The 128,413-nt window shown below is 38.2% G+C and overlaps 1 protein-coding gene across 2 annotated transcripts; it reads right to left on the bottom strand.

The window, feature by feature from the left end:
- Nucleotides 1–8,418: 8,418 nt before the first annotated feature.
- On the bottom strand, nucleotides 8,419–94,593 carry Pcmtd1 (protein-L-isoaspartate (D-aspartate) O-methyltransferase domain containing 1). 2 transcript variants are annotated; one of them, XM_042696123.1, is made up of 6 exons: nucleotides 94,427–94,593; nucleotides 50,067–50,489; nucleotides 34,060–34,162; nucleotides 18,568–18,739; nucleotides 15,732–15,855; nucleotides 8,419–11,479 (listed from the first exon to the last, which is right to left on the bottom strand). In XM_042696123.1, exons 2-6 carry the CDS (start codon nucleotides 50,371–50,373, stop codon nucleotides 11,112–11,114), a joined length of 1,074 nt encoding a protein of 357 aa, XP_042552057.1. In that variant the 5' UTR covers nucleotides 50,374–50,489; nucleotides 94,427–94,593; the 3' UTR covers nucleotides 8,419–11,111. The 2 variants fall into 2 exon arrangements, with proteins under 2 accessions (XP_042552057.1, XP_042552058.1); XM_042696124.1 differs by lacking the exons at nucleotides 34,060–34,162; nucleotides 50,067–50,489; nucleotides 94,427–94,593 and adding an exon at nucleotides 26,563–26,665.
- Between the last annotated feature and the right edge of the window lie 33,820 nt (nucleotides 94,594–128,413).

Here is a 128,413-nt window from a genome sequence, read left to right as displayed (position 1 = left end):
TTTTATTTTAGGGATACGTGTGTGTGTGCGTATTTCTTTCTTTTTTTTTCTTTTTTTTAAAAAAAATTTTCTGTTTTTTGTTTAGCTCTACTGAACTTCTGATCTTTTTTTCTTCCGTATCCTTTTCACCTATTCTTCTCTTTTGTTCTTCTTTATGTGACTTAATTGTTGTCCTGCACATCTTCAGATAAACCTGTAGTTGACAATTAGACCCTATCCCCCATTGTGTACACACTTAATCCACAAATTTATTACTCAATTCAAAACCTCTGAGACTTAAATTCCTTAATAGTAGTACTACCTCTTTATACCTATATAATATTTTAAGTATTTTTAAGTTTTTCACATCTCCTCTATAGCCGTCCCCTTCTCTCATTATATTCACTTTCTTCTCTGAATAGTTTGTTTTCGATTCTGCATAATATTATTGTTACTTTTCTATTTTTCTGGTCTCTTTTCTTTTCCCTTTCTCTTTCTTCTTTTTTTCTCTCTCTCTACTTTCATCCTATCCAACCTATTTCCTGCTTTGAGATTAGGACTTAGTTAACTCTCCCTGTGCCTTCCCACATTACTCTATTCCTATTTTTTACCCACATCTCTCCCTAACCCTAATAATTTCTGGTTTTCCAAATTCTTCTTTGCGGTTCGTAGTTGTTTGATGTTGAATAGATGTATCTGTTGAACTAGATTGTATCTGCAGACTATTGACTGTGCAAATTCAGACTTTGGTTGATGCTTGCCTTAAAATAGTGTTCTAGTACAAAACTGGTGTTATTTTCATCTCAAATGGGCAGAGTAAGCCGGAAAAACACAAGAAAAATGGCAAGTTCAGGTATCTCAACTCCCACTCATGATAATCAGGGGACAGAACAGATAATGAATAATCCAGAGGAGAGTTTCCAAATAGCTCTACAAACACTGCTGGCAAACATGATAAATGAAAAGATTGAAAACATACAATGGACTCTGTATGAGTGTGATAGGGAGAGAGAGGAGGCAAACAAGAGGTCAATGCAGGAAAAGATTGAAAACCTACAAAGGACTCTGTATGAGCATGATAGGGAGAGAGAGGAGGCAATCCAAAGGTTTATACAGGAGTATCATGAGCGTGAGGAATCTACTCAAAAACTGATACAGGATTTGTGTGAGCAGCTTGAGAATACGCAAAGAGAAAGGCAAGAATGGCGTGAACAGGCTGAGAACACTCAAAGAGAACTACAGCAATGGCATGAATGGGAGCTGGAGGAAGCTAAGCAAAGAGTAATACAGGAATTGAGAGAGCAGGATGAGAATACACAAAGATCACTAAAGGCATTCATGGGATACATTAACAAAGAGCTGAAGGAAGTCAGGGAGACCACAAAGGGAATGCTGAATGGAACCCAACAGAAGGAATGGGAGTCCAAGGAAACCATAACCAATCAACTAAGTGATTTGAGAATAAACACTGAACACCAAATTAACGAAGTAAAGAAGTTCATACAAGATCTAAAACAAAGCTTCAACAAAGAATTTGAAGCCATCAAAGCTGACCAATTAGAAGGAAAAGAAATAAAAAACAAAATAGAAAGTCTTGACAGCAGGTTAGACCATGCAGAAGATTGAATCTCGGGGATTGAAGACAGCCTAGATATTATAGAGAAAGAACATACAATCATCCAAGACAAGTCCAAGAAATATGATAGATCTATCCAACACTTGGAAGACACCATCAGAAGGTCTAATCTAAGGATAATGGATGTAGAGCAGCACCTAGAAACAGAAGTTAATGATCTAGGAAATTTGTTTAACAGGATCCTAGCAGAGAACTTCCCAAACATGCAAAAAGATAGGCCTATTCAGATACAAGAAGCTTTTAGAACTCCAAATAGACCAGACCAGAATAGGACATCCCACCGTCACATTATAATCCACACAGGATCAACTCAGACCAAGGAAAAGATCCTTAAAGCTGTCAAGGAGAAAAGATTAATCTCCTATAAAGGGAAACCAATTAGAATCACCTCAGATTTCTTCAGCAGAGACAATCAAAGCAAGAAGAGCCTGGAATGATGTATGCCATGCCCTAAAAACAAACAACTATCAACCAAGAATACTGTACCCAGCTAAACTCTCCTTCATAACTGAAGGCCAAATAAAAACCTTCCATAGCAAAGAAAAATTAAAACAATACATCTCCACCAAACCAGCCCTACAAAAGATTCTTAAAGATGCCCTACACATAGAAAACCAACAAGACCACAATAAAGACCAAGAAACTGCACCCAAACTGAGAATCCAAGAACCATAGGAAGAACCCAGTTTTTGCAGCCCCCAAGAAGGTGGATAACATGGCAGGAACTCCCAAATAACTCTCAGTACTATCTATCAACATTAATGGACTTAACTCTCCAATTAAGCGACATAGACTGTCTAGTTGGATAAAAAAACAAGATCCTTCTATCTGCTGCCTTCAGGAGTCACATCTTGCCCGTAAAAACAAACACATTTTCAATGTGAAAGGCTGGAACAAAATCTACCAAGCAAACGGCCCCCATAAACAGGCGGGAGTTGCAATCCTAATATCAGATATAATAGACTTCAAATTAAAATTTGTGAGAAGAGATAAAGAAGGTCGCTACATATTAATTAAGAGATCTCTCTTTCAGGAGGATATTACAATTCTAAATATCTATTCATCAAACAATGGAGCAACCAAATTTATCCAAGAAACACTACTTTCCCTCAAGTCCCACATAGATCCAAATACATTAATTGTTGGGGATTTTAACACACCACTCTCCCTACTAGATAGATCAACTCAGCAAAAACTCAACAGAGAAACCGCAGATTTAAACAGCTGCATAGATCAACTAGATTTAACAGACATCTACTGAATATTTCACCCAGCAGCATCAGAATACACGTTTTTCTCAGCAGCACATGGAACATTTTCTAAAATAGACCACATTTTAGGTCACAAAGCAAACTTGTCCAAATTCAGAAACATTGAAGTTATACCTTGCATTCTCTCTGACCACAAGGGAATAAAATTAGAACTCAACACCAAAAGCCACCAAAGAAAGTCAGGTAACACATGGAGGCTGAACAACACATTGCTGAATCACGAGTGGGTCATGGAAGAGATTAGAAAGGAAATTCAAATGTTCATGATATTCAACAAAAACGAGCACAAAAATTACCAGCTCCTCTGGGACATAGCAAAGGCAGTACTCAGGGGCAAGTTTATAGCTCTGACTTCCTACATCAACAAATTAGAGAGATCTGAAATCAACAATTTAATGAGACATCTGAACCTCCTTGAAAAAGAGCAGCAACATAAACATCAATCCAGTAGACAGAAAGAAATAATTAAAATTGAATTAGAATCCAAAAAAACCATAGAAAGAATCAACAAAACAAAGAGTTGGTTCTTTGAAAAAACCAACAAAATTGACAGACCCTTAGCAAATCTTATCAGAAAAAGAAGAGAACACACCCAAATAAATAAACTCAGAGATGAGAATGGAAACATCACCAGAGAAACAACCAAGATTCAGAACATTATAAGGGAATACTTCTCAAAACTTTATGCTAATAAGTTTTAGAACTTGGCAGAAGTGGACCTTTTCCTAGCAAATATTGACATGCTGAAACTAAACCAAGATGAGTTAAACCATCTTAACAGGTCCATATCAAGCATTGAAATAGAAACAGAAATAAGAAAGCTCCCATCTAAGAAAAGCCCAGGACCAGATAGCTCTACAGTGGAATTTTACAAGGCCTTCAAAGCAGAGCTCACACCAATACTCCTCCAACTCTTCAATGAAATTGAAAGAGAAAGTTCACTAACAAACACATTCTATGAAGCCATCATAACCCTCATCCCAAAACCAGGCAGGGACTCATCAAAGAAAGAGAACTATAGACGCATTTCTTTGACGAACATTGATGCAAAACTTCTCAACAAAATTTTGGTCAATCGACTTCAACAATTCATCCAAAAAATCATACACCACGATCAAACAGTATTCATTTCAGGGATGCAAACCTGGTTCAATATATGCAAATTGCCACGCCTACTCCAGTGGAGTTTGCTTAGCATGGGAAACCTGCTTTCAGACCTGAGAATGGGGCTTCAAAGAGGCCTACCTCCTGGAAAGGCTGGCAAGCCCCTGGGAAAGATGTGTTTCTGCTTTTCTTTTCTTCACTGTATAAGAGTGCCTATTAATCTTTTACTGTTTCTGCTGTTCATTGTACTTACTCATTGTCAACGTTCCCTTATTCAAAGCTCTTTCTTAAGAGTGTTGACGACTCCAATATCTGATGAGTGTCTTAAAAATATGACTAACTCACCAGAGTTAAGTGCTACCCTGGAAGCCCCTCTTATGGAGGCTAGTAGACAAGTCATAAGTAAGTATAAAAGTATTGGGGGTTTCACGATGTCACTTCAGCAGAAGGAATTGTTTGTAAGAGATTTGCAAGAAGCTGTAGGCACGGCTAGAACAGAAAGAATGTATGGCAATTGCTGAGATAACTACTTAGGAGAAAGAACTTCCTGTTACTCTCTTTCATTTACTAAGAGACTTGCGAGATCTATGCCTCCGTGACCTTACTATTAAAGAAGGAACAGGAAAGATCTTATGGGACAGTTAAGGCCTCTATAGAAATAAAGTAATGGTTAGTTGGTGACAAACATCGAAACCCATTATATTTCTTAGAGATAAGCTGGAAACAAGTGCCTATCAGGCAACCAGCTTGTGACCACCCAAGAATGAAGCCCTGCAGCAAGATTGTGTAACCTTTTGCCCTTTCTTATGGAGACTTTTGCTATAAAAGTTTGTTATCCTCTGCATTAAATCACACTCAGCATCCACTCCTCTTGTGTGTGGGTTGTCTGTTTGCCATCTCCCCATCTATTCCAGTTCCTCCCCTAGGTGTCCTCCGTCGTCCCGACAGAGCTAATATTATTCATCACATCAACAGGAGCAAGGATAAGAACCACATGGTTATCTCAATAGATACAGAAAAAGCCTTCGACAAGATCCAACACCCCTTTATGATGAAGGTTCTGGAAAAATTAGGAATCCATGGAACATTCCTCAATACAATAAAGGCTGTATATAACAAACCTACAGCCAGCATTATACTCAATAGTGAAAAACTAAAGCCATTTCCTCTTAACTCAGGAACAAGACAAGGATGTCCACTCTCTCCACGTCTCTTCAATCTAGTATTGGAATACCTAGCTACAGCAATAAGACAAGATGCAAACATAAAGGGGATCCAAATAGGAAAAGAAGAACTAAAACTCTCCCTCTTTGCAGATGGCATGATCTTGTATTTAAAGAATCCCACAGATTCCACTCCCAAATTACTCAAGCTGATTCAAAACTTTGGCAAAGTAGCAGGGTATAAAATTAACCCCCCATAATCAATGGCTTTTTTGTATGCCAACAATGAGAAAAGTGTGGCTGAAATTAGGAAAGCAACGCCATTCGTAATAGCCCCACAAAAAATAAAATACCTAGTAATTAACTTAACCAAAGAAGTGAAGAACCTCTATGATGAAAACTTTAAAAACTTGAAAAAGGAAATCAAAACAGAACTTAGAAAATGGCAAAACCTCCCATGCTCCTGGATTGGAAAGATTAACATCATGAAAATGGCAATACTTCCCAAGGTTATCTACAAATTCAATGTGATACCTATCAAAATTCCAATTTCATTCTTCAAAGAAATAGAAGAGGCAATCCAAAAATTCATATGGAACAATAAAAGACCCTGAATAGTAAAAACGCTCCTCAACGGAAAGAACGCTGCTGGAGGAATATCAATACCAAATTTCAAACTCTACTAGAAAGCCATAGTAATCAAATCAGCTTGGTACTGGCACAAGAACAGACCTCAGGACCAATGGAATAGAATTGAAAACCCAGAAATGAACCTACAGACTTATAGCCCTCTAATCTTGGATAAGGGAGCTAAAATAATAGAATGGAAGAAAGCCTCTTCAGTAAATGGTGCTGGCAAAATTGGTTAACTACTTGTAGAAAACTAAAGCTAGATCCTTATATATCACCCTGCCCCAGAATCAACTCCAAATGGATCAAAGACCTCGGAGTCAAAGCAAACACTCTGAACACATTACAGGATGGAATAAGAGAAATCCTCGGCTTCCTTGGCTCAGGCTGAAATTTTCTTAATAGAGACCCGGAAACACAACAAATCAAAGAAAGGTTGGACAAATGGGATTGCATGAAGTTGCACAGCTTCTGCATGGCAAAGGACATAGCTAGCAAGATCAATAGAAAGCCCACGGATTGGGAGAAGATCTTCACTAGCCATACCACAGACAAGGGTCTCATATCTAAAATATACCTGGAAGTCAAAAAATTAAATCCCCCAACAACAAATCCTCAAAGAAACAACTACCCAATAAATAAGTGGGCTAAAGAAAGAGAAACTTCTCTTAAGAGGAAAGAAGGATGGCCAATAGACACATGAAGAAATGCTCAGGGGCTGGGAAGGTGGCTCAGTGGTAAAGCGCTTGCCTTGCATGCCTGAGGCCCTGGGTTCGATTCCTCAGCACCACATAAGCAAAAAGAAAAAAGCTGGAAGTGGCGCTGTGGCTCAAGTGGTAGAGCGCTAGCCTTGAGCTGAAGAGCTGAGGGACAGCGCCCAGGCCCAGAGTTCAGGCCCCACGACCGGACCCAAAAAAAAAAAAAAAAGAAAAAGAAATGCTCAACCTCCCTAGCCATAAAAGAAATGCAAATCAAAACAACACTGAGGTACCACCTCACCCGAGTTAGAATGGCAAAAATCAAGAACTCTAACAACAACAGATGCTGGAGGAGATGTGGACAGAAGGGAACCTTACTTCATTGTTGGTGGGAGTGTAAACTTGTTCAACCACTTTGGAAAGCAGTATGGAGGTTCCTCAGAAGACTTCACATAGAGCTCCCCTGTGACCCAGCAATCCCACTTTTGGGCATTTACCCAAAGGTTTACAAACAAGACCACACTAAAGCTACCAGCACAACTATGTTTAATGCAGCATTATTTACCATAGCTAAGATATGGAACCAACCCAGATGCCCCTCAGATCAAGAAAATGTGGTATATATACACAATGGAATTCTATGCCTCCATCAGAAAGAATAACATTGTCCCATTTGTTAGGAAATGGAAAGGCTTGGAAAAAATTATATTAAGTGAAGTAAGCCAAGCCCAATGAAACATAGGTCCCATGGTTTCCCTTATTTGCAATATCTAGTATATGTGTGAGTCAAGCAGAAAAGGTCAGATAATGTGATGTTAGGAAAATGAACCCTTAGATATGTGTTTAAATGTTTTTTTTTCTTTCATGCATGTTTCTAACGCATTTATAAGATTATTTCTTTGTTGCTTTGTATGTCCCTCCTCCACAGTATAACCGCTGCTTTCACTGTATTTGATGTAGGTATAATTTTTGGAGGAGATGGGGAAAAACAAGTAGTTTAAGGATACAGATGGACCCGTTGAAACAATGAGAAGTACAAGTTGTCATGTCGAAAATGAACTTTACAACTTTGGTGGGGGGGGGGAGGATTAGTTGGGGGGGTGGGAGGAGGCTGGGAAGGGATGTGAAGGGTAAACAAAGGAGGCGGCTGCAATGCTTGAGAAGAGAAATGTACGCATTATCCTGCCCATGTAATTGTAACCCCTCTGTACAGTACGTTCACAATCAATCAATCAATCAGTAAGAGAAAACCATGTATATCACTAAGTCATTTAATAACATTGGTTTTTTTGTTTTATTGGTCATCTGGGGTTTGTGCTTGCTCAGCTTGCTTGTTACTGGTGCCTACCACTGGAGATATGCCTCCATCCTAGGTTTTTGCTGGAAGTATAGCAAACTTTTTTTTTGGGGGGGGGGCGGGGAGTGGCTGGGCTGGCCTCAAACTATGATCCTCTGGATCTCAGCCTCCGAGTAGCCAGGACTACAGGCATGACCCATGGGTGTCCAGCCAATTAGTAGTAATATTTTTTAAAATGTAAATCAATAGAAATCATTAAATTATGATTGTGAGAATGCTGAATAAATTCAGCTATGTGCTATTTCTAAGGAATATATCTAAACATAAGGACACAACAAAGGCTAAACATAAAAGAATATACTAGGTGACTCTAAAACAAAGATAGAGTCTGAGCTAGGTGACAGGGACTCATACCTGTAGTCTACTCAATAGGCTGAGACCTGGAGGATCTGGTGATAGAGTACCAGCTGAGAGAAAGAAAGCACAGCTAGATCATAAGGCCCTGAGTTCAAAATCTAGTACCAGCAGAAGAAAGGGAGGAGGCAGGGGAAGGAAGAGATGAGGGGAGGAAGGAAGGAAAAGAAGGAGGAAGGGAGAGATTGTATATATTTAATAAAAAGAAAAGTCAAAACCACTGAAAGATGTTTAATTATGTCATTGTTTATTTAACATGATTTTTCCAAGTTTTCCAATGATATAACAGGATCTGCTTTTTATCATCTCAAACTGCTAGAAATCAACACACATCTTGTATTTTAAGTATTGTGTATGCTACTTTGATGTTTTCTTTATTAAAATCAGAAGCAAATATGCTGGCCAATACGCACTACATTTAGCTTCTTGGTAGCTGGGGTGCCATCAACAGATTATTGACGTTTATCTGATGCCAGATGTTATTTCAGGTCTTTTCTCCAACTAGCTGTATGATATAGGCAAACATGCCACCACTTTAGGTCTACTTTGTCTTCTACAAAATAAAGACCTAGACTGCCTGATAGCTAATATTTTATCTGTCTATAAAATTCCAAGACAATATTCCTCATCACTTTTATTTACTCTTATTTCATGTTCATTTACTACTTCTCCACTTATAAAGCATAGTTTTCCATTCTCAAGTAAACATGAATTCATTAAAAAATAAACACACACCCAAAATATTCTTATTCCAATATATCTGCATTAATAAGAAAGGTTTCACTTGAATTTCCACTTAATTCTACCTCTTTTTTTAAAGTCAGTGATAAAGTCACACCTGTAAAATAATGTATGTAAAAACATAAAAGATACATTTCAGTGACTGAGAAAAAATGCAATCATCAGGAAAATCTACTGTGTATTCTGTCAAGGTCAATAGAATGAAAGACAATACTGGAAACATCAATTTTCAAATACATCCTTAATAAAAACTCTCCTAAATATATCATCATTGAAGAACATGTATTTTTTACAAATTCTGACACCAGCTCCTGTAACAATAACAATAAAATGGGAGAGGGGGGCAGATACAGGAAAACTTCTCAGGTTTTCAAGATCTATTAAAAGTGTAAAATAATCCAAACAAAATGAACACTTAGATATGAAAGACATTTTTTTTTAGACTGAAATGATATGAGGCATTTCTTAATAAAAGTTTAGTAATCATCTAAGAAAAACTGTACTCTCCCCTAATTCCACAAACACCCCACACATGCACCTCAGCCACAGGTATAAAACAAATGCCTTGTGTGAAATTGTCTTTTACATTATTAAAATATTTGCAATTATTTGGGATGATTTTATGTTTAGATTACTTCAAACAACTATCTTAGATGCGTAGATTTATTGGAGCTGAAATTTTTCAAACAGTGAGGAGATAATGACCCTTTTCATTCTACAATGGTTGAGTCTCCTTGAGCAAAAGTGAGCAGCTTTCAGAACAGTGGTGCTGGTGGTACTGATACTCAAAGTTTTCCCTTTAAAAATATATATAATCCATGTAACACTACATAGTAAATATGTTATATTATACACTTTCTTAACAAGGAATGACTGTTCCTAGACTTACTAGAAGAAAAAATTTAATTGCATTTACTACCGGTCTTATCACTGAAAAGCTATAAAGCTTAAGTATGTACCGGTAAGCAAAAAAAGACAAAAGAAAGAAAGAAAAGAAAAGAAAACATTATTATGATTTTACCAAAGAAATAGAAAAATACAGGATGAAATTAAGTGAACATGGTGTCGGTCCCAGAGATTACACTATAATTCTGAACCAGATTTCCAACACAAAGCAATCTCCACACAATTCTTGTGACTATTTATGCTAGAAAGATCCAAAGCAAAGATAGGCAAGCTCACCCCTACCTTGTCAAGGATAAATACTCAGATAAAGTAGGAGTCCTATTTGCTAAAGTGCATCCACTGACCACACCGCTTTGGCCCTGCTACTTGGTTCTACCCAAGAAAGTGGTGGTCATTCATGCTTATCCATTTACACACTGTCTGTACAATCAGAGACAGGCAGGATAAGGATTTCTTTTTTTAAATACTTTAAACAGTGAACTACAGGAAAAAAAAATCCTAAACACAGAAAATTTTGAAATTCTAGAGTTAAGATAATGTCATGATTTTAAATACTGGAGATGTGAACGGCCCATACAAATCAGGAGTAGTACTAAATACACATTTTCTACTTCAATATGGGCTTGCTGTGCTCTTAGAATCGCTATGAGAGAAGCAGTATTTTCCCCATGTCTTTTGGCAAGAGCAAAAGTTGTAGGACTGCAAAATTTCATGAAATTCGTGGGTTTTTTTTTAAAGCTAAATGATTCAATATCTTGCATTATTATTGCACTCATACATTGCCCGGAATATATCTACAGCAACTCAACAAGAGTGATTGCAACAAGGTAAGGTAACTAAGTCTATCAGAAAATTCTTCTAAAGGAAATGCAAACAACTGCAATTCAAATCAGAATATTAAGTTATATTATACTTAACAATTATTTAAACCTTATATAAAATTAAATCTAACCCTCACCACTACAAATCTGTAAGGAATCAGAAAGGGCTTTATGGTAGACAAAGTGTTAAGTGTTGTTGCATTCCAATTTGAAATCACTCTGAGTTACAACAGCATTTTCCCAAGGTTTAAAGAAAAATAGATTTTAGAAAAGAGACTCTTAAATCACTGAATACATCATTTTTGTTACTGACAGAAACAAGTTATACTTTTTTTTCTACTACAATTCACTCTTATGAAAGAAGTAATTCTCTCTCTTAAAACTCCTACTAATTGCTACATTTTCAAGACTAAAGGAATTATCAGTAGGCATTCTTTTCTCTTGATTTAAGTTATTTGTCTCTAAAATATGTTAAGTAAGCTTTCAAAGATTCAGGGAGGGGAAGCTTCATGATTTTTTCTCTTAGTAAATTTTGAGGAGGCTCCTCTGGCTTCAAGGCTTCACTGTGATCTTTCTCTTCCTCTTCTTTGCTATCTTCTTCCATTTTTTCATCCTCCTCACTGTCTAGAGGCTGAGGAATAAGCTGATTACCCACAAACACGTAAGTGTTGATTCTCTGTTTGACTTTCCTTCTTTTCCTCTTGGGTGGAGCCCTTTGAGGAATCCCCTTGGCCTGCATCTCATCATTTATGAAATTTCTAAGTGTGCGCCGAATGTAAATGCGGGCCAAGTCTTGTAGATTCCTGACAGCACAAGGGGCTAAACACAAACAAAAAGAAATATTATACATTGTTCTTTTCTTCATAAAACAAAAACAAAATGTGTTCCATAATAAACTGTAGAAAAACCAAAAACTATAAAAACTGACTTTTAGGTACTTATTATATACATTCTAAACAACATTCCACGAATTGAGGAGACTGGATGGAACAGAGGCTAAAAGGAACAAATGCAATCATGCTATCAGTGTACTGGTGGAAAATGAACTATGTAACTTGGGCAGGGATGGGAAGGGGAAATTGGGTGAAAATGAAAGAAAAGGGTGACATTGTCCAAAGAAGAAATGTACATTATCTGACGTAGGAAATGGCAACCCCTCTGTCCAACACCATAATAATCACAATAAAATTAATAAATATAAACAGATTAATAATTATAGAATTACAAAATAAATAATAGATTGATAAATTTATTAATAAATTAATAAAGAAAAATAAAAAGCTTAAAAAAGGGGTGTGTGTGTGTGTGTGTGTGTGTGTGTGTGTGTGTGTGTGTGTCTATATAGCCATGTTACATGCATAAAGATTCTCTGTTAGGGTACACAGAATTTAAAGCAAGGAACATGAGGATAAAAATGTTTGGGACAAGAATAGGAAAATGACTTTACTCTGCACATCCTTTTATACTATTTAAGTTATATGAAAAGGACTATTTAGAAAAAACACACAGGCACAGAATTTGAATAGTTGCCTTTGTCCAACCTCTAAAGCCATTTCACACACAAGTTCTTTTTGTAAATAAACAAGTAGAACCGGTTCATGGCAAAGGAACACCAGATAGCAAGCTGAGAATAAACACAATAACCTACAGAAACAACATATTTTTTAAGCTAATTCTATTTACTTACATCAAACATATCTTATAATTGGGGGAGCTCTCCTGTCTGCTTCATTCCTATCTCCCTAAAAGCACAAACTAAGCTCTAAAAGCACAAACTCTTCTTTGTACCCTGCCCCAACAGTTAACACATAAATAGATTGTCAGTACTCTACCTGAAATTGATTTTGCCTAGATTCCATCTCTATGGAAATAAAACTATAACCAAGGATCTTTTTCAAATATGTAATGATAAACAAATCAAAATAAAACCCTGCTCATTCAAGCAGCATTAAATTTTTTATTTACATACTGATCTCTTTACTTTTGGTACTGTATTTTCTGATGGCCCCTTACAACTGGCTATAACATGTAAAATTCTCCTCTTTGTGTATGGGCCGTCTTCTCCTTTAGACTGTGAGCTCAGGGAGGAAAGGAATTGTAGGGACAGGCTATTAACAGGGCATCACCTACACCAGTCCCACAATAGGCTTTCTGTGCATTTCTCAGTCCATTTGTAAAGCATACCTTGCAGTAGAAGATAGTTTTTCATGGAACTTTGGGGTAGGAAGCTTTTAAACCTAATTCAAAGATTTAGCAGATACCCAGTGGCCCTGTACAAACAACTACTTTAAAATGGCTTTTACTTTGCTAACCCTCTACTGAAACCTGAAATAGAAATAAAAGATCCACTGAGTATATTTGGCTAGAACCTGTTTTACTATTTGTCTGAAACTGCACTCAACTAAATGGAGTAGAAACTGAAGTATTACAAAAGAATGTGATTTCAAATCCTGCTTCTGCTATTAATTAGTTTTGTGTCATCTTGTTCCTTATATGTTAAAACATGCAGAATGCTGCCTGCTCTTCCTCCTTCCAAAACTGTTCACTAAATGACAACATTCTCACAGCTGACTTGTTCAACAGCCTAAGCACTTAAGAACCCCCTTAAGATATATGAGTGACTTGAACTAGAAAAGTCCCTGTACTTAGAGAACTGACAATGTTTGAGCAGAATAAAGGTAAACAACAAAAAAAATCTTTTTTCTTTTAAAGGAGGTCATATGAGAAATAGCAAACACAAATCATGTTTTTAAAAAAAAAAAAAAAGGTGACTTGGGCCAGGTGCTAGTGGTGCATGACCACAGCTCTATTTGGGAGGCAACAGCAGAATTGTGGCTCATAAACTGAAAGAAAAATTCACAAGACCTCAACTTAACTCAAAGGTTGGCACACAATGGGCATTTGATACACAGAAGGCTGAAATCTGGAGGACCAAAGTCCTGGGCCAGTGTAGACAAAAAAGTTTGTGAGACACATCTAACAGAAAATGCTGGATGTAGTAGTACCGGCCTATCAGATCAGCTATAGCAGGAAGCATAAATAGAAGGATTATGTTCCAAGCTGGCCAGCATAAAAAGCAAGGCTCTACCTTAAAAATAACTAGAGCAAAGAAGTTGGAGGCATGTTCAAGTGGTACAGTATCTGCCTAGTAATAAGCATGAAGCCTGAGTTCAAATACCAGCATGAGAGAGAAAGAGAAATGAAGAGGAAGGGAGGGAGGGAGGAAGTAAGGTAAAATGAGCCAACCAAAGATTAAATGAGATGGGTTAACAAAAACCCACAGGGGACTCTAGAAGTGCACTTATAAATGATGATACTGACATTTCAGTATCCCCCTGCCAAAGTCAAAGTATGTCAGAGGATTTTTCATTGCATCAGTTTATTACTTTCCACATAGTTATGACCATTGAAAGTTATCCTAATAAACTCTAATTGTAATGTTTTTTAAAAGTAGGAGGGAGAATTATTCTACTCTTAATCTTTCTTTTGGCAAGGAGTATAAGTAGGTAGTCAATGACTACAGCACAATATAATCTATTAAAATAACTCATGTGCCCATGAAATCAACAAATATGGCCTCCAAAAGAAGACTTTATGGAAACACTCATACAGTGGCAGTCATTTCAGAATAAAAAAAATTATTCTCAAAAAATATCAAGGGGCTGGGAAGGTGGCTCAGTGGTAGAATGCTTGCCTTGCATGCATGAGGCCCTGGGTTCAATCCCTCAGCACCACATAAGCAAAAAGAAAAAAAGCCGGAAGTGGTGCTGTGGCTCAAGTATAGAGCGCTAGCCTTGAACTGAAGAGCTGAGGGACAGTGCTCAGGCCCAGAGTTCAGGCCCCATGACCAGACCTCCCACCCCCCCCAAAAAAAAATGATCCCAAAGTCACATGGCTCACCAGAGGAGAAACAAATGAATATCAAAAATAAAGTTAACTCTTTCTAAGGCTACATTCTATTTAGTTCATGGTTAACAAAACCATGACATATTCCAAACCAATTAATACTGTTCTCTTCTTTCTAAAGGTCTGAATACACTCAATAAGGTAACTACTTCCTTTTCTTGGTCCTCTACATACTGTCCTCCAACTTCTCTGGAATGTCCTCTCATTGATATGTCTTATGTTTTAGCTACAAATTGGGTGGATCAAATGTGTGACCTTAACACCTCTTCCGTATCTCTCCTCTTATGTAACCTCACTCATTTTCATCCAACTATTACTTAAAGTGACATCCTAATGTTGAGGATTCTCAGTTTATATTTCTATTACATGGCTTGTTTGTACCCACTGACTTAACAGCAGGGCAAAAGGAAGTGCCTGCTCTTTTTCCTATTTTCAGAGTCTGTCACATAGTCTTCCAAATAGTAATAATGGTACCACCACTCAGTCAACCACTCTTTTTTTATTACCCACATTCCTCACAGAGTCTGTTATCTTTCTTCAACCAATTTTATCTCTACCAGTATCTGCTTGTTCCTTGGGTACAAGAAATGATTTTACACGGTCTGTTACCCCATTTTATTTTTCCAATGAATCCATCTTCCATAGCCTAAACAATTTCTACATGAATATGAGATACATACTGGATCATAATTCTGGTCTAGGAGCTATCAAGCTGTTTTTTTAAGCCTAAAGTTTTGTGGTTTGTTTTTTGTGTTTTGTTTTGTTTTTGATATCTCTGTATGGGAAATGTTTTCATGACATCTTGATGTGGCAAGTTCCCTTATGAGTATTCCAGTTGGAATTCAGAGGTTGCCTCCACAGAAAGGCCTTACCAGTTAAAGCAGATGCTCCTCCCCACAACCACTTATTTTCTTCCACATCACAAACTGTAATTAATAAATGCACTTTTGTTTTATCTGTCCCTTTGGTTTCCATAAAGAAAACTTTAAGTGTCTTACATATGATAGGGACTATATTTTGTTCAATGTGAATAAATCCCTATTGAAAACAACTGAATATATGGTTGCAAATTTGATTCATTGTATTTCCATAGTCTACTAAATCACCAGCCTGTAAGTTAAGCACTAGGAGTGACAATTCAATCAAGAATTCAAAGCCTACTTACGGAGTCCCACGGAATCTGGTTTGCCATTATCATTCTTACTTGGCTGAACAAGTGGAGCAAATGAAACAGCAAGGATATTTTTACTTTCCCAAGTGTTCTGTCCAGTTCTCATAATCTGTGTTAACTAGAGTTAAAAAAAAGATTAAGGTATAATTACTTTATAGGCAGAAATTTATGTTGAGCATAAAGAGGTAAACACCACTTATATTTAAACACCAATTACTTCCATTTAAGATTTATTATAAATTAACAGAAGGAATGAAAAAACTGCCATATAGATGGACACTGGGTATGACCAGGCAAGTGTGCATGTTAGATTTGAAGTTTGATAGCTTCTACAAGTATCACTATAATTCATACATATAAACAAGTGATTCAAGTTTCTGTAGAGGTTCAGCCATATGATTATTAACAAAGCCATGTACATGTATTTTTTTTCTTGGCAGTACTGGGCTATGCCCCCAGTCCTTTTTGCTTTAGTTATTCTTCAATTAGTTCTTCAGGCTGGTTTGGACCATGAACCACCCTATCTATGCCTCCCATATAGTTATGGATGAAAGATGTGCAACTTTATTGGTTGAGATGACATCTCACACATTAATGCCCAAGCTGGCCTTAAACTATGACATTACTACTTTACTTCCTGAGTAGCTGAGACTGAGCCACCATACCCATCCAACAAAGCCGTATTTTGATAATTATACCAATAATTTACTTTGTACTCTACCACGATGGTAATCAATTAGATGTTAATTATAACCCCAACCTGATATGCATAAAGTCACAAAAAGACTACACCCATAAAAAGTCAAATATCGGAAGTGGTGCTGTGGCTCAAGTGGTAGAGTGCTAGCCTTGAGCTGAAGAGCTGAGGGACAGCGCCCAGGCCCAGAGTTCAAGCCCCATGACCAACAACAACAAAAAAAAGTCAAATACCAATCAAAAATAATTAACTCAGTGTATAATTTGTCAAGTTCAGTGCCTTTAATTTATATTCTAAAAAACATCTCATTACTGTACTTGATATTTGTATAATTACATAGCAAAATTATTTAGTAAAATGTGAAGGAAGTAATACCTTATTTTACTTATTATTAGTGTGTGGGGGAAGGTCCTGGGGCTTCAACTCAGGACCTGGGCACTGTCCCTAAGCTTTTTGCTCGAAGCTAGCACTTTCCTACTTAAGCCACAGCATTGCTTCCTGCTTTTTGGTGGTTAACTGGAGATAAAAATCTCATGAATTTTCTTGCCTGGACTAACTTTGAAATGCAATCCTCAAATCTCAGCTTCTTGAATAGCTAGGATTACAGGCATGAACCACTCACATCTGGCAAGGAAGTAATATTTTAAATATGTGAAAACAGGAGTTCAAGGACAGCATAAGACAGATTTTAAGGCCTTGTCTCAAAATAAACAATCTAACAAATAAATAAATAACTGAAAATATGTCATTAAAGAAAAAGAAATAGAAACATTTTTCCAGGAACTTTTTTTCTGGTGTTAATAAGGTAGGCCAGGTGCCAGTGGCTCATGCCTGTAATCCTAGTTACTCAAGAGGCTGAGATCTGAGAATTGCAGTTCAAAGCCAGCCTGGGCAGGAAGGTCTGTGAGACTTTTATCTCCAATTAACCACCAGAAAACTGGAAGTGGCACTGTGGCTCAAGAGGTAGAGCATGAGCCTTGAGCTGAAGAGCTGAGGGACAGCACCTAAGCCAAGTTCAAGTCCCACAACCAACCAAAAACAAACAAAAATAAGGTAGGCAAGTCAGTTGCTTACCTTTTACCAAGCATCCTACCAATGAGAAACATCCCAAGCCCTTCCAAGAATGTTTATTGTATCTTTATATTCTGCCTTTATGGCAACTGACCAACAATTTGATACAGAGTACAATGCATGGTGATGATGAGATATACTTAGCTACAAATGACATGATGTGACATTAAGAGACTGCTACTAAACATACATAAACTATACAGTTCCCATTCCAGATGTCAGTCATTAAGGATAATCTAACTCTACTATGCAAACTTCAAGATGTTTTAAGTAATTCAAAATGAGGCTATGTGAATATTCTGTAAAATGCATTTTTATAAATGTTAAAGTTAACATGCTTTTGAAAAGATCTTTCTAAATAATTAATTTCACTTATATATTTATAAACACATTATATGATGGTTTACAATTCCAAAGCAAAGCAAGAAAAGATAAATTTAATAAATCTCATAAAACATTAAAGAATATTTTTGGATGTATTTAGAAAGTACCAAATAAAGCTTGGAAATTTACTTCTTTCATTAATGAAGTTGAACAGCTCAAACTAGGCACAAAGCAGACTTCTTTTCAATATGTTCAGAGAATTGAAGAACACTAGGCCCAAAGCTACTGGTGGAGGTGATCTCATTCAACTTAACACTTTCCAGGTAAGGAAGCTAAGGAACCACTTGCTCAAGGACTCATACAGTGAGGAGCTGATGGCTACTGACAGCCTGCATCTCAGCTCCATACAACTGCTTTCATATCTGTTTTGTTTAAGTAATTAATAAGAGTCTGTTTCATGTTTTGAGTTTTATTTCTTTTAGGGCTTCATGCTTTTTCAGTTTGCTTGCTCATACTAGTTTCTACCCTTTAAGCCATACCTCTGGCATGGCTTTTTGCTAGTTATTTTGCAGGTGGAGTCTCATAGACTTTCCTGCCTAGACTATTTCATGGTTTTTCTATACAATTGTCTTCTTTAGAAATTACAAGATGCCTTTTAAATCACTAAATAACAATTTCTATTCTGAAGATAATGGGTTTGTTTCTTATGATACTAAGCAAAAGAACAGTAGAAAGTACCTGATCCTCTATAGGCATAACAAGTATGCCTCCAACTTTTAGTAAGATTTTCATGTAGTTTTCATGGTCTTTCTGGACTCCAGCTCCACAATAAATTCGGTCATACTGATGACTATCAGATGCTATCTGGAGGCAATTACCAACCACAAATGCAGGTTCACAGAACTCAAATCTGCACGAAAAAAAACAAATATTTTAGTCACTTAAACAAAAGGCTAAATCAAAAACTTTATACCATAGTCCAGTCCTTAAAATAATGATGCTACTAAAATTATTAAAATCAATTTTAACCATATTTATGACATTCAGCACTAATGAAGTACAGTTTTTGTTCTCAGATACAAGGCACATGTTCTTAAAACTTTAAGCTATTTAAGGCCATATGGAAACCTCAGTAGGGCTTTAAAAAATGAATACAATAAAATGTCCAACACTAATTTAGTGATGCCTCTAAAATGTTAAATGATGAGAATCATGAGCCAACAAATGAGAAAGGGGTTTATTTCCCGTTGTCTATTCTCCCCTCCCTCCAAAACAAAAAAACAAACAAACAAAAAAACCCCATCATTTGAAGGGGCAGCAGAAATGAGAAAGTCTCATGCAAGTATTTATTTATGGACACTTTTGCAGAGAATAACAGTAGCAGAGCTTTGTCAGAAGAGATACCAGCATGCTGATCATAATCTTTACAATCACTTAAGATCAGACAGGCTCTTGTATTAACTTTTGGCTGAATAACATTGTAAGACTGGGTCAGAAAACAAAATGAATACTGGTTTTCTTACTGATACTTGTGCCTCAATTGTCTCCCTATGCAACACAAAGAGATGTGGTTTCAAAGTTCATTCAGACCTCTTGTTCTTGGTTAAAGTATTGGCTCATGGTACAAAAAAATTAGGCTTCTCTAAACTATGTTATTTAAATTTTTGTCTTAAATTCTGACAAACAAAACCAAAAAAAGAGGCTAATACATAACATGTAATTAAAATCCCAATGCACACTGCAATCCTTTTAAAGACATGTCATTTTTTAAACTAACTCATAAGCCTTTCAAATTGATTATAGTGGGCATGATCACCTTGCAAAATCACGCTATTTGAGAATGAAAAGCTTTGGCCAAAGCTGGGCATTGGTGGCTCATACCTACACAACTCTAGCTATTGAGAAGGCTGTGATCTGAGGATCACAGTTCGAAGCCAGCCTGGGCATTAAAGTCCAGGAGACTCTTATTTCTAATTGAAAAGAAAAAACAGGAAGGGGAAATACAGCTTTAGTGACAAAAGTGCCAGTTTTGCAAGAAAAAGCTAAAGGACAGCAGCCAAGTCCTGACTTTGAGCCTCAATACCAACAAACAAAAGAAAAAAGAAAAGAAAAGCTTTGTCTACATTGAATTTGAGCCCCTTTGTACCAACTACGTAGAGATAACCAAAAAAATATATTTTAAAGAGAAAAGAAAAGCTTCAGCATGCAGTGAAAAATGACACTGACTTGAATCACAGTCAATTTTACCTTTTAAAAATCACATCCTGTAATTAAAAGTGAACACAGGAGGTTTCCACTAAAATTCATTAAAACCCAAGTACATTATGAACACATATTTAAAGAAGAGTCTACCAAAAGTATGCCCCATCCTAATTCTGTATTTCTTTGGTGGAAGGTAGTAGGCAGCTAGGCATGAACAGTATGTACTCTACATTCCCATTTCTATACATTACACTAAGCCAGTCCATGTCCTATTATTCCTGCCATTATAGTGGCCACCTCACTGTTTGCATTTTCGGGTCTTTCTTCTATTATTTTGCTCCCCACTGAATAGAGAAGTTCAAACTTCAGTCATACCATGTGGGATCTTTGTGATCGGTATGATTTAGATAAAGTGAAAGTGAGTCCCCCAGAGGCTAATATACTGGAAGCTTGTAAAATCTTCACAATGTGGGCCTGAGTGAGAGGTAATTAGATCATGGGGAAACTACTGTCAGAAAGGACTGACCCCATCTTATGGGCTGGTTTAGGAGTCAGGGAGTACATCAGTCATAATAACAAGCAAGGCTGACTCACACTTGCTTATCCCAAACATGTTGCTTACCACTCTCCAACACACTTCCACCATGCGATGCCAAATCTTTTACCCAGCTCAGATATTCTGCTATAGAAACACAAAACTGACTACGAAAATGACTCTACAATCAAGCTGCTCTTTCTGACATTTCCTTACTCTGCCTCATCCTGCATATACTATGTTGCAGTCAGTTTGAGTGACTTGCTTCTACTTCCTTACAAGAATGATTACAAAGTACCATTTCCTCTGAGAGAAATGCTCATCCCTCACCTTCTTCCCTTAAGAGATATCTGCTCTCCCTTCTAGATACAATTCAAATACCAGCTTCACAGTCGCCCTTTTTTTTTTTTTTTTTTTTGGCCAGTCCTGGGGCTTGAACTTAGGGGCCTACTGACCATCCCTGAACTACTTTTGTTCAAGGCTAGCACTCTGCCACTTGAGCCACAGTGCCACTTCTGGCTTTTTCTGTGTATGTGGTACTGAAGAAGCGATCCCAGGGTTTCATGCATGCTAGGGAAGCACTCTACCATTAAGTCACATACATTCCCAGCTAAGTCTTACTTTTTAAAAGCATAAACTTACCTATGCTAGGGGGGGTGACATAATTTCTCTTATACAAGACTATGGCACAACCTCTGCTTATTTTAAATATGCTCAAAACAATTTAAGTAATTAGATACTGTGGGTCACATGGTTTAATAACTATTGAGTTTGAAATAAACTTTTTAAAGAAATATTTGAAGTACTGGAGATGTAGTTCAGTGGTAGAGTGCTTACCTAGTGAGTGTACAACCCTGGGTTGCATACTCAAAACAGTTAAAAACAACAGCAAGAAAACAGAACTTCACAAAAAGTTCTATGTAAAAATATTTATTATTATAAAAATGCCTTAATATTATAATCATTTACATCAGTCTTATAATTGCTATGATGAATGTGAGCAGGAAATTTAATAATCAAAGAATTTAAACCCAGTGGTACTCACTAGAAACTATGTTGAAAATGAACTATACAACTTGCAGGTGGGGACAAGGGAAAAAACTAGGAGTGAAGGAAGGGGTGACATTGTCCAAAAAGAAATGTACTCATTACCTGATTTATGTAACTGTAATACCTCTGAACATTACCTTTATAATTACAATATTGTTTTAATTTAAAGTTAACTTTCGATGATTTTTTATATAATTCTGTTTTATTTATTTATTTATTTACTTATTTTTTGGTCATCATGGGACCTGAACTCTGGGCTTGGGTGCTGTCCCTCAGCTCTTCAGCTCAAGGCTAGTGCTCTACCACTTGAGCCACAGGGCCACTTCCAGTCTTTTCTGTTTATGTGGTGCTGAGAAATTGAACGCAGGGCCTCATGCATGCAAAGCAAGCACTTCACCACTGAGCCACCTTCCGGCCCCTCTGTTTTTTGTAATCAGATTAAAAGAAAAAGTAACCATGTCATGTTTTACTTAATTCCAATAAATTAAACATATTACAATATCAGCATATAAATAAACTAAAACCATCATGAATAGTATGTTTTTTATTCTATTCTTATTCCAAGCCTCTAATATCTCCTTAGGTTTTCCAAATCCAGAATATTTCACTTTGAGCTTGTGGTTAGTAACTATTCTATTAAACTATACAGGGTTTGAGGATAGTGCGAACTTTTGATGATTTTATCATCAAATCTGTTAAGTCAATTCAAAAATGTATTTACACTTTTTGTTTGCTTGCAGTGCTGAGGATTGTACCTGGAGCTTCCCTACTGCGATCTACCACTTGAGGTTACCCAAAGCCCTTGTTAACTTTGCCTAGGCTGGCCAATAGGCTTTCTCTGCCTCTGTACCTTCGATTATAGGCATGCTCCATCATCCAGCTTATTTAGTTTTAAAAACTTCCTACTGGATAAAAATATACAGCAGCTTACAGAAAAAGGAAAATATCATTACAAGGTGATGTATTTAGTGATATTTAATATATTATCATCACAATAAAATAAATTAGAAAAAACATAGTGCCTGACTAAAAATCAAACACATGCAGGTTACCTAATAATAGGAACTGCGTAGTTTCTACAGTCAGATACTATTTACTGGGCATCAGCGGTGAGTTGAGTGCTAACCAGGAATACAATGGAAAATGCTCATGTCTATAAGCCAGATGGAGGTATAAAGTACAATTTGCAAAAAAAAAAAAAAAAAAAGTGCAATTTACAACTGTGATAAATGCTTTGATGTAAAGACATATAATTCCTTAAGACTGAGAACCAAAGGATAATGAAAATCTTGGGGATCATTGGAATATTCTCTAAGAAATTACAAGTTGTGACGACAGCAAGCTAAGAATATACAATCTAGAGCCATACTATCCAAGATGGCACATGCTAGTCCCATAGGGAGATTGAGCTGTTAAAATAGGGCTAGACCAAAGTGAGCTAAGCTGTGCTCTAAGTATAAAATTCACGTAAGTTTTCAAAGATTTAGTATAAAATATGTAAAATATCTCAATAATTTTTTTAATGTCAAAACTATGTAATAGCAAGAATGACTAAAGCATACCTGGGATTCTAAACCCAATAAAAGTGTTTACCATACTAAGGTGAGTTACCAATCTCCCAAACCAGTTCTTCACCATCAATCTCCTGACAGAAGCATATTCTCCTATGCCTGCAGCCTTGTTCTTTAATTCCCTTTGAACTTTCTTAGTCTCTATCTCTATATGTCCTAAAAATTTTTGTGATATCACCAACCCAAGGAACAGATATAAGTTTCTTCCCTTTGGAGACCTCCATGACTTTATCAGTTCAAGTAACAGTTTCACTGAAGGGAAATACTGAAAACTACTCTTTCATTTATTATATGTAGCTAGATGCTTCCAGGACTCTCTCTTTAATACATACTACACTCCTTCTTAATCATATTCCTGGTGTTTCTGCTAGATAGTTCTTCTGAATCTAATTTTATCCTTATCACCTGTTTATGGTCCTCAAAAGGTTTATTAAGTCAGTGAACCACAAAAGAAGCAAACATTTTGTCTCAACTTTCCTGTGTATCAATTTTGAATATGAATATGAATCCAAGTTTGGCAAGTAAAATACAATAATCAAGATAAAATCTCAAAGCTGGAAAGCAAATTTTCCTACACTTAAAGTTACAGGAAAAGCATGTCTATGGCACTCTCTATAGCAACATGATGGTTCTTGTTTTACCAAACTGGCTACTGCGAGAACTGTAGCTTCAAGATTGGAGGCATGGCTCCATTGTTAGAGTACCACACATCAAGCAACTTAGTACTTAACAAGTTCAAGTCCTAGTCTTGCACATACACACAAAAAAACCCACAAAAGAAACACACACACAAATGTACTCATTACCTGACTTATGTAACTGTAACCCCTCTGTCTATCACCTTATAACAATTTTTAAAACTTTAAAAAAAGAACTGTAACTTTGTGTTATAAAATACATTATTTGCACTCCAACATACTCAAAAAAAAGCAAAATTCAAATTGTAAAAATAAAAATAAACTCTTGGCTTTAAAAAATAAATCACCACATACACAGAAAAAAAGCCGAAAGTGGTGTTGTGGCTCAGGAGTAAAGTGCTAGCCTTGAGCAAAACAAGCTCAGGGACAGCGCCCAGGTCCTGAGTTCAAGTCTCAAGACTGGCCAAAAATCAATCAATCAATTGTCACATGATCAAAGATCTCAAATTAAACAAATTTAGTATTATAGGAAATAATCTGAGCCAGGCTCCAGTGGCTCTCACCTGGAATCCTAGCTACTCAGGAGGCTGAGATCTGAGAATCAAGGTTCAAAGCCAGCCCTGGCATGAAAGTCTGTGAGACTCTTATCTACAATAAACCACTAGAAAACCAGAAGTGGCACTGTGGCTTCCAAGCGGTAGAGCACTGGCCTTGAGCTGAAGAGTTCAGGGATCCAGGTCCTCCAACAACAACAATAAAAAAAAAAGAATTTAAATAATTTGAATGTTTTCTCTTAACATGACAATCTAAGAAAGAATACCTCAAACTGAAGTGTTACAATCAATACAGAGCAAAATAAAATCCTTCAATAAATAATTTCTACTAATACAAATGAATTATTTATTTCTCACAAATGCATATAGCCTTTTAAAAACTTATTTTGTGCAGTACTGGGGATTCAGCCGAAAGCTTCAAGTTTGCTGGCAAGAATTTTACCCCTGGAGACAAGCCATAAGTACATAAATACAGTCTTTTCACTTTCATTTTACAAATTAGTTTAAGAAAACACTTGAAAAGATTACTTGAATTTAAGACTATAATCTAAGAGGAACGGAGTACTTATAGCTATGAAAATTATAAAAATTGAAGATTACATGTAAAACTGGGAGAAAATACTGGCACTAAAAAAAAAATATTGAAAATAGCCATATGCCACATATACTACCAAAACAAAATACTACCAATCTGGAAATATAAGAAAAATGTCTATCAAGAGCCTCGGCTTATTGGAGATTATTTATTACACTTTTAGCTGTAGCTTAATTTTCTACCTACAATATGTGAATCTTCCACAGTTATTTAAGAAAAAAGCTTTCAGATTGCAAAGACACATTTTTTATTTTTTTAATATTTATTTACTTATTGGCCAGAATAGGGGCTTGAGATCAGGGCCTGAGCTTCTTTTGCCCAAGGCTAGCATTTTACCACATAAGCTATAGCACCATTTCTAGCTTTTTCTCAAGTTTATGTGGTTCTGAGGAATCAAACCCAGGGCTTCATGCACGCTAGGCAAGCATTCTACCACTAAGTCACATTTCCTGCCCCCAAAATACATTTTTTAAAAACCAATAAATGGATTATAAACTTTAAAATATATAGACAGTCAGACAGATAAAGACAGATAAATAGATACATAAATATATAGAGTATATAGGTATATTTTTGAAAATACTGTTTTGTATTCTGATACTTGTATTATGCCTTATTTTTATAACAACATTTAATATAAGTTAGTTTATAACAATCAAATGACTAAAACTCTACTCTCAAAATGTTTCTGATCTGGGTACTGGTGGCTCATACCTATAATCCTAGCTACTTAGGAGGTTAAGACCTAAGGATGCAGTTCAAAGCCAGCTCAGGCAAGAAAAGGCCATGAGACTCTTATTTCTAATTAACAACCAAAAAGCCAGAAGTGGAGCTATGGCTTAAGTGGTAGAGTACTAGCTCTGAGCAAAAAAATTCAGAGGCAGAGCCCACACCCCAAGCCTAGTACCTACACAGAAAGAAACGAAAAGAGAAGAGAAAAACCGAAAACAAAAGAGGAGAGAGAGACAACATTTTTCTTCCTTAGGTTTTGAGTATCTTGACTTTCAACACTCCTACAAATAAAAGACATTTTCAACTGCAATTTCAAATACACAATTTCAAATACAATTTTTTAATAATTTGTTTAAGATGATAGCATTAAAATAACCAGAAAGTCTGGTTATAAAATGATGCTATAATATTTATAAAAGTACACAGGTAAATTAAGTTAAAAATAGTGAAAAGGAAGTCTGAATTTTTTTTCACATAAACCATACATTAAATGAAACGGAGAACAATAAAAGGATTTTAAAAATACCAAAATTGTAACATGTTCAGAATGGTTCATGTGTTCTCTCCCAAGCTTTTATACTAGAAGTAAGAAGTTCACTAAAATTTTATGTTGTAAGTAAAATTAGAAATTTGTTAAGAAAAATTCTCAAAATAAAACAAAAAAATCCAATCCTGAAATGTGTATAATAATCACTCATCTATTGATTTAACCTGGCAAAACAATGACTATACACTTTTTAAGATGCATATGCAGACACACTTACTATAAAATGTATACTGAAAAATCACAGAGCACATAGACATCTTGGTTTAGAACATGAACACTTGCCCAAAGACCAGGACTCTAAGCACTTACCTTAGCAGTTTTCTTTACTGGTGTATGTTGGACTATCTTCATCTGGAGATGGACAGGTGATTTCGTTCACAGCAGGAACCTTGCCAACTTGCCCATATAATTCTTTTGATAAGCTGCTAGGAGATCAGGGTGACCTAGCCTTGCCCTGTAGCTTCCCTCTTAGACGGATAGTCTAGGTCTAGGAGCTGACTGAGAGTAGAAAAAACAACATTCCCCTTCAATACACTGTGAAGTGGGGCTAACAATTTGCACACCTAGTTTATCAGGTGCCACAGGAAACTGTCATTGAAATTTTAGACAATTATTCCAATGGAATAAAGAAATTTCAAGGACATGGGAAAAAAAATCCTACCTTGTTCTCATACCTCATCCGTTAACAACCTGCTAAATCACAAAAGCTTATCTTTAAAAAAGCATTTTGTTAAAAATATATATTTGTACTATAACTATTTGTTTAAACAACACAAAACTTTGTATCTTTCTTTTACGGGGAAAACCAAGGGAAATATTGAACTCTTGATCTCCAAGTACTTATACCATTCATATATCCTATTGAATTAAAATGAAGACTTTACCTTTTCAAGTGTTTTCCCTTCCAACTGCATCAAAATCATCTCAAAATAATTCAAGCATTATTCAAAGCAGTGTTGAGAGTAAATACAGTGATTCTTCATGTAGTAAAGCATTAGAGAAATTGTTGGATCTAAAGCAATGTCTAAATATATTATAGGAAATGTGACAGGTAAGCCATATGACAGTAAGCCTTTGTATGCTTGAATAATTACTTCTTCTAAATGTGTTTATAGTGATTAGATTTTCCCAGGCCATTTCTAATGGATGTTAATATACATTAACTGACAGGTCTGATGATTATTTTTCAAGGTTGTCAGTACCAACATCTGAATGTTTGAAATGATTTTTAAATGTGTTTATGAGCTGGGAATATGAGTCTGTGGTTGAATTGCATACCTTACCATGAGGTACTGGGTCCACTCTCCAGGATTGTCAAAACAAACAAACAAAACCAGAACAGAACAAAAACAACCGGTGGCTCAGAGACTTGAGGATCATGGTTTGAAACCAGCTAGGGCAAAAACTCCATAGATTTAACAAGCTCCACAAGGGTGGAGCTGTAGCTCAAGTGGTAAAGCACCAGCACTGAGTTTTTGAAAAAGCTAAGGGACAGAGTACAGACCCTGAGATCAAGTCCCAGCACCAGCACACACATACAAAAAAAATCTGCTCATAACATGTACTATTTTTTGTAAAATTACTCTTAAATATTAATGTCAAAACATACAAATTTCTGAAAACTAGTATTAAATGTATAATAAGACATATATAGTAAAACTTTCAAATTTTTGGAATTACTCTAATGACCAAAGTCATTAGAAGCATTTAACTTCCAAATGGATATCACATGAGGACATAAATCCATAACCTAAGTGGTGCTGTGGCTCAAAGTGATAGAACTCGCCAGGCACTATTTATTACCTGTAATCCTAGCTACTCAGGAGGCTGTGATCTGAGGATCATGGTTCAAAGCCAGGCCAAGCAAGAAAGTCTGCTGTGAAACTCGTTATCTCCAATTAACCACCAGAAAACCCAAAATGGCACAGTGGTTCAAAGTGGCAGAGTGCTAGCCTTGAGCAAAAAGAGCTCAGGGACTGTGCCCAGGCCCTGAGTTCAAGGCCTCCCCCCCCAAAAAAAAGTGGAAGAGTCTAGCCTTGAGCAAAAAAAGCTCAGGGACAGCACAAAGATCCTGAGGTCAAATCCTACAACTGACAAAAATAAGTAAATAAAATTAGGATACTAGCTATCAATTATATGTGTGGGGGGGGGGGAGGCGTAGATAGATAGGTATAGATATAGGTATAGGTACAGGTGTAGGTGTAGGTGTATATAGATATAGATAGATGAGGCATGCATTGCCTCTCTAACTCATCCTCATCCCCAATAAAAACTCAAGCTGCCAAGCTAGTCACAGGTGTAATTCTAGTTACTCAAGAGGCTGAGATCTGAAGATCCCAGTTCAATGACAACCAGGCAGGAATCTGTATGTGACTGTTACCTCCAATTAATCACTATAAAAACCAAAAGTGGAGCTGTGTCTCAAGTGGTAGAGTGCTGGCCTTGAGCAAAAAAGCTCGGGGACAGTGTCCAGGTCCCAGGATCAGCACCCCCCTCCCTAAATAAAGGAAAAAAAAACACCTCATGCTACCATCATTAACAATAGGTGTGCTCTTTCATATAGCACGGTACTATATTTAACTCTAGTAACAGCCTTCCATGATTCTAATCTAAAGGAAATGATAAATATTAAAATGTTCCTTCAAATTTTCTAACTAGAGCTAAATTGATAGGCTGTAAGTCATTGTGAGCAGTTTATTATTAGGAAGAAATATAATAAATCAAGATTTAAATTTTCAGAGCCAAACCTGAACAAAAAAGAACATCTACTGGTCCAGTCTCATTATCTAACTTTCAGTTTTCCCCTTGGGAAAATGTAAATGTAAATAGTATCTTTAGGATTGTGAATAAATGTTTAGAATGAAAGAGTAGATTATGCATAGCAGGAATTGTTTCCTATCATCCAACTACTGTTTTTATTATTCAGTTCATGATTCTTTTATGTGTCAACTATATGGGGGAAAATGGTTGTCTATGCATGTGAAATGATATTCAGACTACAGTGCACTTGGTTACTTATAATGCAGCATTTCCAAAACCATAACCACAATCACCCTGGAAAAGAAGTGATAGGATCTACTGACCTGTCCTTACAAGGACAGGGCACTCTGAATTTTGACTTGTGAGGAGTCAATTCAACTGCATACATGTTTTTGTACTAAGTACACACACATAGTAACAAATAAATGTTTTTCTATTTACAAACTCATTTCCCAAATACCCACAGAGTAAAAATTTATCATTCAGGTTCAATTCAAGTAACTAGAGAGATAATTTTGTTTACCTACATGCACACACAATACATATAATTTGGGCTTCCCAACCTCCTCCTAACTCACACACACACACACAAAAAAACTCAAAACCCTCAGCAAATAAGCTACATAGACATGTTTAGACCAGAATGAGCTTTTTAAAAGGATATTTTAGATCTTGTTTGTGAAGAATTTTAGTTTGCTTTTGGTTTTGTGTTTATAAATCAAATTTTCCTGGAATACCCTTCCACGTCCACTCATTTCCTTGGTAACTAGGGCCATCTTTTCCCTACAAAGGATGAATCAGTATGCAATCTCTTAGCCTAAGAAGCTAGCCCAAGTAACTTAAGAGATCTGGCCAAATGCAGAAAATATTGCCAATATATATTTTTTAACCTTGAATTCAGGAGTTTTATAAAGGGAAATTTCAGTTAATTCGGGAATATCACGGCTTTCAGAAATAATTCATACAACAAAACTTCACGTTTTTCCATCTCCAAGTACAATAAATTCAGAGCAGCCACTCCAAATTTGCTGAGACAGAACTAAGAAAACTGACAAGTATCTACATTATAAAGATTCTTTTATCAAGAGAAGAAACACTATGTTTTAGACAAATGACCCAAACTATGTACATAAAAACATACACTTATATTTTTTCAGAGATCATGTTACATTATATATTCAATAATGATTAGTTTATGAATTCCTCACTACCATATTTTTAAGAGGGTTCACTCTTATCTCCAATAGATGTAAGAAAACCTCTTGTGCAGTTTAAATCATGACAATACTTTTGAAATGGATTGGTTAAAAAGGATAAATAAGATCAGAAGAGTGGTAGGCTTTACCAACTTATTCTTCTATCTTAAACGTAATAAAATATAATCAAATATTAAGAACTATACAATTAGCAATTCATTTTCCTGTTACTTAAATATAATGAAGGGGATTTTTTGCATTTTGCACATCTTTAAACTGAAAATAAGTAGAAACATGATCCCCAAACATCAAGAAAAATTGTAAATGAATCATCAAAATACAAGTGTGGCAAGGTAGAAGTAGCTCATGCCTGTAATCCTAGATACTAGGAAGGTGGAAATGGCTAGGATCACAGTTCAAGACCAACATGAACAGAATGTTAAGGAGACCTCTTATTAACTAATAGCTGTGTTTGGTAGTACACCCCTGTCATTCTAGGTACAGTAGGAAGAGTAAATAGGAGGACTGAGGTTCAAAGCTGTCCCAGGAAAAAAAGATCCTAGAGCAAAAGGTCTGGGGAGGTGGCTCAAGTGCCTGCGGAGCAGGCATGAGGTCTTGATTTCAAACCCCACTAATACCAAAAATGTAAAACTAAAGTAAAATGTAAAAATTAAATGTAAAGTGTAAACAATAAAACATCAGAAAAACAGGAATAAAAATATTACCTTTATAATTTCTATTACCAAAACTAATTAACTTTGATTACTTAACTTCAAACCATGCATTACTTCATACAAGATTAAACATTTTCCTAGCACCTATTCTTTGCATACAGGACCCAATTATAAATAACAAAAAAAAAACCAGTATTATTTCAGATCATTCCTTGAAAATCAGGATAATAAAAATTCCTCAATTATCTTTTTCAGACTGGCTTATTAATGTTAAGATTCTGTTTGAAAAACAAGTTGTAACTCTTCAGAAGTTGTTATAACGTCTGAATAAATATTATAAAGTAACATGTTTATTGAAAATTACAGAGCTTGGGAGCTGGTGACTCATGCCTGTAATCTTACCTACTCAGGAGGCTGAGATCTGAGGATCATGGTTCAAAGCCAGCCTGAGCAGGAAAGTCCCTGAGATTCTTATCTCCAATTAACCACCAGAAAACCGAAAAATGGCTCTGTAGCTAAAGTGGTAGAGTGCTCACCTTGAGCTGAGGAGCTCAGGGGCAGCGCCCAGGCCCAAAGTGCAAGCCCCACACCCAACCAAAAAAAAGAGATACAAAGAAACGTTTAGATCAGTCACACCATTACATTTTATGAATTATCACGTTAGAATTAAAAAAAAAAAAACTAGATCCGTAGTAAACTTAACCCCAGAAATACAAACCTAGAAATTTAATCATTTTGCAATTACATGAAGCCAATTAAAATGTTTACTAGTGAATATTAAATTGTACAAAGTGAAGGGCTTTAACAGAATATTTATGTACATAATCCATTTTGATCCTATATGCCCTAGTAAATGTTTTAGTAAAATAAATGTAGTGTTTAAAGTTATGTGTTGTAATATTTAAAATTATATTAAGGTAGAAATGCTTCAAATCATGATATATTATACTGTTTCTTAGAACTATGCTTACTCGTCAGTAATAAACTTGAATAGCTGTTTCAATGATTAAAAGTTGATCCTTAAATGTGTTCTGCCTAATTTTTGACCCAAAACTGAATTGTCTGTATCTTTACATATTAAAACATGAAATGTACTAGTAACTAAAATATAGCACTTTACAATAAACCTTAAAGCATTTACTTTTATTATTCTTCTTTCATATTTTCAAGATGCAAATGTTCTTAAAAACCTTTATGTACATATTAAATGTCACCATCAAAGGATATATTTCACAGAATGCAATGAATTTAACAAAATTCTAAAGATGATATAAAACGTAATCATGTACCATGCTAGTAATTTTAAGTCAGAGAAATAAGAATACAAAAGGCTACTAAAATGAATTCAAATTTCTTATCAAATAACTTCAGCTAAATTTTTTTCTCTCTCAAATACATTTTCCCTGGCAATAAATATGAATCTGTACAATATGCAACTGAAGGCTGATTAAAATTAAGTTAATTTTTTTTTTGGTCGGTTGTGGGGCTTGAACTCTGGGCCTGGGTGCTCTCCCTGTGCTCTTCAGCTCAAGGCTAGTGCTCCACCACTTGAACCACAGTGCCACTTCCAGCTTTTTCTGTTTATGTGGTGCTGAGGAATCAAACCCAGGGCCTTATGCATGTGAGGCAAGCACTCTTCCACTAGGCCACCTTCCCAGCCCTAAGTTTTTTTTGTTTTTGTTTTTTTTTTTCATAAAGACAGCTATAAACAAGGAGGCTGATCAGCATATTGATGCAGAAAATTTAAGTGACTTACTTAAACCTAATGAATTAATTACAGCCAAATATAAAAATCACCCTCGCTACTAAGAAGAACCTAGAGGACTGAAAGTAGAAGCCAGTTCATGCAGATAAGTCTATGCAACTCCATCTCCAATTAACTAACAAAATGCCAGATTAGAGGCATGGCTCAAGTAGTAGACATGCACAAAAACAAAATCTGGGCAAGAGAGTAAATTCAAGCCTCAGTACCAACACAAAAAAATAAAAAATAAAATCAGAGCATTTGCTAACTCGCCAAGTTTGTTAGTAACCCAGTTACAATCATACTTATGTAGGTAAAAGTCCTCATGTTGGCTCTAAATACTATTGTAGAAAGCTGCAGGATATGTTTTCTGTTCTTTACCTGCTTCCAGTGCCACTTACCAGAGAACTGATACAACCTCACAAAAGCAGAAAGAAATAAAAGTGCAAAGTGAAGGAAGAGGGGCATATAAAGGAAAAGGAAACCACACTCCCTGAAGAGAGTCACAACTCTCTCTTGACATCCTCAGGCCAGTTTTCGCTGGAGGAAAGCCTCCAATTTTAATCTAGATGTTAATTTCTCACACTGATAATCATGGCCAGGAAGAAGAGGGGGACCTACTCCCAACCAGCAAGCAGGAAACCTGAACGCTTCTGCAATTAAACCTGTCACATAAAGTGATTGTCTTCTAAGTTCGTGTTTCCTGTCTTTTTAAAGGCTATGAAAATATAACAGTCTATGCAAAAAAAAGAGATATCAATGTTCAACTGACTTTATATAATTTCACAGTTTTTTGACTTTTCTGTCTTGTGCTTCCATGATATTATCAAGGTAAAATTTTAGTGGATACAATACCTAATCAACTATCCTTACTAGGCAAGACAAAAGACTTCTAATGAGAAGTATGAGCTCAAAGCTTTCTCATTTTGTAAACAAGTTTCTCAAATGTAATCCCACCATGAGGTATACTCATGTATTTCTATGATAATTTCTTCTGGATATTGGACAAAGTAACTGAATGTTTTAAAGAAAGTCATTTATATGCTGACATGCAAATTTTGGTACAAATAAAGAGGGTAGAACTTACTACTCAAAACTTTTTAAACCAGTTTTAGAGAACACTAGGGTCATGATCATCTTTGTTTTATCTTGAAAAACAAAACACATACTTAATGAATTAAACATTACTAATAAAATGATAGTAGCAAAATACTACCAAATAAAGATTATTCATTTATAATTTGCTGTAGAGTTGCATGGAATAAAAACAGTAGCATATAATGTCTCCTCATGTCTTTCCCATTTTATAGCATATGGATTTTTGGTGCATGCAATTGAGTAAACCAATAATAAACTAATAGTGTTCAGGAACAGACATATTGCTCATTATCTATTTTACATTCAAACTAAAACTACAGGTAAGAGTACTTACTTATCAAAGCTATCACTATTTTTGATGAAGCTCTCCAACTTTTCCTTGGCATATTCCACCACATCTGAATGAAGCTCAATCCCATGATTTATTCCAAAAGGACCTGCAATTGTAGTAGCATTTTTATGAAAATATTAATAATATGCCCATATCGGAACTTTTCTAATTTCTGATCATTTATCTAACAAAGGAGCTTTGAAAGAAGGCTAGAAATATGCAAATACCTGAGTGCCAGACTTTAAAGTTGAATAACCTATTTATATTTCTTCAATGTAAGGAAGAAAAAAATTGAGAAAGATGAGGAGAACAATGGAAGAGGTGACATTGTTCAAGATGCAAAGTACTCATAATGTGGCTTGTACAAATGAAATACCTTTCTACAACTATTTAAAATTTTTTAAAGGAAAGCTTCATTGCATTTTCTGTCAAAAATATTATTTTTAATCCTTCTCCAAAGAATGCTTTTTCTGAAAGGATATTATTGCTAAACTTGATATAGAATCACTTCCACATAATCTGCATGGTTTTAAGTTCATTACCATTATTCTTTAAATCATTTACTCAAAATTTGTGGGGTTTTTTTTTTCCTGTCCTGGTCCTGGGGCTTGAACTCAGGACCTGAGTGTTGTCCCTTATTTTTTTGCACAAGGCTGGTGTTTTACCACTTGAATCATAGTTCCACTTCCAGGTGTTAGCTGTTTAACTGGACGTAAGGGTCTCATAAGTTTCTTGCCTGGGCTGGCTACACTTATATTCAGATCTCTGCCACCAGAGTATCTAGGATTACAGATGTGAACCATTAACCCCTGACAAAATTTGGTAATTCTAGGGGCCTGAACAATAGACTGACATCTTAAAAGCATTCTGACTCCAGATATGTAATACTAAATTCCTTCAGGGCCAAGATCATATTTGTGCATTTTGGAGCTTCCTGTGTCTAGCAGAATGTAGTCACTAGACACTGACTACAGAGCAAGGGCTTAGCATTCATCTCCTTTCTCCCATGGTGTTTCATTTTATATAAGGTCACTGACAGAATTACCTCTTAAGACAAGGGCAAGGGGACTTGTCTCAGCTCCCTTCCCCAACCCTGGCACCTGCTCACTGAGAATATAAAGCCTCACCATTTCCTAAGGCAACTTACTGCATATACTGTCTCTCCATGATACATGCACATGAAAGTACCACACCAGCACGTCTGGTTTTACTAGAATCCTTTTCAGCTTCTGAAACTGAGCCAAGCAGGTTTCTGACTCAACATTTTTGTTTTATTGTAAGTTGTGTTTTACATATCTTTAGAAAATACATAACCAGAGCTATCCTCTAAATGTCATTAAAGATACAGTGCATACTGGAGTTGTTTCTACTAATCACAAAGTATATTAGCAAATTAAATGATCATAATTACATGTTCAAAGACTACATGAAAAGTACAATTAGTGATCTCAGAAATACAAAACTATAAAAACTATAAATATTTCTAAATGTGCAGAGACAATCTTTAGCCCCAAATCAGATAAGGAAAATGCTTAACCTGTACTCTAACTGTCTATTTGGTTCAAGATTTTTTTAGCTGATTTTTCTTGAAATATGTATTAAAATAGTAGGATTACACAAAAGGTACTTGATTCAGAAAAAAAAAAACACAAGAATTAACGTCCTTTAACATGTATTTATATTTTTAAAAGTGAATTGATTGAAGCAATTTCAAATGGTTGCTTCTTCACTTCCTTTATTAAACTGGTAAGCCTTCACCTAAAAACTAGAATAACAGTACAGAATTACTTAAGACCTCAAATAATGTCTTATTACTGCTATAGGTAAACAATAAATTTGAAATTTCTTTCTTAAAAAGTATCAAAACAGACTTATAAACGCACACTTTTCTTTTTCTCTTCCCTCAGAGCTGAAGACCAAACTCAGGGCCTTGCAACTTGCTAGGCAAGTGCTCTTCCACTGAGCTAAACTCCCAACCTCTAAGCCCACACACATTTTAACACACTATTTAATATCAATATGAGAGTTTGAATTCCGTAAGGGTCAAAAGAATGTTAGGAAGACAAAGTTTTCCTCATTTAAAAAAGCTCATATTAAACTACAATTACTTACACAGTAACACAATATTACTTAACGATAAGTAACAGTATGAAAAAATGTTTCATAAAATGAATATAATTTTCCTTTGTAACCTTTTTGAGTTCATCCACTGAATGTAAAAATGTAACAAACTTTTTTTTTTTTTTTGGTCAGTCATGAGGCTTGAACTCTGGGTCTGGGCACTGTCCTTGCGCTCTTCAGCTCAAGGTGAGTGCTCTACTGCTTGAGCCACAGCACCACTTCTGGTTCTAGTAGTTTATTGGAGATAAGAGTCTCACCGAGTTTCCTGCATGGGCTGGCTTTGAACCACGATCCTCAGATCTCAGCCTCCTGAGTAGCTAGGATTACAGGTGCGAGCCACTGGTGCCCAGCTAAAATGTAGCAAACTTATACTTTATTTTTATTATCCGTTAAGAAGTGGGTCAACTACTCAGCCATTTTTTATGAAAAAAAATAGAACTGCACAGATAACAGACCAATAAAAATGGTCAATGTTGCTCACATTGTTTCCAGCAAGCCCAAATGCATAAACTAAGAATCTGAAAATAAAGGCACACACCCATATTAGCAGTAGCAATCTGAATCTTGGAGTTCTAGTTCAAAAGGAATGAGATGGGCTGTTTGTCACTTCAAGATATCACTATTCTTTTTCCTGCTTTTTGCTTATTGCGCAAAACCAAAGCTTAAACTTTAGAAATAAAGTTTAAAAGTTTAAGAATTTTTTTCCTCAAAAGTTGTTTTCACATCACCGTGATACAAAATGGCTAATAGGAAAAATAAAGATTTCATAACTGTAACCAAAGAACTTAGGAGGGTAAGGCAGGAAAAGCTTAAATTTGACCAGCCTGGACTACACATCAAAATTATAACTTAGGGCTGGGAAGGTGGCTCAGTGGTAGAACGCTTGCCTTGCATGCATCAGGCCCTGGGTTCGATTCCTCAGCACCACATAAGCAAGAAGAAAAAAGCCGGAAGTGGTGCTGTGGCTCAAGTGGTAAAGCGCTAGCCTTGAGCTGAAGAGCTGAGGGACAGCGCCCAGGCCCAGAGTTCAGGCCCCACGACCGGACCCAAAAAAAAAACAAAATTATAACTTAAATTTTTTTCTTTTTTCAGTAATATTCAAAAGCCTTGTTTCAAAGTAGTATAAAAACACATGCAAAACACTATTAATATCTAATATAACACCACTTGATATTTTTTAAGTAGATGTAACTGTTTTATTCTAAATGTGGTTCTACATATCATTATTTGATAATGTGATCATTAAAATACTGAAAATAACTAGAGTAAAAATGCATTAATAAAAGGCAGAACTTAAATAACAATGTCACTAATATCTCATTTATTTAGAATATGACATACAATTAGAACACATGAAGTACACCAAAAAATGTGGTGCAATGTTGATTGTTACAACTCATATTTGACATCTCAATAATTAAAATAGAACAGGAAAATAAGGCAGAGAAAAATGAAGAAGCTGATTCGAAGAAGTCCCTTCTAAATGATTATTTTTTATATGAAACATTTTTAGCACCAATGTGTTTTGCATAAATTTTTAAATGATGTTACCAGGTCAGATGAGGCAGAATTTTTATTTTATGTTCAACACATTCCAATGTCACCTTTCTATGAAATATTAAGGGCTTAATTCTTATACCATGTATTTTTAAAAAGAAAAAGGAAAGTGTTAGGAATTAGCCACAACTTTTAACAGGTAAATATTAGAGAAAATAGAAACATATACAGAAGCCAGTTTATTGTTATATATTCAAAATATTAAATTATATGTATTCCCTTACATATTTATAATATAGACTATTAAGAATCTCTCTGTATATATGCCAGTACTGAGACTTGAATTGGGGCCTAAGCACTTTCCCTTAGTTTTTTCTTTCAAGTCTGATTCTCTATCACTTGAGCCACAGCTCCACTTTTGGCTTTGGGATGGTTAATTGGAGGAAAGAGTCTCACAGACTTTCTTGCCTGGACTGGCTCAAACCATAATCTTCAGATCTCAAGTCCCTAAGTAGCTAGGATTATTATAGGTGCCAGGCCAGTCACTGGCGACCAACTTAGAAAATATTTTATAGCTGTCAAAAACCTATTTGTTGTTACCAGTAAAAAAAAAAAAAAAATCCGGGGGAGCACTTGCCTTACATGCCTGAGGCCCTGGGTTCGATTCCTCAGCACCACATAAGCAAAAAGAAAAAAGCCAGAAGTGGTGCTGTGGCTCAAGTGGTAGAGCACTAGCCTTGAGCTGAAGAGCTGAGGGACAGTGCCCAGGCCCAGAGTTCAGGCTCCACGACCGGAACCCCCCCCCCCCCCCAAAAAAAAATCCAATATAATTAAATCTAAAGACTTTATATTTTGGAGTAACTGGATCTAGTCTTGCTCTTTTACTCAACAGTCAAACCAAAACTTACAGTAGAGGTCAAAAACTATCAGATTCAGTTGTAAATTGTCCATGCAATTTACATGAACAGCTACAATGTAATTAAATTGTTCATTTACATTGACTTCAACTTTATCCAATAATTCCAATGATATCCAAGTCTGCCAAGTGGTATAGATAGAAAACTGCCTGAGACAGACTAAGGAAACATGCTTCACACTACACTTGAATGAAACTCACTGTGTCTTTAATATTTTTTAAAGATAATTCATAGGACACTGCAACAGGCAAAATTATTTCATAATACATACTATAATAATTCAAGACAAAAATAATCCAAGATCTACCATTTCAGTTTAGGCTTACGACGCTGTGATAAGATTAAAAGATTAAGGTGAGACGTTCTGAGATTCCAAATCCTGTTTCGACCTTTTACCTAGTATTATCTAAGACTGGTTAGTTAAGATCTGAAAAGTGTTTCTTGCTATAAAAGGGATCCCTAGAATGAGCAAATATATTATATAAAAGTGCTTCATATCCTATAAAGTATAGGAAAGATAACAAACTGTTATTAGAAATCATGATTATAGGGCTGGAAATGTGGCTTAGTGGTATAGAGTGTTTGCCTAGCACGCATGAAGTCCTGGGTTCAATTCCTCAGGACTATACATACAGAAAAAGCCAGAAGTGGCACTGTGGCTCAAATGGTAGAGTGCTAGCCTTGAGCAAAAGAAGCTCAGGGACAGTGCCCAGGACCTGAGTTCAAGCTGCAGGACTGGCAAAAGAAAAAAGAAAAGAAAAGGAAGAGAGGAAGAGGGAGAGGGTAAGGGACAAGGACAGGGAAAGATCAAGATCATGATTATAGGCTGGTTGCTAGTGATTCATGCCTATAATCCTAGCTACTCAAGAAGCTAAGATTTGAGGACTGAAGACAGGAAAGTCTATGATACTTTATAGGATTAATCACTCAAGTAGTTGAGCAGAAACACTAAAGGACAATGTCAAGGTCCCGAGTTCCAGCCCTAGGACCACATGTATACACTGGTTGTTGAATTGTAGGAACAAGATCCAAGCCTCATTAGGGGCTGGGAAGGTGGCTCAGTGGTAGTATACTTGCCTTACATGCATGAGGCCCTGGGTTCAATTCCTCAGCACTACATAAGCAGAAAAAACTGGAAGTGGTGCTGTGGCTCAAGTAGTAGAGGGCTCACCTTGAAGAGCCCAAGCACAGTACCCAGGCCCAGAGTTCAGGCCCACAGCCAATAAAAAACAAAAACAAACAAAAACAAAAACCTATAAAGTTGTTCTCAATAATTACTGAATATTTCAATTTATAGACTCTAAATTTTATTTGTTTAAAACCACCAATGCCTGGGTCCTACTGCATATAGGCTAAAGGGAATCTATGGGATTAGCCTAAAGTGAGGCAGGAAATCACAACCTCAAACTGGAATTCCAAAATACTACATCTTCCTAATTATGTATACAAAGTACCATCTATGTGATTTATAGAACCTGTTTTGAAATATCCAAATCTCTATTCTTTCAGTAAGACAATTTTTTTTAATGGACTCTATATAAGACATGTTAGATAATCCTAAATGTTTACCACAAGGGGGAGTAGGTGAGTCATTTATTTGGTTTCTATGAGATTAGTACAAAATCAATGGTATTAAGTGTATAAAAACATCTTTTAGCAGGGTGACAGTGCCTCATGACTGCAATCTACCCAGGAGGCTGAGATCTGAGGATCACAATTTAAAGCCAGCTTAAACAGGAAAGTCCATGAGACCTATTCAAAAGCCAGATGTGGAGCTGTGACTCACATGGCAGAGTGGTAGCAAAACTGTTCAGGGACACCAACCAGGCCCTGAATTCAAGCCACAAGAGCAATACAAACAGACAAAAAAAGCTTCTTTGGGAACATTTGTTAGTAACTACAAGTATTCATGTATAATAATGGGTAAAAAGCAGACAAGAATAAGTTTTACTCGGTCTTTTTTCCCCCCATGAATAATCCACAGTATAAGGCAGAGGCATAAAAAAAAAATAATAACCCAAATGCAAATAAAGGGGGGAAAAAAGGAATTAGCAAAAGGCTAAGTATTCATTAACTGGGTCTGAGAAAATGCGTATTGCCACTTACTGAAATATATTTAATTTCTTATCATTTCTCACATTCTATGTAACAACAAAGCAATTAAAGATTAAACTATCATGCTCTGTGTAAAGGTATACACTTTAACCCATCTACTTGGAAGGCAGCAACAGGAGAATGGAGGTTCAGAGACAAGTCAGGGTAAAAGCCGAGTATTTTCAAAACCAAAATGAAAGCAAAAAGGGGTATGGATATGGCTCAAGTAATAGAGTGCTTGCCTAGCAAATGTGAGGCCCTGGGTTCAAAACTACTTCAGTTTAAGAAAGGCCTTATGAAACAAGTCTTAAAATTTACCAAACACAAGCTGAAATGCATCAGGCCCCTTATACATACATTCCTTTATGGATATGTGTCACTTCCTTTTATTATACTTAAATCTCAAAACTATGTTTACATAGGATCTGAAAATAGTAGTTTTAAATAGCAACAGAGAATGGACCCACAGCTTAAAATAACTACCTCTGTAAAAGGCCAAATATCAAGAACAGGTTTCACAATTCACTTTTCTACTCAAGGGCTGCTAATGCCCAGAGAAGCTTCTGACTATACGTACACTAATATGTTACAATATATTAAGTTTCCAGAAAACAAAATTCAACCAAGTGAGTAAAACTGTGTTTAATTATAATGTAATTTTAAGCTAATTTTAAGTAGCTTCGTATCTTGATGTAAATTCTTTTTAACGAAATCATTTTCCCAGGAAGTCATTTTAATTGGCTCTTTCATTTCAATGCATATTTATTTTTGAAGTACCTGAAGATATCCAGAGCAAGCATGGTGATTGATTCATACTGATAATAAAAATTTATTGAACTACATGACAAACAACCAATAAAAACAATATTATCTGTTTCTAGTTTACAAAATATTACACACTATTTAAAGGATAAGAAATGTAATTGTCTGCACTATCACATCCTCAACAATTAGCATAGGGTCTAAGTTCATAGAAGCTTCTTTAAAGAATAATAAGGTACAGAACACTGGGTAGCTCATGCTAGCTACTTCAGAGGCTAAGATTAGAGGATCGTGGTTCAAAGTAAGCTAGGCAGAAAAGTCCATGAGACTTTTATACCTGATTAAGCCAACAGTAGAGCTTTTCAGTGATTCATTAGAGATAAGTCTCATGGACTTTCCTGTTCTGTGGTAGAATGCCAGCCTTGAGTGAAAAAGGAAAGGGACAGCAGCACTCAGGCACTGATTTCAAGCCCTGTACCAGAAACAAAAGACAAAAAAGAGAAAGAGTGAGAGCAAGAGAGAGGTAAGAGAGAGCACTAGATGTGAATATTTCAAAACAATAAATGTCAAAACGATTTAATCTGATATTAGGGAATATGGCATTCCACAGAAGCAAATCATATAAATAATGCATTCCATTACAAATTAACTTACTATCTTTAGTTACTCAAAGAAACCTTTTAGAATGCAACAAATATTTTCCTTTCATTGAAAATTGGCTTCAGAGCAATAAACATCAGCCTTGTTAGTACTGTATAAATCAAGATGTCTTTGTGGCTCTGTAAGGGAGGAAGTTAACCACAGAAGATATAAGAGTAGAAGAAAGAAAGGAAAATATTTCTAAGTTGTCTTTTGATACTTTAGGCTTCTTACCCTTGTGTATGTTACCTATTCCATAAGATAAAATTAAATGAAAAAATAACTGGTGTTCCAATTTTTTTTTTTGGTCGTGGGGCTTGAATTCTGGGCCTGTCCCTCAGCTCTTTCAGTTCAAGGCAAGCGCTCTACCACTTGAGCTACAGTGCCACTTGTGGTTTACTAGAGATAGGAGTCTCACCGTCTTTCCTGCCAGGGCTGGCTTTGTACTGCAAGATCCTCAGATCTCAGCCTCCTGAGTAGCTAGGATTACAGGCGTGAGCCACCAGCGCCCGGGGCTGGTGTTCCAATTTCTATCTTGAGCATTTTAGAAGAAAATTATACCTTTCCTAAAAAAAAAATAAAATAAAACCACACAGGAGGAAGAGAGTTGAAATTTGTAAGTTTTATCTAGCATAGAAAGAAAAACATTCAGTTGGGGACAAGATAGTTTTTACAATCTTGTATTCACTGGAGAAGTAAGAAAAAGACATCAAATTTGTCTAAGTACCAAATCTGTGAGTATGGTGTAGAAAATCATGTCCAGGGCTTACGAGACACATACTGGACATAAAAGTTCTGTAAATTCTTTATATATGAAGGCTTGAGGACAAAAGAAAGGTCCATCTTTCACTTCAGGGTTAAAGAAACTTCCAACAAAGGCAAAAAAAACAAAAAAACACAAGCAATTTGGAGAACTGACATCCAAAGAAAGAGTTGCACAAAGTCAAGTAAGTGACAGGCAAATGGACTGTGAGGGCCAATTCCAGACATGATCAAAAATTTTAGCAGGCCAGCTAGGGCTTGTGGTTCAAGCCTATAATCCTAGCTACTCAGGAGGCTGAGATCTGAGGATCTCCCTTCAAAACCAGCCCAGACAATATAATCTGAGAATCTTACCTCTAAGCACCAAAAAACCTAAAAGTGGAGCAGTAGCTCAAGTGGTACAATGCTAGCCTACAGCAAAACAATTCAGGGACAGTGCCCCAGGCTCATACTTCAAGCATCAGGGCTGGAAAAAAAAAAATTAGCAAGCCCAAGAAGCGCTTTAGACTACATTCAACCTCTGGTTTTATCTGAAGTACCCAGTTCAAAATCAACCTAGCCTAAAGAAGATACAGTAAAAGACAGACAGTTCCATAGGTATGAGCTCTAATATTGGTAGAGTCACAAACTCTTTCATAAATACAACAAACTCAAAAGGGTTTAATAATTTTCTGAAATAAACAGCTGATCCTCATTTCCGGTAGTCATGTTCTACAAAATACAGAAAGCACTGGATAGGAACACTGAACCATTGTTCTTAGAGAAAAGATATATATAATATAGACATCTCAAACAGACTATAATCTTAAATCCTATATATTCATTCTGGTAAAATCTGTTTACAAAAGAGAGGGAAAAAAAGCTCAATAACACAATTAAAAAAAAAAAAAAAAGCTCAATAAATTAGTGACTTGAATTAGGCAATCCCACAAACCAGATTTGAGATTCAAGCTCTGTTAACTGAGCCAATGTAATACCACCCTGGCTCTTTGCTTTCCATCCTCTGTTCATCTCCACATAAAAGCTAAGCCACAGGCAAGCTTGGCCCTGTCCCTCTCCATTAGGAACTCACAGAACAGACAACTCAACTGTTTTTTTCCGCTGCAAAGGTCTGAAAATGATCTAAAAAATATTGCATTAATTTGGTAACTACAAATAAACAACTCAGTATGGAAATTCTCAGATACAAAATTGAAAAATAGTAATAAAGAGCAGTTGTATTTTCTATAGAGATGATCCAGGATAGAGAGGTAATCTCAAAGATAAAAACTAAAGATGCAGCCAGGTGTCAGTGGCTCATACTTGTAATCCTACTCAGGACACTGAAATCTGAGAATCGTGGTTCAAAGCCAGCCTGGACACTGGGCAGACCAATTCTTGAGACTCTTATCTCCAATTAACCACCAAAAAGCTAGAAGTGGAGCTGTGGTTCAAACAGTAGAGTGCCAGCCTTGAGCTAAAAAGCTAAGCAAAAACATAAGATCCTGACTTCAAGCTCTGTACCGGCACAAACAACAACAAAAAAAAAACACCTAAAAGATGCTCAGCAAAATATCTAAAATAATCTTCCATCAGTGAATCACTGAAGGGATTTCATCATACTTTCTAATAGCAGTATAAGGAAGTATAATCAGAAAAAAAAACTGCTTTGAAAACTTCGTAAAATTTCTAAACTTCATATTAAGTCTAATATTTGTTATTTTATTGCTAATTTTTTGCTATTTTTACTAAACAATTATCACTACTATAAAGAAACCCTGATTACTGATTTTCAGAATGGCAGCCACGTAGGGCATAGTAGAGAATAATGCCTTCTACTTCACAACCAGTATAAGTCACAGGGAGAAAATCTTAAAAAAAAAGACAGAATAATGAGAACAAAGGGGAAACAAAGGAGGAGGCAACAATGCTTGATAAGAAATGTACTCATTATCTTGCCCATGTAATTGTAACCCCTCTGTATGGTATTTTCACAATAAAAGAAAAGAAAAAAAAGAATAAATGATACTGCTTTATTTCAAAAAAAAAAGAATAATGAGAACAACTCAATACAGGTTGAAAGGATGGATAAAAGATATAAGGTGACGTTGAGAGGAAAGGGAAATAATTAATCAAGATGAATTGTACTTATAAACTCACATGTTGTACAGTAACCCCTTTGTACAACTCATTAAAGATAATATGTAATTTTAAAAAGATGTAAGAAAGCCTAACCAGAACTAAAAAATAAATAAAATAAAATGGAGATTAAAAATGGAGGAGCTTAAGAGGAGATCCAGTGATTTCCTTAGGTACATAGCCTAAACATGTTTTCAAAATAAATTTGCTTACAGCCCAATATGAAGCCACATATGAAGAATAGACTTTAAATTTCCCCAAAAGAAAAAGGCAAAAATTTCTTTAAATAAGCAGAACCAAGAACAGAGGGAAAAGAGGAGTGGAGGCCAGGATGACTAAAGTGGTAGAGACCTGACTACAGAGTTGAAGCACTGCATTCAATCTCCAGTACTGCAAAGAAATTAAACTTTAAAAAAGCAGCTTAAGACGTTTAAATATTGAAAATCTAATAAGACTTACATGTAAAGTATATAAAGACTATTTACCACTCAATAATGCTAAATAAAAAAGGAAAAGGGGGCTAGGAAGGTGGCTCAGTGGTAGAGTGCTTGCCTTTGCATGCATGAGGCCCTGGGTTCGATTCCTCAGCACCACATAAGCAAAAAGAAAAAAGCCAGAAGTGGCACTGTGGCTCAAGTGGTAGAGCGCTAGCCTTGAGTTGAAGAGCTGAGGGACAGTGCCCAGGCCCAGAGTTCAGGCCCCATGACTGGATCAAAAAAAAAAAAAGGAAAAGATCTGCATTTCACCATGTTATTAAAAAGGCCAATATGTATACAAATATTCTTCTTCACTAATTAGTGAAGTGTCAAACCACTGTAATTATTTAGTAAAGTGTCAAACTACAATAAGGTGACAGTTCACATCCACTTAAGATGGCTATTAAACCAAGTTGGGTATCAAGCTCGGGGGTATAGTGTGTATATACCATGTGTGAGGCCCTGGGTTTGGCCATCAGCCCAGCAGGGACTAGGCGACCACCATTTATCAGTAAGGATGCAAAAAAAAGAAAAAAAATTGACACTCTGAACATTTCTTAAAGAAGTAAATACAAATTTACCATATAGCCAAGCAATTTCTAATTGAACCAAAAGAAATATATGCCCACACAGAGTCTGTACATGAATGTGCATAGTAGCATTAGTCTTAGGAGCCAAAAACTGCAAACTCTAATATCCATTAACTAAATGGAAAGACAAAATGCAGTATATATATTGAATGGAGCATTGTTTACCCATGAAACGGAATAACATACTGATTCATACTACATGATACATACATCATGGCAGAATTTTGAAAATATAACAAAATGAAAAAAAAGATACAAAAGAACCCATTAACTATATGAATCCACTTACACAAAGGTATGGAAAAGGCAAATCTAGAAAGACTGGTGGCCTATAACTCACAGCCAGGGACTAGAGCTGTATAACAGGGAGTTGATACAATTGGGTATGAGGGAGATTTTTGGCCTAACAGAAGTTTTTTCAAATTGCATTATAGCCAAGTTTGTATGACTCTATAAATTTATCAAAAATCACTAAACACACTTAACAAAAGGGTAAACTTTAAGAGAAAGGAGAAATGGGAGCATGCTTTCATGTGAATACCAGAGAAAAAGAAAGCATGCATACCTAAGATGAAAAATAATATAGGTTAGCTGGATAATGTCCTGTAAGAAAGTAACATCAGGCTAGAAGCACAGGGTTGTCAGTCCTGGCAAGTCATCAGTTGCAAATATCTTAACTTGTCAGTGAGTTTCCTGCTTACCAACTACTTCACTTTAGGAGTAGTAAATGTAACACCAAGGCAATGACATCCACAGTACTAGAATGAATCATAGTCATTTTATTAAAAAAAGAAGTAGGGCTGGGAAGGTGGCTCAGTGGTAGAGTGCTTGCCTTGCATGCATGGGGCTCTGGGTTCGATTCCTCAGCACCACATAAGCAAAAAGAAAAAAGCCGGAAGTGGCACTGTGGCTCAAGTGGCAGAGAGCTAGCCTTCAGCTGAAGAGCTGAGGAACAGTGCTCAGGCCCAGAGTTCAGGCCCCATGACCAAACCACAAAAAAAAAAAAAAAAAAAAAAAGAATTAAGTAGATGAATCCATATACTTTATCAAACCTTTTTGTGTTTTGTTTAGTTTTTGTTTGTTTTCTGTTTTTGTTTTTTGGTCTTGGGGCTTGGGTGCTGTCTCTGCACTCTTCAGCTCAAGGTGAGTGCGCTACTGCTTGAGCCACAGCTCTACTTCCAGCTTCGTAGTGATCAACTGGAGACAAGAACATCATGGACTTTCCAGCCTGGCTTGTCTTCAAAATATAATCTTCAGATGTCACTCTGCTGAGTAGCTAGGATTACAGGCATGAGCTACCAGCATATTATGGGTTATATCAGGAAAATGGAAAATCCCTAAGGAAAAAGAAACAGAACGGAGAACCACCCCTATATGGATCAGAGAGAGAATATCAGAGTTAACTTATCCTCATGGTTCTAATATTTAATTTAATCTGGGAAGTACAAGTAAAGTGCAAGACTTTTCAAAGACTTTTTATTTTCCTGGTTGTGGAGCTTGAATTCTGGGCCTGGGCCTGCGCACTGTCCCTCAGCTCTTCAGCTCAAGGCTAGCATTCTACCAGTTGAGCCACAGTGCCACTTCCGGTTTTCTGGTGGTTAATTGGAGATAAGAGTTTCACAGACTTTCCTGCCCAGGCTAGCTTTGAATCATGATCCTCAGATCTCAGCCTCCTGAATAGCTAGGATTACAAGCATGAGCCACCAGCACCAGGCTTCAAAGACTTTTTGCACTCAATTTTTCAATGAGATCTCATAAAAATGAAAAGACAGTAGTAATCTAAAAAGAACTGAAATACTAGATTCTTTGTGAAAATCTTAGTTCTGGGAAGACAGTTAAAGAGAAATAAGCAGTTAAGAATTTATCTTCAATTCGAAAGAAGAATTCATTTTCAATATGAAAATCAAAATAAGGTCTCATTGAGCCATGTTAAGAATGTGATCCATTCTCCATACTCAGGGTAAAATTAAATTTATGGATGACTGCTTGCTTCAAGTGTGGATTCATCATAAGAAATTTCCTGAAGAAAAACGTTAACTGCCTCTTCTGTGAGCAAGAGTTCTCTAATTATAGCCAATCTTCTGCATTTGTGTTTCTGCAGTAACAGAATTCTCCTTGGGGAATCTTCCTTTCCTGTGTTACAAACTGAGATGTTCTTTCTGTTTCAGTCTGGATTTGTCCAGCGTGTACTACCAAATATGTCCTCAGATAGGACCCACTGTCTCTAGTGAGCATACTCATTTTAAGTCTGACCATGGTACTATCATTTCTTAATAGGAAGAGGACTTGTGTTAACAAAGTCACTATGAAGCAGTGGAGCCATATCTGTCTTACTCTACACTACTAAGTACTATATTCACAGTCCTTTGGATCCAAATCACAATCCAACTGTGATTTTCATGGATGTATCCACCCTCACTTTGACTTAAAATACACATAAAACACAAACTAAAATGAGTAAGGAGCAAAGGAAACAGATTAAGCTTCCTCAGAAACTAGACAGACTCAAGATTAACTATAATCATAGTTTTAGAGATTGTTCTTCTATCTTTCCTTCTAGTTCCTGCTAGAACAATGTCTGCCTGAATAGAAAGAGTTAAGTATGATGAAAGCTAAATGAAGACATGTATTTTCATGTTTTTCCCTAATCTCTTACTTTGGCCCATCAATGTCACAACATCTCTATCCTGCACAACTCTATCAACAAAACTGACACAATTCTCAACTGTTTAAATAGGGATACAGGTGGATCCATTGCAACAATGAGATGTACAAGACGTTATGTCAAAAAACAAACTTTACAACTTGGGGGGGGGGGGGATTTGGAAGGGATGATAAGGGGAAACAAAGGAGGAGGCAACAATGCTTGATAAGAAATGTACTCATTACCTTGCCCATGTAATTGTAACCCCTCTGTAAGGTATTTTCACAAAAATAAATAGATGTTAAAAAAAAAAAACTGACACAATTCTCTTAATATTTAAAATATACTCTGAGAACCCAAGCACCAATGGCTCACAATTGTAGTATTGAAAACTCAGGAGACTGGGCTAAGAAGGTAGCTCAGTGGTAGAATGCTTGCCTTGCATGCATGAGGCCCTGGGTTCGATTCCTCAGCACCACATAAGCAGAAAAAGCTGGAAGTGGCGCTGTGGCTCAAGTGGTAGAGCTCTAGCCTTGAGCTGAAGAGCTGAGGGACAGTGCCCAGGCCCAGAGTTCAGGCCCCACGACTGGCAAAAAAAAAAAAAAAAACAACTCAGGAGACTGACCAGAAGGATCTCAGTTCAAAGCTAGCCCAGACAGAGAAGTCTGCAAGAGTCTATCTGTAATTAACCATCAAAATGACAGATTAAAGACACAGCTATGGCCACCAATATGAAAACTAAGAGCACCAGGCCCTGAGTTTGAGATGTAGTAATAACACAAAAAACATAAATGAATGAACAAATAAATACAATAAAATAAAATGGCCACATGGACAAGGAATGTGGATTAAGTGGTAGATTGCTTGTCTAGTATGTGAAAGATCATGGGTTCAACTGCCAGTACTAGATAGATAGATAGATAGATAGATAGATAGATAGATAGATAGATAGATAGATAGATAGATAGATAGAGTAGAGAGAAGAGAGAGAGATACAGACAGAGAGACAGGCAGACAGACAGACAGATTGGACACTGAAATATCTACCAGACTTTATATGTCAGAAAACAGAACATTTTAACCAAAATAGACTAATAATTCTTAAGTTTCTATTCGTTGCTCAATTTAAAGTACAATGACAGAGAGTTCCTGCATGTAGTTTTCCTAGAGCTACTGAAAGTCTACAATTGGACAGGAGATTACTATCAGGATCAGGACCAGAAATAAGATTACTTTTACTCCATGTTTCCACATTTAGGTAAGGAATATAATTACTTTGAGTATATACAATCAAACATACTGTACACAAAGTCACAAATCCTATTAATCATGAAGAGTAATACAAACTCAGCTTACTGTTTAAAATAGGATTTTACAAAAATAAAATTACCTAAAATTAATCCCACCATTGTACTTAAATATCCGGTTCCACTTCCCAGGTTAAGAAAAGACAATCCCGGTTGAAGTTTCAGTGCTTCCATAACTTCAGAATAAATGCAAGGTGCTGACAAGTGTATGTTTCCATGCTTCCAGGCTAAGTCTTTGTAAGCATTGTCTCTGTAGCCTTCCAAATAATAATCACCACGATCAATGGCTCTGAAGGCTTGCTCTACTCTCTCAGTTCGGATATACTGAGCTTCTTTAAGGTTATCAATTAAATCATCATTATCTTCCCCAGCACTCACAGCTCCTCCCATGATAGTATTCAAATCAAATCATAAACTTTAATGTAACAAGAAGAAATGGCTTCCAATAATGTAGTGTGGTTTATTTTCTTTTTAGTATTGCACTTGGTTCCAAAAATAAATTAAACCTAGAAGAAAAGAATAAAAATAAACAAGTTTAATGTTCAAGAGGCAATTTTGTCCCATTTCTTAAATATGCCATTATAAATTAACCATCCTTTCCCAAGAACACATACTGATCAAGGCACAATGATAAATTACTTATTTATTTAATTTTTACAACCACAAAAGTTAATTTACATGATTCCATCTGTACAATGGGTAAATTGAGACACAGACAAGTAGTACCGTAGCCCCATTAGTAACCTAGACTTCATTTAAATGCATTTATTAAATGCAATTTATAATTCAATCCATTCCATTTAGACACACACAGCTTCACAGCTACATGAAACAGGTGGCTACCAGAATGGACAACACCGATCTGGACAGTGACACTATAGCCCTGGGTCTCTCAGATTCAGAAACATGCTCGTAATCACTAGTTCACATGGCTTCCTTATTAAAAAATGTTCTTGTTCAACAGATAAAACTTATTATATTTGGATGGAAACCTCGGTGGATCTTGACAAACTAAGTAATTTCAATCTATAATAGTGAATACACAATGTAAGGCTTACTCAGATAACCAGTAAGTAAATTCATATATTGGTTACTGAATTAAGAAATCCAAAGAGAAAGAACAAGGTGTGAAGGGGGAGGGGGAGGAGTGTAGACATCAGGAGAGGGAGGGGTGCACACATACACCAGTCCTGGGGCTTGAACTCAAGGCCTGCTCCCTGCTAGTGCTCTACCACTTGAGCCACAGATCCACTTACACTTTCTGCTGGTTAACTGAAGTTAAGAGAGTCTCAGAGACTTTTCTACCCAGGCTGACTTCAAACCCTGATTGTCAGAGCTCAACCTACAGAGGATTACAGGCATGACTTTTAATCTGGAAAGGCTGACTCCCACTCTTGACTTTTGAGAAGATAAACTCAGAGTCTGAATTGTCTTCAGATCCCTGGACCAAGATGCTTTAGTGCTGCTGAGAAAGCTCTCTTAGCAGGATTGTCCCATTATTTTGTGTCCCCTTTGTTCTCTTCTATGATTTCTCCTAGAGATGTTCCTAAGAAAAGGAGGCACAATGAACTCACATATCACTTATATGCAACTTATTGAAGCTCACCTATATAAAGCTGGATGGCTCCATTCCCCACTTTTAATGAAAAATTAAACAATAAAAAATTAATTTAAAAGATACACATTACAGGGCCCTTCTCAGCAATGAGTATATTTTGTCCCAAAAATGCAATGAAAAGATCTTCACATGCTGTCCCTTCAAGAGATCTTAGGTTTAACCAACTGTTATAGCTAAAGAATCTAAATGCTGAGTATACTACAACGTTTTCAAAATTACATAGTCTCCAAACACAAATCAACTTGTTCATCTGGTACTCAAAGAGTAAATAGCTAAAAGGAAAAATTAAAATAGCTATAGTAGTCTGAGGACAGGCTCTCAGCAGTGTGGCATTTGTCAAACAATGTGACAGATTTTGATCATAGACAATTTATAAAACACTTTTACTCTAAGTGCTACAATTTACTAATATGAAAAACAATAATCCCCCCTTGGTTGATTCTAAAACATATGAAGAACCTGATCCAAGTTCCTCTCAAAATCCAACCTATTCAAAATTACCGCAGCAAAAGTAACAAATGTCTTTGTACATATCTTTATAATAACAATAAAAATAAATTTTAAAAAGTCAAAAAATAACAAATGTTATCCTTATTATACAGCTCACATTCTGGTTAAGAGGCAAAGGAACAACCAAAGAAATAAGAACTATCACAATTACTGAGTCTTCTAAATACGATGGTTGCACTGCCAAATACGAATGCCTGCCTAGCTTACTCATGAGTCTAAGATTCAGAGGAGTAAGGTTCCAAGTCATCCAGGGAGAAAAGTCTGAGATGCCAACTCAAAAGAACATCAACAACAAAAACAAAAACAAAAAAAGGCCAGCAAAATGTTAGACTTGAGCCATGACTCAGAGATATGGTATATCAACCAAGCAAATAAATCAAGCAAGAACAAGTCCTCCAAGTGCAAACTCAGTAAATAAACAAACTATGGCAAAGAAAGACATCAACAGGCCCACTCTTTAAATGTATGAAGGCATGGGTTCTACACTGCATAGGCCTAAAACAGATACAGATCCAGGTACGGAAGATCCAGCATCCGTAAAGGCACATACCATGTAAAACAGCTTAAAGGAGTATGGAAAGAACTTCAGGTTGAAGAAACAGTGCTGTTTCACAAGAGAAATGAAAGTTTTTGGGAAATTACCTGTAGTTGAGCATTTTTCCAGCACCATACCAAACTTTACCCTGTAAGCCAGTGACACATATTCACCTCCATTCCCTTCTTCCCATCTTCCCAATCTCCCTCCTCTGTTTTGCCTAGAGAGTCTCAACAAATTTATGTATCCACTGCTTCCTATGAAGCTGAACAAATCAGTAATTTTACATGCAACCTCAGAAGGTTTCTGAGCTCTTAGAAGCTTGGGAGCCCACACTAAGAACATCTATTATAGGCAACAGACAACTAGTCAGGATTTGAACAGCAAAGGGAGCAAGCCAATTTGGTGGGGTGTTTTTCTTTTTCATTGGTATTGGGGCTTGAACTTGGGACCGAAGTAACTAGCTATCCTTGGAGTTTTTCACTCAAAGTTGATGCTCTATCATTTGAATGAGAGTTCCATCTCTGGTCTTTTGGTGGTTAATTGGAGATAGGAGTCTTCCTGGCTTTCCTGCCTAGGCTAGCTTCAAAGCACAATCCTCAGATTTCAGCCCAGCACTACTTCCATTTTAGAAAATGGATGGTCTGTGTTGTAATCAGTAATGGGAAGACCTATTTCAGAATTGTAGCAATTGACTTGATTCTAGGTATACAGAAAGTTGGAAAAAGCATCACACAGTAAGGAGCATTGCAAGAATGTGAAACTTGATGTGCCAAACATCAAGCAGAGACAAATAAATCCATGTGAACACAAAGAAAGCTGCCAGGGTATGCAGGAGAAAAGTAGTGTGAAATGCTTTTCTGGAACTGGAGTACAGCCATCTTCCTTTATCCATCTTCCCTTACCGTGGATTCATTTCTTATGATTTCAGTTACCACAGTCAGCCATGGTCTGAAAATACTAAATTAAGAATGCCAAAAATAATCAATTACTAACTTTTATACAGACATCTTTTTAAATAACATGATCAACTTTTCAACAGCTTGCTCCATCTTACCCAGGGTATTAATCATCCCTCTGTCCAGCATGTTCACACTTTATATTCTACCTGCTTAAGAGTCCCTTAGTAACCACTGTGGCCTTAGTTACCACTGTGGCCTATGGGGGTGCCTGAGTTTCAGCAAACCTAATTTATTAGACTAATGCTATGTCATAATATCTACTTCATTCGCCCTCCCCAACTTCATAACTTAGATATAATAGTACAATATAAAAAAAAATTAAGAGACCACAATCAGAAAACTTAATGGTACATTGCAATAATTTTCTAATTTACTATTACTGTTGTTAATCTCTTTCTATGCCTAATTTGCAAGTTGTAAATTTATAATTTACAAGATATCAAAGATACATATGAATAAGAAAAAACAGTATTTAAAGGCTCAGTATTCTTATCTGGAATATCTGGTACCAGGTATTTCATTTTTTTTTCAGATTTTGGAATATCTGTATATACACAATGCAGTGTAAGCATCAAATTCAACCAAGTTTTATATACATCATCATATCTTATTCACAGCCTGAATGTAATTTTATATATTATTTTTAGAGTGACCAGCTTTTTTGAGAACGGGTCTTGCTATGCAGCCAAAGCTCTTTTCAAATTCTTGATCCTCCCACCTCAACCTACTAAATGCAAGGATACAGACTTGGGCCTCCAACTCAGTATGGTGTGCTTGCCTTTCACTGGTGGAATTTTCCAATGATGGTATTATATTACTATGCAGAACACTTCTAATTCAGAGCATTCTAAGTTTCAGATTTTTGGCTCACATGCATAGGGTTCATAACTATCAAAGATTTCAGTCATACCCTGGGAGTTTTAGATAAGGAGGGACTTCTTAACAGAATTCTAAAGTGTGTGTGTGTGTGTGTGTGTGTGTGTGTGTGTGTGTGTGTGTGTGTGTGTGTGTACTTTTTTTGTCAGCTGTGGGGCTTGAACTCTGGGCCTGGGTACTGTCCCTCAGCTCTTTAGCTCAAGGCTAGCACTCTACCACTTGAGCCACACTGCCATTTCCAGTTTTCTGGTGGTTTATTGAAGAGTCTCACAGACTTTTCTGCCCAGGCTGGCTTTGAACTGTAATCCTCAAATCTCAGCCTCCTGAGTAGCTGGGATTACAGGCGTGAGCCACTCTCTCCTGGCTACTTGATACGTTTTAAACTCATATACTTAGTAACAGTGTAATGATATGAATAATGAGGAAGTACAGTTCATACTACATTTTTGTATTTTGAAGTGATTGGGGAGAGCAAGCTTCTTCATATGAAAGAGACACTCAGAATCCAGTTCATCCCTAGCTACACTAGAGGCTGAGTTCTGAGGATCACAATTAGAAGCTAGCCCAGGCAGGAAAGTCCACAAGAATCTTATCTCCAATTAACCATCAAAAACTCAGAAATGGAACTGTGTATTGTGCTTGCCTTGAGCAAAAAAAGCTCAGGGAGAACACCCAGGCCCTGAATTTGAGCCTAACCAGTACAAAAAAATTAACTAATAAATACAAGTATTTACCCTCAGCAACTATTGAGAAAAAAGCTAAACCTATACAGAACACTTTTCTAGAAGACAGTCAGTTCTAGGGAAGTAGCATCATAAGATATGGGAAAGCACCCAAGTACCAGTGGCTCAGGCCTACAATCCTAGCTATTTAGGAGGCTAAGATCTGAGAATTGTAGTTCAAAGCTAGCCTGGGCAGAAAAATCCCAGTGAGACTCTTATCTCCAATTTAACCACTCAAGAAAATGAAAGTGGCACTGTGTCTTAAAGTGGTAGCCTTGAGCAAAAGAGTTTAAGGACAGCACAGCACCCAGGCCCTGAGTTCAAGCATGAAAAAAGATACTAGAAAGCTGTTAGAGCAAACACAAAAAGTGCTAAGATACTTCTCCCTGACAATTTAGTGAAGAAGGTTATATCTAGAGGCAGAATGTTCAACTTTAATTTTAAAAAAAGGTATATCTATTCAAAGTAAATTGTCCTCTATATGCCAAATTATGAAGATGAAGGAAGATGAGTTCTGGGACTTAATCTGACGATTCAACTGATGGTGACATTCAGTCAATGAAAACTCCAGTAGAAATTTAGCTAGGCAGGCTGGGACGGTGGCCTAATGCTAGAGTGCTCGCTCAGCATGCATGAAACCCTGGGTTCGATTCCTAAGTGCCACATAAACAGAAAAAGCCTAAGTGGCGCTGTGAGCCAAATGATAAGAGTGACAGCCTTGGTCTGGGAAGGTGGCTCAGTGGTAGAATGCTTGCCTTGCATGCATGAGGCCCTGGGTTCAATTCCTCAGCACTACATGAGCAGAAAAAGCCGGAAGTAGAGCTGTGGCTCAAGTGATAGAGTGCTAGCCTTGAGCTGAAGAGCTGAGGGACAGCATCCAGACCCAGTTCAAGCCCGACAACTGACAAAAATAGAAAAAACAGTGCTAGCCTTGAGCAAAAGAAACTCAAGAACAGTGCCCAGACCCTGAATTCAAGCCCCAGGACTGGCAAAAAATAAAAATAAAAAAGAAAGAAAGCTAGAAATTTCAAAAGAATTGCTACCATTTTTGTAGCACTGTCTTATAAGTTTATAGTAGTGTGCCTAACTCTAACATCTCCAAATCATGATATGTTTTCAAATATTAAAGCAGAAAACCAGAGCTCTCAAAGCCTTCAAAAGATCTCAGGGGACCAAGAACACCCAGATTGCATCTGGAGAAGAATTGGAACAAATTCAGATGAATAGTTAAAAGCTATACAAAGATGTTACAGGACACATAACCTGGACATGGTGGAGATGAGAATAAAGGGGTTGGAAATTTTCCTAGAGGAAAGCTTGGTAAGCAGAGAAGGCAGGAAGATTCAGAAACAGCATGTGCAAACACAAGGAGGCAAGAGGCAACACACTCCCACAAGGCAGTACAAATAGTATAGTAAAGATAAGTACCAAAGATAGAAAGTAGTGCACAGTGAGCCTAAGACTGAAAGAAAATAGGTAGAACAGCAGACCACACACACTTCCTGCAGACAAACCCAGTGAAGGCATTTAAACAATGAGAGAGATACTGTCCTGATCTTAGACCCACTGATCCTGTTCCTGAGTTCAGCTGCAGAAATAAACCTGTTCCTCAAAGGGTATCACTACAGCCTAATTTCACCTTTAATCTTGCTACTAAAACCATCTGCCAAGGGGGCTGGGAAGGTGGCTCAGTGGTAGAGCGCTTGCCTTGCATGCCTGAGGCCCTGAGTTCAGTTCCCCGGTACCACATAAACAAAAAGAAAAAAAGCCGGAAGTGGTACTGTGGCTCAAGTGCTAGAGCATTAGCCTTGAGCTGAAGAGCTGAGGGACAGCGCCCAGGCCCAGAGTTCAGGCTCCACGACTGGACCCAAAAAAAAAAAAAAAATGAAATAAAATAAAACCATCTGCCAAGAGGTAAAGGAGGAATCATGCACATTAGTCACAGCAATGGTCCTGTAACAGTTCCTGCTCTCTCTTTCCTATTTCCCAGTCTAGTACTGACTGCTCCTATAAGAACTCAGAGGGAGGCTTGTACTATCAGGGCCAAAAAGAAGATTCAAGAGGCTGGGCATCAGTGGCTCATGCCTGTAATCCTAGCGACTCAGGAGGCTCAAAGCCAGCCTGGGCAGGAAAATCCATGAGACTCTTATCTCCAATAAACCACTCAGAAAACCAGAAGTAGTGTTGTGGCTCAAGTGGTAGAGCACTTGCCTTGAGCTGAAGAGCTGAGGGATAGTGCCCAGGCCCAGAGTTCAAGCCCAACAACCGATCAAAAAAAAAAAAAAAAAAAAGAAGAAGAAGATTCAAGATCCTGCCTTAGCTCTAGCCCTGTGCCATATCTTGGGGAATTATCTTGCCTTTGTAGGACATGCTAAAATACATCTAAACATGCTTGTTAATCCACAGCAGTTACAAATGCCCAGAATGCCAGTTTCAGGCCCTCATAGTCTGTGAACAATCCTGCCCACATACGAAAATACTGTGAGTCTAGTCCACTGATGCTACTGGGTTGGACCAACTAATATCAGGATCACAGCAGACTCTGTGAATTAGCCTTTGCAGCTCAATTCCACACCTCACATTTCCCCAATTCTCCCCCACCAAACACACACACACACACACATACACACACACACACACCAAGCTGTGGGCAACCAGAAGGATCCTGCCAGAAGCTGCACAAATCTATTTTTCTGTGGCAGGCTTGTCATCCTATCTTTCAATGTATCTTCAAATGAGCCCAGGCTTGTCCTGGCCACTCTTGACTCTGAACAGAAAATAAGTCTGCCTGCTCCAGGGATGAGAGTAAGGCTTATTCTATAGTGTCTGCAGGCTGATGATCTGACCTGTTACATTATGGATCTTGAAACAACCCTATAAATTGGCTCCAGCCCTTCAACTGCAATCTGAGACCAGGCCAACAAACAAAGAAATCCAATGGAAGGCACACCTATCCATGATCCTGGAGTAAGGTAACATCTTAGTCTTGGCTACAGACTCAAAACAACTATGTCTCAGTTTTAGCCCATATCAATCATATACACTGTGACAATATGGCAAGCCCATAGAGCTACCCAATAATCCAATGGGTTATCCAATAATCTAATAACAGGCCCCTGGTCCACAAACATTGAAGCAGATCCCTATCCTACTGCCAGCCTCACGCACACACGAAGATCCTGAACATAGTCCAGGTCACCCATGGACAAAAGCCCAGCATAAAGGACCTAACTGTGACCTTCACTGCAGACTCATCATAACAAAAGGACCAGGATACAACCCCATTCCAAGACTAAACTAAAAAACTCAATATGAGATATGGTCTTGCAAAAGAATTAGCAAACTCAAAACAGGTCACTTAAAATTAGCCAATTAGAAGCCAAGTGCCAGTGGCTTATGCCTGTAATTACAGATACTTAGGAGTCTGAGATCTGAGGGTTATGGTTCAAAGCTAGTCCACGCAGCTCAGGCAGAAAAGACAAGAGACTGTGTCTCCAAAAGAAGCTCAAGTAGAGCTTGGAATGGAGGCTCAAGAAGTACTACCAGCCATGAAAAAGCTGAGCAAGAGCATGAAGCCAACTGAATTCAAGTCCCTGTCCCTGTCCCTGTCCCAGAAAAAAAGAAAGAAAAAGAAAAAATTAAAGAAAAGAAATTTGAAATTTAAAGAAAAAAATTAAAAAAGATTTTTCAAATAAATTAGAGGTACCAGAAAGGGAAAACAAAGACAAAGGGTTCATAAAGCTTAAAGAAATGCTGTTTGAAAATTCTCAAAATCTTTGAAAAGTGGTAGAGCACTTGCTGTGAGCTGAAGAGCTCAGGTACAGCACTCAGGCCCTGAGTTCAAGGCTCATAACCGACCAAAAAAAAAAAAAAAAATCACAGCAAAATAAATAAAATGAAGTCTAGTAAGGCAAATGGAATGATCCATGGTGTTACAACTTATAATCTCAGCACTCAGGAAGCTGAAACAGGAAGACTATTCAAGTTTGAGGCCATTCTTGGCTATCTAGCAAAACTGTCTCCAAACTAAATAGATATTACCTTATCTATTAAAATGATTATTATCCAAAAAAAGGATGAAAGGCTAACTAGTATTAATTAAGTTATAGAAAAAAGAAACCTCTGTGTATTATTGATAGAAATCTAAATCTACATAACCACTAATAGAGAAAAAATATAGAGGTTCTTCCAAAACAAAAAAATAAAATTACCATACGATCAAGTAATGAGTATATATCCATCAAAGGAATTGGGATCAGTACACTGAAAATTGTTCTGCACTGTAGTGTACATTGCAGTATTGTTGTTCACAAGATATTGAACCTAAGGGTACATCATTAGATAAACAAATAAAGAAGACATGGTGTATATACATGGTATATATACAGCCTTTACAAAGGTATCATTTGCAATAACATAGATGAGCCCAGAAGACATTATGCCAACTGAAGTAATCTAGGCACAAGAAAACAAATACTACATGACATCACATACACATGATATCTAAAAATGTTGAATTTAAAAGAAATAGAGAACAGAATAATGATTATCTGATGTTGGGGTGGGAGGTAGGGAGAAGAGTTCATAGAAACATGGAGATGTTGATCAAAGGGTTAGATCAGAAGTATACTTGTTAGTTATCTATTGGAACAATGGTAAGAATAATGTTTTTAATTACTATATACTTCAAATATTAAAAAAAATGTAGATGAGATGATGGATTTCAGTAACCTGACTTTATCTTTCACAGGTTGTCACAGAAATGGAGGGACAAAGTGTGAACAAATGCAGGAGTGGTACTCCTAGACAATATGTTGAAAATGAACTATACAATTGCCCCCCACCACCCCCACCCCCCCCCCCAGGAAATGGGAAGGATAAACTGGGAGGGAAGGAATGAGTGACATTGTCCAAAAGGAAATGTTCTTATTACCTGACTTAAGTAACTGTATATCACCTTTATAATAACAATTTAAAAGAAAAATAAATAAAAATAAAATTCTTAAAAATAAGCTGGTTGTGGCTCATACCTGTAATCCCAGCTGAGATCTGAGAACTGAGGATTACACTTCAAAGCCAGCTCAGGCAGGAAATGCCATGAAACTTTTTTTTTTTTTTTAATCCATCATGGGGCTTCAACTCTGGGCTTGGGGGCTGTCCCTGAGCTCTTAAACTCAAGGTCAGTGCTCACCACTTCCTATTTTCTGGTGGTTAATTGAGGTAAGAGTCTCACAGACTTTCCTGCCCAGGCTGGCTTTGAACTGCAATCCTCAGATCTCAGCCTCCTGAGTAGCCTAGGATTACACGCATGAGCCACCAATGCCCAGCTCCAGGAGGCTTTATCTCCAATTAATCACCAAAAAGCCAGAAGTGGAGCAGTGGCTCAAATGGCAGAACATTCCATATTGCTAGTTAAAATGCTGCTGGTATGCCTTCTCTATTCATACTTTATGATAGTGTTTACCTTCTGCTATCATAGATGGCTTATCAGTTCCCTTTCCTCTTCTCTCATACTCCCACAGTGGCTAAATGACTATTCTGATTAAGTCAACTATGGGTTTTCACTATTTTGACTGTGTAAATAGCATGTCTTATGTGCCCTTCTTCCACCAAGAAACATATTGTAAATGTATTTCCAGTCTTCAGCAATTTTGGTTTTTCCTTTTTCTTTTTGCCAGTCCTGGAGCTTGAACTCAGGGTCTGGGTGCTATCCCTGAGCAATATGGAGGCTCATAGCTGATAAACAGCTGATAATTTAATTTAAGCCTGGAGATAGAAAAAAGAGGTATGACTTGACTCCCAAGCTTGTGTAATATCCTTCATTTCTAAACTGTGTACATGAATTATTGTAACACTGGCAGATAAAGGTTAGAATAAAGATTATGTATATATACCACATGAAATATAAATATACAGAGAATAATTTCCTAAATAACAAAATACATTTAGCAAGTAAGAGAGTCTAGGTTAGCCAGGAAACAGTGGCTCACACCTGTAATCCTAGCTACTCAGGAGGCTGAGATTTGAGGATCCTGCTTCAAAACAAGCCCAGGCAGGAAACTGGGTGAGACTCTTATCTCCAATAAACCACTGGAAAACTGAAAGTGGTTCAAGTGGTAGAGAGCTTGCCTTGAGCTGAAGAGCTGAGGGACAGCGCCCAGGCCGAGTTCAAGCCCCATGACCAACAAGAGAGAGAGGTGGGGGGGAAGAGTGGAGGGGGGAGGGAGAGGGGGAAGGGGAGTGGAGAAGGGGGGAAGAGAGGGGAGAGAGGGGAGAGAAGGAGGGAGAGAGAGAGAGAGAGAGAGAGAGAGTGTCTAGGTTAAAAAAGAAGAAAAAGAAAATGCCAGGCACTAGTGGCTCATACCTGTAATCCTAGCTACTCAGGAGGTCTGAAATCTAAGGACCATAGTTCAAAGCAGGCCCAGGACAGAAAAGTCAATGAGACTCTATGTTCAACAACCTAAAACCTGAAAATGGAGGTATGGCTCAAGTGGCAGAACACCAGCCTTGAGTGAAAAAAACTAAGCAAGAATATAAAGCCTTGAGTTAAGTCTCAGTCCCAACACATACACAAAAAAGGGAAGAACAAAAAAAGAACATTACTGTATAAATAATAATTTAGACCACAGAAGTTCAAATTTATACTAGATACTGTTCCTGAACTGTCTTGGTTAAAATATGTATGTGTGTATGTGCCTTTGTAAAAATTTTGGAAGCAAAATAAAGTAAAAATGTTCACCAAATACCAGAGGCTCACACTTGTAATCCAAACCACTCAGTAGACTGAAACTTTAGGATTGTGATTCAAAGCCTGCCCAGGCATGAAACTCATCTCTCTAATTAATCAACAAAAACTGGGAGTGGAGCTGTGGCTCAAGTGGTAGAGTGGCTTGAGTTCAGGGTTATCACCGAGGCCTGAGTTCAAGCCCAGAACTGGCAAAAGTTTTAATTAAAAAAATCATAATGCTAACATTAAAGATTCATTTTTATTATCTAAGTATTTACATGCCTTTTAAAACAATTATTATAATTATTATGTGCATATTACCTAGGGTATTCTCTTAATAAATCTTAAGTATTTTTCCATCTCACCAAATATTTTCTACAATCCAAAGGCATGCTATTATTCCATGTGTGTACACATCAGGATGAAACAGTTCCCCAATTGCTAATGAACTGATTATAATCACTGCATACTTGAGGAGCTTATAAATCAAAGTCTATATTAATAGTTTATAGATACTTTGGTAATTCAATAATAACCCTCTAACTTAAAAATATACATATGAGTATAAACTATCAGTATTAAAAAGTTGGAACCATGAAACTGTCATTTGTAAATTCTGAGAGAAATTTCATCTCAATCAAATCTACAACTACACCTCAAGACCCCTTGGTTCTACAGGTAATTCTGCTACATGGATCTTCACAAAACTCTACATTGCCATTCCTCAAATCACATGAAGAAGCTAATTTCTACACTTGCTAAGGGTCCTCTCAGAGCTCTAGGTTTCCTGTTTCAGCTTTGAGGTCAGCCAAAGTTTAGTTACCTACAGACAACTGCACCAGCCTCAGAATTTCATTTGCTTTGGTAACAACTCTTACTGGCCGGACCACTCCTTCCATTTTCTCTTCCACTGAGAAGTGGGGGAAAATGCTATTCACATTCTTCAAAAACAATAAAAGCAAACTGGAATCTGAAAGAACAAATAGAGGTTTTCTTTTTCTTTAGAAAGAAAAGATGGCAGAATAATGGAGTGAACAGTTTAAATACTTATTTATGTCTGAGAAGTCATATTTATTCTCACTCCTTGGGCAATCTTACTCCTTGGGAGGGGTAGAAAACAAAGAGTACATTCATATATGCACACCTGAAATGATTTGTCAATTGTTCCAAGTTTCCTATTCTTCAAAATGTTTCATTTATGGATTAAATTTAGGTTCTCTTCAATATCACAGGATCTTTTAAGCTGATGAGGAGTGCCTTGTGGAAGGTTAAGGGCTGACAAGTCACACACAGTAGGGAGCAGACAGATGGCTGACAGATGTGGAAAAGTGGGAGGAAAGTAGAATGCTGACTCACTTTCCTTCTCTCCTAGCACCCACAAGCAGCCAACTGCTCCTTGCTGCTCCCTTTTCTGTAAAAAGGAGGACAAAGCTCACCCTGCAATGGGGCAAAGGTGACAATGATCCCACTGGGGCATAAAACATAACACACTATTCAGGAAATAGGCAAGGCATGTTCCTGTGTCAGGAAAGCTCCATAGAAGAGCAACACTTGAATATGCAGGTGACTGCCAGGAAAAAAAAAATTTTTTTCTCGATGACAGAGCTTATATATACAACAAAATAAAATATTATGAAAGAATAGGCTATAGCTGTATTCACTTGCCAAAAGCTGCCTAAAACATCTCTTTAGCTTTATATTTTATGATAAATATACTTTTTTGTAGTGATAACATGTAAAGGCTATTTACTATGTCCCTCCTTCATTTCCTAACACTAGGCTCTAAAGGTTCCCCATACCTCTAGGAAGATACCTCATTTGAGTTTTTACTGTTGATGACACCAAAGTTCAGAGGTCCCTCATGAACAGTTTGCAGATCTTGCTTAACTAAACCACAATAGCAGTCTGTGAAACTAGGCCACCCTCTGAAAGGAGAGCAATTTGCTCAGAGGTTCATGACCCAAAATTCAAATATGAACTTTTCCTTAGTTTTCAAGATAAGATGATCGATTCTGATCTTTTCTTTCCTTCCAACACCCATTTTCCCCTCTAAATGGAAAGGAAGAATGAAGCAGGTAAGGGGGGTGAGGGGAGCAAATAATGGTCTCCGTTTGCCATGCAGCCTCAAAATATTTAACCTGTGATTTTTCGAGTTCTTTTTACTTGAAAAGTGGAATAACCACCTCATACATCTGTGAAGATTAAATATCCTGCATATAAAGCTAACATACAAATGTCCAATAAATGCCAATTTCACCTCTGTAACAAAAAAGGCACATTGTTACCTTTCATGTGTAGCACAAAAGACAAAATGGAGAAATAAAAGAGCACCAGCTTTATATCCATGTAAGTTACCATTACTTGCCAGAGGAAGTTACCACTGAAGTAGGAATAACAAGAAAAGCCAAGGAGCAATCCACACAGAAGCCAGTTGTATATACATACATAAATATACATATACATACACGCATGCACGTGCACACGCATGCTTCCCAGAGTCTTTGCAAGAAAGTTAGACACTAAGTATCTCTGACAATTAAAGTTTTATCTAACCTGCTAACTTTTGCCCTTGCTAATTTTTTACCTCTAACAGCATTTGTTATGTAACTTAGAAATTTTTAATTGGGAGCTGGGAAGGTGGCTCAGTGGTAGAGTGCTTGCCTTGCATGCATGAGGCCCTGGGTTCGATTCCTCAGCACCACATAAGCAAAAAGAAAAAAAGCCAGAAGTGGTGCTGTGGCTCTAGTGGTAGAGCGCTAGCCTTGAGCTGAAGAGCTGAGGGACAGTGCCCAAGCCCAGAGTTCAGGCCCCATGACTAGACCAAAAAAAAAAAAAAACCAGAAATTTTTAATTGTCTTATATTCTCAAGCTTCATGTACCTTTTTGTCCCAAACTGATCAAAGACTAAAACAAGTTCTTCTATTCAATGTAATTACAGCCAGGGTTAGGGCTGCAGCTCAGTGACACAGCACTTTGCCTAGCTCTGGGTTCCATTCCTTATAGTATAAAAATAGTAACAAATAGTTACAAGGTCTTGCTAAACACTTTGTAACTGATAACTCCTATAAGAGTAAGGTCTAGCTTTCTACTGTGTGGAAGTCATTTCAAATATGAACAGACTCAATAGCTACAACAAAATGAAAGTACACTTTTTCTACTCCATTCCTTTGAGCTCCGGAGCCTTTTTCTCATCAGGCAACTGATAAACTACTGTCTCAAAATAACTTAATGTCTGCCTCCTTTCCTGGAAGCACCCATACTACACATTGTAATATTTGGTAGGTTTTAGGATATCTCTATTCACAGATGCAACCTCCATTTTCCCCTCAGCCTCTCAATTTTCCTGTTCTCATGGCTTGAAAACAGCATCAATACAAAGAAGAGAGAAAAGAGGCAATAGCGCTATCATAGTTTGGGATAATGCACAAAGTAATGAAGGAATACAAATGATGCAAAACAAAATAAAGTCATTCAAGATAGGGTTTTGTTTTGAAAGTTACAGGACTTTGCATACCCCCCAAAAGTCTCTCATCCTTTTTTCTTTTACTCAAATATTTCAGTATTCCTTCAAACTGTATTGTTCAAATCTTACTTCCTCAAGCAGGAAGTTCTACAACTATACATCCCTAAGCAAAACCCTACAGCATACTTCAAAGCACTGCAAATAAGCCAATCACCAGTGGCTCACATCTATAATCCTACTCAGGAGGCTGAGATCTGAGGATCACACAGTTCAAAGCCGGCCCAAGAGGGAAAGTCCATGAGATTCTTATGTCTAATCAACTACCAAAAAGCCAAAGTGTAATTGTGGCAAATGGTAGAGCTAAAAAGGTCGGGGGCTGCACCTAAGCCCTCAATTTAAGTCTTAGGACCCCCCCCTCCCACACACACACACACACTGTACACTGTTCCATATACCTTTTTAATTAAAACGTGTAATTTTATTTTCATCTGTTATACTAGTTTATATATAGACTCTTGTATGCAAATTGTGACAAAGGTCGTTAAGTAGAAAAGTAAACAAAGTTCAGTGAATTTTATATATAATAAACATATCCACAGACCCAGAACCCATGTTTTAACAGAAGGCTAAACAGTTTATCCTATATATAAAATATATACTTTTTTTCATTTATTTCAAATAAAATTCGGAAATAACATTAAAATGAAACACTTATAACAAAAATCCTCATCACTTCCTAAGGAAAATGGCAGAAAGATTTCCAATCTCCTGACTAGAAACATCTGAAGGAGTAGCAAGGGCAGAAACTAGTGGCTGGTTCCTGTAATCCTAGCTACTCAAGAGGCTGAGATCTGAAGATCATGGCTTGAAGCCAGCTAAAGCAGAAAAGTCTGTACCAAAAAGTGAGAAGTGGAGCTGTGACTCAAGTGGTAAAGCACCAGTCTTGAGGGAAAAAAAACAAACAAAAAACTAAGGGACAGCACCCAGACCCTGAGAATTCAAGCCCCAGTACAGGCACCAAAGGAAAATATTTAAATGATTGTCTTACATGGTTTATTTGATCAGTCAAAAAACTTATTTAGAAGACACTATCCAACTGAACAACCAAAATGTTTGTCAAAGCTCTTTAAACTCTACCTTGGTAACTCTCCTCAAGCTATATTTAACAACTTCTTTACCACTGGTCCAGTTAGTGGAGTAAGACACTGGCTCACAGAGGAAAGAATGTCATTTTGCAGATTCAATCTTCATCCTAAAAAACCAGCATTTTAAATAGTTGGCGTATTTTCATGCATATTTATTCTCAAATTGGTTTAAAGGCATTCATAGAACTAAAGAGCTTTAGTAACATAAGGAACCATTTCATAATTGGATTGGTCTTCAAATTAATAGTACCCAATCCTAGCTACTCAGGAGGCTGAGATCTGAGGATCATGGTTCAAAGACAGGCAGGAAAGGCCATGAGACTCTTATCTCCAATAAACCACTAGAAAATCAGAAGTGGCTCTGTGGCTCAAGTGGTAGAGCTCTCACCTTGAGCTGAAGAGTGTAGGGATAGTGCCCAAGCCCAGAGTTCAAGCCCTACAACCAACCAAAAAAAAAAAAATTAATAGTACCCAAATTGTATGACTAAAACTATGACAGTATAACTTAAAATACTAAACATGCCAGTACAGGGCCTACTTGCAAGCATAAGATCATGAATTCAAACCTAGTACAACCACCAAAAAAATAAAATGAAAAAAGTTGCCAGGCACCTATCAAAATTAGCTATACAGCCCAGACAAAAAGTCCTTCCTGCTGTAAATGTGGTCCCATGGACAGTCACTTCTAGAGGCCTTACATGGCATATCAACAGTGGGGGGAAGAGGGAGGGGGAGGGGATCTCAGTGGTGCAGACAGTCCACAAGAGTAGAGAGAAAATACATGTGCCTGTTGGAAAATTTCATGACTTTCAAGTAACCCTTCTTGCTTAGATAAGACAGCTTGTAGATATCTCCTGGCCAGATAGATGTCAACAACTGCATCTTAGTGTCAGCCCACATTGAGTGACTAGTATCTTGTGAAATTCAAACATGATACTTGGAAAAGGCATAACCAAAGTGAAGCCTTTAAGCAAAACAAACTGGCTCTTGGCAGCTATACAAAGGGAAGAACCATTATCTTAGCTGGGTGGTGGTTTGGAGGCACATGCCACCCAGGGCACTTATTTTAAAAAGAAAGAAGAAAGAGAGAAGAAGAAAGAGGGAAGGGGAGAAGAGAAGGGAGGGGCAGTCATCAAATTTATTTTTCAATATGCCAGGCAATACCTCTCCATTTAACCACATCAAGATCCCAAACCTGTATCAAGCTTATTACTACTTGCTGGACTCTCTTTGAATCCTTATTCAACAAAGGGTTCTGGCTTTTTCACACACACACACACACACACACAAACACACACACACACACACACACGATCAAGAAACAAAAAGCAACCTCCTAGGTGTTCAGACTAAAACCAACCCACTTGAAAACATTAATAATCACTTCCATAAGTAGTGTAATGAGTTCAACCTATGCCTGGCATTCATCACATTTTTGTTCACCTTTTAAACTATCCATTTATTCGATGTCTAGCTCTCAAAATGTGTTTTAAAATTATCTTTTAATTATTCCTCACAAAAAGCCTACAAAGAGCACAGGAGAACAGGGTACATTATAGATAGCTCAGTGGTAAAGTGCTTGTCTAGTATTTTACGTTAATCCCTGGGTTCAATCACTCATACATTCATATTCATTCCCTCTCCCTCTCTCCCCTCTCCCTCCTTGTCTAAAAAAGGGTCCCTTTTATTATTATACCCAAATCAGAATTAGGCTTAAAAACTTGATCTAATTCTAAAGCCACACTCTGCTGATATCTGAGTTTCATTTTTCTCCCATTTTCAAACCTGTGGTCAAGGAGGAAGCTCCTCCAATGCTTCTTCCCTTAGCCTTCACTGAGCATCCCTTATCCCTTGTGCACATACTTCTTCCTTCCTCCATGCCTTTGCATCTGCAAACTCATTATGCATTAATATGAGTGTGAGGGGCCAGCTGGATCACACGTAGCACATATCTGGGGCAGCTTGATTATGTGGAAGTGAGAGCTATCACTGTAGTGGGCTTGTGGCCTGGAGCAGTAGTAGCCCAGAGCATTAGCATTTCCCCATTGCTTCTGCATTCCCAAAGGTGAATTCCCAGTCAGTGCATTAGTCCTCCCAGTACCTTACCTTCTCTCCTTAGTCTTTTGTGACTGCAGATTTCATCTTTCTTTGAAGCCAGTGGATTCCCAGATATAGAGGATGACTAAAATACAACTGCTAACAATAGCAGCCCAAGCAAAATTGTGAGATGCTAAGTTATAAAAGTATAAGACAAACAAAATTAGATTTAAGAATGGACCCAGGAACTGGGCACTGGTGGCTCAGGCCTATGATCCTAGCTACTCAGAGGCTGAGATCTGAGGATCATGGTTCAAAGCCAGGCCAGGCAGGAAAATCCATGAAACTCTTATCTCCAATAAACCACCAGAAAACTGGAAGTGGTAGTGTGGCTCAAATGGTAGAGAGCTCACCTTGACCAAGCATCTGCATTTTATTCCAGAGCCCAACTGGACCTAGAAGGTCCTCATAGACTACTCCATAAATCCTCTGCCTAAACAAATAAATAGGCATGGACCTCTCTATACCCTGCCCAGCTTGAAGCAATTCCAAGAAGATGAGACCGCCTCCTCACTTAAACCAGGATTAGTTTTGCTGTTCTGTCAGGGAGGAATATAGAGGAAGTCTCCCTTAATGGGGAATGGCAGAAATAAAATTCTAAGGACAAGGTAAAATGAGGAGGCAGGTGAAAACATTCTTGCCCAAGATAAAGCAAAACCATGATCCAAAGAAGAAACAGCCATCAACAAGGCCCATGAAAAAGAAACAAACCAACTAATCAGCAGAAAGTCCAGTAACCCCATGAAAATGTGTCTCCAACCCCCTATTGTCACACAGCAGGGATACAAATTTCTCCAGTTGCTAGGATGTTCACAGCTTCCCTTAGAAGAGCTCTGAATAAACCTTCTTTCCTAAAATATGGGAGGAAAGATTTCATTATGAGTCCCCTCTTCCTAAAAATATTTGTAAGTATTCCACAGAATTTAACTGTTTTTTCCCCCTCAGGCTGTCATAACCTAATACCACTGACTAGGAGGCTCTAACAATATACACTTACTTTCTCATGGTTCTGGTGGCTAAAAATCCAAGATCAAGCTGGCATCCTGGTCAGTTTTTAGTGGGACCTTTCTTACTGACTTGTAGTCAGCTACCTTGCCATAGTAGCAATCTAGCTATGTCCTCAGTTGAGCTCATTTGAACTCCCAGATGTTTCTCCAAATAAAAACAGTAACACCAGACGGTATGAGTGAGTGGCTTACATCTGTAATCCTAGCTACTCAGGAGGATGAAATCTGAGGATCACGGTTCAAAGCCAGCCCGGGAAAGGAAAGGCCATGAGGCTATTATCTCCAATAAGACACTAGAAAACCAGAAGTGGTGCTGTGGCTCAAGCAGTAGAGTGCTCATCTTGAGCTGAAAAGCACAGGGACAGGGCCCAAACCCAGAGTTCAAGCCCCACAACTTACAAAAAAAAAAAAAAAAACTAACACCATGAGGTCAGGGACCCAACTTAATTTCCTTTAACCTTACTTTCTTGTAAAACCTCTCTTCATAGACTACCATACTAGAAGCCAGGGTTTCAATATATGAATCTGGAGAGAGAACATTCAATACCTAACTACGACTTAAATATTACCATCTTGAATATATCTATCACCTCTCTACAATGTAGTTATTCCATTGCTACCACTTGGCACAGGCTTCTTAAAGATAAAGCTCTACATGATTTTAATCTTTGTATTTCTAGCAGAATTTGTCTTTTTTTTTTTTACAATAAATCATTCAAGGCCTCTGTTAACGAGCAATTTAATTTCTTACTCATTTAAAAAAAGGAGAACAGAGAATGCTTCATTGGAGAAGAGAACAAAAGTTGTAAGGAATTTGAGTAAAACGAAATAGAGAAACTAAGAAAAATAGAGGGAGAGGAGCAAGTAAATGCTTCAGTGATTCAAATACAGAGGAAATTAACGAGGATTCTTTTTTTTATGTAGAAAAGCAATTTATTCCATTATAAGCACTTACACAGTTAGTCATGGAGATTAACAGGCCTGCTGGTGAAATGGGTCACCCAAAATGGAGATGGTATCAAACTAGTGATCAAGGACTAACTCTTAAAAAAAAAGCAACTTTTATCAAGGATTAATTTAATTTTAAGAACAAATATAAGCTATCAATTCACTCTTCTTAACTTGACAGTCCACCTGTGGACTGTCAGGTAAAAACATACAACTTGGACCTTGGGTGATTTGTTCTGTATCAGAAGATAGTATCATGCAGCTGTGGCAAATGGCAGAGAACATTTACAATGATGAAGACCCTGAAGGAAGCGTGGATCCAGGACGACAGGGATTCTAGATATGTCTGCACTTGTGGTTTTAGACTCCCCTTTTTATTCTTTTCTACCCTGAGATTGATTTAACACTGGTTTTAAGACACAGATTTTGTTCAGCTATCCCTCTATAATAGTACCACCAACAATGCCATTAATCCAAACAGTGGGCATTTTCTAAATATTACCTAGGGGACTTAATTCAACAAAGCCACAGATATGTATTTGAATATCCTTCAGGAATTTTCTAGTAAAAACCCAGGTCTAAAGTAGCTCCAGAAAGGGATTATGTTATATGTGATTATTTTTCTTCTTATGCTATATCCCCAGTTTTTCAGACTAAAGGCTAGAGTGAGTAAGGAATAGAGTCAAATGAGGTAGGTGTCTGAGCCATGAAGTATCAATACTGAAAGATGTCATTTTTATTCAGGAGTAAGGGGAGATTCAAGTCATATAGATCCTAAAGACTTCACACCTGACTTTCCAGGATGCACAATTTCCTACACAGACCAGTTTTCTCTTGGTTTCTTCAGTTAATTTGAAATTAATGAGGATTCTAAGAACCAGTTAGGATAAACTGTGACACCAACATTACCATCAATTAAACATCTAGTTAATTTTCAATCTTTTGAAAATTATGTAAGTTGGAGAACAAAGAGAACTGCAGCGAAAATTCTAACGACTCAGAGAGGTGGAATACTTAACATGAGTGTCCTCAGGTATCTAGTGGGAAATTTTTCTGCACACAGTTACACAAAAACACAAAGTAGATGGAGAAAAATTCCAAAGACTTTTTTCTGAATTATACACAACATTAAAATAGAGTAAATTTCACAGAACAGTAAATATCTTAAAGTTTTACAAATATTATAGATACAAAGAATATACAAAAGCTAGCATAATACTCAAGAGATTTTTAAAAACTATCCAGAAAGTCAACCTGAAAACCTAGGTTGCATATACTAAACAACTTTAATATGTAGACTGTATTTTCTAAGCCATTCCCTTGACCTAGAAAGTTCACTAGCATGAAGTTACAAGGGTTTTTTTTTTATTTTTGCACCTAAATTCCTTGTTTAATTACAGTGACAACAGCAATAAAAGAGGACCACATCAGAAACAGTCACACAATACCATGAAAGCAAATATATAATACATATAGTTTTCTGTGCATAAAGACCCTAACAAAATATAGCATCTTAATATTTGTGAGAAGCAGGTTGAGATGAATAATTATAAAATTTTCTCTAGTGGATCAGAAAAAGGCTTATTCAAAGTCATAGTGAAGAATTCATGGAAGAACCATCTTGATTTTGTGTTGCTGATACTGGGGTTTGAACTCCAGGCTTCATATTCTTGCTTGGCTTTTTCACTTAAGACTGGTACTTTCACTTGAGCCATGCCTCCAGTTCTTGCTTTTTGAGTTAGCTAAAGATAAGGATCTGGAAGATCTGTCTGCCTAGGATGGCTTCAATCAGTGATTCTCAGATCTCAGCCCCTGAAGTAGCTAGGATTATATATAGGTGTGAGCTACCGCTGATTTTCAAGATAAAAGCTTCACAAAGTGCTATTTTCTGACACAAAATGCCCTTTTTTTCTATTCTTTATAAAACAAGTCTTTTGTTAAAATATGCTAGAGTGGGTGTATGTAGTCCTAACACTTGAGAGTTTCAAGCAGATGGAGGCCTCAATCAAATTAAGGCCAGGCACTGGTGGCTCAAATCTGTAATCCTAGTTAAGAGACTGAGCTTGAGCTTGACCAGATCACAGGTTGATGCCAACACAGGCCAGAAAGAAAGAAAGAAAGAAGGGAGGAGGAGAGAGGGGGGGGAAAGGGAGAGAGAGAGGAGAGAGGGATGGGGGGTGGAGGGAAGGAAGGAAGGAAGGAAGGGAGGGAGGGAGGGAGGGAGGGAAAGAAAAATTCAAGAGATCCCTTCTCAACCAATAGCTGGAGTCAGAGGCACATTATCAACTATCCTAGCTACATGGGACACTGAAACTAGGAGGATCTCAGTTCTAAGTCAGTCCAAGAAGAAAAGTCCAGGAGACTCCATCTCAACAGAAGCTAAGTAAGATATGGCATATGTCTGTCATCTAAGTTAGGTTGGGAAGCAAAAAGTAACAGAAAAACAGGCCAGGGCGGAAGTAAGACCCTATCTCAAAAATAGTGCAAAAAATGAAAATGACAGGAGGCATGGATCAGTAACAGAATGCCTGCCTAGCAGGCATGAGGCTCAGTGTTAAAGCCCCAATACCATACATACAAAAAAACAAGTTAGCCAGGAGCCAGTGGCTTATACCTGTAATCCTAGCTACTCAGAAGGCTAAGATCTGAGGATCAGGATTTTAAGCCAGCCCAAGCAGGAAACTATAAGATGCTTATCTCCAATAAACTACTCCACAAAAGCTGGAAGTGGCACAGTGGCTCAAGTGGTAGAGCACTCACCTAGGAAGGGAAAGTACCAGACCCAAAATACAATCCCCAGAATCAGGAAAAAAATAAAAAATTAAGTAAGACAGCTAACTGGCTTCTAAAGCAATCTTAAAGAAATGCCCAATTAGACCAGAACTATGATTCAATCCTTATATTTAAATGTGAGAGGCCAACAAACACGTGTGATCAGCTTGAGAGGCACTGCCAAATATAATGGGAAAAACTGAACTCTCAACCAAAGGAATTTATCTTCACTTTTACTTAGAAAAGTTTCTGTAAAGCGAACACTTCCAAAGGTACAGAGATATACCTCAAGAAAAGCCTTGTTAGGAAGATTCCAAGTTTGAGGACAGCCTGGCTACACGCTGAGTTCTAGCACAGACTAGACTATAAAGCAAACTGTTTTTGCTTTTGACTAAAATAAAAAAAAAAAAAAAGCAAGCCTAAAACAGCAGTATTTTAGCCTGATTCCATCAGAAATTCAGTACAAAGAGGAAAAAATACTCCTATTTCAACCGTTCAGTTTCAACTAATGGTTTAACAAATGGTATTGGAGAAACACCACAGGAGAAGGTTTTGCTTCCTGATCAGGCTACTGCTTGTCAGACTTCTCAGATACCAGGTACCCACAGCATACCACAATCCACAGCTTCCCCTACTACTCTTCCTGACTATAAAAGACAGCTTCTGGTGAACTACCTCACCATGATACAACATTGTGGCTATCCAGCAATTTCCAACTTTCATCCAATGAACCATAGACAGACTCTAAACAAGGTCTGTTCATGGGTTGGCCTCTTGCTTGGAGGCTCATCAGCTCCAGAATTCATAGTTGTTCTTTATATCAATGCCTATTTTTTAAGAGTTCCCTTTAGCACATATTGGCCAATCTCCAGTTATTGCAAATAATTCTTTTTTTTTTTTTTTGGTCATAAGGCCTGAACTCAGCCTGGGTTCAGCTCTTCAGCTCAAGGCTAGCGCTTTACCATTTGAGCTATAGCGCCACTTATGGCTTTTTCTGCTTATGTGGTGCTGAGGAATCAAACCCAGGGCCTCATACATGCAAGGCAAGCACTATCACTGAGCCACCTTCCCAGCCCATACAGCAAATAATCCTTTACATTAAACATTCTCTGTTCAAATTAGTATGTGACTTCTCTTTCCTGTATGGACTTAAAAGAATTCTGGAAATCAGAAAGGCAATTAGGTCACTAAGAATTAAAGACAGTGGTTGGACAAATATATGAACAGAGAAATATAATAGGTAGTAGCACCTAGCCAGACAAAGTACTCACAGTCCCTTGAATTTGACTTGAATTTGTGTCACACAAATATTCCCTAAAAATTCTTTTTTTCTGTTTTCTCTTATTTTTTTGCAGGGGGGAGGGAGGAGTACCTTAGCATTTTGCCAAAATTTTAAACACTTCTCCCCAGCATTTCCATGTTAAGACAGGAATCCCACTTTCCCTACTACTCTCAGAGGCGGTATCCACAATGAATAAGTTAATAAAGGTAGCACCTACTGTCTGCTCTCTCCAAGTTCCTGCTAGGAAACACTATCCTGTACTCCAACTTTTCAACACGAAGAAGATACATTAAAGGGATTTCATCTATTCAAGTCATCTTGAACAGAGTTAACTAAAGCACATGTTCTAATATCTGTTTCTCTCCTTTGGACCTCTGTAATTATTATTGCACCTGGAAGAATTGCAAAATGAAGCCACTAAAACTATAAACTCATGCAGCTTCTAAAAACAGGAATTCAGAAGAGTAAACTGGCAGGGAAAAGGCAAAGAAAATTATTTTAAACAAATGCTTGGGATTATAGTAAAGGTTGCTTTTTTTTTTTTTTTTTATCTGTGATAAGTTGAAAGAGATGATCAAAAAAGCATTGACTAGCTCACACCTCAGGAGGCTGAGATGGTGAAGAGCAGGGTAGGAAAGTCCATAATATTATCTCCAATTAACTACAAAAAAAAAAAAAAAAACACAGAAGTGGTAGGGTGCTAGCCTTGAGCAAAAATGTCAGAGATGATTCCCAGGGCCTGAGTTCAAGCCCCAGGATTGAAGCAACAACAAAAAAAGCAAGCATTCATTAGAGGGAGAAATGAGAAAGGAAGAAGAGAGAGAAGAAGAGGGAGGGAAGGAGGAAGAAAATATCCCAGAATTTTAACACAGAAAAAATGAAGCCGGGTGCTGATGGCTCACACCTGTAATCCTAGCTACTCAGGAGGCTGAGATCTGAGGATCACGGTTCAAAGCCAGCCCAGGCAGGAAAGGCCATAAAACTCTTATCTCCAATAAACCACTAGAAAACCGGAAGTGGTGCTGTGGCTCAAGTGGTAGAGCACTCACCTTTGAGCTGAAGAGCACAGGGACAGCGCCAGAGCCCAGAAATCAAGCCCAGTGACTGACAAGAAGAAAAAGGAAATATATACAGGCAGTAAGGAAACCAACAAACTTGCTCTATCATCTATTTAAACACACACACACACACCACCACCACCACCACCACCACCACCACCACCACTACCACCACCATCAGCCAGGTAATGGTGGCTCAATGCCTATCTGGCTACTCAGGAGGATGAGATTTGAGGACTGGTTTCAAGGCCAGCACAGGCAGAAAAGTCCCCTAGAGACTCTTATCTCCAATTAACTACAAAAAACAGGAAGAAGAGCTGTGGCTTAAAGTGGTAGATTGCTAGCCTTGGGCAAAGAGCTCAGGGTCAGTGCCCCAGGGCCCTGAGTTCAAGCCCCACAACAACAACAACAAAAAGTTTTGATAAAGCAGTAGTAAATGAACCACATACTTCTTTACCATGCTAAAAACCTATGAAAATCATGGAAAAACAATGCTAAAAACAATGAAAATCATGGAAAATCACCAGCAGTCAACTTCATGTCAGAGCTAGGGATCTATTTTTGTGTATGCTGGGTGGTAATATATATATATATTATAACAAAGTATGTTTAAAGGGAGCAATTTGGGATTGAGGGTCATGACTCAAGTGATAGAATGCCTGGCTATCAATCACAAGACTGCAAAGTTAAGCCTCACTGATTAAAAAAAAAAAATTAAGAATTTACAGTAGTTTGTGCTACCCAGTGACATTACTGTGATTTCTTTGTTCCTCTTCTTTACAGCTAAGCATTTTATGTACTTACAGTGAATTCATGGAAATTCTTTTCTGCTGAGAATAACTCTACAATTTGTACAAGGTTCTTTTCCCCAAAAATGAAATACTCTTTGTAGCAACATGACAAGAACCTCAGCTTCCATCTGCCAGAAAAGCTATTTAAAAATAGTAGAGGGGCTGGGAAGGTGGCTCACTGGTAAAGCGCTTGCCTTGCATGCCTGAGGCCCTGGGTTCAATTCCTCAGCACCACATAAGCAAAAAGAAAAAAGCCGGAAGTGGCGCTGTGGCTCGAGTGGTAGATTGCTAGCCTTGAGCTGAAGAGCCGAGGGACAGTGCCCAGGCCCAGAGTACAGGCCCCAGGACCGGACCCCCCCCCAAAAAAAAGTAGAGACTGTCGGCTGGCACAAGCCTAGAATCCCAGCTACTCAGAAGGCTGAGATATAAGGATGATGTTGGTTCAAATTCAGCCCAAACAGTCTGTGGGACTCTTATCTCCAATTAAATCACAGAAAGAGCTGAAAGCGGCACTGTGGCTCAATTGGTAGATTGCTAGCATTGAGCAAAAGTTGCCTAGGGACAGTGCCCAGGCTCAGAGTTCAAGCCTCAGGACCAGCTCAAAAAAAAAAAAAAAAAAAAAGCAGTTAGTGGCCAAGCATGATGATCCACACCTATAATCCTAACTATTCAAAAGGCAGAAGATGCTATCTAAAAAACTAAAAGGACAGATGTATGGCACAATAGGTCGTTTGACTAAAGCACAAAGCCCTAAGTTCAAACCTCAGAATCAACAAAAAATAAAACAAATAGGTATAATAGCTGTCAGTTTTGGTTTTGCTCCTCAGACAAACAGCCTCAGAGATTTTAGGGCAGGTGTGTATTTCTTTCTCCTAATTGGAAATTATCTTCTTTAGCACAAATTTTCCAGTATATTCAACAACTTTCTAGATTAATGTCATGAGGAGAAGGTTCCCAATATTGCCTCAAATTCAGTATATCTGAAATGAAAGCCTTCTACATAGCCCTTCCATTTTCACACCAGCTACTTTCTTTTACTGATCTTAATAAAAACCTTGTCACTATCTTTAACAATTTTTGCAACATTACTGCAACAGAGATAATTTTACTTGTAGTTCTCCAAATTAAAAACATATTGTACACCATGAGTTTCCCTAGTATACTCACCAGCATTAGTTTCCTGTCACTGCCTTTACAAATTACCACAAACTTGACGCTTAAAACCACAAGTTTGTTATATCTTCTAGAAGTCATGAGTCTGGTACAAGTCTCACTGGACTAAGACCAATGTGTCCACAGGACTCTCTTTTGGAGGCTCTGGGGAAGAAAGTGTTCCCTTGTACTCAAGTGTCTGGTTTTCTGGCTCCTGGCCATTTTCTTCTCTCTTCAAACCAGCAACACAGGTATGAGTCCTTCTCACTTTTCTATCTCTCTAATTCTCCTAACTCTGCCTCCCTTTTCAGTTTTTAAGGATACTCGTGCTCATTAGGATAATCCAGAATAATCTTCTTATTTTAAAGTAAGCTGATTAGCAACTGTAGTTCATCACAACCTTAATTCCATTTTCCATATAAAATGATACATTCAAAGGTTCCAGGGATTCACCTTTGGGAAGGGTTGGGGGAAGACATTACTTATCTACCCCACTATTCAAACTTTATTTACCCTCTACTCTTCATGGGAGTACCACATATAGGGAATCAAACACAATTTATCTTAAATATGTATACTTTCAGCCCGAATTCATCCCTCTCATCTAATTCAAGAAATTAGCTCCCCCCAAAACTAATAAACCAATCAATAAATGGGCAAAGGAGCAAAGAGAGACTGATCAGAAGAAATAAGAATGGCAAAGACATGTGAGGAAATGCTTAACATCCCTGGCCAAAAAGGAAATACAAATCAAAATAAACACTGAGATTCCATCTTACCCCACTTAGATTGGCCAACATCAACAATTCAAACTATAACAAGTGTTGGTGGGGATGTAAGGAAATAGGTACTCTACTGCACCATTGGGAATGTAATGGTTTGGAGGTTTCTCAAAAAACTAAATATAGAACTTCTAGTACACCACATTACAAGTCAGTATACACAAAGACACTTACATATCCATGTTCACTGCGTGATACTCACAACAGCTATGTTATTGAAACAGCCCAAATGCTCTCAGTGGATCAATAAAATGTGAGATAGATTAGATAGATAGATAGATAGATAGATAGATAGATAGATAGATAGATAGATAGATATCAATATACATAATGGAACTTTACTTATCTATTAGGAAGCACTTATGCATCCATTATGAAGAATAAGATTATGTCATTGTAAGGGGGGGGGGGACACAGAAATGGAGAGATAAAGCATGAACAAATGCAGCAGTGGCACTAACTAGACATGTTGAAAATAAACTATACAACTTGTGGTTGGGGAGAGGAGGAGGCAACTGGGAGAGAGCAAAAGGGATGACATGTCCAAATTACCTGACTGATGAAAAGGTAATCTCAGTGCATGACTTTAATAATAATTTTAAATTTTTGAAAAAAAGATTATGTCATTTGTAGGGAAATGGAGGTAACTAGAAGAAATTATGCTCGCCAGTGGCTCATGCCTATAATCCTAGCTACTCAGAAGGCTGAGATCTGAGGATCGAGGTTCAAAGCCAGCCTGGGCAGGAAAGTCCGTGAAACTCCTATCTCCAATAAACCACTCAGAAAAAACGGAAGTCGTGCTGTGGCTCAAGCAGTACAGCGCTCACCTTGAGCTGAAGAGCTGAGGGACAGCACCCAAGCCCAGAGTTCAAGCCTCACAACCGACCAAAAACAAAAAGAAATCATGCTAAGGGAGGTAAGCCAAGCCAAGCTCAAAGAGACAAAATGATGCATGTTTTCTCTCATATGTGGAAGCTAGATCTAACATGTAACTGGACATGATAACCTATACAAGACTCTATAAAAGGACAATATCCTTAGGAGAGGAACCCAAAGGTATACTTTCTCTAAATACTTAAAATGGTATTTATCTAAACAAATTCCAGGAAATGGAAACATGGGTTTTTTGTTCTTGTTTTTGGTAGTGGTGTTGTTTGTTTTTGCTTTGGATATTATTTGGGGGAGGAGGAGATTTAAGGACAGAAAAGGAGGCAGAAGGGTGACAAATGCAAATTTGCTACTCAATATACACTATGTAGTAAATGAACTACATAACTTGTGGGCAAAGTCAGCAGGGGGAAACGAAGAGAAAGGGAAGGAAGAGGTAGCATTGTCCAGAGAAAGAAATGTATTCATAACCTGACTTATGACACCTTAATAATAAAAAAAAAAAATTTAAAAATTAAAGCCAGGAACCAGTGGCTCACAACTGTAATCCTAGCTACTCAGGACACTGAGATTTAAGGATTTTGGTTCAAAGCCAGCCTAGGAATTATCTCCAGTAAACTACAAAAAAAAAAAAAAAAAAAAGGCAAAAAGCTGAAAGTGGAGCTGTGGCTCCACTTAGGGATAGCACCCAAGCCCAGAGTTTAAGCCCCAGGATGGAAAAAAAAAATTCTTCTGCAGGTACATGATTTTTCTTTCAATTATTAAAAGTGGGAGGAGGCTGGAATGTGGCTTAGTAGTAGAGTACTTGCCTTGCATGCATGAAGCCCTGGGTTCAATTCCTCAGCACCACATAAACAGAAAAAGCCGGAAGTGTCGCTGTGGCTCAAGTGGTAAACCCTTGAGCTTTAGAAGCTCAGGGACAGTGCCCAGGCCCTGAGTTTAAACCTCAGGACTAGCAAAAGAAAAAGAAAAAAGAAAAGAAAATGAAAAGATGAGTGGGAGAAAAAAAAAGTGAGTGAGAAGATACAGTACCAAAAGAAATATTAACATAATTAGAAGATAACTGAGTAATTTCCCTATTAATAAGAGGTTCTAAAAGGCAATGAAAGGAAATATACGGACACTGCTCCTGATAAATTTCTTCTGAGTAACCATGAGAAAAAGCCTCAGAATCCAGCATAACCATTAAGGTCTGAACTCACAGCCTTTACCTTAACATTAGCCAATAATACTGCTGATTTAAGTCTGTGTTAAACTATGAAATAAAATATGCTAAACTTTTGTCACATTAGGTGATTTATAATCTAGCCCCATTGAGAGCTAAAGGATTTAATGTTAGCCCTATCTTTAAATCTCAAAGATTAAAAAACCAAAGAAAGTATAACTGTACAGTCTTAAGATAATATTCAGCATAGTTCAGCTATCTCTTGATGGCTCAGACATCCTAGGGGCATTAGTGATAATAGTGTATCAAGAATATCTGAGGGGGGCTGGGAATGTGGCTTAGTGGTAGAGTGCTTGCCTAGCATGTATATTGATTCCTCAGCACCACCTAAACAGAAAAGGCTGGAAGTAGTGCTATGGCTCAAGTGGCAGAGCGCTAGCCTTGAGCCAAGAGAAGCTCAAGGATAGTGCCCAGGTCCTGAGTTCAAGGCCCAGGACTGGCAAGAAAAAAAAAAATACTTCAGATACATTATCAAGATTAATCATTATAATTAATCATAATACATTAATTAGGATGCTCTATACTCATAACCTGACTTTTGGAATTACAACATCTTTAAAATAAATTTTAAAGAATACTTCAGAGACCAGAGTACAAATACTCTAAACTTGACGACTTTGCCTTGCAATCTCACTGCTGTAATTCTCATTGCTTTTTCGTACAACCAGAAAATTCAAAACATCCTTTATTTTACATACAGCTATGTTAGGCTTAATATAACCTGTCCTTGTCTATACCAATTACTTTCTTTTTCTTTGCTTGGAGGGGAATGGTTTGGTTTGTTTAACCAGATCTCCTTATATCTCAGGCTATCCTTTCTGCATCTGCCTCACAAGTGCTGGGATTACAGGTATGCATCACCATGGCAGTTTATTCCCCCCCCCCCCCCCCCCATCATGAGGCTTGAACTCTGGGCTTGGGCATTGTCCCTGCACTCTTCAGCTCAAGGCCAGCGTTCTACCACTTTAGCCACAGAGCCACTTCCGGATTTCTAGTGGTTTATTGGAGATAAGAGTCTCACAGAGTTTCTTGCCCGGGCTGGCTTTGAACCTCAGATCTCAGCCTCCTGATTAGCTAAGATTATAGGCATAAGGCACCAGTGCCTGGCTCACCATGCCAGCTTTGATGGACACTGGCTACTGAATTAGGTCTCTCACTTTCTAGCAAGTAACTGGGCTCATCCCTAAAAAGTAGTATACAATTCACAATACTTTTATTATTAGTGCAACTAATTAACAGAGCACATATTATATATAAGGTTTTTAGGCTCATTTTAACTATTCAAATCTCCACAAAATTCTATGTAGATAGTATGATTTTCAAAGATAAGAAACTAAGAACAGCAATAGTAAACTTCTGCAGCTACAAGAAGACAAAAATGGGGTATCTCACACCAAATCCTATGTCCTTTGCCACAGGCTACTGAAGCCATTGCCAGATTTTTTTTTTAATTTGCTTTCACTTCATGTGTCTGTAAAATAAAAGTGCCTGCCTGCTTGACAGGATAAAATTTTAGAGAACTACAAAGTCTCAATGTACTGTGTGCACAACTGCAGGAAGTATCATTTACACAGAAGCAGGAAGAATTCTCCTGAGGTTATGAGGGTACTCTATGTATATACAATGTGTCCTAAGTTGTGTGCCACACATGCTCATACATATGTGAATATACATGTACAGATATACACAAACATATTTAGTGTAAATATACTCATTTTATTAAGTGCTATAAGATACAAAACCACTGGCAACAGGAGTCCTCAACAGGAGAAAGCAAACCTATTATCATCAAAAACAGTGAAACAGTTCAACTAATAAACCCATGGTGATTTCCCCTTTCTTGTAGCACCAAACCAATTTCATGAACAGTTATAATACACCAATATTTATATAAATCTAATTTCTCTGGTTCATAAAAAAATGAAGCATTCAAATCACTATTTGCAGGAATAAAAAACAATGTCATTAAAATGGTTTAAAAGTACTGAAAGTAATTCTTTCAGGTTGACATTTGCAGTACATTTTAATTCATCACAAATGCAAACTTTTCTTAAAACTACAGTTGTAGTGATTCTGTGTGTTTCAAAAATTTGCTCTCATAGTTAAGTATTAAGACTGATCAGAATTGGAAATTCACTCTGATCAATAAACAATGCCAAGCCGGGAGCCAATGGCTCACAACTGTAATCCTAACTACTCAGGAAGCTGAGATCTAAAGATCATGGTTCAAAGCCAGCCAGGGCAGGAAAATTCTTGAGACTCTCATCTCCAATTAACTCAAGAAAACTGGAAGTGGCGCTGTGGCTCAAGTGGTAGAGCGCTTGCCTTGAGCTGAAGAGCTCAAGGACAATGCCCAAGCCCAGATTTCAAGCTCCATGACGAACAAAAAAACAAAAACAAAAAACTATGTCAGGTGTCAGTGGCTCATGTCTATAATCCTAGCTACAGGAGTGTTGAGATCTGAGGATCAGCTGGAAACCAGCCTGGGCAGAAAAATCCTTGAGACTCTTATTTCCAATTAACCACCAAAAACAAAGAAATGGAGTTGTGTCATAACTGGCAGAACACTAGCCTTGAGCAAAAAATCCTCAGGGACAGCACCCAGGACCAACACCAAAATACATGCTAACATGTTTCAATAATCAGTGAGGCAGGAAGATGGTGAGCTTAAAACTGTTGGTGTGGGCTACATAGCAAGACAGTCTGAACACAGAGAAATAGAGGAGAGAGAGAGAGAAAGACAGAGAGACAGAGAGAGACAGAGACAGAGAGAGAACAGGAGGGAGATGAATTGTGAAAACAGCAGAGCACCAAGATGTATAGAAGTTACAGGGATAATATAATTCATCCTTTCAAATACTGTACTTTTGTATTTTCTTTTTTTAGTTTATTGGAGATAATAGTCTCGTGGACTTTCCTGCCCAGGATTGGCTTCAAACTTTGATCATCAGACCTCGGCCTCCTGAGTACCTAAGATTACAGGCCATGAACCACTGTTACCCAGTGTGCACTTGTTTTCTGTGTCATGGTATTTATAAATATTTCCTTCTACTAAAGTTAAGGCCTAGTATTTTTATGGATAGGCTACCAAAATAAATGACAACATCACAAGGAAACTATACTATATACCAACTGGCATTAACTGACCCACCTCTATCTACAATAAATTTTTACTGTTTCTATGGAGAGAAAACAAAAGTAAATAAATGTTTGTATTATATTTATCATGGCTAGGAAAGTATAAGTGATCAAAAGGGAATCACTGAGGTTCCAAAGGGAGTACGCACAAATGAACCTGTGTTTAAAACAAATCTTTATATGAACCAAATCTAGGCAACACACACATACTACTTGAAAAACACACACATACCACTTGAAAAATAACTGGCAAAACTTCAGCAAACATTTAAATATTAATTTTCATAGCTATTAGGAAAACAGATCTTCTACATATGATAAAATGACTAGAAAATGATAAAAGATAATGTCAGTAAATCATATGAGTCACTTGTTAGATGTAATCCAACAGACCACACAGTGAAGGTTAGTACATGTTATATATTATACAACTGAATTCTACACTTACAGTAGCTTTGATCTGAAGAACACAATTTCTTTACCTTTTATGATGGTTTAATCACTTGTTAGACTTTCACCATTCTTATAACTTACTTGCTATTCTAGAGGATTCTGACACTCTTATCATAAACATATATATTGTAGCGTATACTCCATAGAAGAATGCACAGGAGCCAAGAATCATCTGAACAAATAAGCTGTCCCAAGTTTATTGCATACATCAGACCTTTTTTGTTGAATCACATTTCATACATGGTTGCCCATTCTTCCTCAAACCTAAACATTGTTTGCCTTAGAATCAAGAAGTTTATTTATCTCTTTTCCTTTTGTCTTGTTCATTCATGTATCTGTCTTTTGGGGAATAAAGGGGCAAAGAAATGGAAGGAAAAAAGGTGAACAAATGCAGCAGTGGTATCAGTAGACACAATGTTGTGAATGAACTATACAATTTGTGGGTGGAGACAAGAGGGAAAAAAAACAAGAGAAAACAAAAGGGTGACACTGTCCAAAAAGAAATGAGCTTGTTACCTAGGAAACAGTAAACCATGTGTATAATAACTACCTTTATAACAGTAAGTTCTTTTTTTTTTTTTTTTTAAGTTTTCCTATGTCTCTAGGTCTTCATTTCTTCTTTTTTTGGGGGTAGAGGGCAATCCTGAGGCTTGAACTCAAGTTTCAGGGGCACTTTCCCTGAGCTTCTTTTACTCAAGGCTAGCACTCTACCAATTGAGCCGCAGTGCCACTTCTGGCTTTTTCTGTTTATGTTAATACTGAGGAATCAAACCCAGCACTCCATGCATGCTAGGTAAGTATTCTACCACTAAGTCATGTTCCCAGCCTTAGGTCTTTATCATATAAAATTTTGATTAAGTGAATTTGCTGTTTTTCCCAATTGATCTGTCTTTTGTTTTATGTGTATCATATCTTTTCTCTCCTACACATTCATTTCAACTTTCAATTTTGAAGTTTTCCCATGAGAAAAATCAACCCCCTCATTCCTCAGGAGTTGAGGACTGAACCCAGGGCCTCACTCATGGATCATCTACTTTTAATTTCTTTCTTGAATGTGATGCTTCATAGTTTTAACAGTAGAAGCCAGAATGTCTGTGTTCATGAAGCAAACATGATTAAATTATAATAAATACATAATCTATACCTGTTATTATATATAACATACTTTGAGACCTATAAATAAGTGTAAAGGAATGAAATTATTTGTCTACTGATACAGAATATCAGAGATACACTGCCAGGAAAATGCAAGTAACTGCAGTATATAAACGGAAAGAAAAAGAAATTTAACCATATTTACTTTGTGTAGAGGGGATGGGGGGTTGCTCAGGCTAGGGCTCCACTCTCAGCTTACTGATGTTTTAATGGAAGATAAGAGTCTCACAGATGCTCCTACCTGAGGTTGAAAATGAACCGTAATTTTTAGATCTCAGCCTCCTGAACAGCTAGGATTACAGGTGTGAGCCACCAGCATCAGGCCAGGCCATATTTATGTACACATAAGTTTCTTTCATATGATTCCAAAGATGAGTGGTTAATTCCCAGCATGAAAACAAGGCTGAGCAAGAGACATTTTATATACATATACACATATTTTATATATATAACACACACATATACTTTTTTATATCTTAAAGTTCAGACCATGTGACATTACCTATTCTTAAAAATCAATGAATTAACTTAAACTTGCTTAAAGTTTAAAAAAAGTTTTTGTAAATAAACTTTATAAAAGTTGAAGGCAGGTAGAAAGAATGCCCAAATGATTAGTTTGAGAACCTGCCTCCAACTATAATTACACATTTTAGCATTGCAAAAAAACAAATGTCTCTCCACTCACTATGGACAATCTGTTCTAATCTTATAATTCTGAACATCTTGTATTTTAGTTAATAAATCAAGATTACTTACTAAGTAGTTAAAACTGTAACACAAAATAAGGTGTAAAGGCAAACAGGAAAATATAAAATTGTTGCTTCTGTATGACAACCATTAACACAGATCATCTAAGTATGTCAGAAATTCCATATAAACTCTTCAGATGTGTAAGAATTACCATATAATATGTAGGAGAATATTTCCTCTGGTGTATAGTTGGAGCTTCCTGTTATGACTAATAATAAAACAATTCATCCATACATGATCTGGGGTTTGTTTTGTTTTTGGTTCTGGGGCTTGAACTCTGGGCCTAGGCTCTGTCCCTCAGCTCTTCAACTCAATGCTAACACACTATCACTTGAGCCACAGCACCACTTCTGGTTTTCTGGTGGTTTACTGGAGATGAATTTCACAGACTTTCCTGCCCAGGCTGGCTTTGAACCATGATCCTCAGAGCTACTCAGAGCTGAGTAGCTAGGATTATAGGCAAGAGCCACCAAAACCCTGCCATACATGATTTTTAACTCCATCTCTCCACATGTACATTAAAACTGAAGAAACTATGAAGGCAGCTTATGAACACTGTAGTTTGTTGGGAAGCTTGTCCAATTGAACAGTGTGGAAATGAATTCGATTGCCAAAACATTAATTTAAAGAATTTTTTAAGATGAGACACAGCAGCTGAAGTCTATAATCCTAGCAACTTGGAAGGAGATCAAGGGATTGTGTTTAAAGTTCAGCCCCAGCAAAAAACTTATGAGACTCCATCTCAATCAGTAACTAGATGCAGAAGTGATATAAGAAACATAAATAGAAGGGATCAAGACCAAGCTGGCTCAAGCACCAAGTGAAGAGCTATAATGAAAATAACCAACACATACACACATACACATACACACACACACACACACACACACACAGACACACACACACAAAAGCTGATAGAATGGTTCACACTGTAGAGTGCCTTTTTAACAAGCATAAGGCCTTGAGTTCAAACCCTAGTACTACCAATAAAAAATTTCAAAGGAAAAGGAAAAAAATTTTATATACAAAACAAGAAATCAGATGCATATATAAATGTTTTGTATAAACAACTTATAATTACCTAGTAATCCCAGTTATTCAATACTTAGGAGGTAGAGATAGGAGAATCAGTTTTTAAGACCAATCAGGAAAGAAAGTTACCCTCATTTTAATCAATAAAGCTGGGTGGGAACCAGGCACCATTGGCTCACACATGTAATCCTAGCTACTCAGGAGGCTGAGATCAGAAGCCAGCCCAGAAGAAAAGTCCATGAGACTTTTATCTCCAGTTAACTACCAGAAAACCAGAAGTGGAACTGTGGTTCAAAGTAGTAGAGCACCAGCCTTGAGCAAAAAAGCTCAGGAACAGCACCCATGCCCTGAGTTCAAGCCCCACAACTGGCAAAAATAAAAAGGAAATGGGAGGGAGGGAGGGAAGAAGTAAAGGAGGGAGTAAGAGAAAGAAAGAGGGGAGAAAGAGAAAAGAGAAAGAAAGAAAGTAAAGAAAGAAAGAAAAGAAAGAAAGAGAGAGAGAGAGAAAGAAAGAGAGAGAAAGAAAGGAAGGAAGAGAGAGAGAGGAGAGGAGAGAGGAGAGGAGGGGAGGGGAGGGGAGGGGAGGGGAGGGGAGGGGAGGGGAGGAAGGAAGGAAGGAAGGAAGGAAGGAAGGAAGGAAGGAAGGAAGGAAGGAAGGAAGGAAGGAAGGAAGGAAGGAAGGAAGGAAGGAGGAAGGAGCAAGCAAAAAGCTGGGTGGGGCAATTCACACCTGTCATCCAAACTATGTCTGAGAGTAAGTAGGTAGACCATTTGTCCAGGTCAACCCAGGCAAAAAATGCAAAGTCCTATCAGAAAAGTAACTAAAGCAAAAAGGGCTAGGGGTAGGGCTCAAGTGGTAGAATCCTACCTGAGGCCCTAAACTCAAATGCCAATACTAATTTAAAAAATACAAATAAAAACCTAATAATCTGAAAACAAAGAACTCACAGGACAGCCTACAAGAAAATCTGATCACTACAAACATAATTAAAACTCCAGTGTGTGTGTATATGTGTGTGGGGGAGAGAAAGAGATAGACATAGTTAGAGATTTCACAACTAAAATTACTTACAAGTCAATGAAAAAGGTTATTTACCAGTGATTATTTCCATTCTCACCCCTATTTCCTGAATATACATTGAGAATCAAAGAGCAGTATGACATCACTTTGATTCTAAGCATCTTAAAACAAATTACAACTGTTAAAGAATACTCAAAATAGAAATACCATTCCAAGGTTAAACAGCTGTGTCTATAGGGACAAACTTCAATAGTACTCTGATTGGGAAAAGGGGTATTCAGGAGAAAGGCTGTGTATGAACTAGCCTTTTACATGAAGAACTTAACTTTCAAAGGGAGAGATGAGAAAAGGAAAAAAAAAATCCCAAGAAACGGAAATGCATGAGAAATTAAAATGACAAATGGGAGGAGGATAAAACAAGTTTATATTCTTTGGGAGATAGATGTTGAAACATAATTTGATTCCATGAAGTTTTTAATAGAGCACTGAGGGCAACTAATGAAGAAAAACAGTGCTGAATAAATGGGATGATACTCCATCATCAATGAGGAGACAGTGGGCAAAGAGGCACATGGGTTAAGAACACAGACTTGCAAGGAAAACAGAATTAAAATCCCAACACTGCTACTTGCTAGCAATTCCTTTGAACTCACCACTATAAGGTGGGAAAAATAGTATATGTCAACATAAATTATAAGGACTAAATAAGAATAAAACATAAAGATTGTTTGCTGCCATTAAAAAACAGCTAAGTGAGCCAGGCACTAGTGGCTCATGCCTGTAATCTGTAGGCTGAGATCTGAGCCCCCACCACAGGAAAGTTAGGAAAGTCCAACAGACTCATCTCCAATTAACCACCAGAAAACCAAAAGTGGCGTTGTGGCTCAAAGTGGTAGAGCACTAACCTTGAGCAAAAGAGCTCAGAGCAAGTGCCTAACACTGAGTTCAAGCCCCATAACCAAAAAAAAAAGTGTTTTTGCGTATTTTGTTTGTCACCAGGCAGAGAAGATAATCAAGGCTACAACGGAGGACGGTTAGAATCACTATGCCAGATACATGGCGAAACCTAGAGATCAATGTCACTACTGTGTATATGGTCACTACAAGAATGAAAAGGGGCTGGGCACCAGTGGCTCAGGCCTGTAATCCTAGCTACTCAGGAGGATCAGGTTCAAAAGAAAGTCTATGAAACTCTCATGTCTAACCACCAAAAAACCAAAAGTGGCACTGTGGTGCAAGGGCCACAGCCCAAGCACTTGCCTTGGGCTGAAGAGCTCAGGGACAGCACCCAGGCACAGAGTTCAAGCCCCATGTCCAACAAAGTAAAAAAAGAGAAAAAAAGGGGGGGAAGGAACCAAACTGCAATATGATAAAAATACTCCTGAATAAATGTAGAATGAAAAACCAAGGATAACTTTTTTGATTTTGGACCCTAGATGACTGAGAAAATGCTAAGGTCATTGATATAAACAAGGAAAGAGGGGGAAAAATAATTAAATTTATAAAGTTACTAATTCAAAGTAACAAAATGACAACCTGTAAGTATCAAAGAGAAAAAAACAAAAAGCCTTAATATTAGGGAAAGCGAATGAGGACTGTGAAGCAGAAGCCTGGAATGGAAGGAGGAGCAGCTCTGAAATCCCTAAGAGAAAACACAGCTTTCAAAAGACAGATAATGAGGCTGGGAAGGTGGCTCAGTGGTAGAGTGCTTGCCTTGCATGCTTGAGGCCCTGGGTTTGATTCCTCAGCACCACATAAGCAAAAAGAAAAAAGCCAGAAGTGGCGCTGTGGCTCAAGTGGTAGAGCGCTAGCCTTGAGCTGAAAAGCTGAGGGACAGCGCCCAGGCCCAGAGTTCAGGCCCCACAACTGGACCCAAAAAAAAAAAAAAAAGACAGATGAGAACCAAAAGGATCGCTTCTCGGCCTTTTGGCTAAGATCAAGTGAGAACCAAAAGGAAAGGAGTGTGAAAGCATGAACAAAAGCTACAAGAAAGACCACTGTAACTTCACAGTGTGAACTAAACTGATAATATTTGATAAACTTATAATAGTGTGATTATGACAGAAGATTTTTTTTCCTGTAAAAGTTTGCAAGAAAATCGTTATTGCTTCATGGCAACCTCCAACAGAACACAGGTAATACAAGAGTAAGTATAAGTAGATACTTTCCAGTAGCTCAAAGAACTGTAACTATTTTACATTCCCATTTTCCTTACCATCCATCTACTCATTTGATTCTGATGACCCACTCTTTAAATAAATCCCTTGAGCCACATACTGGTGGCTCATGCCTGTGAATCCTAGCTACTCAGGAGGCTGAGATCTGAGAATCAGCCAGCCAGGGCAGGAAAAGTTCTGAGACTTTCATCTCCCATTAACCACTAGAAAACCAAAAGTGACCTTGTAGCTCAAGTGGTAGAGCACCAGCCTTGAGCAAAAAGAGCTCAGGGTGAGTACCCAGGGCCTTGAGTTGAAGCCTCCCCCCACCAAAAAAAAAAAAAAACCACATTGGCCAGGCACTAATGGCCCATGCCTATAATCTTAGCTACACCAGTGCCTATCAGAAAGAACAAATCCAAGATACTCCATTTATCTCACAAAGAGAAGTGGCAGCATGGCTAAAGAGTCTGCCATTAGTGAAAAAATCCAAGCAAGCTCTTAATGCCCAAAGTTAGAGCTCCAATACTGGGCACATACAAAAAAGTAAAAATAAAAACAAGTAAAAAGCCCCTCAGGCAAGCTGTGGCTTAGTGGTAGAATGCCTGCCTAGCATGCATGAAGCCCTGGGTTCAATTCCTCAGTACCACATAAACAGAAAAAGACTGAAGTGGCACTGTGGCTCAAGTGGTAGAGAGCTTGCCAAGGCCCGAGTTCAAACCCCAGGAATGGGGAAGAAAAAAAAACCTGTCCCTTCCTTTACTTTGGTAACCAATTCCCACACTGACTTCTGTTTTTTGTTGTTGTTGTTAATAGGTCCTTCACCTTGGAAGGAAGGACCTGATATAGGTGTTATATACAAAATTTGTTTTTAGAGACTCCCCCTACCCAAAGGGGGTGAGGGAGACATGCATTAGGCATTTTAATAAATTTTCTGTGTTTTTAAACACAAGAGATCATTGCTGGTTTTCTTTTTTAATCATTCATGAGATCAAAATAGTTGACTTACTTTTGGCTACTCATGAATTCAAAGAGGATTTTCAGAATAAATTGGAAAATACAGCTTCTATTTTTTTTCCCATCAGCAATAAAACCTCCATAATAATTTTTTACAGCATCCAGACACAGCCTATATCCCAGACCCTCTCACATGGATAACTTAAAAGTCAAAGACTCTTAACAAATTCCGTTAAAAAGATCTTTCTGGGATTAAAATTTTTTGCAGGGCTAGGAATGTAGCTTAGTGGGAGAGTGCTTGCCTAGCATGCAAGAAGTGCTGTGTTCAATTTCTCAGTACTATATAAACAGAAAAATCCAGAAGTGGCACTGTGGCTCAAGCGGTAGAGTGCTAGCCTTGAGAAAAACAAGCAAAAAAGTGCCCAGGCTGACTGGGAATATGGCTCAGTGGTAGAGTGCTTGCCTAACATGCATGAAGCCCTGGGTTCCATTCCTGAGTACCACATAAACAGAAAAAGCCAGAGGTGGCGCTGTGGCTCAAGTGGTAGAGACTTGAGGAAAAGAAGCTCAAGGACAGTGCCCAGGCCCTGAGTTCAACCCCTAGGACTACCCCCAACTCCCACCCCCCACACACAAAAAAAGCGTCCAGGTTCTGGGTTCAAGCCCCTGTTGTGCCAACAAGCATCCAATGCAAGCTGTCTAGAAGGTAATCAATGGCAGATACATAACTTACATATAATTTCAATAATCATCTTTAACTGCCAATAAACGCTCAACTCTTTTGTTATGTCAGTTTCTCTTCAAATACATACAACTGATCATAATTAACTTCAGTATCTGCCTACTTAGTAAAACTGCAGTTGTCACAAAACTAGAACAGATTAATATACTATGTAACACATACTTTACTGATGCTTTGTTAAAAGACAAAATGCCAAAAATGAAATAAGCAAATTGAAACATAATGTTTAACGACTAAAACAAAAGAATCTGCATATTTTGGATTAAGGGCATAAGACTGAGTTTGATATTTTAATAATACACTACCAGAAACCTTATCTAAAATATTACATCTTCTATTTATCCTTTAGACTATTTTCAATATATATGATCACATTCACATCTCCTTTTAAAAAGAAGATTACAAAGAAAGAAAATTACCTATAATCAACCATTTGGGAAAGCAGTGTGGTGGGTATAGGGAACCCACAGTTACTGGACTAAGTACACCTTAAGCAGGCACTAGTATTTTTAAAAAGGGGCAAGGGGAATTTTCTGGAGTTTAGTCGCTCACGGCATCTAATTAATAAATCTATAGAATGGGGAAATGCTACCTATGTTGTTATGTAAAAATCTGTAAGAATATATAATTACCAGAAATAATAACTAAAATGCCAGAGATGTTTTTGATTCAATCCCAGTTCCCAAATAAAATGCTACACACTTGGCCTAAGATGTCTAACTTGTTTAGAATGACTGTTGCTTATGATTAATTTACTCCGTTGTTTTCCCTGAAAGCTAGAACTCAGATGAACATAAAAGTACATTTTTAATAAATACAAGTTAGTGATTAAATAAACAAAGCCTCCAGCTCTTACCGCAAACAAGCACAGAAAATTTAATGGGGACTCTATCTCCGTCATTTTTTGAGGGGGGGGTGTCTGGTCGTGGAGCCTGAACTCTGGGCCTCAGCTCTTCAGCTCAAGGCTAGCGTTCTACAGTTGAGCCACAGCGCCACTTCCAGCTTTTTTTTCTTTTTGCTTATGTGGTGCTGAGGAATCGAACCCAGAGCCTTTTGCATGCAAGGCAAGCGCTCTACCACTGAGCCAGCCCCAATCTCCGTCATTCTTAATAATCACAAGCATTGCAATATTATCCTTCTACTTCCCAATTAATTTCCTATAGTTTACTCATGAAAATATTTAATCTCTGATGCTTTAAGTATAGAGTTCTGGACCACTGTTTTTTACCTTGCATCTTCACAAGTTATCCACTTCAGGTTTAAGGGACTGTTTTCCTATAACCATATGGGATTTAAATCTACTTTGAAACTGTACTTCAACTATTTTAGTACCCTACTTTATGAAATCATCCAGCCCCATGTAAATTATCACTAGGCTCTGTGTAAACACATTACTCAACCTGTTTCTTATGAAAATATCACATCTGGCCTTGGATGGTCTGAAAGTTTAACCCACATTAAGTTACACAAATAATATCTTGTAGATGCTTTTAAAAAGCAATGACTTAACTTTTTAAACTGAAAACCAGGTTCAGCTGTAAAGAAACCCACAGCTACGTAGTTTTTTAAAAGAATGGAAATGGGTACTAAAATAGATCGTCCGGAACTGTTGGCCAATCAATCGATACACTGATATGATTCCAATTTTGTTTCTAAAGGCACGGAAAAAGAAGACGAAAGCACTTCAATGGCTGACGACACCCAGGATAAATCAGATTATCCAGTAAGAGGAGGAAATACAGAGGGACGGGGCACGGAGGCAAGTGGGAGGTCAGGCGTCTTCATTGTTTGGCAGCTTAATTTTCTCTTAAAGAGCACGCAGCCCTTTGGCAATGATAACAACACAAGACAACTACTGTTAAAGAGTACTTCCTCCTCGGAACCCAAATTCTTCTGCATTTTCTGAAAAACAGCTACCGATTCCTCGTAAAAGAATCATTCACCGAGGACACAGGAGACGATCCAGAGAGAATCTGGAATCCGCAGCAGCACTCCTCTCCGCTTGCACTCACGGGTCCCCGTCTCGGCCAGCGTTGGCAAAGTCCCCCCCAAAAGCCACACTTGGGGCACAGCACTCACCCGAGGCTGTGGTGGACGCTCGCACCGCACCGACGGTGCGCGCGGCCGGCGCCCGCGGGGCTCGGTCCCCTCCCCGCCCCCAAGGCTCCCCAGCCTACGCAGGTCCGTTCCGGCTCCACCACCAAAACAACGCCGAGCCGCGGCGGCGCAGGGCGGCCTGCCCGGCCGCGCGCGCGCTCCGACGACGCCGGCCAGGGGGCCTCCGCTTCCCCCAGCCCCGGGGAGGGCCGCAGGACCGACCCCAGGACGCGGCAACCCCCGCCTCGCGACCCACAGGCCCCGTTCGGCCCCCGTTCCACGACCTCTTCCGTTCCGCGACCTCCGCGATCCGCGATCTCCCCGGCTCCCGGCCCTAAGTACCACAACCCCGCGACCCCGAGCCCGCGGGCGGCGGCGTTACCTGTGGCGCGGCGGTCGGTCCAGCCCGACACAGCAACGCGAGAGCCAGGCGCTAGGACTCCGGAGCACCGCGGCCGCCGGCCGCCGCCACCACAATCACAACACCGCCGCCGCCTCCCGGGGAGGGGCGGGGCCGGACTTAATGCTGGGGCCGCGGGACCGTCCCGGCCTCTTCCAGGGAATGGGGACTGGGCATGCGCTGAGCGCCTCAAGCGCGCGACAGAACCACCCGCGCGCTTGCCGAAGTCAACAAGGCCAGGGGACGCCGCCGTTTGGCTCCACCCACTTCGGGGTGGCTCCGCCCCCAAGCCCAAACCACGCGAGGCCTAGAACCGGGTACGACAAGGGTGGGAGGAGCTCCGGGCCTCGGCCTCCCCGCCCCCTTCCCCGCGGCGGACCAACCCCGCGGCGCGTCACGCCACGCCGCGTGCGGCGGGCTGTTCCGGAGATGCCGGGCACCGAGCCCTCCCCTCGGCGCTCCACCGCGTTCGGTGCGGGTCTCCCGCCCCCGGCGGCTCGTTCCCGAGGCGCTTTCTGGGAATCGGAGGCGATCCACCGCAGACTCGCTCTCCGCAGGGTTCGGGGGCGGGCCGAGGGGCGCTGGGCGCCCGTTCGCGTTCGCTGTTGTGAGTTTTCCTGGACCAGTGTTGCTAGAGCCACTTGAAGCCAGGGGTGGTGGTAACTTCCCGGTGAGGGAAGGCCACGGAGCACGCCAGCTGCGCCAGTGCGCCCCCCCACCCCTCCCTCACCCTGAACCTCCGCCCCCTGCCCTCCTCCCCCAGTCCTCCCCCCTCCTCTTCTCCCCCACTCCGGGTGCACTTCTGCTTGCCCTGGGCTTGACTGCAGAACTCCGCACGCTGCGCACACCGGCTTGTAACTTTCCACAGGTGCGGTGGACTCTGGAGTTCAACGAACTGCAGATGCTGACCTGCGGAAAGCTTGTTGAGAAGGGACGACGTGGGGTCAGGAAGCCCTGGAAGGCATTGTTACTGCCGCTAAGCCAAAGCAGTAAACGTGGTGTTTATACTGTAAAAACTCTTAATAAACGGCATCGTCTTCTTCAGTGGGGTCTAGTATACAGAAAAAGCATCCAGTCTCTGCAAAATACTGGAGTTTTTCTAGACTCTTGTCCCATTCTGTCCTACTCACTAGTCTCTATAGTCCCCCTCGAAGCCACTAACAGATTCGAGCTGGATTTGCTTGCATTGTCTGAATTGTATTCTCGGCTTTGTTAACAGTGATTGGAAGCTGCCAATATAGGTTCCCTAATGTAAATTAGAATTAGTCAGAACACCTTTGAAGCTTAGGAGAAATATACTAGCAAGGTGCTTGGAGTCATGAAATGACCTGAAAACCGAACAAAAATTGCTTCTCAGATGGCCTGTCATTCAGCTCCACACCTTCACTTAAACTGAGTTTAATGTGAGTCGATATCCAGTGGACTGTTAGCCCTGTGCAAAATCTCTTCCTCTGCCTTCAGAGTGAAGCTGATTCATTCACCCCATCCTTGGCTCTCTTGTCTGGGTTTAGGACTTTTTCTAAGTGATGGCATCCTATAACAATCTCAAAAGTAGTTTCTGCTACCCTATGCTGAAGTTTTGCACATGAAAATAATGTGCCATAAAGTAAGTACAAATGGCAATCTACCTTAGGAAGGTTTTGCTTTGTTTTCTTTCCTTCTTGCTTTTTTTTTTTTTAATGCCAGTCCTGGGGCTTGAATTCAGAGCTTCTTTTGCTCAAGGCTAACACTCTATCACTTGAGCCATAGTGCCACTTCTGATTTTTTTCTGTGTATGTGGTATGAGGAATGGAACCCAGCGATTCATGTATGCTAGGCAAGCACTCTATCACTGAGCCACCTTCCCAACCTTGTGTTCTTTCTTTTCTTTTTTTAAACAGGAGAAGGTGGTTTATAAAGAGGTTTATCAGCAGGGCTCTGTTTTCTTTTTTAAAGGAAAAAAATGAAGTCTATCCAAGAGCTAGTGGCTAGCTATTCAGCAGGCTAAGATCTGAGAATAGACATTCAAAGTCAATCCAAAGCAAACAAATCGGAGAGACTTTTCTATCCGGTTACTCAGCAAAAAGATGGAACTGGCCCTACCAGTGGCTTATGCATGTCTCAAGAGGCTGAGATATGAAAATCGTTGTTCAAAACTAGCCAAGGCAGGAAAGTCCATGAGATTCTTATCTCCAATAAACTATTGGGGAGGCGCTGAAAGTGGAGCTGTGGCTCAAGTGATTGAGTGCTAGCCTTGAGCAAAAGCCCAAGGACAACATTCAGGCCCTGAGTTCAAGCTCCAGGACTGGCAATAATAATAAATAATAATAATAATAATAATGCCCTGAGTTCAAGCCCCTGTACTAACACAAGAAAAAAAGAGTAGAATAAAGTCTAACAAGTAGCTCAAGCAGGACCCCAGCCTCCTGGAAGCCAGGAGTGTCCCCATGCCTGGCCTAAAAGGGAAGATGGTTAAAATCACTCCATTCATTTTGTCCCTTCTCTTGCAGAAAGTATTCAAAACTAATTCCTCTTTGTCTTCTGAATTAAAGGTAAACACTGGTCATTTTTAAAGAAAACTAAGTACTCTGTTAATAAGCAGGACCAAACGCTAATTTGTTACTTTGTTAATAGATAGGATCTACTGCTATTCTCTGTAAGTTTCACTTCTTGGTGCTGGCACTTCTGTTTATGTCTCCAAGTAGCGTTTATCCACAAGTAAATACTTATGGTTTTATCATTCAAGAAAGCTATTGCATACCCCATGTATCCGCTGTTTCTCTGCACGGCAGAACATAGGCACCCTGTATTTGTTGAATGAGCAATTTAAATTTTAAAACATTTCATCACCTAGAATTCTTAAGCAATTATTTTTTACTTTTACTTTCAGTAGCCCACAGATATGTTGTTATTCTTAGAGTTCTTGATCTATTGTTGTAACAAGTCTTGTCCCAGCAACCGTGGTAACATTTACTCTAATAATTCCTAATTCTAGATTGCTTCAATTGTATTGTTATGCAGAGAATACCTAAAGTGTGGGTTAACCATTTGACACTGTGTTCAGAATACTGTGTAGGCAGAAACCTTGTATTAGAAGAATGCATAAGACATTCAACATGTTTATTAAACTGAGTTGTATTCAACATGCACTCTACTCCCACCCTGCTAGGAGTGCACATTTCCCATGGGCGCGTGACATTTAACAGTATTACATGTTTTCTTCTGCCTCAAAATTAGAAATCTCCATGTGCTGTCCAGATTACCTTAAAACAGCTAGCTCTTTCTTAACATATATGTTGCATAATAGACCTTGGCTGTATTTTATGGAAACCACTATGTGATGCCTGGAAGAAATTTCTCCTCATTTATATCATTTGATATGCAATGTCCAGATAAACCCCACAATTAAAGTGTGACAAATTTAAAGTGTGACTGATTTATTCTGGAAGCTACTTCTTTCTTTATACTATTTCAATTAAGTCTGTTACTTCTTCTCACTAAAACTAATAATAAGATAAATATTTTTCTTTGAAGGATAATTATCTTCATTATACTTAATTTTTCTCTATTTGAGGAAGTGTGAAAAGCACCAGTCATAAGCAAAAAATCAGAGAGAGAGTGCAGAGCCCTGAGTTCAAGCCCTAGTACCAGTACATGTGCATATGGACAAATACCAGACCTTTTTTTCTTTGAAAAAAAAAAGATTTTTTTCTTTGATTTATGAAGCACAAATTGTATTTGCTGGAAAGATGGCAATTATCTTGGTCCATTAGGGCTCCTGCAATGAAGAAACTCTACTGTAAATGGAGTAGTTTAATTTTAGCCAGGCCCTTCTAATCCTAGCTACTCAAGAGGCAGAGATTTGAAGATTGTGTTTCAAAGTTAGCCTGGCAGAAAATTCCATGAGATTCCTTCCTCAAATTAGGCAATGAAGTAGTTATGCCATGATACAAAAAGAAAAAGAAAGGAAGGAAGAAATGAAGAAAGAAAGAAAAAAAGGAAAGGAAGGAAGGAAGAAAGAAAGGAAAAAGAAAGAAAAGAAATGGCAAAGGCAGAATATGTACCCCAGTTCCACCCCAGAAAAAAAAGTTTTTGTTTTTTTCTTTGTTCTTTGTTTGTTTGTTTTTTTACAGTTCTGCAGACAGGCAAGTCCAAGATCAATTTACCAGTGGATTCACTGATGTGGGCTCATTTTCACAGATGGCATTTTCTTGTTAAGTCCCCACAGGGTAGAAAACATCAAGGCAACTCTTCCCTAATAACAACAAAATAGACCCACCTTCTAATATCACATTACTGACTAGGTTTTTCATGCCATCTTAAGGAACATACCATTCAAATCATAGCAGTGATGTTTGCACTCCAACTAGAGTTTGAAAATGGAGAAAGCTTTAGATCCTAGGCAAGTGATAGGTGTTATCTATATTTATAAAATGAGGAAATTAAAAGCAGCCTTGGTACTGACAAAGACAAAATGGAATCTCCTAACACAATGGAGAGCTATTGTCCACCAGAATTATTTTATTACAAATATATTCTCCCCCACCCCCCAATCCTGGGGCTTGAACTCAGGGCCTGGGCACTGTACCTGAACTTCTTTTGCTCAAGGCTAACACTCTACCACTTGAGCCAAAGCTCCCTTCCAGCTTTTTTTTTTCTTTTCGAGTAATTTTGAGTAATTATCTTTTGAGTAATTTATTGGAGATAATAGTCTTATGGCCTGGTGGTGGTGGCTCACACCTGTAATACTAGCTAATCCGGAGGCTGAGATCTGAGGATCATGGTTCAAAGCCAGCCCAGGCAAGAAAGTTGAGACTCTTATCTCCAATAAACCAACAGAAAACCAGAAGTGGCACTATGGCTCAAGTGGTAGAGTGCTAGCCTTGAGCTGAAGAGCTGAGAGACAACTTTTGGGCATTTACCCAAATGATCACAAACAAGACCATACTAAAGCTACCAATGCCACTATGTTTATCATAGCATTATTTACCATAGCTAAGATATGGAACCAACCCAGATGCCCCTCAGTAAATTAATGGATCAAGAAAATGTGGTATGTGTATATATATATATATATATATATATATATATATATATATATACATATATATGTATATATATATGTATATATTATATATATAATGGAATTCTATGCCTTCATCAGAAAGAACAACATTTCCCCATTTGTTAGAAATGGAAAGCCTTGGAAAAAATTATATTAAGTGAGGCCCAAAGAAACATAGGTCCCATGGTTTCCCTTATTTGCAATAGCTAGTATATGTCTGGGACAAGCAGAAAAGGTCAAAAGCTATGATGTTAAACGAAATGAACCCCAAGATAGGGACAAAAATATTTTTTTCTTGCTATTGTTTTTTAATGTATTTATAGTGTACTATGTGATTTTTTTGTTTCTTTCGTTGTTGTTGTTGTTGGTTTGGGGGCCTGAGCACTGTCCCTCAGCTCTTCAGCTCAAGGCTTGCACTCTACCACTTGAGAGCCACAGCATCACTTAGGCTTTTTCTGCTTATGGGTGCTAAGGAATCGAACCTAGGTTCTCATGCATGCAAGGCAAGCACTCTACCACTGAGCCACCTTCCCAGTCCAGATTTTTTTTCTTTTTTTTTAAATAAGTTTTTTATATGAAAATACTGTACAGAGAGGTTACAATCACATGAGCAAGATAATGAGTACATTTCTTATCAAGCATTGTTGCCTCCTTTGTTTTTCCCCTACCATCCCTTCCCTCCCATCTCCACAACTACATTCCCCCCATCCATGCCTAAATTGTAAAGTTCATTTTTCGACATAGCGAAAACAGGGGTTATACTGTGAGAGAGGGACATACAAAGCAACAAAAAAAAGCATGTGGTACCTTATAAATATGTTAGAAACAATAGCAAGCAAGAAAAAACTACTCTGTCCTTATCTTGGGGTTCATTTCGCTTAACATCACCTTATCTGACTTTTTCTGCTTGTCTCAGAAATATACTAGTTATTGCAAATAAGGGAAACCATGGGACCTATGTTTCTTTGGGCCTGGCTTACTTCACTTAATATAATTTTTTCCAAGCCTTTCCATTTCCTAACAAATGGGGAAATGTCATTCTTTCTAATGGAGGCATAGAAATCCATTGTGTATATATACCACATTTTCTTGATCCATTCATTTACTGAGGGGCATCTGGGTTAGTTCCATATCTTAGCTATGGTAAATAATGCTGCAATGAACATACTTGTGCCAATAGCTTTAGTATGGTCTTGTTTGTGATCATTCGGGTAAATGCCCAAAAGTGGGATTGCTGGGTCATAGGGGAGCTCTATGTGGAGTCTTTTGGGGAACTTCCATACTACTTTCCAAAGTGGTTGAACAAGTTTACACTCCCACTAACAATGCAGTAGGGTTCCCTTCTGTCCACATCCCCTCCAGCATCTGTTGTTATTAGAGTTCTTGATTATAGCCATTCTAACTGGGGTGAGGCGGTATTTCAATATTGTTTTGATTTGCATTTATTTGATTTGCATTTCTTTTATGTCTAGAGAGGGTGAGCATTTCTTCATTGGCCATTCTTGTTTCCTCTTCATAGAATTTTCTCTTTAAGTCTTTAGCCCACTTATTTATTGCCAGCCCAAATTTTTTTGTTTCTTTGGTATGCTCCCCCGCTATGGTATAATCCGTGTTTTCACTGTATTTTATTCTGATGCCCTGCATCTTGTATATACATTTTTCTAATTTGGGGAGGGGAAGGGAAAAAACAAAATGCTTAAATAGGGATTATAGGTTGCCCCATTGTAACAATGAGATGTACAAGACACTATGTTGAAAACGAACTGTACAACTTTGGGTGGGGGCGCTGGGTGGGGGGAGTAGTTATGGAGGTGGGGAAGGAAGGAAATGGTAGGGGAAAAACAAAGGTAGAGGCAACAATGCTTGATAAAAAATATACTCATTACCATATTCATGTAACTATAACTCCCCCGTACAGTGTTTTTACAATACAAAACATATTTTAAAAAAAAGAGCTGAGGGACAGTGCGCAGGCCCAGACCTCAAGCCCCACAACCAATAAAAAAAGAGTCTTAGGACTTTCCTGCCTGGGCTGGCTTTGAACCATGATCCTCAGATGTCAGCCTCCTGAGTAGCTAGAATTACAGGCATGAACCATGCTTGCCTGTCCTTGGTCTATGTTCTGCTGTTGTCACCCACTTCACATGTTGAAGTCTATCAGAGGCAGGCATGGTAGTTTATGCCTATAATCCTAGCATTAAGGAGACTGAGGCAAGAGAATCCCAAGTTCAAGATTACCCTGAGCTATATAGATCTTATTTCAGAAAGAAAAAAAAACACTTCCGAATGAGGAGATCTGACAACTAAAGAAACTTGCAAAAGAAATAGACCTAAATCTTTAAACCAGTGGATCTCAGACTATAGTCTAGTATCAGTGCAAATTCTTGGGGCTGCATCTTATGTAACAAGATCTCTGGGTGATTCTGATACATGCTTAAAGTCAAGAACCATTGGTTCAAACACCAACCATACTTATGAGATATATTCCTTATCTTCATAATTTCCAATTCACAGCAATGAAAATAGGCAGAAAATAAGCTTCCTTTTGCAAAAAATACTTATTTGTTTATATGTTTATAATATTTCTGGTCTAAGCAAAGTATACACACTGTCCATGGACTGACTCCAGTATTTCTTACTCTATGAGCCTTTCTCAATCCTTTGGGCACAATATGGTATTACAATGCAACTGTTGGTATTTGCCATAGAAAATGCTATTTGTGCTTGAGGATATGACAGAAAAAACTGCACAAGCAGTACTCCTCATTGGAACATGGCCCTAAATTTAGGGCTACTGTTGCTATACTGAGCCTTAACTTTTAGTAGCTCTTCTTTATTTGTACTTTTGGGAATTTCCACCCACATACAATGTTAATAAAAGACCCATGTAGTTTTCTAACATTTCCTAGCTATTTTATATTAGCTGTAACTTCCTAGCACTTTCAGAAACTGAAAACTTTACATGATCCTTACATAATTTCTTTTCTGAGACAGAACAAATGTGAGTACACCTTATTTTGTTGTGTTTACCACTTCTCAGTATTCTCAGCAAAATAGCAAAAAGCATTAAAGTTTAATTTTTAAAGTTATATTTGCTTCTTAAATTCAGTAAGCAGTTCACTAAACAGTAACTTGAAAATAAACTATACAACTTGTGAGTGAGGACAGGAGGGAAAAACTGGAAGAGAGCAAGGGAAGGAGTGACATTATACAAAATAAAAAATTCATTATATGACTTATGTAAGTTAATCCCTCCTGTGTATCATCTTTATAATAACAATAAAAAATATAAATGCTAAAAACCATCAGTAAATAGTAAAATCTAAAAACTATCTATGCAATTGAAAATAAAATTGTCTTCCCAAAGTCATTTGATTCTATTAAATGATGAGTTCAGAAATTAATGCTACTTTTAATATTAATTTTATTATTTAATGGTAATTTTAATATAAAATAAAACTTGTTTGTTTAGTAAACTACATCCAATTAGAAATTAATTAAAATATAATCTATATGTGAAGGATTGACTCTCATCCTGTTTTCCCAGGTACATACAGATACCAGGCAACCCACCAAAGGTAAGTGCAGGCTGCCGAACTCCAGCAGGGCAACCTCTCTAGGCCTGGCTATACACATTCCATCATGGGCCCAACTGAAAAGCCCCCTCACCTCCCTAGACCTAGTGGCTTCGTTATTAACCTCTGCCTCCTTGCTCAGACCTCATAAAACACAGCTCCTGTCCCAGCTCTACACACAGTCTTCAAACCCACAGGAAGACTGTGTCCCTCACTGCTCTATCCCAATGAACAGTCCTTGCCTGTGGAAGATCGAGTCCAGCCTGTTTCTTTCCTTCCCCCATCCCATTTTCCTAACAATATGGATATATAGCTTAATATGTGCCATAACACATATACATGTGTGGTAGATAAATATAATATAGATTCCTTTGTTCATCTGGCAATGTAGGAAAGTAGCAAGCACATTAAAATGATTGGCTGTGTTCTTTGGCATTTTATAAGAGTTCATCTTAGAAGACCCTGTTCAATGAAGGACCATACTACTACTACTACTGTCTATACCCATTCTTTTCCTCTTCAGATGGCTGAGTAAACATGCTAAAGAAAATACACAAATAACCCCTCTGCTCACCTAACATGAGAAATTAAAGTCATTTATCTACTATTAATTGTATACTGATACGATATTAATTAGTGATATTTAACATGATAAATAACAGCTGTTCTCTTCAGAAGTATATTGAGATAGATCTGTGAAAAATAAGAAAGTACAAGCCTTATAAAGGAAAAAGTTTGGTGGTGCATGTCTCTAATCCTAGAAATGATTTGAGTGTTCTGGTTATATAATATGCTATACTTGTGTTTACATAATTATATGTTGTGAATCTAAGAAGATATGAATTAGTAGTTTATTGCTATAGACATTTAATATGTGGATTTAATTACTATAACTTTCACAATTGAAATAAATGAATAATGAGTATATTATGAGTATATAATGAGTATATTCCTGTTTCTTTTTCTTTTTCTCTTGCCAGTCCTGGGGCTTTAACTCAGGTCCTGACCACTGTCCCTGAGCTTCGTTTTGTTTAAGGCTAGCACTCTATTATCTTTACTAATTTTCTCCTAGAACTTATTTGCCCTGTATATTTCAGACTTTATTTCAATCTCTTAATAGGTTGAAATTATAATTAAGTTAAAATCATTTTCCTATAATGAATATTTATATGTCTTAATTTTAAGTTTTGTAAACAGCAGTTTTCTGGGACTCAAATATAAATTTTTGTCATTTTCATAAAACAACTTTAGAGGAGTTGATCCAACTTGCTAAATATAAATTAAGGATGGTGAAACAAAAAATATAATGTGGTTAATTTATTGATAAAAATAGCATTTGACATGTCTTATTTCTATGGAAATTTTCAACTTCTCCTTTTTCTAATTTCTCATGAACTCTTCCATATCATGAGTAGAAGTACTAGTAAATATGAAAAACAAGCCATTTTGTTTTCAAAATCATTAATATTTAAAAGAAAATAGATCGGATCCTCATTTTGCATCTGAATTCAGATTTATTTTTAGATTTTTCTCTTTTCCATGGTATTGGGTTTTGAATTCAATACCTTAAGCTTGCTAGGAAAACATTCTCCTATTTGAGCCATGCTTACAACCGTGTGTGTGTGTGTGTGTGTGTGTGTGTGTGTGTGTGTGTGTTTTGTGTGCAGGCGCACATCACACATGAGCAGGCCAATCTGGGAACTGAACTCAGGGCCTAGGTGCTATCCCTGAGCTTTTGTGCTTTAACCTAGTTCTCTACCACTTAAGCCGCAGTTCTAATTTAGGCTTTTTGGTAATTAATTGGAGATAAGAGTCTCAAGGATTTGTCTGTCCAGGCTGGCTTCAAACCTCTTTCCTCAGATGTCAACTTCCGCAGTAGCTAAGATATCAGGAGTGAGCCTCAACAACTCAGCTTGTATTTTATTCTTTGAATCATGTGCTATTGTTTTATTTTGCCCAAGACCAGCCTATAACATAGATCCTATGATCTATCCCTTCCTCTTAGCTGCATTTGCAGTTATACACCACCACACCCAACTTGTTTGTTGAGACAAGGTCTCATTGTTTTCTTGTTGAGGCTGACCTCCTACCAGGATCCTCCTGATCTCTACATCCTAGAGTAGCTGAGATTATAAGCTTGAGCCTCTGTACTTGGTCATTTTGTTTTGTTTTGTTTTGTTTTGTTTCTTTTTTGTTGTTGTTGTTCAGTCATGGGGCCTGAACTCTGGGCCAGGGTGCTGTCCCTCAGATCTTAAGCTCAAGGCTTGCACTCTACCACTTGAGCCACAGTGCCACATACTGCTTTTTTCTGCTTATGTGGTGCTGAGGAATCGAACCCACAGCCTCGTGCATGCAAGGCAAGCATTCTACCACTGAACCACCTTCCCAGCCCCGTACTTGGTCATTTTTTTTTTTGTACAAACTCTTCTTCCCAAGACCAGCATATATGCAACTGTCATAAACTTGAAAAGTACTATAATAATATGCAACTTTCAAATTTCAAATTTTTTTAGTAAATAAGAGAGAAAATGCTGGAAATTTACCTTTTTTCATACTTCCCATTCCCTTATACTATGGAAATTCTATAAATACGTATATTATAGTTGGGTGCTGAAGGCTCACACCAGAAATCCTAGCTACTTAAGAGACTGAGATCTGAGGATCATGGTTAGTAGCCAGCCCATGCAGGAAAGTCCATGATACTCTTACTTCCAATAAACTGCAGGAAAAATAAATAAATAAAGCTACAAGTGGATCTGTGACTCAAGAAGCTCAGAGATAATGCCTAGGTCTTGAGTTCAAACATCAGGACCAAAGCAAAAAAAAAAAATCAGAATAGTATATATTTCCACTAAAGAGGGGAAAGAGGGAAAGAGAGAGAGACAGAGAGACAGAGAGAGAGACAGAGAGAGAGAGACCAGAAATGATAAAGGGAGGGAGGAAGAACAGGAGATATATAGAGGGTAGGAGGAAAATAAAGGAAAAGAAGAAGAAAAGGAAACAAGGAAAGAAAAGTTGTAACTATACTAATTATTTTTGTTGTTGATTGTGAAGCTTGAACTTGGGCTCTGGGTGCTGCCCCTTAATCTCTTTTGCTCAAGGTTCACTCTACCACTTTGAGCTACAGTTCCACTTCTGGTTTTCTGGAGGTTAATTGGAGATAAAAGTCTCATGGACTTTCTTGTCCACACTGGCTTTGAACCATGATCCTGAGCAGCTAGGATTACAGGCATGAGCCACCAGCTCCCAGTTTCTCATTGTTTTTTTATAACAAAGTTCTTATTGGCCAAATGAGTTTGTCCTCATCTTTTAAATTTTTTATTATATAATTTTATTATTATTAAGATGTTGAACAGATAGGTTACCATTTGATAAGTCAGGTAATGAGTACATTTCTTTTTGTGGACAATGTCACCCCTTCCTTTGCTTTCCCCCAGTGTCACCCTTCCATTCCTGCACCTAAGTTACACTGGTCATTTTCTACGTAGTGTATACTGAATATCATGACTGCATTTGTTCACCTTGCCTTCCTCCTTTTCTGTGTCCCTCCAAAACAAAAACAAATATCATCATCAACAACACTATGAAGTATTCTAAGTGCTATAATTCCAAATGTGGAGTTTTTTTTTCTATCCTTCTGTTATTGATTTCTAGTTTTATTCCATTGCCCTAGGGTAATATATTTTGTATGATTTTTTTGGTTAAATTTGTATAACTTACTCTGAAGGAAGTTTCTTGTCAGTCTGAGGACCTGTGAAACTATGAAACAACTGATGTGTTCCTAAAATACAGGACAGGTACAAGGTGACAATTACTAACATGCCCACACCAAATAGGGGAAAAAATCAAATTTTTTTTAGTTTTACTTATTTTTATTATGTATTTTTTATATTTTTTATTGTCAAGGTGATGTACAAAGGGGTTATAGTTACATAACTAAGGCAATAAATACATTTCTTGTCAAACTTGTTACCCCTTCCCTCATTTTTCTCCTACTTTCCCTCCCCCACCCCCTCCCCCTGTAAGTTGTACAGATCATTTCCAACATATTGTCTTGTGTATGTTGCTGTTGCACTGGTTCCCCCCTTGTCCTATGTCTCACCACACTGTTGTTCCGGTTCCCGAATTCAAATAAATGTATATACAATACCAGGGTATCAAAATCAAATACAGGCCTGGGAAGGTGGCTCAGCAGTAAAATGCTTGCCTCCCATATATGAGGTCCTGGGTTCAATTCCTCAGCACCACATAAGCAGAAAAGGCTGGAAGTGGCACTGTTGCTAAAGTGGTAGAGTGGGGGGGAGGATGGGAAGGGATGGGAAGGGAAAACAAAGGAGGAGGCTACAATGCTTGATAAGAAATGTACTCATTATCTTGCCCATGTAATTGTAACCCCTCTGTACAGGATTTTCACAATAAAAAAAAAATAAAGTAGTAGAGTGCTAGCCTTGAGCTGAAGAGCTCAGAGACAGCGCCCAGGCCTAGAGTTCAAGCCCCACAGCCAACCAAAAAACAAAAACAAAATCAAATACAGTGAAAACAGGGGATATACTAGGGGGAAGAACTTACAAAAGAAACAAAAAAAAAATCACATAGTACATTAAAAACAACAACAACAAAGAAAAACCTCTTGTGTCATATATTGGAGTTCATTTCACTTATTACCTTATATGGCCATATTTACATAGCTATTGAGCTATTCTGGTCATCTGCTAGACATATACTAATTATTGCAAATAAAGGAAACCATGGGACCTATGTTTCTTTGGGTCTGGCTTGCTTCACTTAATATGGTTTTTCCAAGTCTTTCCATTTCTTTACAAATGGGCCAGTGTCATTCTTTCTGATGGAAGCATAGAATTCCATTATATATATATATGTATATATGTACATATATATATATGTATATATGTACATATATGTCTGCACATATATATATATATATATATCACATCTTCTTGATCCATTCATCTACTGAGGGGCATCTGGGTTGGTTCCATATCTTAGCTATGGTGAATAATCCTGCAATAAACATAGTTGTGCTGGTAGCTTTAGTATGGCCTTGTTTTTGATCATTTGGGTAAATGCCCAGAAAAGGGATTTCTGGGTCATAGGGGAGGCTTTATGTGTTGTCTTTTGAGAAACCTCCATACCTAAAGAAAAAATATTAAAGGAGTTATAGAAACAGTTCTAGAAACAGTTTAGAAAATCCAATAAGCAAATTCCATTAGGTTATAGAATAATCGTTGGTGCTCATTAATTCACCCTCTGGATTCCTAGCCCTTCCCTTGAACTCCTCTGAACATTATATTTGTAGCCAGAGATAAGGAAGTAACATAGAAATGAGCTGAGGAACTACAGTCAGCACTTGCCTAAAATGTGCATAGCCAAATAGTTGGAATCCTGTGGTTTTGTGTGTGTGTGTGTGTGTGTGTGTGTGTGTGTGTGTGTATGTGTGTGTGTGTGTGAATACTGGAGCTTGAACTTAGGGCTTGGACACTGTTGATTAGCTTTTTTACCCAACGCTAGTACTCTACTACTTGAACCATATCACAACTGCTGGCTTTTTACTGGTTAATATTAAGGCCATTGGTTGCAACATTTGAAAACAGCTTTGAGCCACATTTTATCAGTCAAGTATAGAACAAGCACCAGTTTAGCAGAATCTTTGAGTTTATGAGTACAGTGCATCTTGATCAATATCTCTCCTCTCATAATTCTCCCCCATCTCTTCCAACCCCACCTATCCTCTCCTTGGTTTTAAACTAAACCTCCCCCAATTTATCTTTATTCTGCTCCCTAAAGCATATCTTGTTATGTTGTTCTAGCTCAGAGTTTTACATTGTTTCCTCATAAACTGATGAAAGGAATTATTGTCCCTAATGTGGATGATGTTCATCTAAGCAGCTGAAAGACTGAAAAGGATAAGAAGACTGACCTCCAAGAAAGAGAGAATTCTGGTCTAAACATTGTTCCAACTAGCACATCAGTTTTGCAGCCTTCACATCTGAACTAAAACATCAGCTCTTTCTGGGTGTTAAGCATGCTGGTCTTTGAAGTAGAATTATACCATCAGCTTTCCCTAGTCACCATTTTGCCTACCAACATGCCAATCTTGTGAAATAAACAGATTCCACAATCATAACTCAAATTCCTAAAATCAGTCTCTTTATTTTGTTTCTGTCTCTCTAGCGAACGCTAATAGAAGTAGTAATACCATATTAATATGGGCTGTATTAGAGTTCAGTGGTATAGCCCTCTAATAATGTGTGCAAACCCCTGGGTTCCATCCCAGCACTGCCAAAAGAAAACAACAACAATAGCAACAACAATCATAATGATACTATTTTCCAGTCTATGAACATAGGATAACTTCGCATCTGTTTGCTTCTTTCTTTCTTTGACAGTCCTAGGTCTTTAACTCTTTTGCTCAAGGCTAGCACTCTACCACATGAGCCACAGCACCACTTCCAGCTCTTTCTGTTTATGTGGTACTGAGGAATCAAACCAAGACTTCATGCATGCTAGGCAAGCATTCTACCACTAACTTACATTCCCAACCCCTCTGTTTACTTCTTGAATTTCTTTATGTTGTGTTTTATTGTTGTCAATATATGTGTTTTACTTCCTTGGCTAAATTAATTCTTATGCATTTTAATCTCCTCTGGTACCATTGTAAACGGAACTGTTTTCTCTCTTTGTTGTAAGAATTTTTCAGGTTGAGAGCTGGTGACTTGTGCCTATAATCCTAGCTACTCAGGAGGCTGAGATCTAAAGATTAGGTTCACAGACAGCCAGAGAAGACAAATCCCAAAGACTCATATTTCCAATTAACCAACAAAAAGCCAGAAGAGGAGGTATGTCTCAAGTGGTAGAGTACCAGCCTTGAGCTAAAATACTCAGCTACAGCACCTAGGCCCTTAGTTCATGACCCAGTACTGGCACCAAAAAAGCAAAACAAGTCAACTGGCTTAATAGGTACCTTTGAAAAATATAAACATGAATTAAAAATGGTTTCTGTATCTAAAAACACTGACAGTCAGCTTTTGCTTGGAAATACTACTTTCTAAGCAACATCTGTCCCAGGAAGGATAAAAAACCATGAGCAAGGGGCTGGGAAGGTGGCTCAGTGGTAGAGCACTTGCCTTGCATGCATGAGGCCCTGGGTTCGATTCCTCAGTACCACATAAGCAGAAAAAGCTGGAAGTAGTGCTGTGGCTCAAGTGGTAGAGCACTAGCCTTGAGCTGAAGAGCTGAGGGACAGCGCCCAGACCCAGAGTTCAGGCCCCAGGACTGGCAAAAAAAAAAAAAAACATGAGCAAAAATAATTTTAGAAATAGTTTGCATCCTCAATGCTCTGCTAGTTTGGTAAGTAAAGGTCCTATGTCATTTCCAAATATACTTTTTCCTTTGATTATGTTCCAGGATGCATGCCACCTAATCTACTTTCTGCAGCCTAAGCCACACTCTGTTCTGCTCTCTTTGCCTTAATCATTACAAATGGATTCGAGATGTGTCACTTCTCCCTATCACTGTGTATTCATCCTTACATCTGTGCTACCCATCCTATGGCTAGCTATGGACTCAAGTATCCATTAATTCTGGTATTGAAGTCCATTTAGGTCTATGGTAACAGAATACTAGAGACAGACCCAACAACTTATGAATGAAAATTCATTTCTGGAGACTGATGGGAGATTAAAGCAGTAGCAGATGCAGTCTTAATACAAGACCTACTTCCTAATTCATGCATAGCACATTTTGTGTGTGTGTTTGTGTGTGTGTGCACATGCACACACAGGCATGCTTGTGTGCATAGGGGACCAATGATCTCCCTGCTCTGATAAGGACACTAATCTCATTCATGGGAGCTCTGCACCCATAAGTAGTTACTTCCCAAAGGCACCACTTCTTCACACCATCCCATAAGATTAGAAAATTCTAACATACAAAGTTAGGGGACACCAACACTCAAGTCTATAGCACACGACTGGTGATAACCTGAACTATACATTTCAGAAAGAAAAAAAGAAGTATTATTTGATTTCAAACAGGTGATCTCCTTGATTTCTCAGATTTCTGTTTGAAATACTTTCTTTCGTGACTCTTGAATATGCAAAGACTTGTGTCTTGTGTTAAAGATGCTCATTCTCACTGCCTCCCACTCTTAGAATGAGAGTCCAGAGTCCTGAGAAATTCCAATCTGCCCTACATGACTTTGGTAGTTCTGGCATAGGCTGTTCACTGTGCACATTGACCATTAGTGTCAGTACTGATAATCTGTTGTAAGCATTCTAAACAGATGACAATTTTCTCAAGGCTCCACTTGAATCAAATATTCATATTGATATATAGAAAAGTTTTTGATGTACACTTTATTTTTAACTTTAATTGTGTGTGTGTGTGTGTGTGTGTGTGTGTGTGTGTGTGTGTGTGTGTGTGTGTGTGTGTGTGTGTGTGTTGGTATTGGAGCACAAACTCAGGGCCTAGATGTTGTCCTTCAGCTTTCTCACTCAAGGCTGGTGTTCTACCACTAGTGCCATAGCTCCACATTCCAGGACTTTTCTGCCTGGAATGGCTTTAAACCATGGTCCTCAGATCTCAGACTTCTTTTTTTTGGGGGGTGGGGGGTCCAGTCGTGGGGCCTGAACTCTGGGCCTGGGTGCTGTCCCTCAGCTCTTCAGCTCAAGGCTAGCGCTCTACCACTTGAGCGCTTTTTTTCTTTTTGCTTATGTGGTGCTGGGGAATTGAACCCAGGGCCTCATGCATGCAAGGCAAGCATTCTACCACTGAGCCACCTTCCCAGCCCCAGATCACAGACTTCTGAGTAACTAGGATTGCAAGAATGAATCTCCGACACCTGGCTACATTTTTATTTTTTCTTTTCTTCATTGGTTTCCTGGTGACACATTTAATTCAGGTACATTTCCTAGGCAATCACTCAGCCACTTAAGCCATGTCTTCAGCTCTTTTTGCTTTAGATATTTTTTTTCTGATGAGCACTCATATTTTTGCCTAAATCAGCCTCAATCCGTAGTCCTCCCATCTTGCCTCCCACGAATCCTCCTGATATTATATAATTGAGTCAAAATTTCCAAGTTTATTTGGTGAGATGGGCTGGGGTAGGGCTTTCTTACTAACTTTTTGCCCCCGGTGGCCTTGAACTATAGTCCTCCTAAATCAGTTACCATGCCCTGTTCTAATCTTGTATTTTACTTTTATTTTTGGTGGCGGTCCTAGGATTTGAAATTAAGACCTCCTGCTTGCTTCTGTTTGAGCTGTATCTCCAGCCCTTTTTGGTTCACTTATTTTCCACTAGAGTTTTGTCCAGACTAGTCTGAACCTGATCCTCCTATTTACACTTCCCATCATAGCAGAGATGGCAGATTCACACCACCACACTGAATTTTTTCTGCTGAAATGGGGTCTTACTACTTTTCTGGCCAGGCTGCCCAGGAATCTCAATCATCTCAAAATCTGTCAAGCAAGCATGCAGAGCAAGCAGGCTGCTCCCTTTAATTCCTAATCCAGTGGGCCCTGTTCCTTTGCTCACTATGGCTGAGCTCAGGTTTACAAACTGCAAAAGGATGTGGCTTAATTAACAGGATGTAAGTAAAATCCAAGCCGCTTCTAACAGGATGTCTTAATTAAAGTGCTCACCTGATTGTGGGGATGATGATACACCCTTTGCAGAAGTAAACTTTGCCTTGCTGAGTTCCTTCCAAGTTGGTGTCCTTATTCCTATGTGACACTCTAACATCCGGAGTTATTTCTAACACTGGTCAGGCAAATGAAACAGATCTGACAGCATTGCAGTCGGAAGCCAGCCTGGACAGAAAACTTGGTGAGGCTTTTATCTCAAATTTTTATGCAGGAAAAAGCCAGAAATTGAGGTATGGCTCAAGTGATAGAGCACCAATCTTGAATGAGAGCGAGAGGCCCAGTTCTTGGAAAAAAAAAAAAACACCAAAAAACAAACAAGCAAACAAATCCTGTAGAAACTCAGGTTAGCACAGATAAAGAGCAGTTACCTAGCATGTTCTAGGCCCTGGGTTCAATTTATAGTACTACAAAGTAAGTGCCAACAAACTAATGTGTGTGTTCTGACAAATAAAGGCCAAATATTGCCCCAAGACTTAAAACAAAGTCAACAGTTCCTTCCCCCATCCTTTCTTACCTCCAAAGTACTCTCTCTATGGCCGGCCATTTTTAATTGTTCCTCTTCTGACTTTGTGTTCCCTATTTTTCTTACTGTTATTTTGTGTTACTGTTTGCTATGGTGTGGATGGGGCTTATCCTCACCACAACCATATGCTAAAATGGAATTGCTAGTGTCATGCTGTTGAAAGTGGGGTACCAGGGCATATGGGCTTTGCCCATTTACCCTTCTACCTTTTCCATCCTGTTTAGCATGAGGACTTTCCCAGTGGTCACCCAATCTTGAACTCTCTGTCTCTAGAACCATGAACTAAATATATCTCATTCATTTATGAATTACTCATACGCAGGTTCTAGTAAATGAAAATGGACAAGGTTGCTACTATTTATTGATTACCATCTGTACATCTTGCCATTTTCTTCCAATAATGGATGCAGAGACTATTTACTTAGCACTATTGCTTCTCTCAGAGTTTTTTATTCATTCTTCTACTGATATTTAAGACAAGTACTGGGTATGTAGTTCAGGCTTGCCTCCTGAGTGCTCAACTACAAGTATGTACGTGCCAAGGTGTTTGGTTATCTTTGTATCTTTAATCTGCATATGCCTATGCTTCCTATTCATCAAGAATATCCTTGATCTCCACTGTGTGAGATGACGGCATTTATTTCTCTCACCTTCTATCCACTTCTTGCTTCACACCTTTCAATCTCTGTAAGCTTGCAAGGTCAATGATGTTTTATTATCCATAATAAAAATTATAATTAAATTAGAAGGATTTGCAAATCCGAGACTTTATAAATACTGATAATAAAAGGGATTTAATGACAAGATTGCTATTGATTGGAGTTTTCAGGCAAGTATGAATAATGATGCAACAAATTATGCCTACACATATTAATGTACCTGAATGGTCTTTCCCAAGTTAGCTCTCGGTCTTTTTTTCATTTAGAATAGGATGGAGACTTTAGCCAGTGGAAATGAAAACCTGTTACAGATTTTCTTTCTGTAGAGTGTCTGTTTTTCTTTATGTGTATCTGTGCTGAATGCTTACTGCTTTCTTAAAGGTGAACTTCAAGTGCTTACTAAAAGCAGTTCCCAGTTTCTTTCCTCTAATGGTTCCAAGTTTCAGATCCTATTAATAGATTTCATTTGATCTGTGAGAATGGCTTGCTTCCCAGTGTGGTGGATAGTACCTATTTTGGTTTATATAATTCAGAAAAGATTCTTTTCCTCTCCTTCCTTCCCTCCCTTTCTTCCTGTCCAGTGTGTGTGTGTGTGTGTGTGTGTGTGTGTGTGTGTGTGTGTGTGTGTGTGTGTGTGTGTGTGTGTGTGTGTGTGTGTGTTGTGTGCCAATGCTGGGGCTTGAACTCAGATTTGTTAATGTTCTTGCTCTTTTTCACTTATAGCTAGCACTCTACCACTTGAGCCATACCTACCATCCAGTTTTTTTTTTTCCTGATTAATTGGAGATGGAGTTTCAGAGGATTTTTTGCTTCATTTAGTTCTGAAACTTGACCCTCCACATCTCAGCACTCTGAGTTGATAGGATTACAGGTATGAAAGGCCAACACTTGGACTCTATTTCTATTTCTGTATATGTGCTCTTGTGAATCTTAGGATTTATACTGGTTTTTGTTGTTGTTTCTTTTTTGTTGGTTGTGGGGCTTGAACTCTGAGCCTGGGTGCTGTCCCTCAGCCCTTCAGCTCAAGGTTAGCACTCTACCACTTGAACCACAGTACCACTTCCAGCTTTTTCTGCTTATGTGGTGCTGAGGAATCAAACCCAGGGCCTCATGCATGCTAGGCAAGCACTCTGCCACTGAGCTACCTTCCTAGCCCAGGACTTATACTTTTGACATCTTCCCATTCCTTATTCCCTCTTCTCATGAAAACATCAATTTCTTAGAAGTTTTCTTTCATGTCTCAGCCATGGTATCCAGGCCCCTGAATTTTTTTTTTTTATTTTTAGTTGTATTTTGTTTTTTCTTATTTTTATTGTCTTCAAATAATTGTACAAGCGGGTTTTGGTGTGACTCGTACAATGCTTGTTGATCAGTCACCCCTTTCATCATTCTTCCCTCTCCTACCTATCCAACTCCACTTGTTTCATGAAGCTTCCTATTTCCAGCTTCACATATGTACATTGAGTGCTATGCTTTTATTCACCCACCATTCCTCTGTCCATTCACCTATTCCTCTCCCTTTAACCTCCTCAGTCAAGACATATTTTGCTTTCATAATATGCTTTTGGTTAAACTGTCTGTTACACCATGGAATTGCACACCTGTGTATACAATACTTTAGTTGTATTGATCACATATATATTCATACGACTCTGTAAGTATTTAGATATATATGTCTAGACTATATTTATATATTAACATATATATAGCATATAAGTATATTTATATTTTAAGAATAGTATCCACATACGAGAGAAACATATGCTCAGAAAGCTGAGCCTGGCTTACTTCACTCAACCTAATATTTTTCAGGTCCTGGGGCTGGGAATGTGGCTCAGTGGTAGAGTGATTGTCTAGCATGCCCTGGGTTCCATTCCTCAGAACCACATAAACAGAAAAAGCTGGAAGTGGCTCAAGTGGTAGATCACTGGCCTTGAGCAAAAGAAGCTCAGGAACAGTGCCCAGGCTCTAAGTTCAAGACCCAGTATTGACACAAAAAATATTTTTCAGGTCCATCCACTTCCCTGAAAATGACACAATAATTTCATTCTTCTTGATAGATTAATCAAATTTACACACATACACACACATATCAGATTTTTTGATCCATTCATAAGTTGTAGGGGACCTAGACTGTTTCAATAGCTTGGCAGTGAACATGATATGACTGGGTCAGATGGTAATTCTGTTTTAAATTATTTTTTAATCTCCATACTGACATCCATAGTGGTTATACTAATTCACATTCCCACCAATAGTGTATTATGGGTTCTTTTTTGCGGCATCCTTGCTAACATTTATTGTTGTTCCTATTCTTGTTGGTTCAGTAGTAAGGTGAAATCTCAATACTGTTTTGATTTCTATTTTTCTTTTTTTTGGGGGGGGGTCTGGTCATGGGGCCTGAACTCTGGGCCTGGGCGCTGTCCCTCAGTTCTTCAGCTCAAGGCTAACGCTCTACCACTTGAGCCACAGCGCCACTTCTGGCCTTGATTTCTATTGTTCTTATGGCTAGAGATGTTCAGAATTTTTTCATGTGTTTCTTGCCCTTATGTACTTTTCTGTAAAATGTCTATTTAAGCTCCTTTATCCATTTATTAATTGGGTTATTGATTCTTACAATGAGGGTGAATTTTTTTAAAACTTCCTGTATGTTCTGATTTTTACTCTCTAGTGAGGTATATAGCTGGCAAAGATTTTTCTCCCATTCTGTACATTGATTTATTTCTTCATAGATCTCATCACTATATGAAATGGCGCCTCATATGTGTTTGTCATATTAGATTGCAAGCTCCATGTGAGCTGATTTCCTTTTGTGTTCTGATGTGGTGTGGTATGGGTGTGTGTGTGTGTGTGTGTGTGTGTGTGTGTGTGTGTGTGTGTGTGTGTGTGTGTGTGCTTATTTCACCCTGAGAGCAGAGGCCAGAAGAGTGACTGTTGTGGAGTGACTCTGTGAAGATTGTTAGATGTGAAGCCAACTTTTTCTACTTTCTGGAGAACAAGCAAGCTGTGTTTCCCAGCAACTTACACAGTGAATTTAACTAAATGTTCATCATGAAATTTGAACCATGATGAATTGTGTCCCTGTGGGCAAGAGCTACACAGAGAAATCTGCAGTTTCTCCAGATTCTCCTCTTTCCTTTAACCATCCAGCGTCAACTAGCAAATGCTAACAATGTTACAGGGAAGAAACCCTAGTTGGAACCAAGTGGAATAAATCTGCCCCCAAAAGAATGGTTCATGGCTTGCTACAATTGATGTACAATTGACCCTTTTTGTTATTGGGGCTTATTTTACTTTTTATTCTAGTAGATGTTTAGTAAATATTTTTGAAAAAAATTAATGGATAAGTGATTTTTTTTTATTCATGGAGCTTGAACTCGGACGGATCACAGTTGCTGAGCTCTTCAGCTCAAGGCTAATGCTCTACCACTTAAGCCATAGCGCCACTTCTGGTCTTCTGGTAGTTAATTGGAGGTAAGAGTCTCACAGACTTTTCTTCCCAGGCTGGTGTTGAACCATGATCCTCAGCCTCCTAAGTAGCTAGGATTATAGGTGTGAGCTACCAGCGCCCAGCTTATGGATAAGTGAATTTATAAACAACACGTTCATATATAATTAGAGAAATGAAACAAAGCTTGAGGAAGCGGAGAGAGTAACCTAGTTTTGGATTTAATCACACATCTCATCCCAGAATCCATGACATTCTTTGCACAGTGATTCTGACTAGCTATGTCCAGAACACTTGGAGAGCTTCTTAACTCATACCAGTAAATGCTGTCCAATGCCACTGGGACTCACTTTGAGAACTGCTGCTCTACTCCTGAGAATGCCTGAACACTGCTTAAACCTACTCTTTAGATTCCTGTACTCTACCTAGATGAACTTATACCACTTACAGATGAAGTATGAAACAAAAATATATTCACAAAGGGAGTTATTCTAAAACTGGAAGGTGGACAAAAATAACATGGAGGACATACAGCCACCTTGATTGTTGGGTCTACCACTAGATACACCCCAATAGCCCAGCCAAGTGAGAAGACCTTAGTCCCACTGAATGAGAAGGGCCGTTTGCATTTCTTCTTTGTTAATGTTCATTTAAAATTATTATCTTTAAGTAGTTGTACAAAGAAGTTTCAATTCAATGTATCAATTTTATGAGTACAATGCATCTTGATCAGTGTCACCCTTTCCATCTTTGTCTTAATTTGCATTTCTAAAGTATAGGAACATCGTGTGAACCATGTGTACTTCTTATATAGTATTAACATATCTGTGGCTTCAAACACTGAGGAGATTTTTTTTTAATTAAACAATAGTATCACATTATACTTTAGGAGCATGGTATATTACATTCTTGTGTTAAGATAAAACAATAGAAACAATTGCACCAGGACCAGCACAAATGATGTTTGAGTAATGAAGTCCACATTGCCTGTTTCAAATCTGCCTACTCCTTCTGTGCAGAACAGCCATCAGACATTTTATCTTCTCCTGTTTGGAGGATAAGTACTTGCCTCCCAGAGGCACATGGCAAAATGTTAGTCAATCTTCACACTGTCTTATTGTTATCTAAATCATGTGTTACTCTGACATCAAGACCAAGTTCTCTCTGCACCCTCTGATATCCTACTGTAAGGTTCCTAGTTGTCCAACTTGGCCTGTGAAAATGTCTTCAGAAATAAAGATTAGGGATGCTAACAACACTGAGAAGTATTACTGTTCAACATTTTTCAATCAGAATTAAGTGAACAAGGGGCTGGGAGGGTGGCTCAGTGGTAGAGCGCTTGCCTTGCATGCATGAGGCCCTGGGTTCGATTCCTCTGCACCACATAAGCAAAAAGAAAAAAACCGGAAGTGGTGCTGTGGCTCAAGTGGTAGAGCGCTAGCCTTGAGCTGAAGAGCTGAGGGACAGCGCCCAGGCCCAGAATTCAGGCACCACGACCGGACCCAAAAAAAGAATTAAGTGAACAAGGAGTTTTTTTGTTTTTTGTTTTGGTCAGTTATGGTGTTTGAACTCTGGGCCTGGGCGCTGTCCTGCAGCTCTTCCACTCAAGGCAAACATTCTACCACTTGAGCCTCAGCACCACTTCTGGTTTTCTGGTGGTTCATTGGAGATAAGAGTCTCACAGACTTTGCTGCCTGGACTGGCTTTGAACTGTGATCCTCAGATCCCAGCCTCCTGAGTAGCTAGGATTACAGGCATGAACCACCAGTGACCAGCAGTTTTTTAATATATAGTCTTAAATTTAAATTTGAGCCATAGATCTTACAAGTCTTTCTAAAATTAACAGTAGATACAATATTTGCTATTATTTAGGTTTTGTAGAAAGATTAAAAAAAAGAATGAAACTTGCATCAGCTATTTTAAGATCTTCAATGTGGATAGACTTAGGGGGTGCATTTTACTAAATGAAATGAGCCAAGCACAGAAAGGCAAATATTGGATAATCTCACTCTTGGAATCAAAGTAGTCAAATTCAGAAATAGAGAAAGGGTAGAAGCATCTGGGCTGTTTCTATATCTTGGCTCTGGAGAACAGTGCTGCAATAAACATGGTTATCCTAGATGCCCCTTAATGGACAAATGGATCAAGAAAATGTGGTATGTATACAGAATGAAATTTTACTCATCTGTCAGAAGGAATAATATTGTACCATTCATAAGGAAATGGAAAGATTTGGGAGAAATTATATTAAATGAAATAAATCAGACCCAGAGAAACATAGATTGCATGATTTGCCTTATTTGTGGTAGCTAGAATGAACCTATAAACCTATAAGTAAACACATTGAGTGGTATACAAGTGGTTACAAATAAATTAACTGAACTACAATAGTTTATAGAGCTCAAATAGTGAAATCAAAATCTAACAAAATAAGCACCAGGAAAATGGGTACTTATAAGAGAGAGTTGGGGTGAAGGAAAATGGGTAGATGAATGAAGTGGGGAAGAGGAGAATGCAGCCAAGAACTCATGGTATACACCAAATATTTAAGAAAAGTAAGGGACACTGGGCGCTGGTGGCTCTAATCCTACCTGCTTAGGAAGCTGAGATCTGAGGATCACAGTTCAAAGCCAGCCCAGGAAGGAAAGTCCATGAGACCCTTTTCTCCAATTAACCACCCGCAACCCAGAAGTGGTGCTGTGCTTCAAGTGGTAATGCCCTAGCCTTGAGCTGAAGAGCTGAGGGACAGCATCCAGGCCCAGAGTTCAATCCCCATGACCAACTAAAAAAAAAAAAAAGAAAAGAAAAGAAAAAAAAAAGAGAGGAAGAAAGCCAGGTGCTTGTGGCTCACACCTATAATCCTAGCTACTCAGGAGGCTGAGATCTGAGGGTCATGGTTCAAAGCCAGCAGGGGAAAGAAAGTCCATGAGACTCTCCAATAAAGCACCAGGAAACCAGGAGTGGCGCTGTGGCTCAAGTGGTAGGGAGCTTGCCTTGAGCTGAAGAGCTGAGGGACAGTGCCCAGGCCCAGAGTTCAAGCCCCACAACAACAAGAGCAAAAAAGAAGGAAAGAAGGAAAAAAAGAAAGAAAGAAAGAAAGAAAGAAAGAAAGAAAGAAAGAAAGAAAGAAAGAAAGAAAGAAAGAAAGAAAGAAAGAAAGAAAGAAGGGAAGAGGTGGGTTGAAGAGGGGTGAGAATGTTGAAAGGAGTAACACTGATCAAAATACATCATATTGATAAACTGCTTTATTAAACCCAATACCTTTTATTCAACTACTTAAGATATATATATATTTTTTAAAGAGAATGGCAGTTGTAGAGAGTTCAGGGAAGGAAGAAATAGAGACTTGATGTCCCGACCTGCAGGACATCAATGAGGGCAGTGAACCTAAGCGAGAAGAAATGAAGGGACAAGAGACACGAAGAATGACAGCAAGACAGGGATTCTGATCAAGCTGCTAATTTTTATTTTTCACACAAGGGTATTTATATGCTTGGAATAAGGAAGCTTTTTCATTGGCTGAAGCAGCTGCAGGGTGTTTGCTTAGGGCAGGGTGAGAAGGTGAAAAGGTCGGATTCTGTAAACAGCCTCAAGATGTTCCAAGCCTATCATGTTGAGAGACTCCCTTTTGGCTCCCAACAACTTGATGTTCAAAGAGTGAAAGTTTCAGTTGTGGCAGATGAGTAAATTTCTAGAGGTCTAATAATGCCTGTTCAGAGTCACTATAATTGCTAACAATGTGCTGTACACGTGGATCTGACAAAGAGGGTAGATCTTCTGTATTCTTATGCTAAACAAAATAATAATAATAATAGAGTGGGTAAACTTTAGGAGGTAATGGATATATCTGTGACCTTGGAAATACTAATGGTTTCATGAGTATAGCCTTAATTTCAAATTCATCAACTTTTGAATATTTCTATTTTTTCTTTAAGGTCTGACACTGGAACTCAAACTCAGCACCTGCCACTATAGCTCACTGGTTAGCACTCTCCTACTGAGCCACACATCCAACATCCAACCCCAAGTAATGCACCTCTTTATTTTATATATATATATATATATATATATATATATACAACTATAGGTATATACAACATTTATTTACTTAGTTATTTACTTAGTTAGTGCAAGTCCTAAGGCACTCAGGGCCTGGGTGCTGTCCCTAAGCTTTTCTGCTCAAAACTACCAGTCTACCACTGAAGCCACAGCTCCACTTTTGGCTTTTTTAGTGGTTAATTGGAGAGTCATGGACTTTTCTGCCTGGGCTGGCTTCAGACTGGGATCCTCAGATCTCAGCCTCCTGAGTAGCTAGAATTAAAGGCATGAGCCTCCAGCACCTGGTGATACAACTTCTTACATGTCATGCAATAAATCATTTTAAAATCCATTTAAACACTAGGCACCAATGGCTCATGCCTATAACCTAGCTACTGAGGAGGCTGAGATCTGAAGGTCATAGTTTGAAGCCAGGTTGGGTAAAAACAGTGTGTGAGATTCTCATCTCAATAAACTACTTAGAAGTGGAGCTGTGGCTCAAGTGGCAGATCACTAACATTAAGTAAAACAAGCTATGGGACAGTGCCCAGGCCCCGAGTTCAAGCCCTAGGACTAGCATGCGCACGCGCACGGGCACACACACACACACACACATGCATACACACGCACACACACACACACATTTGGCACCAGGGGCTCACACATGTATCCTAGCTACTCAAGAGGCTGAGAACTGAGAATGACAGTTCAAAGCCAGCGGGACTCTTATTTCCAATTAACTACCAAAGGAGCCGGAAGTGGAGCTGTGGGTCAAATGGTGGAGCACTTGAGCAGAAAAGCCCAGGGACAGTTCCTAGGGCCTAAGTTCAAGACCCAGGACACCAACACCCATGGCAGACCCTGTGAAGGAAGAGCTCTGCATGAGCTTGATAAGCCAAAAGAAGAGTCTTTTAGGTTTTCCTGGCATAGTTGAAAATGGTATTTTGGTTATACAGTCCAGATAACATGTTCTAAAAGATGTGAGGATTATACCTTGAGAAACATAAAAATTTCAATCAGTCTCATAAGAGTTGACATTTGCTGCTTTACTCTTCCTTCCTGTGAAAGGGCAAGTGAGGAGACTTCAGAAGAACAGCTTGAACTTGAATGCATGAGGAACAACTACTACTAGACTCATCCATTAACCACAGGATGCAAGAGACACGGTGACTGTATTTGATGTCAGCTAGTTTCTTATAATCATGTGAACTTGAATGAGTCACTTGACATCTCCTGGCCTGTTTTTCTTATCTGTAAAGTGGAAATAGTATAGTGCCCACATGCTAGGATTATCATGGGACTTAACAATAAGATATATGAAACATTTACAAGTGCCTAATACATAATCGTTCTGAATATGTTAGCAATTATTATTATTAATCAGAATCAGAAAGTTTGGCTGTCTCCACTCTCACTTCTGAGTTCAGAGCTGGGCAAAGGTGGCTCACACCTGTAATCTTAGCTATGCAGAAGGCTGAGATTGGAGGATCACAGTTTGAAGCCTCCTAGGCAGGAAGTCTATGAGACTCTTATCTCCAATTAACCGGCAGAAAGCCAGAAAAAAAGCTGTGGTCAAGTGGTAGAGTGCCAGCCTTGAGTGAAAAAGCCAAGCCAGAGTTACTTACATACTCTCTCTCTCTCTCTCTTTCTCTCTCTCTCTCTCTCTCTCTCTCACACACACACACACACACACACACACACACCATCCTAGTAAACCCATGATCAAGCTTTGCAGAGAGAGGAAGAGGAAGAGGACCAGTGCCATCTTTTTTTGTCCCCCATTAGTATCATTCAATTGCAATTCTGACTTTCTTATTTGAGGTAAATGAAGGGGAGAACTTTTTTGGAGCAAAATATTGAAGCACAAGAGTGAAATGCGGAGACCAAAAACCATCTTATACTTTTTTTCTGTCTGGCTTGTGGAATTCATAATATTGGAACTGCATTTCGTTATGATAGTTTATCAAGACTAGCTTTGCAGAGGTGGGGGATATATATCACATGGCTATCCAGAAGCCCAAGCCGTCAGGTTCAAGGGTGTCCAAGGTTTTCCTGTCATAGTAGAAAATAGTATTTTGGCTACACAATCCAGATAACTATGCTGTAAATAGTGTGAGGATTATACCTTGAAAAACATAAGTCTACTTTCCTAATAAATTTCAATCTCATAACTTTTAAATGTATGTTGCAATTTAATTGTATAAACTGTTGAAATATTCCATGCTTTGTAATTTTAGATGAATTAAAAATAAATAATTCTTCTGAATTCTTGTGTGCAAATATATCTTTGTATAGGAGTAGTTGAACATTCCTGATCAAATCTTTGACATCACAAGAGTCCTTAATTCTCTTAATATTTTAGAAATTACTGAAAAGAAATTGAATGGTGCAAACAACCTTGGTACATGCATTCCTAACAAAATACCATCTGTCTGTGAGCATGGCATTTTTGTAATGAATACAAGTATGTACTTTGGGGATATTGGAAGTATGGCTCAAGTAGTAGAGCCCCAGCCTTGACTGGAAAATTACAGCAAGAGTTCCAGGTCCTGATTTCAAGCCCCAGTGCCAGCACACACACAAAATAGTTGAAGAATAGAATTATGTACTTCAGGATAGTGTTCAATGCTTTTGCAATGAACCATGTGCCCAACCGTGTTTAATTAGTTACATCAAAAATAAGGCAAAGGCCAGGTGCCAGTGGCTCATGCCTGTAATCCTAGCTGAGTAGCTAGGTTTTGCCTCCTGAGTAGGAGGCTGAAATCTGAGGATCACTGTTCAAAGCCAGCCTGGGCAAGAAAGTGTGTGAGACTATTATCTCCAATTAACTACCAGAAAACCAGAAGTGGTGCTGTGGCTCAAGTGGCAGAGCGCTAGCCTTGAGCTAAAGAGCTCAGGGACTGTGCCTAGGCCCAGGGTTCAAGCCCCACAACTGACCAAAAATAAAAATAAAAAAGGGCGAAGGTCAGGTCCTGTGGTTCACACCTATAATCCTAGCTACTCAAGAGGCTAAGATCTGAGAATCACAGTTTGAAAACAGCCCAGGCAGGAAAATCATGAGACTCTTATCTCCAATAAACTACTCAGAAAAAGCCAGAAGTAATGCTCTAGCTCAAGTGGTAGAGTGCTAGCCTTCAGCCTAAAGAGGCTCAGGGATAGCACTCAAGCCCTGAGTTCAAGCCCCAGGACCAGAAAAAAATAGAGAAAAATTCATAACTTACCATGTTGTTAAAGTATTATTATTATTGTTGTTTGTATACGTATTGAGGTTTTAAACTCCTGGCCTGCACACTGTCTCTCAGTTTTTTTGTTCAAGGCTGGCACGTTACCACTTAAGCCATAGTTTCACTTCTGGCATTCTCCTGATTAACTGAACATAAGAATTTCACAGACTATCCTACTTGGATTAGCTTTAGACCACAATCCTTAGATCTCAGCCCCCTGACTAGTTAGAATTATAGGCATAGCCACCAGTACCCAACAAAATAAGTATTATTTTAGTTACACAGTATATGTTAGTATGTGAAATCCTGTCTATTTGTCTGTCTGTCTATCTATCTATCTATTTTCTGTCTATCGATTTATTTTTGTGTTACTGAGGATTGACTTCAGGGCTTCACACATGCTAGGCAAATGCTTTAGCACTGAGTAATTCCCAACCTTGTTTCACTTTTTTAGTTGATAAATGTGAGAATATTTGCAAATAAATTTTACCCACGCTTAATTTATATAGGATATGTGTGTTATATATTGTATATACTGTATATAAGTATTAGAAAATGACTGTATCTAACAACTTTTAAAAAGCAGTACAATAATCAAGTGTCAAGTCTCAAAGAAATCACAATTTTCTCAACATTGAATAGTACAGGAAACTAGATTGTTGAATTCTAGGAAGTTACTCTTTCTACCATGGTGAGTGGGTTTTTAAATCTTGACATTCCTTTAAAGTTATGCTCTTTCAGATAAGCCTGTGGCTCAGTTAGTGCTTACATAGAAAAAATTCTAGGTTTGTTGATTTTATTCTGAATATTGAGGCCGTTTTCACAATGTTTTTCAAATTTATCCTACTACAGCTCAGCACCCCTAGCTAAAAATAAGAAGGAAAATACTCAGTAAAAACCAGCTCATTGCTAGGCCTTGAGCAAAAGAGCTCAGGGACAGCGCCCAGGCACTGAGTTCAAACCTCACAACTGACAAAAAAAAAAAAAAAAAATCAGCTCACATCTGTAATCCTAGCTACTCAGGGGGCTGAAATCTGGAGGATCACAGTTTGAGGCCAGTTAAGGCAGAAAATTCTGTGAGACTCTATTTCCAAAATACTCAGAAAAAAAGTGGGGCTATAAAGGCACAACTTCAAATAGTAAAGCAGCAGCTGAGCAAGAGCCCAGAGTATAGCTACTTTACTGCTATAAATAGCTTTAAAAAAAAAATACTTTTCCTCTTTTCTGTTTTTATTTCTTGGTAGTAGGTGAGGGACTGAACTAGTTGCTTCATGCTAAGTTCTCAACCACTTGAGCCATAACCAAGTCCTTTATTGGCAGTCCTGGTGTTTGATCTAAGAATCCTTTACTTACAATTACTACTATATATTTTTCCTAAGGAAAAGAATGACATGTAGTGTTCATTTTTTTTCTATTTGTCTTCTGCCTTCCAATATAACATAAGAAAACCTTGAAGGAGCCAGGAACCAGTGACTCATGCCTGTAATCCTAGGAAAATATCTGAGACTCATCTCCAATTAACCACCAAAAAGTCAAAACTGGAGCTGTGGCTCAAAGTGGTAGAATGCTAGCTTTAAACAGAAAAGCTCAGGAACGATGTTCAGACCCTGAATTCAAGCCCAGGACTTGCACAAAAGAAAAAAGAAAAGGAAAACCTTGAAGGAATTCTTAAGTAGAAAGATGGATTCAGCATTCTCTGTTTCGAATGATTAATTCACAAAAACAACAGATGATAGAGAATGGATATAAAGACAGAGGTTCTAGAAGTATTTTAGTGTCATACTGTATAGGAGAGAAAGTAATTTAAAATAGAAGGAGAAGCATAAAGAAAAATCTCAGGGGGCTGGGAAGGTGGCTCAGTGGTGGAGCGCTTGCTTTGAATGCATGAGGCCCTGGGTTCGATTCCTCAGCATCACATAAGCAAAAAGAAAAAAAGCCGGAAGTGGTGCTGTGGCTCAAGTGGTAGAGCACTAGCCTTGAGCTGAAGAGCTGAGGGACGGTGTCCAGGCCCAGAGTTCAGGCCCCACGACCGGACCCCGCCCCCCCCCCTCCCCAAAGAAAAATCTCAGTGCTGGGAATGTAGTGATAGAGTGCTTGGCCTAGCATGTAGCCCTAGGTTTGATTCCTCAGTACCACATAAACAGAAAAGGCTGGAAGTGATGGAAGTGGTAGAGTGCTAGCCTTGAGCAAAAGAAGCTCGAGGACAGTGGCTAGGCCCTGAGTTCAAGCCAAAGGACTGGCAAAAAAAAAAAAAAAATATATATATATATATATATATGTACATAAACATAAGAAAATGAATAAAGGAAGTGTTTGCTGGCAGCTGGAGAAATGGCAGGTTAAAGGAAACAGCATAAGGTGTAAGAATCCATGGAATTTCTAGGATGTCATTGACTTCATTAATGACCATATTCATGCCCTAAGTTTGAGTCATTATATATTCAAGAAGATCCCACTTAAATGGGCTTGGCCATAGGTGAGAGCACTAGCTCTCTTTCCTCCTTTGTTTCCTTTCTTTGTCCTCCTTCCCTCCCTCTCTCCCTTCCTCTTTTCCTTCCTTCCTTTCTTCCTTCATTTATTCTCTCTCTTCCTTTTTCTTTCATCCTATTTTCCTTTCTTTCTGTGTATCAATCCTAGGGTTTGAACTCAGGGCTTTGGAACTGCCTCTGAGCTTTTGTGCCCAAGGCTAGTGCTCTATCACTTGAGCCACAGCTCCATTTCTATCTTTTTGATGTTTGAAGACAAGAATCTCATGGAGGGCGGGGAAGGTGGCTTAGTGGTAGAGTGCTTGCCTAGTATGCATGAAGCCCTGGGTTCCATTCCTCAGTATCACATATACAGAAAAAGCTGGAAGTGGCACTGTGGTTCAAATAGTAGAGTGCTAGCCTTGAGCAAAATAAGCTCAAGGACTGTGCCTAGGCCCTGAATTCAAGCCCCAAGACTGGCAAAAAAAATGTCTGTGAACTTTCTTATCTGTGCTGGCTTTGAACCCCAATCCTCAGATTTCAGCCTCCTGAGTAGCTAAGATTACAAGCATGAGCTATCAGCACCCAGCTGTCTTTTTTCTCTGTATTGTTCCATTTTAGTTTATGTGCTGCTGAAGTGAGCAACCAGATTTCTTTTTTAATTTTATTTTATTGCAAGGGTGATGTCAGAGGGATTGCAGTTACATCAGTAAGGTAATGAGTATCTTTCTTGTCCAATATTGTTACCCACTCCCTTGTTTTCTCTCACCTTTAGTCCCCCAACTCCCCTCCCCACCAAGTTGTAAAGCTCATTTCCAACGTAGTGTCTTGTATCACTGTTGCATTGGTTCACCCTTTGGCTCACCATTTTGGGACTCCCTTCCTTTCCCCAAATCAGATAAACATATAAACAAGACGCAGGTTACCAAAATAAAAAGCAATGACCACAGGGGATAATCCAAAGGAGGGGAAAAAACAAAGAAAAAAGAAATAATTTCACATAGTACATTAAAAACAAAAACAAAGAAACTAGCAAACAAAAACTCTTATTTTCATATCTTGGAGTTCGTTTCAATTCGCATCATTTTCTAAGGTCATGTACATAGCTATAGTGCTATTATGATCCTCTGCTAGGACTATGCTAAACATATACTAATTATTACAAATGAGAGAAACCATGGAGCCTATGTTTCTTTGGGTCTGGCTTACTTCACTTAATATGATTTTTCCAAGTCTCTCCATTTCCTTATGAATGGGATGATATCATTCTTTCTGATGGAAGCATAGAATTCCAGTGTGTGTGTGTGTGTGTGTGTGTGTGTGTGTGTAT

This window comes from Dipodomys spectabilis, unplaced genomic scaffold (assembly GCF_019054845.1).
Source record: "Dipodomys spectabilis isolate Male_0828 unplaced genomic scaffold, ASM1905484v1 ptg000199l, whole genome shotgun sequence".
Taxonomy (NCBI): domain Eukaryota; kingdom Metazoa; phylum Chordata; class Mammalia; order Rodentia; family Heteromyidae; genus Dipodomys; species Dipodomys spectabilis.
This window is presented reverse-complemented; position numbering and strand designations above follow the sequence as displayed.

Excerpts from the sequence above, each read along its gene's own strand:
- Pcmtd1 (XM_042696123.1), bottom strand. The coding sequence starts at position 50,373 with ATGGGAGGAGCTGTGAGTGCTGGGGAAGATAATGATGATTTAATTGAT. Across the intron at positions 15,856-18,567 it reads TTATGCCTATAGAGGATCAG|TTAACACAGATTATGAGAAC; the intron begins GTACTTTCTACT and ends TTTTAACTCTAG. Across the intron at positions 11,480-15,731 it reads ACCAGATTCCGTGGGACTCC|CCCCTTGTGCTGTCAGGAAT; the intron begins GTAAGTAGGCTT and ends GTTTGTGTTTAG.